Source organism: Ceratotherium simum, chromosome 6 (assembly GCF_057802395.1).
Source record: "Ceratotherium simum simum isolate JZ-2026a chromosome 6, ASM5780239v1, whole genome shotgun sequence".
Classification (NCBI taxonomy): Eukaryota; Metazoa; Chordata; class Mammalia; order Perissodactyla; family Rhinocerotidae; genus Ceratotherium; species Ceratotherium simum.
This window is the reverse complement of record NC_141905.1, coordinates 3986857-4131035: the sequence shown is the minus strand read 5'-3', so window position 1 is coordinate 4131035 and position 144179 is coordinate 3986857. Positions and strand designations below refer to the sequence as shown.

General features: G+C 42.6%; 1 long non-coding RNA gene across 1 annotated transcript; it reads right to left on the bottom strand.

Annotated features, from left to right (window-relative positions):
- Positions 1-93624: 93624 nt before the first annotated feature.
- LOC147916749 (uncharacterized) lies at positions 93625-97274 on the bottom strand. Its single transcript, XR_015552418.1, has 2 exons — positions 96586-97274; positions 93625-96281 (listed from the first exon to the last, which is right to left on the bottom strand). It is a non-coding gene; the product is annotated as an uncharacterized LOC147916749 (long non-coding RNA).
- Between the last annotated feature and the right edge of the window lie 46905 nt (positions 97275-144179).

Sequence of the window (144179 nt, the reverse complement as noted above, 5' to 3'; positions counted from 1 at the left end):
GAGAACGGGAGAGACAACCGAGGGCCACTCTCACTATACCTGAAAAGAATCATTGTCTTATGATTTTGCCACTATAAATTCACTTTTAAAATGTAAGAAAATTATATCTTTATAGTTACTTCTCTTTTTAAATGTTTTAGAAGTTCCACTGATCCTCCTTCTCCACGATGATATTGCATTTCTGAGTTCATTGTGAAGCACGTCATTCCCTTCTTCTCCAAGCCTCCCCTGTGGACCACACCAGTCCTGGGTGGGCACTGGCTGAATGTATTAGATGAAAGGCCAGCATGGCATGTACAAACCCCAGGGTCCCACTCAGGAATCAGTACCTAGTAAGTCAGTAAAGCTCATCTTGGCAAGACCCCTCAATTTCCAAAGCAAGAGAACCCAGAGATGGAACCACAAAATCATTCCATCTTTCTCTCCCACTGAGAATATCCTTCACCTCCATGATGCCTGCATTTACTCACTGTGTGAACTTGGACAAGTCACTCAATCTCTGTAGATCTATCACTCTCCTCATTTATAAAATGGGTGTAATACCAACCACACTGAATTGCTGTGATGATTAAATGAGAGAATGTATGTCAAACACTCAGCATAGTATCTGACAAATAGTAAGCAATAAATGTTAGCTTTTATTATTATTGTTATTATTGTGCTGGTGGCTAAACTCAGATGAGGTTCCTAGACACTCTAATGCATTCTAACCTTAGTGAGTATTTGCAATAGTCCTGATAAACAAACACACTTTAGTAGAAAAATAGGAAGCCTTATTATAATTATAATACAATTATATAGTATTATATACAATTATATATTGTACTTATATACAATTATATATACCTGTAATTATAATACAATTCTACTGTATTACAATACAGTGGTACCTGATATAGAGATTAAGGTCTTGCAGCTTGTAAGGGTCAGAACCAAAGTTGTGGCCACGTGAGTCCAAAGCTTGTACCCTTTCCACAAAACCACACATAAGGGAACTTATAGGCAGGGACAGAGCAGCTAGTCTTTGGGTAGTTTGGGAATTGGTGTGGGAGGACAAAACCAAAGACAAGAATTACCCTCTCTCTCTCTCTTTTGTTTTTTCTGAAGTTCGCTATGATTATAATTGGAATGGCTCTTGGTAGGAAAGGCTGGTACAGTGGATAGAGAAACTTAATTTGTCAGTTCAAGAAATTTCACGTGACCCCCTCAGCCTCCAGAGACAGTCATCCTCTACTGAGGAGGTATGTGACACATTTCTCTTTATCATCTTGTAATTATAATACAATTAAATATTTGTTAACATATAATTAATATAGATAGAAATATAAATGCTATTTATTTATCCTTTTTTGGCAGGATCTCCTTAGGGTTCCAGAACTTAAAGTCCTCAAAGTTGCTCCTTTGGCTTCTTATTTATAGGCTTTATGTTGATGTGACTATCTTAGCATGGAACTGGGAGTAATTTTTGTGTTCTTTAAACTGGTATCACATATAAGGTTCTGTTGCTCCGGGAATTAATGTAGATGATATCCGTCCACCCTGTGTCTGACCTTAAGGACACCGTGCTCTGCTCCTGACAATCAGATCCTGTACCTCTGTGAGTGACAGGCCAGGGTACCTGAGAAGCCAGGAGGAGTTTCCTTCTTCAGCGCCAGTTCTCCACCAGACCAGGCTGCTTCTGCAAGCTGGTGGCTCACAAACACATTCAGCTCTGAGGTGTACTTGAGCTTCAGAACGTACTTGAAAAATATTTCACTTATTTGCCAATGTAAAAATCAGATTTCATATAATTAGCAAAGCTTGTTGTTGTGGTTGTGGTGGTGGTGGTGATTTAATGTAGTATACAAAATTTATGGATTTGGGTTATGAAATGAAATTTGAAAATAAAATTTCAATCATCAAAATGGATTTGGATGTGTAGACTGACATGACCCTTTCAGAAAACAATTTGATTATACACACGAGTGCGTGCACACACACACACACACACCCCTCTTGTTATATCAAGAATATTCCAGGGCCCAGCCCAGTGGCATAGTGGTTCGAGTTCATGTGCTCTGCTTTGGTGGCCCAGGTTCACAGGTTCAAATCCCGAGCACGGACCTACCGCACTCATCAGCCATGCTGTGGCAGTGTCCCACATACAAAGTAGAGGAACACTGGCACCAATGTTAGCTCAGGGCTAATCTTCCTCAAGCGAAAAAAGAGGAGGATTGGCAGTGGATGCTGGCTCAGGGCTAGTCTTCCTTAGCAAAAAAAAAAAAAAAAGAAAAAAGAATATCTTGTACATTTATACACTTCGACCTAGTAATTACAGTTCTAGCACTGCATCCTCAGGAAATATTTTTTAACACAGAAATGTATTTATTTGCAGAGATGTTTATTATACTCTTACTTATTTATAAAAATGAATTTTGAAAATATCTAAATGTTCAACATTAGGGGAATTGATAAGTAATTCATATTATTCCCATAGTTGGAATATTATGTGGCCATTAAAGTTGTTTATAAAGAGTTAGTAATAACACAGAATGTGAACTAAAATGTAGATTAAAAAAATAATAATTATGAAAAGGTAACTAGGCAGATTAAAAACTGAAAGCAAATTGGCTCAAATGTTATTATTCTTTGTCTTTAGATAATAAGATTACAGGTAACATTTTTCTCCTCTTCCTTTTTGGTTTATTTTCTAAATTTTATAAAATAAAGACATTTTGAAATGAAACAATAGCGTTTGCTTTAAAAAAGAAAGAAATGAAAGCATAAGAGCTAAAGGAGAAAAGGAGGAAAAAGGAGAGGATGTTTGCTTTCTCCTCTCTCCTCTTCCTAACCCTTGAAATGTCCTAACCCTGGGGACTTATTGGTGGGAAGGGCTTATGCACTGTTACTTGATTGCCCGTGCCAAGGTAGAATGTCCCTCCACATCTGACTTACTAACCTCTTAGTATCTGGACAGCTGGAGTAGGATTGTACCGTTTTCCAGCCCTAGTGCTCAGAACAGGGTCTGAGTACTCACTAAACATTGGACTAGTGCTTAGAACAGTCTGAGTACTCAATAAACATTGAACTAAACCAAACCTCCCTAGCCCCATCCCAATTGTTCTTTCCAAGGGGACTTTTTGTTTCAGTCTCCATTGCACATCCCTGGTGAAAGACAGGATCAAAATTTCTTGCTGCCTCTTAGGCTTCAGTCTTACCCAGGAACTCAAATGTTTAGTCTTCCAAATAACTCAGGACCCCCAAGACTGTAAACCTGTCCAGTCCATTGGGCCATATTGCCCAAAATACAAACTATGATTTGAAGAGACCGAAGACTAACTCTTGGTAATTCAAAGAATGGAGCAAATCAATATCTTTCAGGGTTGACTCTACTGCTGTCTCACAAAATAACCTTAAGTTCCTTCCCTGCAAATCTGATACCTATCACACATTCACCTCTACTCCCTAAGTCAAAAGCATCCCTTGGACAGCTCACATTTCTGCAAATTGGTGTCTATTTGTAGCAATTTGGTTTATTATCGCTGGTTCAGGGACAATTTAGAGCAGACTTTGGCAGGCTCTTGTGATAGCGATCTGCCCTGTTGTTCTCCTCATGGAAGACACCCGCTTTGCCAGGAAGACGCATTAGTTATGGCTGACTGAGTAAGAACACAATTAAGCTGTCAAAGGTTCCACTGGACCCTGCTGGGCCTGGGCACAGTAAATCTCAAGGATGTCCATCTCTTATGCTGGCCACAAAATCTGCCCAGTCAAGGGGTCCTGCTGCTTTCCTTCCACATTTTGTGTCAGAAAATGTCAATAAAGACAGAGCACTTAGCAAAGAGAGCAGGGCTTGAGAACTCTATTGATGGTCTCTAGGATGCTTATTTCATCCCCTATCCTTCTGGAATCATATACTTCCATCCCAAGATAACTCCAGAATCAGCCTACAGCCAAAAGAGCTCCCAGAAGTCTCAACATTGCCAGAACAGGTGGAAATCGGCTTCATGGGGATCCAGCATTACTCCAACTTGGGTCTTCACCTAGGACAGAGGCTTCTATTTATTGATGGCCAAGATGATAAAGAGAAATGTGTCACATATCTCCTCAGTAGAGCATGACTGTCTCTGGAGGCTGAGGGGGTCACGTGAAATTTCTTGAACCAACAAATTATGTTTCTCTATCCACTGTACCAGCCTTTCCTACCAAGAACCATTCCAATTATAATCATAGCGAACTTCAGGAAAACAAAAAGAGAGAGAGAGGGTAATTCTTGTCCTTGGTTTTGTCCTCCCACACCAATTCCCAAACTACTCAAGACTAGCTGCTCTGCCCCTGCCTATAAGTTCCCTTGTATGTGGTTTTGTGGAAAGGGTACAAGCTTTGGACTCACACTTACGTGGCCACAACTTTGGTTCTGACCCTTACAAGCTGCAAGACTTTGGGCAAGTTGCTTAATCTCTATATCAGGTACCACCTTACACCTTGTAATGTGAGTTAAATAAAATTATATCCCCAAAGAACCTGGTACTGTCTTAATAGATATTCATTCCTTCCTTCATCATATACCTTGTTAAGGTCATTCAGGTCTCAGCTCAAGTGTCATCTCCTCAAAAAACCCTTTCCTGACCACCCACTCTAAAGCACCTCCACCCTCAGTCACTCAAGAGCACATCACCTTTTCGATTTTATTTCATTTACTCATTCATCTATTTGTTTACTTGTTCATTTTATGAGTTGCTAATTCCTACAGGCTCTAGAAGGTCAGGGAGCTTGTCTGTTCCTGTTGACCACTGTGTGCAGTGCCTAGAGAAGGTCCTGAGACGCCAGGAAAACTCATAAACATTTGCTGGGTGAATAAATTATAAGCATGGGCTCCAGCTGAGAAGATCTCACAGTATGGAGATGGACGCACCGACACTCTGCTTTGCTGTGGGACCACGGATTCAGTAAATCTTCACAGGCAGACTATGACCATCTGGGCCCATGATGGTTAATTTTATGTGTCAACTTGACTGGGCTAAAGAATTCTCAGGTAGCTGATAAAACATTATTTCTGAGTGTGTCTGTAACGGTGCTTCCAGAAGATATTAGCACTTAAATTGGTAGACTGAGTAGAAAAGATCACCATCACCAGGGCGAGTAGGCATCATCCAATCTGTTGAAGGGCTGACAGAACAAAAAGGTGGAGGAAGGGTAAATTTGCTCTCTTTGCTTGAGCTGGGACATTTATCTTCTCCTACTCTCAGACATCAGCACCCCTGGTTCTCAAGCCTTCAGAGTTGGACTGAATTACACCAGAAGCTTTCCTGGTTCTCTAGCTTGCAGATGGTGGATCCTGGGACTTCTTGTCCTCTATAATTGCATATATATAGATAGATAGATGGATATACACACATTATCTATCTATCTATCTATCTATCTAAAATCCTATTGCTTCAATTTCTCTGGAGACCCCTAACTAATACAGGGCTCTAGAGAGGAATCTCAGCAGGTGGCTCAGATCTCAGGAGTAAGAGCTTTTTCACACAGAATTCACTTTGGTACGCCTCCACAATCTCTCAAAGTCTCTGGCAAGCAGCTGAGCAAGGGGAGAAGCTTCCTTCAGATCAAATCAAGCCGAGACCCTCCCACTCTGGACCCCTCAGAGGACATCCCCAATGTTTCACTGGATAAGCCCAGAAGTGAATGAAAGAGCAGAAGGGAAATCTTCTTGGAAGGGAAGGTTGGAAGCAGATATGTGCTAAGAGTAGAGTTTTTTGTTCTTCAGAGAAAACTGAAACAAATACAGTGACATTTTAAAACTCATATGTAATCTATATAAATATAAAGTGCCGTTTCCCCCAATCAAATTAGAAGAATTAAAACAATTCTCCATGCTGACTAAGGTGAGGTAAAATGGCATACTCATACATGACTATTAGGAGAATAAGTTACTACAAAAATTGTGGAAAGGAATTTGGAATCTTAGAAATATTTAAATCAGGTATGGCACTTATGGTCGTGCATCTTATGTTTTGCACAACCCCAAGGGTCACTATTCACCTTGCAAGAATTGCAGTATGGTCATTGAGACAACCGTCCCACAGGTGGCTGGCGAGGGTCTGGAGGAAAGGGCGATTCTTTCTAATTTGCACAAAGCTGACGTATCAGCTACTGGCAAGGGTGATTTACACACATGAACCCAGAAGCTCTATTTCCATGAAATCTACACGGAGTAAAAAATTCCCCAATGTGGAAAATGTTTTATTTACAAAGATGTTCATCACAGCATTATTCAAAAATTGCAAACAACTGAAATGTCCAATAATAGGGAAATGATTAAATCAACTATGACATACACAATTGATATTTACGAACTGTTTATAATAATATGGTAAAGAGCTTCTGCAATGTTATCATTATAATTTTATACTTAAGGATACAAAATTGTGTATACAGCATGATTACTACCAGGTAAAGCAAACAAAAAATTTTAAAAGCTATTCATAATAAAAATGCAGGACGGTAATAACCCAAAATATTAGCAACAGTTTGGGGTGGTAGGATTACTGATGCTTATTTTTGCATATTTACTATATTTTCCAAATATTTTAATGAGAATATATTCATTTTATATTATAATCTCCGCCAATAAATTTTTAGAAGCAGAGAAGAGTTAGAAATTAGAGGCAGAATGAAAACCTTTCAAAATTCTGTTGCTGAGATGTAAAGACATTAAAACACCTAATGTGGTATTTCAGCATTTATGGAAGATATTTCAGTACCTGGGCCAAAGAAATTATTTTACACCACCTGCTCCAGGAACCCTCATCAAGAGCAGCAGCCAGGGACACAGGAAGCTCTAAAGAAGGAGAGAGAAGAAGTCTGATTGCCAAAAGTTAACGAAGTGTTACTAGTGCCCACAGAAATGCCCCAGTGTCAGTCTTCAGACCCCCAAACATTGCAGAGGACAGTCCCTGAGGGGGCAGAAAGGCCTCCTCCCAATCATCATGGGACGATTATGTTAGGAATGTTCCCAAATATCCCTACTTTACCTCTATCAAGGATAGCAATCGTGAATTTATCTTGAGTGTCTTTAAAATCATTGGTCTTCTTATGCCCTCTGTTGCTACATTTACTATCCATGACACAAGGTAGATTTTTAGTTATTTGGGGCTAAATGATCTATTTTGTGTTTCCTAGGACTCTACTCCCAGGGAGAATGATGACTTTGAGAAGGCTTACAGGTTTGGACAGTTTTCTTCCTGATCAAACACTGACAGCTACACACTTTAGGCTCCACCCTACCCATTCCTTAATTGGTCCTGCCCCAGCCAAACAGAATATGTAGGCACAAACAACCGTAGTCACGGACACAAGAAAATCTTACCTAAATCTGGGGTCCAGCATGCTGTAGGACAATCAGGTTTATTTTTTCCAAAATTCCTATTATATTTCCTCAGTCAGGCCTCTGACTTAGTTCAGACCTCTGCCTGGACCAGAGCCTTGCCCCAGATCCTACCCACCTGGTTACTCTTGGTTGTTCTAATATTCCCACATGGTTGCTAAGTTTTGACTTCAAACAATATGAAGCATTGCACTCTACAACCCTGTCTGGTGTCAGTCTTTAATTCACCACCAGGAAGTTGCTACTACCATGCCTCTTCCACTAGATCACTGATGCATTATTTTGGCATATATTTGGAGCACCTACAAGATGAAAGGCATATACTAGGCTCTGTGGATTCCATGGTGACTTTCCTCAGGAAAGTCAAAGCCCCCGCCCTCATGAAAGTTACATTCTAATTGAATAAGTAGAAAATTAACAAATTAGCAAATAAATAAATAAGACAATTTAAGATAAGATTATAGATTTGAATGAATACTATGAAGGAAATAATAAGGATGATGAGATAGAGTAAGAGAAATTACATCTGAACTGAAGGATGGGAATGAGCCAGTCACGGCAATTGCTGGGCTAATTTAGAACTTTTCTAGAAGAAACTAGAGCTTCTAACACCTTGTAGACACAAGTTTGAACTCTACAGTCCACAGCATGCCTTGTAATTATAAAAGTTATGGCTATCATGAGTACTGTTCTGAGGAACTGACTGAAGGGTTGAAGACAACCATTATTATGGGAGAAAATACTTGCAAACATATGTCTGATAAGGGGTTAATATTCAAAATATATAAAGAAATCATACAACTCAATAGCAAAAAACCAAACAATCTGGTTAAAAAATGGGCAGAGGATCTGAATAGACATTTTTCTAAAGAAGACATACGATGGCCAACAGGTACATGAAAAGATGTTCAACATGATTAATCATCAGAGAAATACAAGTCAAAACCACAGTGAGATACCACTTCACACCTGTTAGAATGGCTATTACCAAAAAGACAAGAGATAACAAGTATTGGCAAGGATGTGGAGAAAAAGGAATCCTTGTGCACTGTCGTTGGGAGTGTAAATTGGTGCAGCCACTACAGAAAACAGTATGCAGTTTCCTCAAAGAATTAAAAATAGAAATACCATATGATCCAGCAATTCTGCTTCTGGTATTTATCCAAAGGAAACGAAAACACTATGTTGAAGAGATATCTGCACCCCCATGTTCATTGTAGCATTATTTACAATAGCCAAGACTTGGAAACAACCTAAACATCCATCAATACATGAATGGATAAAGAAAATGTGATATATATACAATGGAATATTATTCAGCAATAAAAAAAGAAGGAAATCCTGCCATCTGCAACAACATGGGTGGACCTTGAGGGCATTATGCTAAGTGAAATAAGTCAGCCAGAGAAAGACAAACACCATATGTATTTCACTTATATATGTGAAATCTAAAAAAAAATCAAACGAACTCACAGATCAGTTGTTGCCAGAGGCAGAGGGTAGGGGGTGAGTGAAATGAGTGGACTGGTCAAAAGGTACAAACTTCCAGTTTTAAAAATAAATAAAAATTGGGGATGTAATGTACAGCACGATGACTACAGTTAATAATTCTCTATTTTTCATTTGAAAGCTGCTAAGAGAGTAGATCTTAAAATTTCTCATGACAAGAAAAATAATTTTGTAACCATGTGTGGTGATGGACAATAACCAGACTTATTGTGGTGAGTATTTCACAATATATACATATATCAAATCATTATGTTGTACACCTGAAACTAATATAATGTTATATGTCAATTACATCCCAATTAAACAAAAAAGTTCTGAATAGGAAACTGAATTTTTAATAGCTAACCCCAAATGATTTTGACATAGGTGGTCCTTGGACCATGTATTGAGAAATAGTGCTCTAGAACAAGAAAACAAATAATGTTAATATTCAATATTTGGTAAATTATTACTATTAAAAATGCTTTTGGAGGATGCAGTATAGAATAGCACAGTAGTTAAATGCGTGGAGTTTAGAGTGAGGCTCTGATCCAACTCAAATCTTGGCTCTATTGACTGTGATTTCAGCCTAATTTTTCTCATTTGTAAAATAAACTAAATAAAGAAACCTACCTCATGGGATTATTATGAAGGTAAATTTTTTTTTTTTTTTTTTTTTTTTTTTTGGTGAGGGAGATTGGCCATGAGCTAACATCTGTTGCCAATCTTCCTCTTTTTGCTGAGGAAGATTGGCCCTGAGCTAACATCTGTGCCCATCTTCCTCTATTTTGTATATGGGATGCCACCACAGCATGGCTTGATGAGCGGTACATAGGTCCGTGCCCAGGATCCAAACCTGCGAACCCCCGGCCACCAAAGCGGAGTACACGAACTTAACCACTACTCCACCGGGCCAGCCCCAGTGAAGATAATTTTTTTTATATTGTGAAGATTATTGAAGACACTTAGGGTCTGGCACATGTTGAGTACTCAAGAAATAGGTATTTGATGATGATGGTAATGATGGTAATGATGATGATGAAGATAGTGATGATGATGATGGTGATGGTGATGGTGATGGTGATGGTGATGGTGATAATGTAGAAGGAGCATTTGGAAACCTACGTTTGGTTTCAAACAAGTATTGTTCATTCTGAATGTATTACATTTTTCCCAGATGAGGCACAGTCCTTCTGACGTTTCCAGTCTAGGAGAAAAGAAAAGCTTAAATCAAGGAAACAATAGAGAACAGAAAACAAAGTCTTGGGCATTAAATCTAGAGCCCAAATGACCCCAAATGCGGCAGAAGACAAATTAGTGAAGGTTGGATGGAATTATCACACTGGTCCTCTGTTGTTCTGTCTGCCAAGCATTAAGTCCCCTCTCTGTTGGTATCAGAGCTTTGATTTTTCTTTGAAAATTCTCCCTTCCTCCACTCTTAATCTGTATGGTTTGGTGGAGCTGAGCCCACTCCCCAGATCAGGGATGAGATAGATTCAGAGGCTACTGCCTGCTTCAGAAGGTAGCTTGGAGGATGCAGTGGAAATTAACACGGACCTTTAGCTTCTGGTTTCTATTAATCAGGGTAACCATGTGAGGAGAGAGACGAGTAAGAAATTAGTTTGGTTCCACTGTAGTAACTATCTCAGTACTTTGGTTGTGCCTGTGTTCAGGGGCATTAACTCCCTTCAGCCCCTCCCCTTGCCCACCTTAACACTGGCCAAGACACACCACTAAAGGAAATGCCATAAATAGAGATGAACCAACACTCCAGAATGTCAGTTCTGGTGTTGACTCAGCCTGCGAGACAAGCCATTTCCTACATCTACCCTAAAGGCTGCTGTTTGCAGATTAAGCTACAGCTTTTCTTCTTAACTCTGTCCACTTGGATTCAACAAAACAATGACTTCACCTAAGCAGAATAGCTACAGACCCCAGTGTGGCTCCTGCTCAATGTTGCTGAAGATGTGAACACCATGCATACACACAAACTCCTGTCACAGCCAGGCTGTGAGTCCCAAACACAGCACAGGCCTTGCAAGAACAGTGTGAACCACTCCGAGAGGGAACCAACTGGAGGTTCCTGCCCAAGTTGAGCCATTACTCACCAGCGTAGGGGCTGTCAAGAGGGGCCTTAAGTTTATTTCCAGACTAAGGTGGGAGGCACCCTGAGGGTCTCTCACACCTGCTGCAGTACCCCTGCTCTGCCTGGTATGAAACAACAGGCTGGTAATTGCTTCAGTCTGGAGAGAATGGGAATTTGATGTGCGCAATTACAATTTAGAGTGCCATTCCAAGACTTATGGCCAATGGACCAGTCACGACCAAACACACAGAAGGGAGACAGAGAGGTCACTTGACAGCCACTGTGCATGGGACAGCCCTATTCTCTACTGGTCAGATTGAGTGCTGGTAGCCATGGACTAGGGGTTGCTCTGTGATAGTAACTCTTCTGACAGAGCCTTCTCATTCTTTCTTCTGCATATCACCAACCAAGACGATTTTGACGGCTTTACTTTAGCTAATGGGTATTACGAGAACAAGTGTGTGAATACACTTTTACAAATTCTACAAATTGCCTACCATTCAAGCTATTGATATGCCTGTTTTGAGGGCCGTTTGCTCCTCCATCAATTGAGAATAATGACACAAAATTTGAGGCATGCCTTCTCACGATAGGGAGAGGGACAGGTATATAAAGAAATAGGAGCTGAAATATTTGTTAATTGCCTTTTCTATGCCAGATGCTTTATATTAATTATTCCATATAACCCTCGCAAAGATGCCTGTGAAATAGGATTAATTATTTCCATTTGTAGGTGAGAAAACTGTGGCTGAAAGATCTAACACTGCTTGCTCAAAATCACAGAGCTAATAAAAGCAATATTCAAACCCAGAGCTCTCTGATTTCCAAATGTCTACATCAAGAGGTCTTTTACCCATATATGTGCACACACTTATTTGCACACATGGGCACATGCAGGTACTCAGATGTATACACAGAGGCAAAAACACAGTTTTGTGTATACATGTATACACAAAATATATACATGTCTGAGTACATATTCTCTCTGGATTGATAAATGGGAATATAGAAGGCTCAAGTTTGTCATCTCTTGAAGTATTCATATGAGTAAGTGGTTCCACTTAGTGTACCTAATACCAGAAAATCAAGTTAAAAGTGAGAAAAACAGGCTTTACACCTGCACTGCCCTGGACTCTTGGTTGACTGAGCTGACAACTGGCACACGGACCCTAAGGAGCCCTTGAACATCTGCCTGCTTGAAAGCAGAGGCTAAACCAATAGCCAATCAGAGACTTTTTCAGGGCTCTGGGTTTTTCATTCTCCAATGTCCTGTACCCAATTCCTGTCCTCCATAGGGGTATGCTTGACTTTCTGAGTGTGGATGCTGAATTAAGGTAGAACACTAGGGTTGAACACAAGAGAAACACATTAGCTTTTAGGCACCTTTAGCCTTGGCTCAGAGTGGGAACTTAATAGGTGTTTGTTGACCAACTGATCAATTAACTAACCAACAAGAGAGACCGGAAGCTCCAGCCGCAAATTCACTTCTGCGAGTAAAGATGGTTTATATACTTTGAGCCTACTACTCTTCAGAAGAAAACATTCGCAACTAATTTATCCTTAAACACATCAACTTCCCCAAGGATGTGGAAAAGAACCTGGCTCAGCAGCCTGCTTGGCTCTCCCTCTTTCCAGATGTCTTGGGCATCCTTGAGCTAGATCCATCTGGTAAATTCCACCAACCCACACAGGCACCATTCCCCAGAAGTTGACTGCAAACACGAGGACATACCCAAGGCAAGGTACTGGTCTGCTCACCTGATGCTGCTCCTATCTTCCTCATCCTCACATTGCTGACTCCTCTCTGTCACAGCATCTCCAGCTCTTTCCATTTGGCTACCCTTCTAATCTCCTTTAGGCTTCATGAATTTGACTTCCTGTTCATATCTGACTCTTTCTCCTCCTTGGGTTTGATATCATTTGTAGCATCCGTTGAGGAACCCCTAGCTCAGCCCTGATCCTTCAAAATCTCGCTGAAAAGGGCTCTCTCCCTGTTCCCAACCAGCATCTCAGTCCTGTGAACATGTTACAGACTAAAGCAGGAGTCCACACCCCCTTGCACACAAACAATGAGAAAGAGGAGGCGGTGAGAGTCTTCCAAACATCCCAGTTGCAAAGGCGGAGCATACTCTCCCATGCCTTGCCACTATGATGCCTCCAATTTAAATGTCAGTACAATTTGCCTTTATAAAAACACATCTCCCTCCCCCTCCTGCACCAGGGACTGCATCTGTCACCACGGTAACAAAATCCAGGTGCAGCAGCACAACCACCGTTTCTATGAGGATGGAGAGCACAGAGAGGGCAAAAGGAAGAAGAGGTGCTAAAGTGTTCACGTGCAGCCTAGGGTCTGTCCAGGATCCACCTCACTTAGTCCTGCCCAACACAGGCTGGGAACACTCACATCTATTTTATAACGTAAAATGATCCCTTCCAGCAGTAATACTCTTCGACTTATTCTCTCACCTAATGTCAAAACCTCTGCTCCAGCCAGTTAAGTTAGCTAAAATAAATGGTTAGTTTCAGGAACAAAACAGTTAAGCTGTTGGTTGATTTGCCTAAATCCAGGATGTCTCTCTCGTCTCTCTGGGCAACAGATCCCTATGTGTTTGAGCTTGCTTTTCCAATTGAGTGAGATACTGCGCTCTCTCTCTCTTTCCCCCTCTCTTTCTCTCCACATACACACAAACACGCAAAGGCAGAAGGGAAGAGGAAGAGGGAGAAGATGCTAAGAACTCCCATCCTTTGATCACCAGACATGGCGCCAGTGCTTTAAAATTAACTTATTTAATGCTTGCACCATCCACACTCTCACATGCATGTACCAGCATATGCATCTACATGTAGGTGCACATCTCTGCATGACTATGCATGCATGTGTGTGTGTACAATAGAGATTTAATAACTTGCCTAAATTACAGTAACCATCAGAGCTAGGCATGCTCAGGGTTTATGGCACCAAGTATTTTTTTCATTTTATCATGTTGTCTCCCAAGTGGAATTTCAAGGGTCACCCAGAGGAAATCAATCAATTTCAATGAAATTCAGCTGGCACACCAGACACACCACAGCTCAGGAAGAACAAACAGGAAGCCACCTCTGTTGAGTCTCTACTATGGCCTGGCAGCAGACCTTCTCCAAGGCAGCCTGTATTGTCTCCTGAACAGTCTGAATGCCCAAACATAGGTGCCCTTTTCCTGCAGGCACACAGGGAACTCACCAACTGTGAAAAGTCCTGGGTGCCTTTAAAGAAGTGGGAACATCTTCTTGAGGACAGAACACAAATAAAAGCAGCCAGAAATAAGGTATCAGTAAAGATTCTGCCAGACTCGGGGTACCGTCCCAGAGGGAATCATTTGCTTTGACTTTGTTGAATCTCCTGATCTCCACCTTGGCACCTACCTTCTTTATCTCTGGCACAATTCATTCTCAGTTTTCGACTTTCGACTTCACCTGTGCTACACTGACCACTTTAACCTTAACCAGTTCAGTTTCTAACTCCATTACTGACCTATAATTAAAACTCCACTCTGTAGACATTGAGACCTAATCACTTCCATGTTTGGAGGCAGAAATTTGGGAAAACTCAGGGCTCAGCCCCCACTACATGCTGTGGCCCACTTTCCCTCACTTTCCATATTGGATACAAAAACTAAACAGAAAATCAACAAGGAAATACAAGACTTGCACAACACTAAATACCAACTAGACCTAACAGACATCTATAGAGCCTTCCGCCCAACGACAGCATGATACACTTTCTTCTCAAGTACATGTGTAACAATCTCAAGGATAGACTATATGTTAGGTGACAAAACAAGTCTTAATAAATTTAAAAGTACTGAAATCATACAAACTATGTTCTCCAAACACAATGGAATGAAATTAGAAATCAGTACAGACAGAAATTAGAGAAATTCACAAATATATAGAAATTTCATATAACACTCCTAAATAACCAATAGGGTCAAAGGAGAAATCAAAAGGAAAATTAGAACATAGTTTAAGATGAATGAAAATGAAAACACAGTATACCGAAACTAACGGATGCAGCAAAAGCAGTGCTCAGAGGAAAATTTATAGCTGTAAATGTATATATTTAAACACAAGAAAAATATCAAATCAGTAAACTAAACTTCCAACTTAAGAAACTAGAAGAAAAGCAAAACCTAAAAACAAGTTTACTAAACCCAAAGGAATGAGAATGAAGGAAAAATAAAGATTAGAGAATAAATGAAACAGAATAGAAAAAACATGACAGAAAGCCAGTGAAACCAAAGGTTAGTTCCTGAAAAGATCAACAAAGTTGACAAACTTTTAGCTAGAATGAACAAGAAAAAAAGAGAGAAAATTCAAATTGCTAAAATCAGAAATGAAAGAGGGGATATTACTACCAACCCTACAGAAGTTAAAAGGATTAAAAGGCAATACTATGAAAAAGTGTGTGCTAATAAATACATAACCTAGATAAAATAGACAAATTCCTGGAAAGACACAAGCTACTGAAATTGATTCAAGAAGAAATAGAAAATTTAAATATACATATAACTAGTAAAAAGGTTAAATTAGTAATCAAAAAGTTTCCCATGAAGAAAAGCCCAGGACCAGATGGCTTAATTGACAAATTCTCCCAAACATTTAAAGGATAATTAAAATCAATATCTCACAAACTCTTTGAAAAAATAGATGAGGAAAAACTTTACATCTTATTCTGGGAGATCAGTATTACCCTGATGCCAAAACCAGACAAATACATCACAAGTAAACTACGGACAAATATCCCTTATGAATATAAGTGCAAAAGTCCTCAACAACACATTACCAAATTGAATCCAACAGCACATTAAAAGGATTATACACCATAAATGACTGGAATTGATCCCAAGGATGCAAGATTGGTTAATATACAAAAATCAGTCAATGTAATAAATCATATTAATATATTAATAGAATGAGGACAGAAAACATAGATCATCTCTATAGACACTGAAAAGGCGTTCAACAAAACTTAATACCCTTTCATAATAAGCACTCAACAAACTATGAATAGAGAGGAATTCTTCAACCTGATAAAGTGCATAATAGAAAACCCACAGCTGACATCACACGTAAAGATGAAAGACTGAAAGCTTTGCTCCTAAAGGTCAGGATCAAGACAAGTATTCTTGCTCTCATCACTTCTATTCACCATTACACTGGAGGGTTTAGGCAGGGCAATTTGTCAAGAAAAAGAAATGACAGGTATCCGGTTTGGAATAGAAGAAGTAAAATTTTCTCTATTTTCAGATGGCATGATCTTGCATATAGAAAATCCTAAGGAATCCACAAAAAGCTATCAGAGCTAACAAATGAGTTCAAAAAGTTTGCATGATAAAGATAAATATACAAAAATCAATTATATTTCTATACACTAGCAATGAACAATCCAAAAATTAAGTTAAGAAAACAATTCCATTTATAATAGTATCAAAATGAATAAAATACTTAAGAATAAATTTATTTAAAAAGGGCAAGACTTGAAACTTAAAATCTACAAAACATATTAGCAAAAAATTAAAGGATTGTATAAATGGAAAGACATATATTTTCACAGATTGGAAGAAAATATTGTTAAGATGGCAATACTCCCCAAATTAATCTACAGATTCAATATAATTCATATCAAAATTCTAGTGGCCTTTTATTTTTTTAGAAATTGAAGTAATGATCCTAAAATTCATATTGAAATGCAAGGGACCCAGAATAGCAAAACAGTCTTGAAAATAAAACGCATAAATTGAGACTTGCATTTCCCAATTTCAAAACCTACTACAAAGCTACAATAATAAAGATTGTATGGTACTAGCACAAGGATAGACATATACATCAATGGAATAGAATTAAGAGTCCATAAATAAATCTATATATTTATGGTCAATTGGTTTTTGACAAATGTGTCAAGATAATCCAATAGGGGAAAAATAGTCTTTGCAAAAAAATGCCACTGAGACAATTGGATATCCACATGTAAAAGAATGAAGTTGAATCCCTACTTCATACCAAACTCAAAATACATATAAGACCTAAAAGTTAAAACTATAAAACTCTTAGAAGAAGACGTAGGGTTACATCCTCATGACCTTGGAATAGGCAATAGTTTCTTAGATATGACACCAAAAGCACAAGCAACAAAAGAAAAAATAGATAAATTGGATAAATCAAAATTAATAACTTTTGCACATCAAAAGACACCATCAAGAAAGTGAAAAAACAGCCCGCAGATTGGATGAGATCACTTGTGAAATACATATGATAAAAATCTAGTATCCAGAATATATAAAGAAAACTTACAACTCAACAACAAAAAGACTAATAATCCAACTAAAAATGAGCAAAAAACATGAAGAGACATTGCTCCAAAGAAGATATACAAGTGTCCAATAAGCACGTGAAAAGATAATCATCATTAATCATTAGGAAAATGAAGGTCAAAACCACAACGAGTTGCCACTTCACATCCCGTAGGATGGGTGTAATCCAAAGGACAGACAATAGCAAGCGTTGGGAAGGATGTGGAGAAATAGGAACGCTTATTCGTTGGTAGTAGTAATGTAAAATGTGCCAACACTTCAGAAAAGAGTTTGGTTACCTTATGAACCAGCAGTTCCATTCTTAGACATATACTCAAGATAAATGAAAATGTAAGCCCACAAAAAAACTTGCATTTGAATGTTCATAACAGTGTTATTGATAATAATCAAAAAGTGAAAATAATTCAAATGTCCATCAACCAATGTATGGATCAATAAATGTTGTATATCCCTACAATGGTATGTTATTCAGCCACAAAGTACTGAAAAATACTACAAGGATGAACCTTGAAAACATTATGCTAAATCAAAGAAGCCAGACAAAAAAGGCCATATATTGTATGGTAACGTTTATATGAAATGTTCAGTATAGGCAAATCCATAGAGACAGAAAGTAGATTAATGGTTGCCAGGTGCTGGGGGGAGTGGGGAATGGGGAGTAACTGCTAATAGATACAAAGTTTCTTTTTGGAGTGATGGAAATATTCTAGAATTAGATAGTGATGGTTGCACAATCTTGTGAATACACTAAAAAGTACTAAATTGTACACTTTAAAAGATAAATTTTATGGTAAGTGACCTTTATTGCAACTTTAAAAAAGAACATATAACCTTAATCTAATCACAAGGAAATATTAGACAAACACAAAATGGGAAATGTTTCATTTTTTTAAAGAAAGAAAAGTATTCTTCAAAAACATCAATGTCATAAAATTGCGTGGGAATGTGCTAGATTAAAGGATGATGAAGAAGCATAACAACTAAATGCAATACCTGATACTAGACTAGATCCAGTACTCGAGGGAAAAATGCTTAAAAAAATATCAGATCAACTGCTGAATTGGAATGTAGGATGATAGTTCAGATGAAATAATTATACCAACGTAAATTTCTAAAGTTGAGAACTGTGTTGTAGTTATGTAAGAGAATATCGTTACTCTTGGGAAATATATACCGAATTATTTAAGGAGAGAGAGAGTTCTTTATCTAACACTCTGTAGAGTGAGAGCATGGTAATGATAAAGCACATGAGGTAGAAAGTTAACGGCAGGTGAATCTAGCTAAAAGTGTACATGTATCCTCTATACTACTCTTATTCTGGAAATCTTTCTGTAAGTTTAAAATTATTTCCAAATGAAAAGTTAATAAAAAAAAAAAGAAATAATGCAGAGAGACCAGAGACTACACTTTCGAGAAGGGCAAATTACCATCTTATTCTCTAGTTAGAGACTTTCTGGGCTGCAGAAACATGGAGGCTTGAAAGTTCTTGCCTAGAAAGTTTTTGGAAGGACTTGGCATGTACTCCCTAAAGTGTGGTTACAAAGAGATAGTTTGACAGTTCTCACTTGGACAAGTCTGAACAATGGTTGGGCAAGGAAAGAGGACAACAGCAGGCCAGTTACATCTCCACTATCAGGAGGAAAGGGATACAAGGATTCCCATGGGCAAGTGGATGCTGTGGGAAGTGCAAAAAAAAAATCTCATGTTACTTTGAAAGGATACTGAGCAAGGGAGTGGCCTACTGAGATGCAAGGATCCCAGGAGTGTTCAGCTGCATAGGGTCTGACAGGAATCACAAACGGATGAGGTACATCACAGGTCCTTTGCTGAGTTTCCAAAGAACCTACAAAATTATGTTTTGAAAATAATCTTCTTCACTCAGGCTGTGGAATGCAGCTGAAATAAAACCAAGCTGACTAGTTTTTGTTTAAATTGATGACACTAACCTCAAGGTGCCAGGGCTGCTGCAACACTGCAATCGCATTTCCCTAGCCCCTTCTCTTCCTTCCCCTTCTCCTTAACAGCTTCCCCTCTCTCCTCAACCTCCAGCACCTTACTCACTCCCAGAAGATGGATTTTGTAGTGGACAGAGCTGGGTCCAGATTCCCTCCTATTTCTTTACATTGAGTATCTATGGTGATATGGTGACAACTCCCTAAGTCAAATCTTCAGTCTAGATTCCTGAACTCCACTTCTCAGAGTTAAGGAGTCCAAAAGTCAAACTTCTGTCTTCCATCAACCCCAAGTGAGCCCTGTTTCTCCTGCAGCCTTTCCCTCTTCAGTAAATGACAGACCCATCAGTCCAGTCGCTAGTGGAGTCATCTGGAGTCCCTTCTTTCTTTTTCATCTCAAATACTACCCAGAAACATACCCGTGGATTTCCCTTCAAAAATCCTGAATGTGACTATCCCTCATCTACCTCCAGGGTCTAAGCCACCACCACGTGCCGCTCAGATTACTGCAGTCACCCCCTACCTGGTCTCACTCTGACCTTGACTCTCTACAGTCTGTTCACCCAGCAGCCACAGAGATCACATTAGAATGTGTCAGATCACATCCTTCCTCCACACACACGTCTCCCGTGGCTTTCCAGCCCACCTGAAGTAAAAGCTGAAATCCCTGCCATGACCTAGAAGCCTAACACTACTGCCCCCACCCCCAACTGCCTCTCTGCCTCGATGTCTGCTATATTCCATCTCACTCATTCCACCAGCCACACTGGGCTCCATGGCTTCCTTGAATACTTGGTCTCCTCTGCTTAGCTCTTCTTCCCCATATCTCTCCATGGCTCCCTCCCTTACTTCTCTTAGGTATCTTCTCAAATGTCACTTTACCAGAAAGTCCTTCTCTGATGGCTCTATGTAAAATAGCAATGGCCATTGCCAGCATTCCGTATTCCCCCTTTTGCTTTAGTCTCCGCACAGTCCCTATTATTTTCATATAGATTATATTTTTATTAATGTGTTTTTACCTTACCCTACTGGAATACAAGTTCCATGAAGGCAGGGACATTATTGCACTGATTCATACCCAGAACTCAGAACAGCACCTGGAACAAACTAAGAACACAATGAATATTTGTTGAATGAATGAATGAATCCCTCCTCCAAGCCCAAATCCAGGAGGACCCAGAGGCAGTGAGAATATGTAGGAGGAGGCGAAGCAATGCTAGTGAAGAGTGAAAGAGCTACCCCAATACTGATCAATGAGCAGAGTCATGCCTGAGCAGGGGTGAGAGGAGAGGCTTTAGACTGCATCTGAGAAGGAAGTTTTGATTCAAATTGATCTAGACTTGGTAATACCTGAAGATAAGACTATTCTAATATCTGAAATGGATCAGAAAAGCTGCAGAACTGCCCTACATATGATCCTGTGGTGGGGACAGGAGAGTTGATGTAACGGATTTAAAGGCAGTGTGGGAGAATACTAAAGCTATCTCATAGTTGAACTGCCTAGTGCAGTCCATTTAATAAATCAGGTGCCCTTCCTCACTGCTGACGCAGGAGACCATGTGAAGGAAAGTGGTGTGACCAAACGGGGATACAAGCAAATTGTCACTGGCATGGTAAGATCCCTTTCCTTAACAAGGTCGACAGCATCTTGCAGTGTGAAATAAAGACATATGTCAACTGAGACCATAAGCACAGGTGTCTTTCTGCATCCTGCTATTCAAGGTAAAGCCGGGATTTGTCAACAAAGCCCTGGGTCTATCTTGAGCCTCCATGAGCTGCAGGCAGTTCCCTGGGCTTTGATTAAAGCATGATGGCCTTGAAAGCGCCCCAGAGAGGAACAGCTGATCCTCCTAAAAATTCATGCCCTAAATGTGTGAGAAGATGGAGTGGCATAAGGAAAGAGCATAGAGGTGGGAATCTACAGTGTGTGCAAGAAAACTCAAGCAGCATAGCAGAGCAACCAAAGAAGAGGAATGTAAGGAGTTGCAGTGAGACAAGCAAGAAGGGCTTGAGCTGACTAACACCTTTTTGGCTCCGAATTCTTTAATCCAACATATATGATACACATCCCCCATAGCTCCAATGAGCATGCCCTTTATATCTTCACCCAAGTCACTGAAGAGCGTGTGCTGCAGGATAGTTGTGGCCAGAGAATGCACAAAGAGCCTGGAAACCCTTCTCTAAGTTGGCCTTAATCAGTTAACATACACCATGTTGGATGAACAGTCAACACAGTCACCTTATAACCTTGGCTCCAACTGGTATTTTTTTATCTTGTTCACAGGAAAATCATGAGAGGCCCTACTGAAGGTCTTGTTTAAACCAAATAAAGTATTTTTGCTGGGTATTTCACTTTTGAAAATTTCCTCAATGACAGAATCAAACTCTGCATTGAGACGTGTGCAACAGGCATTCCCACACTTACAGCATCATTCAGAGGGAGAAATTCACACTTGTGTAATGTAGGATTTATATACTTAATAGCGCTTACAACATGACAGCATGCCAGGCAGTATTCTAAGAGCTTTACAATTATTAAATCACTTAATTCTCATAATAGCTCTAAGGACAGAGTGGTTAAGTAACTTGCCCAAAGTTAAACAGCTAGTAAATGGTAGATCTGGGTTTCAATCCCCAGCAGTCTGGTTCCTGAGTCTATGACCTTTAAAGATAATTAAGCCTGAGATACGGAAGCAAAAGCCTGATTATACATCCCTTCCTTTTTCCGTTTGAGCTCTCTTCCCCTGAAGGCGATTCCAATCCAACTCACATCCAAGTTCTCAGCAAAATGGACAGTGTTTTGGCCCTCTTCACAAGCCTTATCTGCTTACCTTTATGCATTCTGTGCCAAGGACGCAACACCTGGCTCTTCTTCTTATCCTCCTTTGCAAGGTATCGCCATCACTCCCTTCTACCCAAGGTCAATGCCATGCCCTCTTTTCACCACTTCTCTATTAAAGGCTCTTGTGTGCTTTATACCAGCCAGCCTCGGTGGTTTAGCAGTTAAGATTCAGCACTCTCACTGCTGCAGCCCAGCTTTGCTTCCTGGTCTCGGAACCACACCACCATCTGTCAGTTCTCATACTGTGGTGGCTGCGTGTGGCTGTGATGCTGAAAGCTATGCCACCAGTATTTCAAATACCAGCAGGGTTACCCATGGGGGACAAGTTCCAGCGGAGCTTCCAGACTAAGACAGACTAGGAAGAAGGACTTGGCCACCCACTTCAGAAAAAACTGGCCATGAGAATCTTATGAATAGCAGCAGAGCATTATCTGGTAGAGCACCAGAAGGGGAGAGGATGGCACAAAAAGACCGGGCAGGGTTCAGCTCTGCTGTACACAGGGTCGCTAAGAGTTGAAATCCACTCAATGGCACAAACAACAAATGTTTTATCCTGTAGTTAAAGACTTCTTGAAACTCCGAGCAAAAAGGCTCGATTGGGATGAGTGAAACTGCAGTCAGTCCCAGCCTTACCCCTAGATTCCTGGGATCCCTGGAGGATCGAGGGTTGTATGACAATTCCCTGACATTTTTAGGCTTATACCCCCTACAAGACAGGGACCCCCTGGTAACTGAGATTCTGAGGACGTTTGAATGTCTCGGTATTAGCAGCATCACCGATTTCATAAGGCACATATCTACAGTTATCATACAGACTATTATGGCTTCATCTGTCATCCAGCAATATGCCGGCCTCCACAAAGGGATGGTCCCGAGATTGCCATTTAAAAAGCCTGGACCACCGACTCTCCGGGCTGCAGCAGTTGCTTCTGAATAACTTCCCACAGAAGCCAAAAAGAAGAATTACACGTTCACTCTATCTACAGCAAAAGCCCTGTGAAAATTAAGGAAGACAAAAATGGTTCACCAGAGTATAAGCATAGCATATTAAAGCCAATGGAAAGCACCTCCATAAACTCTAAAATGGTGGGTGGAGTGGGTATTTGGTAGCTTCCAACCAGGCTCCTAGAACATTTGTCTTCAGCACTTGGTAAGTGAGCAAATCATCCCCACTTGAGGACTCAAGTAGTCACCTCTAGAGACGATCGACAAGGCCCACGCCATCCTATGTCTGCTCTATTGTCCACAGAAATTAAATGTGCAGTAAAGATCATGGAGGTGTCTTTTTGATTCATTATGTAAAAGGTCCAGGACAGGCTTCACTATGAGAATGAAGGTGACCCCAACATTCTGTGTCTGTCTGACACGCCAGTAGAGCCAGCCTAAAAAGGAGATGAGCTGCCTTCCTCCTAGGAAAAGTACCGAGGACTGACATGCCTGAAACTATAGAATAAATCTCTCATACTCTTAACACAAAGGTGAGGAGGACAAAAAGGAAGATGAGAGTAAGGGGAAGGAAGAGACAAGAGGAAAAGGTGGAGGAGGAAAGAGATCTTTTTTGCTTGGGTCAAAATATAATTACAGAAACTAACAATTTCCCCTTCTTATTTCCCTTTACTCATCCCATTGACCATCCTCTTACTCTCCTTTTAATATGGAATTGTTGACTTCTCTCTTTTGCTTTCTTTTGGGCTGTGTCATTGCCTGAATCATTTCCCATTGAAAAACCTTTGGACTCCAGTTTCCAGTCTGACATGTAAAAAGCTTGGAAGATGTCATTCCTATCCTCACAAGAAAAAGGCTGAACAAACTGAAAATCAACAAGTCTTCTTAGATCCATCAGAGAATGGAGAGCACGGGGCAAATCACTTGCCCCAAATCTGGAGAAACAGGTAAATACAGAAAATGAGAGCTTACCAGGAGCAGAAGCCACACCTGGAGCCTGGTAGCAACGCTTAAAGGATAATTAACTAATTTCTGGAGGCTCACTGTGAATTCGCTTGAGTGATAAAACCTCTTGGGAGCTCACCCTTTGGGTAATGGGGTAGTGGACACCTTCAGGATTTTTAACTCCAAGAGCACCAGCAGGTTATTGGGGTGAAGATCAGAGAAATACCTCCTCAGGCTTTTGGCAGAGGGGGGAAAAAGTAAACATTTTGAAATGCACTCAGAGCTTTCTGTTCTCATTACTGAAGGTCTGTCCTCAAGGAAAACTATTTTAACAAAGCCTAACAAAAGCGAGTTTCGCCCAAGCCTAACCAACAAGGGAGAAGGGAAATACCCAACTTCAGCCACCTCCAGCCTTCCAGTGTTACCTAAGGGGGGAAGGGGGCAGCTGAGGAGCACTTGGAAAGGCCAAGCCTAGGGACACAGGCCCATCAAAATACTGAGACCTGATCATAAGAAAATAGAAGCTTTCCCCTTCCCACATCAACAGGGCTCTTCTATAACAACAGGGGATTATAGTTGAAAAGAAATGCAAAGCTCAGGCTCTATTCAAGAAAGAGTCTCTAGGGAAACTCAAAGACAGCAAAGGGACACAAACAAGGACGCTAGAGGAAATTTGAGCCTCTAACACCTAAAACTATAGCAAACAGTAAACAAATAACCTCACTTCCAGCCAGATAAACATAAAACCTCACACTAATGGCCTGTTACTTCAGTTCCTTTTACCTAATACATCATGTCCAGCTTTCTAAAAAAAAATTTACAAGACATGCTAAAAGACAAACAACAAGAAAAACAACTAGAGTTTCTAAAAAAAAAATCTGAAGTTACAAACCAAGCATCAGAAACAGATTTAGACATGGCAGACAATTTGTAACTATTAGATTGGGAATTTAAAATAACTAAGATTAACGTGCTAAAGAAGCTCATGGGAGAAGCTGGTAATGTCTAAGAACAGCTGGGCAATGAGGAGAGAGATGGTAACCCTAATTAAGAATCAAAAGGAAGTGCTGGAAATCAAAAGTACTGTAGCAGAAGTGAAGAATGCCTTTGGTGGCCTCATCAGTGGAGTGGACACAGCCAAAGAAAGCATCAGTGAGCTTCAAGATACGTCAATAGAAACTTCCCAAACTGAAAAACACAGCAAAAAACAAAGAGTGAAAAAAGGGAACAGAATATCCACAAATCATGGGACAATTATAAAAGGTTTAACATATGCATGATGGGAATACCAGGAGGAAAGAAAGACAGAAAAGAACAGAAGAAATATTTGAAGATATGATGACTGAGAATTTTCCAAAATTAGTGACAAAAATCAAACCACAGATCTAGGTGTTCAGAGAACGCCAAGCGCAATAAATAGTAAAATATCTACACCTAGGCATATCAATTCAAACTGTAAAAAGTCCAAGCCAAAAAAAAGATTTGAAATAAGCCAGATGGGAGCAAAATGCCTAACCTATACAGCAACAAGGATAAGAATTACATCAGCCTTCTCTTCACAGACCAAGCAAACAAGAAGAGAGTGGAGTGAAATATTTAGTGTCGAAAGAAGAAAAAACAAGAATACCAAACTAGAATTCTGTATCCTGAAGTGAAATTTTCCTTCAAAAGTGAAGGAGAAATACTTTCCCAGACAAACAAAAACTGAGGGAATTTGTCACCAGTAGACTTGACTTGCAAGAAATGCTAAAAGAAGTTCTTCAGAAAGAAGGAAAATGATACAGGTCAGAAACTCAGATCTACACAGAGAAGGGAAGAGTACTAGAAAATAAATAAATGAAGGTAAAACAAAACCTTTTATTTCTCTTATTCTTAGTTGATCTACTTGATAACAGTTTGTTCAAAATAATAGCAACATCATATTGGGTGATTATAACTTATGAATAAGTGAAATGAATGACAGCAATGTTATAAGGAACAGGAGGGAGGCATTTGGAAACCTCTTGTAAGGTTTATTTGTAACGTATATTTGTATACTTCTTTTCTTTTTTTTTTTTTGTGGGGAAGATCAGCCCTGTGCTAACATCTGCCAATCCTCCTTTTTTTTTTTTTTTTTTTTTGCTGAGGAAGACTGGCCCTGGGCTAACATCTGTGCCCATCTTCCTCCACTTTATATGGGATGCCGCCACAGCACGGCTCGACAAGCGGTGCGTCAGTGCGCGCCTGGGATCCGAACCGGCAAACTCCAGGCTGCCGCAGCAGAGCATACTCACTTAACTGCTTGCACCACCGGGCAGGCCCCTGTATATTTCTAATATACATTTACAACTAATCTAAATCCACTTTCAAATAACACTATACCGCATCACAAAGCGCATCACTGCATCACAAATTCTAGGGCAACCACTAAATTTTTTTAAAAAGATCTTTACAAGCCAGTTATTCACACAAGCATTTTCCAGGTAACAGCTCTCTTCCCCATCCGAGGATCTACTTCCGTCTACTCTTTCAGAACTCTGGAACACGTAAATCAGGAATAATGTGGAGATGAGTACCTAGCACCCAGCAACCCACATCAAGGATTGGATTGCAGGTGGTAGTAGCTGAAGCGATGTTGGGTGCAGAGGGAGCATCCTTGGAAGGGCACGGTCCCACCTCATCTACTACTTTTGAAACCTCTCAGTCAGATCTAGTCTGACCTCCAGCTCATTGATGGAGAATAAGTGTCTGCAGATTTAGCTGACTTCACACTTTCTACACTCTTCTCCCACATCCCAAATCCAACAGGAGCAATCAGAAGGCACCTTGAATAAACTTCAACACCTCTATGCACTGCCCAGAATCAGGGCCCAAGTACTTGGTCTTGCCTTCTGGTACATTGAACAAACTGCTCAAACTCCTAGCTAGAGGCAACCTCTTTCCTTGTTCACTAGGTTCCTGCCTTTCTCACCTACTCACAAATAGGGCTTGGCAATTCTCCTCCTTCTCTTCCGCATCATCACTTCTCCTCTTGCCAATGGATTATTCACAATTGTGCTGTTATTTCTCCTATATTAAAAAAATAAATAATTGCTTTTATTCTGCTTCCCCTTCCAATGACTTCCCTATTTCTTTGCTTGCCCTTCACAATAAAACTAATCAAAAGAATTGTATTTAGTTGCTGTTTCTAGTTACTCTCCTCCAATTCTCTTTTAGACCCACTGCAATCAGGTTTTTCACCCGCCATCACTCTTATTAAAGTCATCAGTGACCTCCAGGTTGCTAAGAACAATGGCCAATTCTGTCTTCATTTTACTTGAGCTTCTCTTTTTATCTACATGCCTCCTTTAGTGTTCTCATCCAGTATCATGGATTTAGATACTATCATTATGCTGATCATGCCCATATTTACAGCTGCAGCCTAGACCTGCCTTTGACTTCCAGACTCCTATAGCCAACTGACACTAGACCTCACTACGTGGATGCCTAAGAGGCAGCTCAACCTTAGCAAGTACAAAACTGAAGTCCTGATCTTCCCCACCACCTAAAACTTCCCAGTCTTCACCAGTGCAACCAATGGCAACACCATCCTTCCAGTAACGCAGGCCCAAAGTTTAGCCTCATCCTTAACTCCTGTTCCTCTCACTTCCCACACCCAATCTGTCAGCAAAACCTGTTGGCTATCCTTGAAAATAGATCCAGAATCTTGACACCTCCTTCCACAATCACTGTCACCACTGTGGTCCAAGTGAATATCATTTCTCACCTGGAAAATTCCAATAACTTCTCAACAGATCTTCCTTTCTGTTAACAGATCTTGCTTTCACTCTTGCTGGCCTCCAATCTCTGCTCAATATTTTAGCGAGAATTAGCTTATTAAAACATGATTCAGGGTTACAGCTTTTGCAACTGCTACTCCCTCTGTCTGGACCATTCTTACACTCCACTCACTCCCTCACATCCTGAACTTGTTACTGAAATGCTCTTTCTCAGAAAAGCCATCCTTGACCACTGTATTTAAAACTGACTCCTCACCCCTACCATCCTTCCAGCTTTATTTTTCTCCATAGCATTTACCATATACTTTATGTTTCTCTTCTTTATTTTGCTTACAGCGTGTCTCTCTCTACTACACTATAGGTAGGATTTCTTTCTGTTTTAATTATTGCTTTGCCCCCAACTCCTAGAATGATGCTTGGCACATGGATGAGCATAAGAATAAATTTATAATAAAGGATAAGTACTTGTTGAATTAATGCATCAATCCTCTTGCTACTTACTCTTACATGCCTAATCTTCTATTCTTCCAACACCTTCCATAAAAATCTCTTAACATTTTCTTGGAGATTTCCGGCACCTTTTGAAATTCAAACCAGTAAAAGCTGACAATTTCTTAGAATCCATTTATCAACCTCTACTCTTTGCAGAAAACTGATCAGACATCAGTTATAATGTTAAATGGAAATTGTTTTCCTTCGAATAAGATGGTGCTATTGATATGGCAGTCCAGGACAGTGCTGGGACAGCCTGCTTACCTCTGCAGTTCTAGAAGCATTTCCACATCCCATTGCCTTCAGGCATTCCCCCAAATTATTTCAATTGGTTTCCAGTCATCTTTGGCACAACTCTGGAATCTTTTCTAAATATAGCAAACACACACATATACGCACAGAGAGAAAATTACATAATCAAAATGGCTTCATACTTCTCAGTAATTATTTTCCTTCTCAAATTATTCTCCTTTCTTTTCCTTTTTGTGAGTAAAGGAAATTCCAAGTGAAAAGGGAGACAAAACCCAGCTCTTATTCCTCATGATGCACTCAGCTGCACCCTGTCATTGAGCATCCCTCCTCTTGCGCCGTCTTATTCTGCTGGACTTACCAAGGACTTATCTACCAGTAGAAGAAAAAACAAGCCTCAGGGACCAGGTCCTAACAGAAGCCCCTCCCCTTAGTGTAAAGACATTTCTAGAACACATTCTATTATGTAGACACAGAATTTCCCCCAGAGAAATCCTAAGAGCCACAGCTAGGAGCAACCCATCTGACTTTTCTCCATGTGGTCAGAAGTCCCTTTCACTGTCTAGTCTGACTTACCCCACACCAAGGCTGAGGAATCTGATAGAGGTTGGAGAATCTTCAGCCCCCTTCCAGAAATGTTATGAGGAGACAATTATCCTGAATTTAAGTAAGACATAAAAAAATTTTAATTAAACATGAACTCTTGAAAAGTTTCTTTATAATTATTCAAACAGAGTTCTAGTCATCCTAATTTAAATCTCTGAAAGGGTATGATTTGGTCACCATATTTCCTATAATAAGAGAGTTGAAACATTTATCTTCATGCACAATAGAAGGGAGAGTTGCCCAGAAGCTTTCATTGCCCTGTCCTGACTGCCATACTACCCGCCCACACCCTGTGTTTCCAGGGAAGAGGCCACCACTCCAAGGTGTTCACCACCACGTACTCCCAATAACCACAGCAGCTTGGAGAGAACAGCCTCTGCGACCACTGGAACTCATACTCCATCATCAATGACATCTCCTGGGGCTTTGGCCTTTGGCTTTCTTGATTTCCTTTCCCTGTCTTGATTTAATGGACCCTCTTGCTTGTCCACTCTGCATGCAGAATATCCTGCAGCCCTCTCAGTGGTGGCTACCTTTTACCCCACAGGCCTTGTACCACTGTGCTTGGAGTTGGGGTCAATATCCTTCATTCTCCTCATGGAAGCATCCTCTTTCCTCCTTCAAAATCTCCAGCTCTGTTGAAGTCTAAGTCATCGGATTTACCCACAGTGCCCTTCATCGCTGTGGTCATCTGCTGACCTCATGGTCACTTCTCATTTATTGAAGATTTTAAGCTCTGGATTACAGTCCTCCTTTTCAACACTACTTACATAATTATTAAGGAATACACATAGCTGATCCAACTAACAATCTCTCCTCTCAGTTTCTTGACATCCTTCACTCCAATAATCTTTCCTTCTATACGATTATTACCATCCGTAACTATCCCACTTCTGTGTGGTCTCAACTGCGTGCAGCCCCTCTCTATCTAGCCTCTGCCTCCTAACTTTCCAGCTCACTGATTTTTGTATTGTCATTCCTGCCATTCCCTGATCTTACTGGGACATGAAATTCTTGACCCAGCCTTTTTCTCATCGTCCATCATTGCCTTCATGTCCTCACTTTTCTCTTTGCCCAATTTAGAGCCCATAGTACAACACATTTACCTAAACCTTTAGTAAACACCCTTAATCTCCATTGTACTCATTTGGGAAAAAACCCTTTCTATTGATATCCGTATATCTTCTGCCTTCACATGCACACTGAAGCAGCTACATCAGGAGTCAGCAAACTCCAACCCTTGGACCAAATGTGGACCACTGCCTGTTTTTATAAGGGTTTATTGGAACATAGCCACATTCATTCATTTACGTACTGTCTATTTCCGCTCTCATGCTACAATGGCAGAATTGAATAATTTGACAGAAACCGTATGGCTCACAAAGCCAAGAATACTTTATCATCTGTCCCTTTACAGAAGAAATTTGCCAAATCCTGCATTAACCGTTCTTTAAAAAATTCACTTACTTGATTATTGGCCTCACTTTTGGTTTATACCCTCGAAACTCAAGTCAATATCCAACTTTAACAGCCATGACTGCTACATTCCCTAGTAAGATACACTCCCCCCTCACCTGATGACTCGCCTCAAAACAGAGAAAGAACATATATGCAATCAAATAAAAACAATTTCACCTTGCATCGTCAAATACATCTACCTCTCCTCCATCACCTCTTTTCTTCTTTCTGTCTCCTTCCCCATCATTCTCTCCCATCTTCTCAGATCATGCATTAATATTGCCCATTGTAAAAACATAAAAATAAAACTTCACTTGACCGTGCATCCCCTCCCAGCTCTCTCATTTCTCTGTTCACCTTCATGGAAAAATTCCATACTCCTTGTATTCACTTTCTGCCTCCCATTCTCTTGCCACCACTCAACTAAAATGGCTTTTATCAAGGACATCTAAGACATTCATACTGCTAAACCCAAAAGTATATGTTTGGTTCTCATTGTATGAGGCTTCTCAGCTGCATTGGATGAGGTTGACTATGAAGTCTTGCTTGAAACACCATCTTCTCCTGGTTTCCAGGGCTCCACACTTGCCTGGATTTCCACCTACCTCAATAACATCTCCATCTCAGTCTCTTTGCTGTCTCCTTATCCACTGATAATCTCTAAATGTTAGTGAACCCCAGACTTTTGCCCTTGGCCTTCTAGTTCTCTTTTCACTATCTTACCACTCTCCCAAAGAGATCTCATCAAGTCTCATTGGTTTAAGTGCCATCTCTAGGCTATTAACTCTCATATCTATTCACTCCAGCCTTGATTTCCACCTTGAGCCAGATATCCAATTATCAAATCAACACCTTCACTTAGATCAAGGTGGTCTACTAACCACCTTGAACTTAGCCTGGTCAAACATTAATTTCCACACCCATACCTTATAGCTGCTCCTCCTCAGTCTTTGCCTTTCAGAAAATTATAAGACTAAAATATTAATAGTTATCCTTGTTCCTTTCTCTCATAATTCCTTAGGCCAAAATATTAATAGCTACCTGCATTCCTTTCTTTCATAATTCACATCCAAACTTCATATAAATCCAATTGATTCAGCTATTACAACATAGCAGAAATTATGTCGCTATTTACCATCTCTGTTGCTAAGCCACCAGTGCCTCTTATCTGGACTAATGCAGTGACCTCCTGCTTCCAAACTTGCTCTTCTACAGTCCATTCTTCACACACAGCAGAGTGATCATCCTGAACTGCAAACCAGATAGCACCATCCTCATGCTGAAAACTATCCAGTAGCTTCTCACTGCCATTGGAGTAAAACCAAACTCCGTACCTTACCATAGCCGAAAGGCCCAGTTATTACATCCCTGTCTACCTCTCTAAAATCCTTCCTCTCCCCCTGCTCCTTTGCTCATTGTTCACCAACCAGAGTCCTTCTTTCTATCCTTCCAAGCTGCCAAATTTATCCCATCAAGATCTTCTCGGAATGCCCCTCAGCTAGGTCTCCAAATAGCTGTTTCCTTCGCAAATGTCACCCTTCAGAGTGACTCTCCTTGATGGCCTGAGTTAAAATTGCCCCTTTCCTCAGTCAATTTCTATTATATTGCTAATTTTTATTTTCTTCATAGCGCTTATCAATTCCTCAAACTATCTGATTTATATGCATATGTATATATGTTTGTATTTATCTTCATGTTTATTTTATCGCCAAATTAGGTTATGGTTTCTTGAGGGCAGAGATTTGATTATTCTTCCACCATCTGCCCAGCATCTAAACCAGCACCTACAACAGTGCAAGCTCTCAATAAATACTTACTGCCTTCCTGATAAATATAATTAAATAAAATGTAAAGTTGGTAATTTAATACGTAATCCTAAGGAAGTGACAATTTATAAGACTATTTTATATTCAAATGACGCTTGAATTTTCTAATTTTCTTGGCCCATTGATAGAAATATTGCAGCCTTTAAAAAGCACAGAATCGTACTCTCTCAAGTAGTTAAGACCAAGGAAGAAAATCACATATTTAAAGTGAAATTTACCCTGCATACGTACATATTCATCCCAACCAGGTGAAAGCCCTCACATGTACAGACACATTTAACACCCTGAAAGCTGATTTTCCCCATTGAGCCACAGTAACTGTTTGAGAAGTACCGGTTCCTTAAACAAATAGACCATGTAATCACTGATTCACACAACATTTATCATTCTTATGGCAGCGTGCTTCTCCAACCCAATGTTCTCCATATTATTTTCTCCTACCTTTAAAACAAACACACACAAAAAGTTACACATACAGAAATGTACAGTTAACAATTTTAAAAGGTTTAACCCCACCCATCTCTGTGTTACTGGAGCCATGGCTTGCTAAATCCGTATAGACAAGGATCAATGAGACAAAGGGAAAACAACAGCTACCTAAAGCTTCTTTCTGCCCAGGGTAAACCTTAGAGGGCTCATAACATGCATAAACCATTGTAAACTTCTGCCTAAGACATCATTTTTGCCGTGTGGGCTCCAAGCCCTGAGCCTCTCTGCCCCAGTGACTGGGCAATGCCAAAATCCACCCACACTGTTGAACTGGCCTTAAGGGCTTACAGTTTACAGCACCTCTTAGCCTATATTTGCTCTAGCTGGTCTATGGTACCACTTACTTTCTGGAAGCTGTAGATGCACACATACAGGTGGTGTTCTACACAAATTCTTTAGGCCTTCCTCTGCCGTCTCGCCAATTATAAGAGACTTCAACTTCCCTCAGACCAGAACAGAGTGAAGAAAAATGCCACTAATCACACTAAAGCTGTAACTGGGCGGGAATAAGCTAACAACTGGGCTACCTCTATCTCCAAAAGTTTCAATACTCTTAAAACAAAACATACTACCTTTTTCATGTGATTTCCCAACATCAGCTAATCACCCCATAGAAGTTACAATCCATTCAAGACAGTAAGTCAGAGATCTTGAAACCAAAGCCTGGGAAGACATTTTATAACCTCTTCTCTCCTTTGCACTCTGACAGCCTTGGTGGCAGATTGTATTTTCCAAAAATGGTCACAACAATGTCTTCCATCCCACTTGCTCTTCTGACAATGTGATTTTGACACCTTTTCCATCGTGAACTGAGGTCTACATTCCCTCTCCTTGTACGTAGACAGGCCTCTGTGACTGACTCCACAAATAGAATGTGGCAAAAGTGACACTGCATGAGGCTGGGCTCCTCAAAGTCAATGCAGCTGTGTCTGCTTCTCTGGGATGCTCACTCTGGGAGCCCAGCCACAAAGCTGTGAAGGAACCCAAGCAGCCTGTGTTGGGGCCCACATAGAAAGGAACTAAGACCCCCAGCCCTCAGCCAGCAACAACATGCCACCAGGTGAGTGAGCCATCTTAGAAGTGGAAACTCTACCCCAATGAGAGCAACCCCAACTGATGGTGATTCAGCAGTGACAAGCCTCCCCACTAAGCCCTATTCAAGCTGCAGATTCTTGAGCTAAGTCAGTTATTCTTGTTTTGAGCCACTACATTTAGCGCTAATTTGTTACACAGTGACAGATAACCATAACAGCTGCTGTCTCTTCCACTTCATGCCCCTCCTCCTCATCACACAGTTGAGGTGGTGTCTTCTTGTACCCCTCTCTCGATCAAGTACAGATATATTTCTGCTCAGTCACTTTACTCTAAGTCAAATGTTATTTGTCCTTTCAGTGCATGAAACTCAGCTCTGCCTGCCTCCTCCTTTCCATACTTGCCTGCACTGCTTTGGATGCAAGGCTAGCTCCACTCCCTTCTCAGGAACCTACTCTTGTCTAGCCACCTGCCCAAGGCAGTTGTCAGATTTATATAAGAACTTGAAACTCAAGCCATCCTCAGCAGAGAGTAGAAGAGAGAGGGGTCTCCAAAATTTGAGAGGCTCTGTGAAAGTTATAGATGCAGGGGCAAACTGCCACAGAGCCAGGCATCCTGTAATGCATCAGGACGGGGAGCATCATAGAGTCAAAACGTGCAAGCAGAGTTACAAGCAGGGGTCAAGGGTCAAGTGAAGTGATGAAATGCTTGCAAAGGGTGGGGAGTCAGAGCAATATTCTATTGGTAATCAGTCCATAAGAAGGGACCCAACATCACAGTTGCTATTCCTGGCAACAATTATTAAGGTCACTCCTCACAACTTGTTATATCCAGTAACTTTATCAACAAAAGGAACAATGTTAATGGGAAAAAGCTTGTTCTCAGTAAATCCATCTGTGCCCTAGTAATCATGCTTTCTCTACAGATGCTCATAGGCCATTATTTGCTCTCTGTATGTGTGTGTGTGTGTGTGTGTGTGTGTGTGTATGTGTGTGTGATAAAGCAGATCCTATATTAAGGTCACCATTTGGTAAAGCCATGTATAAGACAAAACACACTGACCTCCCAGATCTATGTTCTACCACTGCCCAGCTGTGTGTTCTTAAGAGAATTACTGAATCTTTCTGAGCATCTGTATCTTAATTTATAAAATGGGGATGATAATAATAGTACTTACTCTCAAAGGGTTTTTTTTAAGATTAAATAACATAATTAAAATATCAAGCACCTTTAACTTGTGATTCATGAATTTTGAATTCTCTCCTTCTTCCCGTGTGTAGAATGCGGTAAGCCTGCCCAGGGCTGCCAAACCAAGCCATTTGTCCTCGTGCATTATTCAGAGCACAACCCAGGCATGTCCTGACTCCTGGGGCTGATCCAATTAGTCACTTCTAGGCCGCAGCTTTAGGGGTCTTGACACTACGCTAGAACTCTCATTAGAAATTCTCTCCTTTCCTATTTTCTGTGATAGCTACAATCCCATTTTATCACCAAACAAAACCGCATTCTCCTTCTTGGCCATGTCTAAAGCAGCTGGTTTGCCACAGAGCCTCTCAGAATATATCCCTGCAAAGCAATCCTACCCCAGAGTCAGGGCCTGATTCAACTCGAGGACGGTGAGATTCTTAATGAAAGTCAGGCAGCAAGACTTTCAGAGAGTCTGTCCCAGTGGAAGCACAGCAGGAAACAGATTGGGTTAATCCTCTATGTGGCTCCCGATTTTCTAAGCTTTAAAGCGTAGCAGAGCTGAAAATAGACAATTTTTCTCATATTTTCACATAGACATCCTCTTTAAACCATCCTTTCCATAAATGTTTCATCTTTAGGGACATATATAGTATGGAAGTCAGGGAACACTCTGGGACAATCTCGATCTTCTCTGTCTTCTGAGTCCTGTAGCCGTATTCTGCAGGTATTAGGGTGGGACCATCCCCAGCAGTTCCCCCTCTCAGACAAAGTACGAATATATCTTAAAGAAAACATCATAGAAAATTGAGGATAGAAATGTGCTTTGTCCCTGGCAGGACTCAAGCCTGCATCTTAATAAGAATCTCTTTAAAGTCTGCCTCATGTAGGAGTGGAACCCGAAGGTCAGCCCAGATGGAGCTGTGCATTCAGAGAAATCCTGCACAAAAGGAGAACCTGTCTTTCTAGAGCAACAGCAACAGCTTGCGCTCTGTAGAGCAATGGTGAGACCCTCCAACAGGGAGGCTGCACAGGCTCGTGGACGCAGCTGCCCTTTGACGTAAGGGCCGCCTGGATTGAAAGCCCAGCTCCTCCGGTGACTGGCTATATGACCTTTGAAATTCAACACTGACATCAATAGAATGGAGAGAATATGAGCTGGACCCAAGATCTAGGGGAGGAATTGAGACTCCAAACCACTGGAGAGGCGTAATGCTAATAAAGCTCCCTCAGAAACAGAGCCAGAGCTTCAAGAAAAGAAACCAGGAAAACCAAGGACCCGTGGGCCGGTAGGGTCTGCAACAGAAAGGTCCAGAAGCCCAGGAGGCAATTTCACTTATCTTCCCAGTGAAGCTTTGGCTTGGGAAAGAGAAAAGGACATGTGAACTGTATAAATTAATTGGATTTGGATTTCTGCAGCAAAATTGAAGATAACAAAATTCTGAGCACTTAGCCAAGGTGATACTTAACTCCCAAGCCTGTATTCAGACCAGCTGGTCTCAGAAAGAGGACTTTAAGCTGAAAAAGAGAAATGGCTGCAGTGAGCAGAGTATCTTGCCGTGTATACACACACACACACACCATGACACAGATTAGATCTTTTTTTTTTCACAACTGTGGTACCCTCACCATTCCTGTTGCTGAACTCAGAGCATAGATATGATAGTTTCAGCCTGTCTTCGAGAGTATTTTTCCAAAGCCCACAAACTTTAAATTCTAACATAAAACTTTATAAAACCCCAATGTGTACAGGTCTTTTTCCCATTTCTCTATGTCAGTGTCTAGAAAAACTGGTATGGAGGATAAACTTGGTGATAACCGTTTGGACTGCCATCTAGTGGCCAGACATCTTGCAGGTACCCATCTGCTACGGGGAAAAGGAAGGAGAGAATCACCCCTGCAGCTTTAATTCTGAGCCGGTGGTAGGTTAATCTTTGTTAATCTTTGAATTGTTTTAGGTATAGGTAGTTGGAATTATTGTTTTCAGTAATCCCACAGAGGAAAAATTCAGCCTAAAAATACAAGGTCAGAGTGGGGAGATACGCGTTTTAAATGGTCCAGGACCAACAGAGAAACGCCAAAATAAGCCTATGAAATAAGCTCCTACAGAAGAGAGCAGCTATGACTTTTAAATAGCAGTAGTTATGATTTATTCAAAGGAATAATTGATTCAAGTAACAAACAATACTTACTGCTTTTGATATCCATCAAACAAAACACATAATGTATTAAGACAGGTTAAAATAGTCTGGGACATATGTTTATGTGGCATCACCAAGTCTTAACAGGAGGGAATTCACACTGGGAACAGATGGAAGAGTGTATCCTATTCAAAAGATACTGAGTTGGAGAGAGAGGTGGTAGATGGTGAGGGGACTGATCAGAACCATCACTTTAGACTTTCTTTTGACCATCAAGGAGAAATGGTTAATGAAGTGGAAATCACAGAAACTGGAGAGAAAATTATCAAATCATCTCGTGGTAGCAAAAAACAGAAAAACATTTGGTAAATTTGAATGCGTGTATTAGATTTTGGAAGGCAGATTTCGAAATTTAAGAGAAAGGGTAGGCAGGATTACAAGTCATAATACTATAGGAAGGAAGGTAATTCTCAAAAATGTGATTCCATTTTGCATTTGTCAATGACCCTGGTTAGAAAAGAGAGGTTGAAGTGTTCGATTCAACAATCGTGCTTGTGGTCCCCACTGGGCAAGACAGAACAGCGTCATGGCTCAGAGCCTGACCCTGCTGTTTGGCCAGTGGCTTTTGAACTCCGGCCCCACTGCTTTATAGCAGGGATCCTGGGCATGTTAATTAACCTCCATATTACAGTTGTTTCATCCGTAAAAATGGAGATGTAACAACATTTTTTCTGTGGGACTACTGTGATAACTGAATAAGATAGTATATTTAAAGTGTGTGGCACCTAGTAAAGCACTATAGGTGGTATCTATTGTTATCTTTAGGTGCCAGGCTCCATTCTAGGCAAAGAAGGCATAAAAGGATGAGGCTGCTTCTCTGCCCTCAAGCAACTGCTGTTATAAATAACTAAAATGCAATGAGTAATACACAATGGAGCAGTAGCTGCCTCAAACCCTCCCAGGAATTAGATGTGGAATAAGTTAATCATTTTATCAGTCAACTAATCAAACTGTTATGTAAAGAAAACATTGGATCTGCCCACTGAGTAGTAACTAATTCAGATTGTAAAAGAACACATTCAAAAGCTGGAAAGGAGGAACATGATCAAAGCTGATGAACAGAAACACGAAAAACAGGGACCAGGGTGAGTTGCAGTTTACAAAATGCTAAGACTCTCAATAAGGCTTTCTCAGTTACTCTGAGAGCCTGGAAAAGTCCAGGGAAGGGATGAGCTTGCATCAGTTGTGAAATATGGATAGATGAAGGAAGGTGAAGTTTCTTACATTTTGGTATCTGGACTGAGAAGAGCAGGATTAAACCACCATGAGAGAAATAATGCCTTAAATTCATTTGGAGATTGTAAAGGCACCCGTGTTCTTAGTGTTTTCAAGTCTTCTGGCTGATATATTAGAGCTCAAAGTACAAAGAGAATTTTCAAATGGAGTCAACAAGCTTCTGTCAGTGATCTTTGAGAAACTAATGTAAAATGGAAAGTTTCTGATAGACTGGAAATGGACAAAAAACCAATTTTCAAGTAGCAGATTTGTGCAAGCCACAGACAGGGGGCCTGGCAAAGACAATGTGCTGTCATAAGTCACTAAAGAAAAGAAACCAGAAAGAAGAAAAATATTCCTAAGGGCAAGGGATAAATCAGTGTCCAGTGCAAAAAATATGAGACTACAGCTCATATTCCATATGCCAAGTACTAGTCTAGGTACTTTTATATACATGATCTTATTTAATGTCCCGAGAGCCATAGGAATCATTACATCCACTTCTTACAGATGAGGAACCTGGCATACAGAGAGAACAGTTCAAAAATGAAGAATCTCTGGCCCATTTTAGTGTAAATTCACATGTTCAGGATTCTGCCCTTGGAGGATGAGCACCAAGCATTCTGAACCATCCCAGAAACATCCCAGACTCTAAGGAAGAGTCAGGTGAATATACTGGAGAGAAAATTACACTTATCCTGTCCAGGACCTCCGTGAAGTCCTGTGAAGGAGACATTGTGGCAGACCCATATGTGATTTCTTTCCAGCCTATGTAAGACTCCTTTTTCTGAGAACTACCATCCTACTCACAGAGACTCACCTATGCACTTCTATTTGACATAACTGATTGAACCAGACCTGGGCCAATGGATTTTCCCTAGCAGGAGTTTGACATTTGGAGATATTAGTCAATCTCCGCTATACACTTGAACTGAGAAGTCATGAGAAACTAAGCTGGAGGTGGCTATATGGTACCTTATTCTTACGCACAGAAGAGAGGGGGATGCACAGATGACAGAGACGCACAGGGGTGAGACTGTGCAGCACTGAAGGAACAGAGAGAATAACCCGGCTCCAGATGTTCTTCCAGGCCTCAACTCTAGTCTTCTGTGAGATGGATACATATATTCCTTGTTCCTGGATGCTCCTGTGGTATTCTTACAGATCCTTATAAAACTTTACCTTCAGTGGTTAAACTAGCCTGAGTTTGGGGAAATAGTAACCAAAATGCTTGGTTTAGATGGCCATGTATTGCTGTGACAGATATGCTCTCCTCCTGCAACATAAGTAATACACAAGAGAGTCTTATGATATGTACTCAGCACATGGACCATGAATTTTACCCATATCATCTGGGAGCAAATAAAATCAAAAGAAAATGGACTGCACATCTAGAGACTTTACACACCATGGAAAATCTTGAAAAACATAGAGACAATGGTTATATTTTATTTTTCTTCTTCTTTCTAAAGATTATAACTTTGCAAGAGAAAGAAGTATGCAGTATCAAGAAAGGAGGAGCAGGAGCTAAGACTCAGTCTCCCAATTTATGGCTTTGCAAAAGAGAATGGCTGAATCATGGCACGGAACAGAGGGGATTTTATAGTATGAATAAGGGAATAATGTGAGACAGTAGACTCAAAAACAGGATCAGAGATGGTGATAGGCAATATAGTCACAGAAGGTGAAAATCTCATCAAAAAATTATGCAACTGAAAACTAAGAAGGCACCAGACTTGACAAAGGATTCTTAGATGAAAATCATAAATAAGGAAGTTCAGATGAAAATATATTGTCATTCCAGAAATATGGCACTATGAGGGAATTCATACAAGGCCCCTTCTCCCTATTTCCTCTTAAAACATCCATGACATTTTCTGTCAAAGGGGAAAAATCCACATTAATGCCCAAAAGAATTTTGAGCATATTTCCTATCTTGGAATGAATGTATACTCTTTCTTACAAAATTGGAGAGAATTAAGAGTTGGCACCAACAGCCAACCCCAGCCAAGGAACCTACCATAGAAGGGATATTGAGTTAAGAGAAGAGACTGAGCTCTTGGGGCCAGCTCAGTGCTTCCACTCTACCTACAACCACACAACCAGGACAGGATTGAGAAACCTCACAATGGTGAGCTCACACTTCAGGCCAGGATCCAGTGGTCACCTATTTCCTCTCATCTAAGAGGCTTAAGAGGAAAGTGTACCAAATGGCCTGCGCCCCAACCCCAATCCTATTACTGGAGTAGTACTCTGCCAATATGATTACAGAAAGAGGGGTGCTTTTCTGATTCTCACTTCAAACTCAAGAGAACTCTTTGTCATGAGTTGTATTCCATATTGAGAAACATTTGATATTCTGAAAAGATAGAAATAATAAACTTTTTCAATGGGGTGAACTGAGACTACAGACTTCAGCAGCATGGAAAAGCCAGCATCACTCGACCCTGGTTGGACATGAAGATTAAAAATCTTCCTTTGAGAATTACCCAATCTCAAATCCAGGACATGATCTGAGCTCTTCCATTAGATGAGCAACAAAAGCAGAATTTAAAAACAGCCTCTCAGGAAATCTGATCTCTGAGAACATTTGAGCAAACAGGAAAAACACTTAAGACCATAATGAGTTATTTCCATGGCATCTTTGAAAGATGAACAGAATAAACTTGAATCTTACTATGGAACAATTTAAATCAGTATTGGAAGTGGTTAATAATAGAATTGATGTTGCAGAAAAATCAATTAGTAAAATAGAAAACGTGTATGAGATACACACAGAATGTCAAAGAAATAAAAATAATGGAAAATAATATGAATAAATGTTTATTATACCCACGTTCTGCTTGGTTCTTCTGGATGCTTGGAATACAAAAATGAAGAAGCCATTTGCACCTGCCCTCAAGGTGGTCACAGCTCAGTTAGGGAGGTGGAGAAATAAACAGATAATAATCTAGATGTCATTAACTAATACCAACTCACTACTCCAGAATTGCAACAACATAATTTTTCTTACAGTATCTGTAGATGCTATAGGAAAAGGCAGATAAAAATAAGACACCAAGAATATACTAATGCACTTAAAAAAGAAGAAATGTTATAGGTTGTATTCTCAGGACACATACTAATACATCCCAAAATCTGCAAGACTAAGCATTAGTCTCCTAAATAACAACATGAAAACTAAGAGTGCTTTAACAGTCTATTTTGGGGAAAAAAGTAAAATATATAAAACTGTATATCACAATCTCTGAGATATAAACACAGCTGAACACAGAGAGAAAGATAGGTGTCTTCAATGTTTTTAGCATTTCTAACACTATGGTCCCTTTAGGAGATGGGGTGGTAAATGAACTATTGAAAAATGGAAAGCCACAGGAAATACTACCATACAAATTAAAAAGACAATAGAAAATCTATTCAAGAGAAAAAGAAAACTTTTAAAATTTATAAATGGTTTCTCTTTTCATATTCTGGTGGCATAAGTAAGCCTTTTCCTGGCCGAAAGAATTTTATTAATATTATATACTATTAAAAGAAGAAAGAAAGCAAAGAAAATAAAAAGTCTTGGAACAAAAGGACATCCTGAAAGTAAACAAAATATGGAATTGCTGTAATAAAAAATTGAACAGAGGAGTCACTGTTCTAGACAAGACAGACTGAGCGCAGTTCACCTGTCTCTCCCACTAATGCAGCTACAAAACTTGACAAAATATATAGAGCAGTTATTCGAGGAATCTGAAGAGTAAATAGTAGCAAGCAGATTGGGGAAGATGACTAAAATTTGAAGTACCACCAAACTGGTGGTAAATTTATCGTTTTTTCCCTCTGGCCTTCCATCAGCCTGAAAAAACAACCTGAGATCTAGAATTGGACACCAGAGTGCAGCAAGACCTCCAGGGGAAGCTCTCTAGCTCCACCTCAATAAATAGAAAAGGGAATTCCTAATGCTCAGAAAGAGGGTGGCAATCCTCTGGGACTGACTTTCTTTTCTTTTTTTCTTCCATTTACTTGTGTCTCAGCCCCCCGGCAATTTCCTCTTGGCCACAGGAGCCCATAGGAACCAAAACTCTGAGAGAAGCCAACGATGTTTTAAAATCCATGGAGCTCTGGTCCCAAGAGGGTGGGTCAAATCCCTATCGATTTTTTTCTCCCTCTGTCCTCCTGATGCTTGTCTCCAGAGGCAGAAGCAGTTGAAGAAGCATATGGCAGAGAAGGGAAACTGAAGCCCCAGCTCTCTGGCCCACGGATTAAAAAGGGGACCCCTATGGAATTGAAAAGTAGCAGGCAGGAAACTGTAGAGTGTGGAGCTCAGGAAAGAGACACCATGAAGTTTTTTTTTTAATGAGTTCCTGGGCTTACACCAAAGTTGTGCATATATGGATCTGATTTAATTAACACAGAAAAGAATTTGAGAATAGGACTAACAAACAGATCATTGCCCAGCTCTCAAACTGACCACTGGGTGGCACGCATGTGAGATAGCTCTGAACAACTCCTTAAAGCTTTGAAAACTAAATTAACTTTGGAACGATAGCCCACAGAAGATGGGTGGAAATGTGCAGCCTGAACCTAAACAGGTTGATTTCCTGCTAAAACAAAAATAACATTCTCCATAGGATTTTAAAAAGACCCCGAGCCTCATAACATAATATTCAAAATGTCTAGGATAAAATCCAAAATTATCAGCATATGAAGAACCAAAGAAATATCAGTTCATAGAGGGAAAAAGTAAAAACATGCCAATACCAGGATAAAATAGATGTAAAAATTATATGACCAAGAATTTTAAGCAACTATTATAAAAATGTTCCAGTAAGCAATTGCTAACATTCATGAAACAAATAAAAAAAGAAAGTCATGGCAAGAAATAGAAGACATAAAGAATCATATGAAAATCTTTGAATTGAAAAATATAATTGCTGCAATTAAAAAAAAAACTCATGAAAAGGGCTCAATATCAGAATGGAGATGACAGAGGAAAGAATCAGTGAATTTGAAAATAAGCCAATAAAAATTATCCAGTCTGAACAACAGGGAGATAATAGATTTTTAAAAATTAACGGAACTTTGGGGACATGGTGGATAATAACGAAAAGTCTAACATTGTGTCATTAGAGTTACAGAAAGAGAGAAGAAAGAGTGGTAGACCTGAAAAAATATCTGAAGAAATAATCATTGACAACTTCTTGTTTGGCAAAAGGCATAAACTTAGAGATCTGAAGTGTTCAAAAAAAGTCCCAAACAGGGTAAACTCAAAGAAATTCAGATCAAGACATATAATCAAACTACTGAGAACTAAAAGCAATGAAAACACTTTGAAAGAAGCCAGAGAAAAAGCAATGAATTACTTATAGACAACAATGATTCAAATGACTATGACTTTCTCATCAGAAGTCACAGAGGCCAGAAAGAAGTGGCACAACATTTTTTGGTGCTGAAGGGAAAGAACTATCCACCCAGAATTCTATATCCAGGGAAAATATTCTTCAGAAACAAAGGTGAAATAAAAGCATGTTTAGATAAAGGAAAGCTAAGAGAATTCTTTTCCAACAGACCTGCTCTGGAAGAATTTTTAATGAAAATTCTGCAGATAATAATATCAGAAGTGAGATAATATCAGAAAGAAAATTGGAACATAAAGAATGAAGAGCAAGAAAGCAGTAAATATCTAGGTAAAATCATCAATTGTTTTCTCTTGAGGTCTTCCAGATATGATTCATAATTGAAAGCTAAAATTATAACATTGTCTCATAGGTTTTCAATGCATATAGTAGTAAAGTATGACAATTATAACATAAAGGGGGAAGGTAAAGTGATCTATATGGTGGTAAGATTTCTATGTTCCACTTGAAGTTGACCAACTATTGATTCTAATTAGACTATGATAAAGTTAATTAATTCCCTAGAGTAATCCCTAAAAATGTGTGCAAAGAGACAGAGTCAAAAACTCAGTGGGTAAATAAAATAGGATATTAAAAAATGTTCAAACAACATAAAAGAATGCAGGAAACAGGAATTAAGGAACATAAACTAAGGGAATTAAAAAAACCCAAATAATAAAATGGTAGACCTAAATCAAAACATATCAATAATTACATTAAATGTAAATGGTCTAAGCACTCCAATTAAAAGACAGAGATTATCAAAACAGATAACAAAACACGATCCAACTGTATGCTGTCCATGTGAAACTCATTTCAAATCTAATGTTTAGGTAAGTTAAAAGGAAAAGAATGGAAAAGACATACCATGCACACTCTTACATAAGAAAGTTGGAATGGCTATATTAATATCAGACAAAGTAGACTTCAGCAAAGAAAATCACCAGGAATAAAGAGGAACTTTGCAAAATGATGCAAAGGTCAATTCACCATGATGATATACCAATTCTAAATGTGTATGAACCTACCAATAGAGCTCCAAAATACAAGGCATAAAAACTGAGAGAACTGAAAGGAGAAACAGACAAATTTCAATTACATATGGCAGTTTCAATAATCCTCTCTCAAAAACAGACAAAACTAATAGAAGATCAGGAAACAGATAGAAGAAAAATATCAGATATGGAAGAACTGAACTTCATCAATCAACAAGATCTAGCTAACATTTATAGAACATTCCATCCTACAACAGCAGAATACACATTCTTTTCACAAGTTCACAAGAAACATTCACCAAAATAGACTACATCCTAGATCATAAAACAAACCTTAACAAATTTAAAAGAATTAAAATCATACAAATTACATTCTCTAGCCATAATGTAATTAAAGTAGAAATCATTAACAAAGAGATAATGGGGAAATCTCCAAACACTTGTAAATTAACAGCACACTTATTAAACCAGGCAAGAACCAAAGGGTAAAAAGCCATGGGAATTTACTAACGGAGTACAGTAGAGGAGCATAGAGAGATCCCCTCTGAGCATAGATGCACAGGGAAGGCCTAAAGCTGAAGGCAAAGCAGGAACAATGACAAAAAATTTCCAGTACCCCAGTCCCCACTTTATGCACAAAATAGCATTAAAGAAATTTCAAGATAGTAGAACACTGAAGGTAACCAGAGCAATAACAAAACCCAAACACTGTTTAATTCCTGAATATATTAACTATCTACACTTCCATAAAGATACTAATCAAAGGAAAGCTAGATAGGCTTTAAGAATATCAGACAAAGTAGCCTTTAGAACAAGAAATATTACTAAGAATAAAGAGGAGCATTACATAATGATAAAGGAATCAGTTTACAAAGACATAACAGCCCTAAAAGTGTATGCAGCTACAGACAGAGCATCACAGTAAATGAAGCAAGAACTGATAGAACTAAAAGGCTAAATAAGAAAAACCACAATGTGAGTTGTAGACATCAAACTTCCCTCAGTAATCGATAAAACAAGTAGACTGAAAATCATAAGATACAGAAGACCTGAAAACATTATCAACTGACTTGACCTAATTTAGAAAAAATTTCCCCAACTGCAATATCCACATTTTTTCCAAGCGCACATGGAACATTTGCCATAATAGATCATATTCCAGGCCATAAAACATGTCTAAACCAGTTTAAAATAATTAATATCATATAAAGTATGTTCTCGTATAACAACAGAATTAAAATAGAAATCAATAACAGAAAGATAACTGGAAAATATACAAATATTGAGACATTAAAAGACACATTTCTAAATAACCCATGGGTCAACGTCACAAGGGAAATTAGAAACTATTATGACTTGAATGAAAATGAAAACACATCATATCAAAATGTGCAGGATGCTGCAGTTGTAGATAAATTTTAGCATTAAATACTTATATTAGAAAAGAGGTGTGGTAGTTATCAATTTATTGCATATCATCTCCAAATTTACCCTTCAATGTATGTCCTGTGATAAGAGAAGAATTCATTTAAGCATTTTCCCTTTAAAGTGACCGTGATGCTAAGCTTTCTCAGTAGAGGGCATTGGAGGGACATTGCAGGGTGAAGGGGCTCTCCTGAGGTTTCCAGCTACTACACAGGAGAGGAAGGGAGTGGGTCAAAGATGTGCGTGTGAGTAGATCCAGTGGAGCTCTGTCCCAGCCACAGGCCCAGATCATGTGAGAACATTTCCACTGCTCTCTTGACACAGAAATTGGTGCCCTGTAGGTTTCCCACCTACATTCACACGTGAAGGCCGGCCACCAGCAGGGGCCTGCCACCTGTACCAATGCCTGAAGCCCTCCCAGCCACACAGCACCTGAAGGCTTCTTGTCCATGTAAGCACTCAAAGGCCTCCCACCAGCCCCTGTGTGACCAATCTGTAGCTCATGGGATTTCTACAGAGCCAGCTCCTTCTGCAGGCCCCACATAGCTCCTCTTTGCCCTGAAAAGTTCCTACCCCACTTCACACCCATGCAACTTGTTTCTGATTGCCTGAAAACCACCTGCATTCCACACACTTGCCACCTGCTTCCCCAGTGACCATTTCCTGCCTGACTAGCCAGTAAACCTTTCTTCTATCCACTGAGCTACACCTTCTCCAGTGAGGTCTGAATACCTTCCAAGTTTGTCCTCCCTTGGTGTAGTGAGTTTAATGTAACAGTAACACACAATGATCTTTATTTTGGTGATTTGCCAGGTTGCATGGAAGGAGAAGTCCTTCTTTCCCCAGAAGCAGAAGAGAGCAAGGGAACTCCCAGGGGAGAAGGAAAGCAGAGAGGGGACTTATGTGTCCAGGCGAAGTGCCTCGGCAGCAAGATGGGTGGTCCCTGGCTCAGAGAGCTGCAAAGGGCAGAGCATCTTGGAGACTTTCAGTCCCAGGCTTTCTCTTATCAATAACTAACAGATGTTGGGTGCAGTTTGTGGGGGTAGGCGAAGAAGTTAGTCTCTAAATGACTAAAAATATGCTTATTTGGGCTGTATTTAAGGCAATTGGATGTGTGAAATGTTGAGTATGATGCCAGCAGGCTTTTGAGCTGGTAGTCCAGGGCTGCTGTGAAGAAACAAACAAGATGGGGCTATCTTTCACTCATGTATATGCCACTTGGGTGCTGTCCCTCAGCCCTAGTGTACCATACAGAGTTTTTTCATCCCTTGTAGTTACTTTTTTATTAGTTAGTTAATTAGTAGTTAATTTTTATATTAAATTTTCCCTATTTAACCTGTTATATGGTTTCTATCTCCTGATTGAACCTAGCTGATACAAGAGCAAAGTTCTCAAATCAAAGGCTAAACTTCCATTTTAATAAATAAGGAAAGAAGTAGCAAATTAAATCCAAAACATGCAAAAGGAAAGGAAATAATAAAGATAAGAACTGAAATTAATAAAATTAAAAACAGAAAATCATTGAAACAAAAAGATGGCTCTTTCAGAAGTTCAATAAAATTGATCAACCTCTAGCGAGACTCATCAGGAAATAAAAACAATAAAATACGAATTACCAGTATAAGGAATGAAAGAGGGGACATCAGTATAGATCTTGCAGACATCATAAAACAGTAAGAAAATATTATAAATAATTTTATGCCAATAAATTCAATAATTTAATGAAATGAGAAAATTCTTTGAAAGACATCAAATACTAAAGCTCACTCAAAAACAAATAGATAAAAATAGCCCTGTATCTACTGAAGAAATTGAATCCATAACTATTAGCCTTCAAACAAAAAAATTCCAGGCCCATATAGCTTCACTGGTGAATTCCACCAATCTTTTAAGGAAGAAATAATACCAATTCTACACAAATACTTCCAGAAATTAGAAGAAGATGAAACACTCAATTTTATGTGACCAGAATTACCCTAATACCAAAATCAAACAAAAATATTACAAGAAAATAAAACTATAGACTCATATCTTTCGTAAACATAGATCCCAAATCCTCAAAATGTGTTAGCAAAAGAATTTATCGAGGCCGGCCCGGTGGCCCAAGTGGTTAAGTGCACGTGCTCCACTTTGGTGGCCCAGAGTTCACAGGTTCAGATCCCAGGTGCGCACCAACACAACACTTGTCAAGCCATGCTGTGGCAGCGTCCCATATAAAGGGGAGGAAGATGGGCACAGATGTTAGCTCAGGGCCAATCTTCCTCAGCAAAAACAAGAAAAAAAAAGAATCTACCAATATATAAAAGAATCATGACCAAGTGGGGTTTATCTTGCAAATGCAACATTGGTTCAGTATTAGAGAGTTGATCATTGTACTGCATTATATCAATAGAATAAAGAATCAAAAGCTTATGATCATCTCAAGAGATGCAAAAACAACCGTTTAACAAAATTCAGTATCCATTTATGATGAAAACTCTAAGCAAATCAGTAATAGAAAGAAGCTTTCTCAATCTCATAAAGGACATCTACCAAAAACAAAACAAAAAAAAAGAAGCAGTGCGGATAACATCATACTTAACGTGAAAGACAAAAGACTGAATGTTTGCCCCTAAGATTGAGGAAAAGAAAAGATACCCAGTCTCATTATCTCTACTTAACATCATACTTGGAGTTCTAGCTAGTGTAGTAAGACAAGAAAAAAATAACAAAATAGACTGGAGAGGGAAAGTAAAATTCTATTTCCTGAAAACTTCATTATCTACATAGAAAATCCCAAAGAATCCACAAAAACTACTGGGAATAATAATTGACTTTAGTCGTTGTTCATTGCCAGTATGCAGGGCCAGACCATTTTATAAGCACCAGAAGACACACTTAGACCAGAAAATCAAAATATTAAGAAGCGGGAACGCAATTATAGGTTTCTTTCCTTGCACGTGAACCTGATGATTAACCATAACAACTATTTTGACTGTGCGCGTGCACACGCACAAACACACACACACACACACACACAGAGTAAAGAGCAGGAAAGGACTCCTTGCTGTTAACATCTACAAAGTTCTCATTGCAGGTATACTGGCAATGAACAAATAAAAATTTAAGTAATATTTACAATAGCATACAAACACATGAAATACTTGTGCATAAATGTAAGAAATTAAGTGCAAGATATGTAAGCTGAACACTATAAAACACTGATGAGAAAAATCAAAGAAGACCTAAGTAAATAGAGGAATATACTTTATGCAGGATTAGAAGATTCAATATTGTTATTATTTCTTTTCAAACTGATCTATGGATTTAAAGCAATCTTAATAAAAATTCCAGCAGAATATTTTTGGAGAAATCAGCAAGCTGATTCCAATAATTGTATAGCAAATCAAAGTCACTATTTTAGTCAAGACATTTATGAAAAAGAAGAACAAAGTGGAATTACACTACCAGATTTCAAAACTTACTATGAAGCTACAGTAATTAAGACAGAGCAATATTGTTGAAAGAGTAGATGCACAGATCAATGAGCCAGAAAAGAGAGTCCTGAAATTAACCTCACATCAGAATACATAAGCAAAAATTTAACTGCAAAGGGAAATGGATAAATCTACTATTATAGTTGGAGACCTCAACACACCTCTATTAGTAACTGACAGATCCAACAGGTAGAAAATCAGTAAAGATAGAATTGAACTGAACAGCACCATCAATCAACTGTCTAATTTATACAATACTTCATCCAACAATATCAGAGTACAGATTACACATTCTTCTCAAACTCACATGGAACACTCATCAAGATAGATCACATTCTTGGTCATAAAATAGACCTTAACCATTTTTTTGTGTATGAGGAAGATCAGCCCTGAGCTAACATCCATGCCAGTCCTCCTCTTTTTGCCGAGGAAGACTGGCCCTGAGCTAACATCCGTGCCCATCTTCCTCCACTTCATGTGGGACGCCACCACAGCATGGCCTCATAAGCATTGTGTCGGTGCGCACCCAGGGTCCGAACCCGGGCTGCCAGCAGCAGAGTGCACGCACTTAACTGCTACGCCACCGGGCCGGCCCCTTAACAAATTTTTTAAATAAAAATCATATAAAGTATACTCTCAAACCAAATGGAATTAAACTAGAAATTAATAACAGAAAGATAGGTGGATAATCACAAAATATTTGGAGATTAAAGGACAAATTTCTAAATAACACATGGCTCAAAGAAGAAATCTCAAGAAAAATTTAAAAATATTTTGAACTAAATGAAAATTAAGATGGAACTTAGCAAAATTTGTGGGATGTAGTGAAATCAATGCTTATTGGAAAATTTATATCATTAAATGCATATAATAGAAAAGAAGAAAGACGTAAAATTCATAAGGTAAGCTTTCACCTTAGGAAGTGAGAAGGAAGAGCAATATAAATCTAAAGCAGGTGGAAGAAAAAAGAAAGTAAAAATTAGAGCATAAATCAATGAAAGTGAAAACAAGAAACAATGGGAAACTCAATGAAACCAAAAGTTGGTACTTTGAAATATCAATAAAATTGATAAACCTCCAGCCAAACTAACCAAGAAAGAAAAAAAGATAGAAGATATAAATTACTAATATCTTAAATGCAAGAGATGCCATCTCATGGACAATAAAAAGATAATAAAGGAATCTCATGAATAATTCTATGCCTATAAATTTGATAACTTTGATGAAATGAACCAATCACTTGAAAGATACAATCTTCCAAAAATCACATGAGGAGAAATAGATAATCTGAATAGGCCCCTATCTATTAAATAAATTGAATTAATAATTAATAACCTTCCAAAACAGATAGCACCATGCCCAGATGGTTTCACTGATGAATTCTATCAAACATTTAAGAGGAAGTGATACCAATTCTCTATATTTTCTTCCAGAAAATAGAAGCAAAAGAAATACTTCCTAACTCATTCTATAAGACCATCATCACCCTACTATCAAGACCAGATACAGACACTACAAGAAAGGAAAACTACAGAGCAATATCTCTCACGAACATACATGTAAAAATCCTCAACAAAATATCAGCAAATTTTATCCAACAATGTATATAAAGAATAATACACCACAACTAAGTGTGATTTACCCCAGGGATGGAATGCTGGTTCAACATTTGAAAATCAATTAATGAAATCCATCACATCAGCAGGCTAAAAAAGAAAAATCACATGATCATATCAATAGGTGCAGAAAACATATTCGACAAAATTCAACACTCATTCATGATAAAAAAAAAAAAACTCTCAGTAAACTAGGAATAGAGGGGGATTTCTTCAACTTGATAAAGACCATCTACCAAAAAATCTACAGCTAACACCATACTTAATGGTCAGAAACTAGACACTTTCCCACCAAGATAAGGAACAGAGCAAAGATGTCCCCTCTCACCACTTCTATTCAACATCATATTGAAAGTCCTAGCTAATTCAATATGGCAAGAAAAGGAAATTAAAAGTAAATAGATTGGAAAGAGAGAAACAAAATCGTCTTTGTTTGCAGGTGACATGATTGTCTATGTAGAAAATCCCAAAGAATCAACAAAAAACTCCTGTAACTAGTAAGTGATTATAGCAAGTTTGCAGAATATGAGGTTAATATACAACAGTCAATTGCTTCCAATATAAAAAGCAATGAACAATTGGAATTTGAAATTAAAAATACGATACCATTTACATTAGTACCAAAAAAATGAAGAACTTAGAAATAAATCTACCAAAATATGTACAAAATCTAGATAAAGTAAGATTACAAAACTCTGATGGAAGAAGCCAAAGATTTAAATAAATGGAAACATATTCCACATTCATGATAGGAAGATTCAATATTGCTAAGATGTCAGCTCTTCCCGACCTGATCTATAGATTCAGTGCAATTCCAATCAAAATCCCAGCAGGCTGTTTTGTGAGTATAAACAAAGGGATTCTAAAGTTTATATGGAGAGGCAAAAGACCCAGAATACCAACACAATACTGAAGAAGAATAAAGCCCAAGGACTGATACTATCCAGCTTCAAGACTTACTATAAAGCTACGGTAATCAAGACAGTGTGGTATTGGTGAAAGAGTAAACAAATAAATCAATGGAACAGAATAGAGAGTCCAGAAATATACACACAAAGGTAGTCAACTGATCTTTGACAAAGAAGCAAAGGCAATTCAACAGAAGAAACATAGTCTTTTCAACAAATGGTGTTGGAGAAACTGGGCACACACACGAACCTAGACACTGACCTTACATCTTTCACAAAAATTAACTCAAAATGGATCATAGACCTAAATGTAAAACTATAAAACTTCTAGAAGATAACATTGGAAAAAATCTAGGCAACCTTAGGTTTAGCAACGACTTTTTAGTTAAAATACCAAAACCCAATCCATGAAAGAAAAATTGATAAGCTAAACTTCATTAAAATTAATAACCTCTGCTCTGCAAAAGTGACAGTTAAAATAGTGAAAAAATATGCCACAGACTTGGAGAAAATATTTGCAAAACATATACCTGATAAAGAACTTACATCCAAAATATACAAAGAACTCTTAAAAACTCAACAATAAGCAAACTACCTAATTAAAGAATGAGCAAAAGATCTAAAGAGACACCTCAGCAAAGAAGATAGACACACAGCAAATAAGCATATAAAAAGATGTTTAACGTCCTATATCATTAGGTAACTGAAAAATAAAACAACAATGAGCCATACTACGGCACACCCGTTACAATGGCTAAAATACAAAGCGGTGGTGATGATGTGGAGCAACAGGAACTCTCATTCATTGCTGGTGGGAATGCAGAATGGTACAGCTGCTTTAGAAGGCAGTTTAGCAGTTTCCTACAGAACTAAACATGGTTTTACCATACAATGGAGCATATGCACTCCTTTCACCAAGAGTTGAAAGGTTATGGCCTCACAAAATCTGGCACACAAACATTTGTAGCAGCTTTATTCTTAATTGCCAAAACCTGGAAGCAACCAAGATGTCCTTCAAAAGGTGAATGGATAGGGGCCGGCCTGGTGGCATAGCTGTTAAACAGGCTCCACTGCGGCGGCCCGGGGTTTGCAGGTTCAGATTCCCGGCACGCACTGATGCACCGCTTGTCAAGCCGTGCTGTGGCAGCGTCCCATGTAAAGTAGAGGAAGGTGGGCACAGATGTTAGCCCAGAGCCAGTCTTCCTCAGCAAAAAGAGAAGGATTGGCATCGGATGTTAGCTCAGGGCTAATCTTCCTTACAAAAAAAAAAAGGTGAATGGATAAACAAGCTGTGGTACAATCATATGATGGACTATTATTCAGTGATAAAAAAAGAAATGAGTTATCAAGGCAGAAAAAGACATGGAGGAACCTTAAATGAATATTGTTCTGTAAAATATGCCAGTCTGAAAAGAGTACATACTGTATGTTTCAAACTATATAGCATTCTGGAAAAGGCAAAACTACAGACATAGTAAAAAGATCAGTGGTTGACAGGGGTTTGGGAGGAGAAAGGGAGGGATGAACAGGTAGAGCACAATGGATTTTTAGGGCAGTGAATTTATTCTGTACAACTATAATAGTAGACACAGGATATTATGCATTTGTCAAAAATCTACGGAATGTACAACACACAGTGAACCCTGATGTAATCTATGGGCTTTATTTAATAATAATGTATCAATATTGGTTCATTAATTTTAACAAATGTATCACACTAATGTTAGATGTTAATAACAGGGAAAACTGTGAGGGAGGGAGAAGGTATACCAGAACTGTGTACTACCTGCTCAATTTTCTGTAAAGTTAAAACTGCTCTGAAAAATAAATTCTATTAACTAAAAAACCAAAGAAACCAAAGACTGGGAGAAAATATTTGCAAATCATATATTTGATAAAGAATTGAATCCAGAAAATATAAAGAACTCTTAAAACTCTATAGCAAGAAACCAAATAGCATAATAAAAAGGAGAGGAGATATTTAAATAGACAAGTCACTAAAATAGATATTCAAATGGTGAAATAAACACGGAAAGATGTTCAACATTATTCATCATTAGGGAGATTTGAATTAAAGCAACAATGAGATACCACTATACAGCCATTAGAATGGCTAATATTTACCAGTAAAACAGACAATACCAAATTCTGGAAAGAATATAAAGCAACTAGAACACTCATACATTACTAGTGGGAATCCAAAATGGCACGGCCACTTTAGAAAACTGTTTGACCATCTCTTTTAAAGTGAAACACACATTTGCATACAACCTTGCAATCCCATCCCTGGATATTTACCCTATCGAAATAAAAAATCTATGTTCACAGAAAAATTGGGAACAAATATTTAAAATGGCTTTTCTCGTAATCACCAATACTGGGAAACATCCAAATGTCCTTCAACAGGCAAATGGATAAACAAGCTGTGGTTCATTAATCAATGGAATACAACTCAGCAATAAAAGGAAAAAACTACTGATAAACACAGCATGGATAAATCTCAAATGTATTATGCTAAGTGGTAAAAGTCAGACTTAAAAAGTTACACATTGTGTAACTTTATATGGCTTTTCTTGAAAAGAAGTACAGGGACAGAAAACAGATCAGTGGTTGTCAGGATATGGAGGTATGGTGAGAAGTTGATGACAAAGGGGCTGACATAACTTTTCTGGGTGATAGAAATGTTCTCTAATTTGATTTTATTGGTGGACACATGGCTACATGTATTTGTCAAACTCATAGGAGCTTACACTAAAGAATTTGAATTTAATGTATAGACATTATACCTCAATAAATCTTTTAAAAATATGCTCAGGCATATTCTGAAGGAGACCACACTCCTCTCAGCTGGACAGCAAGCTCTTTCTTCATGGGGACTCTGAGTGGCACACCTCCATGTCTACCATCGTCCACCCTTCGTGCCAGCAGATTCACTTTTCCATACATGTTCGGAGAGCACTTCCTCCGGGGCTCTGGTGAGCCTCTCTTCCTAAGGATGAACTACAGAGGCCATCACTAGAGTTGGTCTTAAGGTCGCAGTTGGTACTCATCAGCTCCCATCTTTAACATCCATTCTAAATTATTTTTTGCCCTCAGCTGTCACCCCCATTGGATAACAGAAGCTTTAATTTTTCTTCTTGATCAAGGTCAATTATAAGATGATGACTCCCCTTCTTGCCTGCTGATTTCTGGACATAAGGAACCCAGAGAGTCCGGACAGGCATCCATAGCTTTTAGCTCAATTGGACCCTTGCTAGTGAACATGTACCCCTTTGGGAGACCAAGTTCTCTAACCCTGCAGATCTCAGAGTGGCATAATATGGGAAGCACAAATTCCTCCAGTGGGTCATTGACGATGAAATCAAGTACAGCCACTCTTGCTTTCACCCCTTGTTTCCCAGACTTACATATTGTTCCTATTGAGGATACATTATCACATAAAAGTACGTACTTCAATGCATGTGCCACTTTCTGGATAATGGTGCCCCATCTGTGCAGAGTATTCCTCTTGAATTGGTGCTTCAGCTGTGCTTTCAGCAAGCCATTCCAGAATTTTATCAGGCTGGCAGCTTCTGGGTGGTCAGGTATGTAATCCAACCCGTGAATCCCATGGTCATGAGTCCACTCCCACAACTCCTTCACTATAAAGTTGGCTCCCTGGTCAGATGTTATGGTGTATGGGATTCCAAAGATAATGCTTCTGGCTGAGGTCCGTGGGTTACAAATGTAAACTCATGGCCAGAATAGGTTTTCATTCCTGGAAGAATAAAATTCTGGCCCTTCAGGAACAGAAGGGACTAATATAGTCAACCTGCCACCAAGTGGATGATTGATCTCCTCAGGGAATAGTACTATCCCAGGTACAGAGCACAGGTCTCTATTGCTGGCAGATTGCACATTCAGAGGAGGCAGTAGCTAGAATGGCCATGTTGAGTCTGACTCCATGATGTTAGGGCTTTGTATAGCCTCCATCTCTCTGCCACTGTGGCCACTTCATTAGTGTGTCCATTGTGCCAGCACTGTGGTGTCCACAAACAAAACTAGCATCAGCTTGTTGAGTAACTTTGTCTAATTGGTGGCTTAGTACCTGTTCCATGGTAGATGTTCCTATTCTAAAGGGGAGCTATGATGACGTTTTAGGTCTTGAGTTATCAGTGTCAACTCAGACCCTTTCTCAAAATTCCCCAAAATGCTTGGGTATTTCCCTTTCTCCAGTGTATGGTCACTTGAGCAAACGGCCATAGACTCTTTGGGAAGGATACAGGATTGATTACAATGCCTAATTGTTGTAATGTTCCACTGTCCTTCCCCTGGTGGTCTGGCCACCTCGTCAGTAAAGAGGTCCAGGTCTAAAAATTGATGCAGATCCAGAAACCAAGGAAATATTGGAGCATTCTAGTGCAGTGACCTCCCTCAGTCTCTTGCTTCCCCATTCTTGTCTTCTTCTGATTATAGAGGTTAAGCTGCACCCTACTTGGCTGCCCAACTATTCTGGTCCAGAGATATCATGTTCTATTAACTATTTCCACATCTTTTTGCAAGCCAAATCCTCTTAGCTGCCCCTCCAACTCTGACCAACATTATGTTAATTGCAGCTCCCTCCATGCCACCCACACACATCCACTTCTGATAGTTAAGCCACCTGGCCTCTGTAGCTTTGTGGGAAGGGGAAGCACTATCATCCCCATGGCTATTAGTGAGCCAAAATCTGTGACAGCCTCTCCAACGATTAGCTCCAGCCTGCAGAGGAGAACCATATATGAACTTCTTAGTAAGTGCATTCCTGGTGACCTTAGTGAATATTTGTCCCCAAGGCCTTCCAATAGAAGATAATCCTCTCTTGGTCTTTTAGCCTCAGATAATATATTCATTCCAGCGTGCTCACTTCCTGATCCTTTTAATCCCTTCCTCTACCATCTGCCACAGAAGTTCAGGCATTTCAACATCACTCGATGCGGGCCACTGCTTTTACCAGACTTCTAAGAATCACCCTAACAGCAAGCTTGCACCAACCCCTAAGTTCCTTCCAGGGTGTTGAACCCTGTATCCTTTATCCAATCTTATGCTCTGGCCCCTTTGATTGAACACATTCAGGACTCTGTCTCACAGATACTCCCCCAGTTCTGTTCCCTTATATAGAAATGCTTTCTTCTTTCTGAGGCTCAGCACATGCCCCACTGGATTATGGTGCAGTTGAATGCTGGTTATAAGCCTGGCGGCTGGAGAGGAAGTGGGTCATCTCCTGAGGGAGTAACTATCGCCTTGTGTGGGGAAGAGCTCTGTATTCCCATCCCACGTTGGGGTAACAGGTAGTAGTAGCTCTTAATAGAGAGTGTTGGGGCATTTCTACAAGCTCAGAAGATTCATAGAAGTCTGGGGAAGCAAACTCTTTAGGAGAATCCATCCAGATTGTCCCCTTCCAATATGTCAGAGTCCTCAGTTTTCCCAGTCAGGGCCTGACTTCAGCATAAAAGACCCGCCTTGGTGGAGCATCCAACTATCTTTGAAATGTAACCATTGTGTTAGATCTTGGGTTGATATTCAGCTTTTTCTTTGTTCACTACATGAGACAGGGCTTTTTTGTTAACTACCAAAGAGACTGTCTGGCTCTAATATTCAATATTCAATTGCTAGTTAATTGCTCTCAGCCTTTCGTTATCTATCTATAGAGTGTCAATGAAACTTAGTAACAACCACTCAATTCCATTATCCTAATGTTTGTCACCCCACCCCCATGTATTCCAAAAACCTGGATCATCAGACCCATCAGTACATTCTCCTGCACTGCAAGATTCTTACAAGTTGCCACATTGAAGTTGTTTTTTTTTTTTTTTTTTTTTTTTTTGTGAGGAGATCAGCCCTGTGCTAACATCCGCCAATCCTCCTCTTTTTTTGCTGAGGAAGACGGCCCTGGGCTAACATCTGTGCCCATCTTCCTCCACTTTATATAGGACGCCGCCACAGCATGGCTTGCCAAGCAGTGCGTCGGTGCGCACCCGGGATCCGAACCAGCGAACCCCGGGCCGCCGCAGCGGAGCGCGCGCACCCAACCGCTTGCGCCACCGGGCCGGCCCCGCCACATTGAAGTTTTGACAATCGGGCCACCACTTGTGCCGGAGTCTGTCTATGTTCCACTGACCATCTGGGATGAGGCGTCTTTGCCAGCTGGGCAGTGATCCAGTCACTAAACTCTACCTTCCTGGTTGTTCTCTTGGAACCACAGTTGGAGTTCTCTAGGAAGCAGACACTGAGATGGAGACAGAAGTTCAAAAGATGTGCTGGGAAATAATGCGGTGGAAAAAGCAAAGAGAAGAAGCAGAACTGATGGCAATACTGGTGTGAGAAAGTCTCTGCCAGCTCAACAGGGAGCTCTAGAGCAGATATTGTGCATTGGAGGAGTACCACATTGGGCAGAAATTTCTAGGCCCTGTACAACTGCTTTGCTCAGTCATTGGCTGAAGGCTAGCCCAAGAAGAGCACAGCCTCAGCTACCACTGTCTTCTTCAGTCATTGGCTGAGGCTGCCCTAAGAACAGAGTCATTTCCATCCCAAAGCTGAGGTGGACTCTACAGGAGCCAAACCCTGGAGGCCATGTACTGACCACACTCCGTGGACCTGGGCAGCGAATCCTTCCTTTAAGGGGACCCGAGCATCACGTCTGTGTCCATCACAGCCACGAATATCCCAAAACATGGGAAAAACAAGAACAGAAGAATGCTGGATGACTGAGAACACTGACTACCTTACAATATAGACTTATAATAAAGCTATACTATAAGAAAGTGTGGTATAGAAGTAATAATAATAGACAAATACATTAATGGAACAGAATAAAATACAGAAGTTGAACTACATTTACACTTTCAATTAATTTTTGAAAAAAAGCACCAATGCATTGCAAAGGAGAAAGGGAAATCTTTTCAATACATAATGATATTTATTTAGAAGAAAATAAATCTTAATTTCTACCTCACATCATAGACAAAAATTATTTTGAAGTGTATCAAAAGCCTAAATTTAAAATCCAAAACCATAAAGCTTCTAGAAAAAAGTATAGGAGAATATTTTTGCAACTTGGGAGAAGGCAAAAATTTTTTAGACAAGACCCAGAAATCAATAAACCTAAAAGAAAAATTTCATAAATTAAACTATGCCAAAATGTAAAGTTTCTGTTCATCAAAAAACACTGTAAAGAAAGTAAATAGGGAACCCAAGGGCTGGGAGAAAATATTGCAACACATACGCCTAAGAAATAGCTTATACCCAGTGTGTATACATGTATTTATATAAAATATATACACAAAATAAAATGAATATACATTTGTAAACATAATATGTAATAAAAATATATATCAATAAAAGAAAAAAACAGCAACATTAAAAATGGGCAAAAATCTTGGACATTTCATGATGGAATATACGCAAATGGCCAATAAGAATAAAAAAAAGTTCTCAACATCCCTAGTCGTTAGGGAAAATGCAAACAAAAACCAGAATGGGATACTGCTACATACCCATTAAAATGGCTAAAATAAAAAAGCATGACAACATGGAATGTTGGCAAGGATGTTGGACAACCAGAATTCTCGTACATTGCTGGAGGGAGCGTAAAACGGTACAACCACCTTGTAAAACAGCTTGGCACTTTCTTTCAAAGTGAAACACACACCTACTCTATGACCCAATTATTCTACTACTAGGTATATTTACTCAAGAAAAATGAAAACATATGTCCACATGCAGACTTGTGCAAGAACGTATTTAATAGCAGCGTTATTCGTAATAGCTAAGCACTGGAAACCATCCAAATGTCCATCAACATTAGAATGGACAGTCAGGTGGGTATATTCACGCCATGTAGTATTACTCAGCAATGAAAAGGAACACACTGCTGTTATATGCAACAACATGGATGGGTTTCCAAAACACTATGCTGAGCAGAAGAATCCAGACACAAAGAGTACATATTTTATGAGTCCACAACCATGAAGTTTCAGAATAGACAAAACTACTCTATTGTGAAAGAAATGAGAGAAGTGGCTGCCTCCAGGGTAGACAGCAAGTATTGACTAGGAAGGGACAAGAGGGAACTTTCTGGGGTGATCAAAATATTATGTATCTTAATAGGAGTGTGATGCATGGCTGCATGCATTTTCCAGAGGTCATCAAACTGTACACTTCAGATCTGTGCATTTCACTGCATCTGAATTGTGCCACAATGTTTTAAAATAAAAAAACACAAGCCCACACGCAATGCAATACCACAACAACTCATGAGAACGGCTAGGTAAAAGAGATAGACATTACCAAGTGTTATTGTGGATGTGAAGCAATCAGAACTCTCATAGACTGCTGGTGGGAGGTAAATTGGAACAAACACTTCAGAAAACAGTATCAAAGCTGAACATGTGCATACCCAATGGAACAGCTATCCCAATTCTAGGTACAATTGCAATAGAAATGTGTGTGTGCGTGTGGGGGAACATATATGTATATATGGTGTTGCTATCAACATTCTAGTCCATATATATTCACCAAAAGGTAGGTACCAGAATGCTAACAGCAGAACTACTCAAATGGCTATCAATAGTACAATGTATAAATGGAATACTATTCAGCAGTAGAATGAACAGTCTACAACTAAATGGAAGAATGTGGATGACTCACAAATTTTATGTGGAACCACAAGAGCCAGACATACATGTTGAGGATTTCTATTCAGATAAAGTACAATAATGGGCAGCATAATGCACACTGCTAGACAGCAGAATATTGGATCAGTGACGGGAAGAGAAGAACAAGAGGGTTTCTTGGGTTTTAGTCAGTTTCTGCTTTTTCTTTAATCTTAGTGCTGGTAACATACATGCTGAGTTTGTGAAAATTCATCAGATTATACACTGATTCTGTGTGCATTTTTCTGTATGCATGTTATACTTCAATACAATTTAGGGGAAAAAAAAGGGTCAGATTGCCTAACCATACTGAAATATCCAAGAGTATTTCTGGCTTCAAAGGCAGCTAATTCCCAGAATCTAAATAATGGCATTAGGAAAAGATCTCTTCCCCTCCTTTCCTCTCTTCTCCTCCTTTCCCCTTCCCTCCTCCCCTACTCCTTCTCCTCCTCCTGTTCTTCTCTCTCTCTCCACACACACACGCACGCACACGCATCTTCCCACGTCTCAGCTTTCTTAGCTTTGCCTCCTCCTGTGTGAGACTCGTTCTCAAGCAGCCCCTACTAGCTGGTGACAGGACGGCCTCTAGACAAACCAGACCAGCCACTGAAGCAGAAACAAAATCTCTCTTTCTCAGTCATTCTAATAAATGTTCTAGGATCAAGACTCCTTGAACCAACTAGGATCCCCCACCTGTTCCAGAACCAGTCACTGTCACCAGGAAGAAAGAATACTCCAGTTGGGGAGGCCTCTCTCAGGTGTTCACCCTTGGACACAGTCTCACCCAAAAACCTGTGGGCTGAGAGTGGAGGAGAGATGGTTCTCCTCAGGAAAATAGAGGTGCTATTACTGAGCTAAGGAGAATGAAACGTCACAGACTGTGTAGTCCACTGTATTCAAACAGGCATGAGTCTGATGGCCTTCAAGAGGCTACGTGCAGCCTGTCTTGCTTTCATTCAGTTTTAAAGTGGCTCTTTTTTGCTGATGAATACATTTACACATCTATTTCTCAGGATAGTTGGATACCTGTTCTTCAATGCCATAACAGCATGTTAGACTCTCGATGTATTATAATGTTCCTTGTTATTTCTTACCTAAATCCTAACTCTCTATGATACCTTTTTTGAGTCCTTTCTCAAACAGAAATCCCCAAGGAACCCCTCCCCATCCCTCTACTTAACAGTGGAATTCACACGGTTATTCAGGACTTACTGTTTAGGCCATAAGCGTCCAAAATCAGAACTGCTCCAGGGTTAAGTCATGCCACAACTTTCCATCACCCTGGTTTTACTTCTCTATTAAACAGAGTGACCCAGTAATTACTTGGGTCTCAGAATACTCAGAAATGCTTTCTTGTCTCAGAATTCTTTAACATTTCCCCTAGTAGGTTTATAGTACCGATATAATATGAAGTATTTATCTCTCTATTGATTTTGGATATAGGAGAGGAATAAAAGTGCTAAAATATTGGATTGAATGTCGTAAGACACGGAGGGCTCACCATGATAAAGGGGAGAGATCCCTGGACAAAATCGCTGACATAGAGGTGAGGGTCCCAGGAGCAGACTGTTACCCCTGATCCTGGTGAGAGATGGAGCTGGAACTCGGAGGTGCCTATCGAGAATCGAGCTCTCCAAAGTGTTCAGTGATGTTGGTTCCAGATCCCCAGTGCCCTCCTCTCCAGTCTCGCCTTCGGAGCAGGGCTCCGAGCTCCTCCTTGCCCTCCTGTAGTCACTCCAGCTTCCTCAGGAAAGTGCATGTTCCCCAAGATCTCACCCATCTTCAGGACTCTAAACCAACATACAACCCACCCAGGTAGACTTGGGGTCACCAGGGCTAGAGGTGATTACGGAATCCAATCTGCCTCTTCTCCAGGGAACACTGGTCCTGGAAGGTCAGGACGGTGACCCCCAAAGATTAATGCCAGAGCCACTGGCTCCCAAGGGTTAACACTGACTCCTCAAGAGTTTCTCTAAGAAAGCATTGGCATTGGCTGCTTCCCACCTCCATCTGCTGTACACTGTAGAGGAACCACCCCCTTCTGGCCATGACACTCCCAGCTTAAGAGCCTCATTCAGGAAAGGGAGAAAATAGTCCACTATGCTCCAGAGTTCTGGGCATATTTTGTCCAGAATATTGTTCTATGTCCCCTCCTGGCTCCTCTGAGGATATGGGGGCCCAGCACTAACCTCTTTGATGAAAGAGCCTCTGAGACCCCACTTAAGGTAAAATGGAGCCGGGAAGGGTCTTGTGTGCATTAGATACTGTGCTGAGGATGTCACAAAGATTTTCACACTGAATCCTCAAATGACTCGGTGAGGCAGATTATCTCTAATTTATAAATAAACAAAGGCTCAGAGTAAAAATCCTAAATACACACGTGACTGTCAGAGCTGCAGTCCAAGCATGGGCACACCCAACACCAAAGCCCATGCCTTCGCATTCATCAACCAACAAGTACTCATTTACCCCTTCCCAGGGGCCAGACATTGTTAGGATGCAGTGAGAAACCAGACAAACTTAGTGCCTATGCTGGCCTCATGAAGGCCACTGGAGAACATAGGGAAAAAGGAGAGCTGTGATTTAGATATGGGGACAGATGAGGGTCAGGGAATTCTGCTCTAAAGTTGCAATTGTTTTAAAAAAGCTTATACTGAGGTATAATTGATGTACCATAATCTGCCCATGTCCAAAGTGTACAATTTGATAAGTTTTGACAAATGTTTACTCCCAGGAAACCATCATTGCAATCAAGATTGCGAACATATTCAACATCCCCAAAAGTTTCCTCCTGCCCCTTTCAAATTCCTTCCTTTAGCCCTTCCCCACCCCCTATCAACCCCAGGAAACCACTGATTTGCTTCTATCACTGTAGGTTAGTTTGCATTACAGAGTATGTACTCTCTTTTTGGTCCAGCTTCCTTCGTTCAGCATAATTAGTTTGAGATTTATCCACGTAGCTGCATGGATCACCAGTTTATTCATTGTTACTGCTGTATATTAGTCCATTGTATGGATGAACCACATTTGTTTACACATTCATCTGTTGATGGGCATTTGGGTTGTTTCCTGTTTGGAGTTATTTCAAATAAAGTTGTTGTTGGATGTTCATGTACACTAAAGTGAGATGAACTCATGGGGCGTGAGGCTAGTGACCCTGTTAGAATTCTCTCTGCTAAAGTGTGGTTGGGACGAGGCCTGGCCGTTATTTAATTACCTCCTCTAGGTCCCATCCTGTTCTATTTTCAGATAACTCATATCTGTTTCCCAGCCAGAGTGCTCATGTGTTATTGTGGAGCCTCTACCAGTTAAGACAGGCACCAATTCCCACGGTGACGCAGAGCCATGTGTCACAGTTCCCTATCCACCCCCTTACAGAGATACTCACATGGACATCTCCCACTAGGGCCATAAGCCCAAGTCAAAGTACAGTCCAAGATCCAGTCATTAATGTAGGCAGGGTCGGGGCAGTCAGAGGCCAAAGGCCAAGCAACATGTCAGTCAAAACAGGGGAGACCTGACTACAGGTGTCGGGCACCTAAACCCAGAGTGTCAGGATCGGTCCACGCCAGGCCCTCAGCAAGGGGAAATGGGCTCTCAGGGTCAGAAACAAAGCCACCAGCAGGCCTCAACACTGAGACTAATGACTTTGATGGAGGGCTGAGTGCACCCAGATCTGCCCATCCTGACATATCCTGTCCCAAGAATGTAGTGAGCAGACACACTGAAATCACCTCCAGTGACAAATAGCACAGGAAGTCACCTGACTGGCCACAGCCCTCCTGGCCCAGTTCTCCTATCACTGCAATCTGTCAAACTGGCTTCCTTGGAAGCCAGAAAGAGGTTTCACACTCTTGAAGACAAGAATCTGAGCTCAAATAAAATTCCTTCTTATAGCTCACCTAGCATTTATCCTCCCCAAGAGAATAGATTTGATCAAATCTGATGCCTACCACTCCACCAAAATCATCAGAATTATAGTCCAGCCATCATCTCACAGGTGGTGGGCCTGCCTTCTGCCCATCCAGTACATGGTTTCTTTTGTGCCTACTTTACATATGGCCAGTCCCTGGCTCAACCAGCTGATCCAATATAACACAATTGATTTCAATAATAAATTATGCAAATGTCCTCATACAGCAAATGAGGAAAGAGCTGGTTGGGACCACTTCCATAAAAACTGACTCTGTACTTGTCAGGCAGGCATTTGGTTTCATGGACATTCCTCTGCTACCCCTCTACAGAGCCCTCCCTGAGGTTACGACTGGTCCCAAGATCTAAGACGGGCTGCAAGGAGCAGGTAAGTTGGTTAGCTACCAGAAATGAAAGAATATGGGCCTGGAAAGACCCATAGTACACCCTAAGCTCAGCAGAAAAACACCCTGTTTCATTTCTGTCACTAATGGATGCTGGGTTGCTAAGTAATTGGCAGGACTTCCTACCAGTTACCTGGGCCAAGATCCCCTGAATTTTGTCAACCGTTAGTTCTTCAAGTGGGCATCTGGGCACAGGAACATTCCAGCCCCAAGCACCTGCCTCCTAATGTTGGCCCCGGATGGAGACACAGCTTCTCTCATATTCCAGTGTAAGGACTGGAAGAGCTGGTTTCACGCTTAAATGTCAGAGTGCGTCTACACTTGACAGCAGTGTCCGGTATTCTTTCACTCATGGAGGAGACTGCCTGCAGTGCCTTGGAGATTCCATTTGCAGGTCATGGGCGGGCTTGCTAAGTAGGAGGCCTGTCTCAGTGTGGGGTAGCAAGAATTGTACAGGCTTTAGTGTTGTCTTTCTGGGATTTTATTTCTGGTTCAAGGGGTTTTATTTCCCTTGTGCTAGCTGTATAACTTTGGGCAAGGTACATATCCTCTCTGGTTCTTAGGAAGACGGAAAACAATGACATCTACTTAAGGACTTTGAGGATTACATGCAATAACACGTATAAAGTGCCTACCAAAAGGCCTAGCATCAGCAGATGCTGACTACCTGTGAATTCTCCCCCCTTGCTGCACTTCCTTCTCTTCTCTGTCATCATATATCATTGGAATCAGCCTAATGATGTATTTCTGTTATCTTGACTATGGAAAGAAAAATGTTAAGAATTAGGATGTGCTGGGCACACTTGATGCTCTGCACCAAACAGATTTGTTTACAGGCATCTACAACTCCAGCTTGGGGTGGGCAAAACTGCTCAGGCCCCTTCCCATCTGGCCTGGCACCATAGATCTCCCCGAGATGCATTACACTGACACATAGCATGCTCAAGGTGGCGGAGCAGTGAGATCAATGCCAGTGATGGGCAAGGATGATAGGATTTCATTAACCTCTGATGTTTCAGAGTGGAGAAGAACTCCGGAAATGCAATGCACCTGTCACCATCAAGGGCAGAGGAGCCATGGGCTGACTCTGAACACCTGCCCTACCTTGATCACACAAAACAGATTATGGGCAAAGCAAGAGGACATGTTCTATGCTTGCTATATTGACAAGATTGAGGAATTCGGAGGGTACAAGAAGAAAAAGGAGAGAGACTCAGCAGTGAGAGGAGAGAATCACAACTTTTATTTTTCCCTCATTCCAATTCTGCTGTCTCTCCCAGTCCAGCCACCAACCTCCTTCTCTCTTTCCAGTCATAGTTGTGTTTCTCTTAGCAGAGATCAGCAAACTACGGTCCATAGGCCAAATTTAGCCCATCACCTGATTTTGTAAATAAAGTTTTATTGGAACACAGCCATGCCCATTTGTTTCTGTGTTCTTTACGCGTGCTTTTGTGCTACAGTGGTAGAGTTGAGCAGTTGCAACAGAGAACGTATGGCCCGCAAAGGCTAAAATATTTACTATCTGGCCCATTGTGGGAAAATGTTTGCTGACCCCTGCCCTTGAGAATAGACCACACAAGCTAAACCTAATCTGTGTTCCATGGAACACTGTAATCCTGGGAGATGAATGATTATAACATTAAAAAAAAAAAAAAAGTTCCGGGGCCGGCCCCGTGGCGTAGCGGTTAAGTGCGCGTGCTCCGCTGCTGGCGGCCCGGGGTTCGCCGGTTCGGATCCCGGGTGCGCACCGATGCACTGCTTGTCAAGCCATGCTGTGGCGGCATCCCATATAAAAAGTGGAGGAAGGTGGCCACGGATGTTAGCCCAGGGCCAGTCTTCCTCAGCAAAAAAAGAGGGGGATCAGCATGGATGTTAGCTCAGGGCTGATCTTCCCCACAAAAAAAAAAAAAAAAGTTCCAAAATTTAATGAGTTTAGAGCTCTTTGGATTATGCAGAGAAGTTTCTGGAAGAATTCTCAGAAACCATATTATGCTTATACATACCATGAATCTCCAAAGAATGGGTGTTTTAGTCTGGGAGTTTTAGCCTCATTTTAAAAAGAAAATGAGGCTGAGGCAAAGGCCTTATGTGCTATGACTTTATTAGGAAGTGCAAATCCAGGGGGCATAACAGAGGGATAGCGGGGGAAAGCAAGGAAAGCAAAGAAGAAATATAACCCTGTGTGGCCAAGCTGACTGCAACAGACGGGGGCAATGCCGACTCCCATGTACGCTGTGTCTCGGGATTGACCATAGTCAGGGAAAAAAGGGAAAAATTTATCATCGATCTGTGTGGGCTCAGGGTAGGGACCCATAATGATGGCCAGCAGTGTAAGGCACAGTGAATGCTTGAGATGAGGTGTCGTTGGGTTGCACCTGCAGTCGGAGTCCATGCAGAGCTACTGGCCAGAGCTACAGCTAGAACAAGAGAGGGATGAAGCAGAAGAGATCTGAGTGGGGCACACGAGTTCTGATACCAGGGAACACAGAATGCTGGGTTTCCCAAAGCTATTTGACCATGGAGTCATCTTTACCATGAGTATCCAACTGACATGTCAAAGAGCACCTACATTCCTCGTGATGCTCTTAGACTTAACAGGCTACATCCACTCTCTGCACTTCCCTATCTCCCTGTACAACCTGCAGCCTGAAGCCTGCTCTTCTCATGCCTGAACCACCCCTCACCTCTCTCAAACTCCTTCCAGGCCAGTGACCTCTTCTCAACATCAACCTCCCACCTAGAGAAGCAGCGGAGCATCGTGACAGGGTGCATGCACACATACCTTGGGATCAGAGACCCAAGTTTGAAACCAGCTCTCCACTCACCAGCTGGGGGAGCTCCATCAGCTTCAGCTCTACTAGCTTCAGTTTCCTGAACTCTAGAATGGGGCTAACAGCACAGAATAACGTGAGGAATTATGAGATGACTCATGGAAAGGGCCCTGCCCACAACAGTTATACAATACATTGTAACTATTCTTTATTATTATTATTATTATCATCATCATCGTCATCATTACTGCATCATTTGATATTATTGGACTTACACATCCATGAATTTCTTTATCTCTTATTTTCCTGTTGCCCCCACCCCCACCCCAGTTCTCCCTTGCCTCTTTTTTCTATCTTTTCAAGTCACCTTCTGCTATGGACAGCATTGTGTCCCCTCAAATTCATATATTGAAGCCCTAACCCCAATTGTGACTATATTAGAGATAGGGCCTTTTTGGAGGTAATTAAGGTTAAATGAGGTCATAAAGGTGAGAAGCTGATCCAATAGGATTAGGGTCCTTATAATAAGAGACACAAGTGCGCTCTCTCTCTCCTGTACACACTCTGAGGAAAGGCCACCTGAGGACACAGCAAAGAAGTGGTCATCATAAGCCAGGAAGAGGGTTCTCACCAGAAACCAACCCTGCCAGATATTGATCTTGGACTTCCAGCCTCCAGAACTGTGAGAAAATAAATTTCTAAGGTTTAAGCCACCCAGTGTGTAGTACTTTGTGATGGCAGTCCTAGCACACTAATATACCTTCCCTGCCTCCTCTTCCTGCTTTGAAATGGAGGAGTTTCTCCAGGTATCAATACCTCAGTCCTCTTCATTCTCCCTCTCTCCCTCCCCCAATTCTAATCTCATTCCCTCCCTTGACTTCACCTTGACTCACAAATCCGTATTTCCAATTCTGACCCCTCATCTCAGCATTTAGAGCCAAATTTTGTAATCTCTTTTTGACATCTTTATTGGGTGTCCCACTGGCATAGCAAACTCATCATGTCTGAAATTGAACTCACCATACTCTCCCTGAGAGCTCTTCAATCTCTTTTTCCTTCTGCTGGATCCTTTATAGAACAAGGGATGACATAAAGAGAAATGGATAGTTGTATAGAAGGATAGAAAGACAGACAGGCAGATAAAATTAGAGCAGACATTTGAGCACTTATCCTATGTGCCGTGTACTACATAAAATTATTTACACGGATCAGTTGGTTAAATTTGTGTGATTACTCCATTTTACAGATAAAGAAATTGAGCAACTTGCCTGGGATCACAGAGTTAGTAAGTGATAAAACCAAGTTTGGAAATGAGGCAATGGAACTCGAGAGCATAGTTTCAGCCAGATCACTGGACTTTGCTCAGCCAACCTTCTCTCCTCTATCTGGATAACTCCATGCCCACCCATGTCCTATCTATGCTCCTGATGTGCAGGAAAATAACACATTTGTTGTTCACACTGCTTTACTGCCTCTTCTCCCTCTTCTTCTCCCCTTCTCCCCCATCACCACCCTCTTTACCAATACTATTTCCACAGCCTAGACCAGTCATATCTTCCCTTGAGAACTAACAGACGTGTCACAGTGCGTGTGAAGCTTTCCCTCATCCCTCCAGGCAAAATTCGTCACTCCTTCCCTGTGCTCCCTCCCAGCACATTTTATTTTTACTGCTATCAAAGCACATATTTCTTAGTAGGATAGTGAGCTCTGTCTGTCTGCCCTGCTGGATCACTAGCTCCAGGACAGCAGGGACCTGACTAGTCCATCTCTGTGTGCCTGCATAACAGAGTGCCTGCCGCAGAGTAGGAGGTCTGTAAGTGGCTGTAACTGAGGTTGATTCAACCACAAACCCACCAAGGCTTTGGCTATTTGGACCAGTGAGGTGAAAAGGAGCTGGGAGCTGGCAAGGACTTGTGATTGTGACTAGGAGACAAAAAATGTACACATGGGAAACTTACACAAGAGGGGAAACTTTTTTAAAAGGGGGGCAATGATATCCCAGTTAACCTCATAGGCTCACGGACTCAAGCAGGCCAGTGGCAGAAGGGTGTCAGCTTCCTGGCCCAGACTCCTTCCTGAAGGCAAAGGAGATTTTTACAATAAGGAAGCTGAAACTGTAGAGGTTAATTCCTTCACATGATCAGATGGCTGAGTGGGGTGGGAGATGGTGTTGGATAAAGCCACTTTCTGTTTAAGAAACATTCGCATGTCCCAAAATATCCACAAACATGTGAATTCCTCAAAGGCATAAGAATATGTACACATCAGAACAATGAACATGGGACACAAATTTAGGGCTGCAAAACACATTCATCTCTCTATAACCTATAAATCAAATTAAATCTGTGTGCCACCAGGGTGATGGAAACTTCCATCTCAAGACCTCTAGGTAGAGATGGCAGATTGAGCAAAAACATCTAAAGCACCCTCTCTTGCAAGCCCACTAAAACTACCACAAAGAGATTTTGTTTAAAAAGAATAAACTCAAAAAGACCAAGAGAAGAGGATAGAAGATAATATCCACCTAATTTTGGAGGCTGAAAGCAGATGGACAAGTGGTAACCAACTTGTTCTCAGCCAGCAGTGGGAAAAGCCAAGAAACAATCCAAATAAGAATGCAGAATCCTCAAAAGGGTTAGGACTTGGCATACTAGGTATCATCTCTGGAAGTGAGCTAGAATGGTGGGGATGGCTACGAAAATAAGGATCATTTGAAAGCTGTGTAACTGTCAGATCTTGAGTTGACAGTGCAATATCGTCAAGATGACACATTAAGGAACCCAATTGCCTGGCTGCAAATCTCAGCTGGCCGCTTGCTGGCTGAGAAGTTTTACTTCAGTTTACTTCACTACCACTTAAGAGCTCACTATCATACCAACAAATATACGCTTAGATAGCCAAGAGAAGTCTTGGGCAAGTTAGTTACATCACTTCCTAAGTTATACTTTATTTCTTGCATCTGAAAAATGGGGTGTTACACTTCTTCCCTCTTTATAAGCTAAGATTTGTAAAGTGCATATACCATACCCAGCACATATTAAATTCTAAAAGATAAATAAATAGATCCCACTCTCATTACATACCACTGGGCAACTGCCTCTTCTCCACCTCAGCTGGTCTGAAGAATGCTTCTCTGGAAAAGATTAAAAGAGTCTGTATCTGAATAGGGGACCATCATGCATAGTTAGGGGCAGATTAGTGCATGGAAAACTGAGATTAGGGAACCTTGCACACTAACCACTGACTACTCTCTTTCTCCTTGGTTCCCAGAACACTGGCAACCAGGCCAAACCTTCCCAGGAGTATGGAATAGCCTTTTCTGGAGAACCTGGCCAGCCCAAGAGGAAAGAACTAATGACACTGATACCAGATATTCCCCAGTAAAGGTTTCAGTCTGACCATCCTACAGTGAAACTCCTAATCCACAAGCTACACCCAAGTATTCAGAGCTTGTGATCATTTCTTAAACTCCTTGACTCTTAAACCTGAGCAAACAACGAAGGACTACCAGACATGGGAGGACAGTCTCTAACGTGGAATACAGAGAACTAAACACCAAACAAACAGAAAAGAGCAACCAGTGGAAAGGGAGAAGACATTGCATCCATCACAGAAAAAATAATATGATGTGATAAAGAAAAAAATAAGAAAATTAGAAAACAAGAAGGAACTTTTGGAAATTGGAAACATGATAGCAGAAACAAAGAAACTCAATAGAAAGTTTGGAAAATAAGTTTTAAAATATCATAGACAGTGAGCAAAAAGAAAAGAGATGGAAAATAATCTTAAAAAATACAATTATTAGATCAGAAGTTCCAACATCCAAATAATATGATTTCCAGAAAACAAGTGGCAGAAAATCGTCAACAAAATAATTTAAGCGAATTTCCAAGTACTAAAGGACATTAGTTTCAGATTGAAAAGGCTCACCAAATGCCCAGGGGAATGAATAAAGATACACTCCTAGATTCAGCATAATAAAATTTTAGAAAAATGAGAACAAAGGGGATATTCTATACGTTTTCAGAAAGAAATAGCAGGACACATACAAGTGGTCAGAAATCAAATGGATTTGGAATTCTTAACAGCACTACTAGAAGCTAAAAGCAATAGAATAAAGCCTTCAGATCCTGAAATAACTTTTTTCCAATTCATACTAGAATTTATACCCAGAAAAATTATCAGCCAAATATAAGGGTAGGAAAAAAAGGTGTTTTAAGATATATAAGGTCTTGAATACTTTACCTTCTTCTTAAACTACTGCAGGATGTGCTCCATCACCAAAATAAGAAAGACAACTAACCTTATAATTCACAGGACATCAGTAGAGCACTCAAAAGAGTTTTACCTCGGAAGTGGTGGAAATTAGTCCTGGACTAAACATTGATCTATCTGCCTAACAAGGATTAAAAGCAAGACCCAAAAGTATCAAACTGTTTGCAAGTAATTTAACTGTTTCCCAGAACAAAGCTCAAGAACATTTATAGATATATGACAATATTCAGCACTCAACAGATAAAATTCAAAGCCTGACATCCAATCAAAAATTAGCAAGCATGTAAAGAAGCAGGAAAATATGACCCAAAATAAGGAGAAAAATCAATCAAAAAATACCAACTGAGAAATGACAGAGATGATAGAATTAGTAGTCAAAGACATTAAAACAAATATTATAATTGTATTCCATATGTTCAGTAAGCTAAAGATAGATCATGTTAATTAGAAATATAGATATATAAAAGAGCCAAATCAAATCTTCATAGATGAACACTAAAATGACTGAATTGAAAAATCCACTAGATGGGTTTAACAACAGATTAGACACCGGGGGTGGGGAAGATTAGTAATTTGAAGATATATCAATATAAAATGTCCAAACTGAAAGCCAAAGGTGAAAAGTATTGGAAAAAAATGAAAAGAGCATCAGTGAGTTGAGTGACAATTTCACACAGGCAGCCACTCATATAATGGGAGTCCTAAAAAGAGAGAACACAGACGAGTAGACAAAAATATATGTGAAGAAACAATGACCAAAATTTTTCCAAATTGATAAAACTATAAATCTACAGATTCAAGAAGCTCAACGAATTTCAAGCACAAGAAACAAGAAGAAAACTACACCGTAGTACACGACTGCTGGAGACCAACAATAAACACAAAATCTTAAAAGCATCCAGAGAAATAAAGACATATTATATAAAGAGAAACAAAGACGAGGTGGCAGTGGATTTCCAAGCTGAAACAATACAACCAGGAATACAGTGGAACAGCATCTTTATAGTACTGAAAGGAAAACAAAACCAAAAAGTCAAGCAAAAACTCTATAATCAGTGAAACTATCCCTCAAAAATTAAGGCCAAAATAAAGAAATCTTAGACATAAAAAAGCTAAAATGAGCCATTATCAGCAGACCTGCACTACCATAAATGTTAAAGAACATTTTTCAGATAGAAGAAAAATGATTCCAGATAGAAATGTAAATCTACACAAAGGACTGAAGAGTACTAGAAATACTAACCATGTGGGAAAATTTTTTTTTAATTTCTTAGTATGTAAATCTGTCTGTAAATACTAAACTAACTACTAAAACAACACGGCAAAGAGATAGAGCTAATAAGATGACAAAGGAGATAAAAATGGAATCAAAAAAATACTCAATTCAAAAGAAGGCAGAAAAAGAGGAAAAGGGGAACAAAGAACAGATGAGAAAAATTGAAAGCAAATAGCAAATTTGTAAATTTAAACCCAATCATATTGCTATTCATACTAAATGTAAATGGTCTAAACATCCCAATAAAAGGTAGAGATTATCAAATTAGATTTGAAAAAGCAAGACCAAATATATCCCGCCTACAAGAAATCCACTTAAAATATAAGGACACAAAAAGGCTAAAAGTGAAAGGATTAAAAAAGATATACCATGCTAACGCTATTCAAAAGGATTTCAGAGAAAATAATATTACCAGGGGTAAAGAGAGACATTTCATAATGATAAAGAGGTCAAGTCATGAAAATGACATAATTCTCCCAAAGATTTATTCATTTAATGACAGAATTTCATAGTAAATACAGCAAAAACTGATAGGATTGCAAAGAAAAATTGAGAAATCCACAGTTTTAGTCAGAGATTTCAACACATCTCTTTTAATAACTCATAGAACACGTAGACATAAAATCATTAAGGATATAATAAACTGAAAAATACTATCAACCAATTTAACCTAATTGACATTTAAGGAACAATCCATCCAATAACAGCTGATTACACATTCTTCTCAAGTAAATACAGAATATTTACTAAGATATACCATATTCTGGTCAATAAAACAACTTTCAATAAATTTTAAAGGATTTAAGTCATACAAAGTATGTTCCTTTATTATAATGACATTAAATTAGCAATCAATAATAAAAAGAATTCTGGAAAATCACCAAATATTTGGAAACCGAGCAACACACTTCTAAGTAACACATGGGTTAAAGAATAAATCAAAAGGTAAATAGGATGTATTTTTAACTAAATGAAACTGAAAACACAACATACTAAGAGTTGTGGAATGCAGCTAAAGCCACCAAAGAGGCAGCCATTCCACTCCTAGGTATTTACCTAAGAGAACTGAAAGCCTATATAAAGACTATATAAAGACTTATACACACTGTATGATTCCATTTATATAAAATTATAGAAAATTCAAACTAGCCTGTAGTGATATGAAGCAGATCAGTGGTTGCCTGGGGAGGGTGGGTGTTGGGGAAGAGCACAAGGTAAAAATTACAAAGTGGCACAAGGAAACTTCTTGGAATAGTGGATACGTTCATTATCATGATTGTAGTGATAGTTTCATGGGTATATTTGGGTATATGGGTACTTATGTATTCATCTGTTGTCCAATTAGCATACCATCTCTTCTTGGTAAGGTCTAGGAAGTATCTCTTCATGTTTATTGTCAAATGCACCATTCCTAGTTAATTTCATATCTCAGGGCCCCTCCCAAAAAAAGAGAGCAACATTGTTATTACTCAGAAGGCCATGGCTATGGCTCTTTGGAACCTGATTGTATTGAAATAACATAGATATTTTTGCCCCTAAAGTTCCCTAGTACTATTTATTTAATCCTGGTTACATCCTTGACATGACATTACATCGTCTATCATGCCATCCATGAATACTGGCTTCCAATGACTTTCTCGTAAGTCATTACTATGTTTCATTGATGATGACCAAAAATGCAAGTCTTAACCAGAGGGCACAGGAGAACTTGGGAGATAATTCATTTTTCTGGTCATGTTAACTTTACCATTTGGTATTTTACAGCATAAAAGTAGAACAAGACATTTTCTAACCAGTCTTATCTTGAGCTCCTTAGGCCACAATTACTGCACTCCTAGAATGTCATCTTCATCAGTGTTGACCACATGCCTTCCTTCTATACACTACCTGCCTTCCATACACTATTTTCCATAGTGGGAAGGTAGGCAAGAGGCCCATGAGTAGAGAGAAAAGAGTCACCCCCTTTGCACAAGGAATTTCTATCCTTCGTCCTGCGTGACTTAAGACCAAGAGTACAACATCACCGCATGAATCAGCAGCAAAAAAGGGCACCAATAAGAAGGGCTATCCCATTGCAAAGCAATAGACTTCAAAGTCCTCAGTGGAGATAGGAGCAGCCAACCCCAAGGACTACCAGCCACTTGTCATAAAGCCTGTAGAGGGGATGGAGTGACTACCCTGTAGCCAGGGATGAGAAGGTGTGTAGTATAAAGGACTCCTGTTGCTATCCCTGCTGCCCTGAGCTGCAGTAGATCAGAGGCAGCACTGAAGTTGGAACACACATGGTGACATACAGGCCCACACACGCAGGTCAAACACAAGAGTCAACAGTGGACTGTCAGTAATCAAGAACCCCAAATTCATTCTGTATCTAACATAAGTCAGAGTCACTTAAAATCAGCATATTGACACCATTCTGGTGACCTAATCTCACACAATCCCATAAAACAAATACCATGGTAGCCAGCAGGAGTAATCAATCTACTTTCCAGACTACTCCTCTGGAACCTCAGCCTGGCCACTGAGTCCACGATGACCCCATAGGTGAAAGGTTGATGTTAGATGCTCCTTGGGGCATCTGGTTGACCTCACATGCTTGATAGAAGGTTGACAAGTACCCTAAAAGGGAGAAATAGGGACTGGGACAACCATGAGTCCTGGTCCAGGTTCAGAGTATATCACCAAGATAGTTCAGCCAGTTCTGGCCTAGCTAGTCCCAGGTACTTGGGGGTGGCAGCAGGGGGGACTTAGAAAATTTCCAGGTATGCACTTCCAGCAACTGGGCCCCACATGGGACCGGGTCCAAACTCACGGTTCCCTACCAGCCCTGACTGGTCACAGCCATCAGAGAGGGACACAGACAATTTCAAGAAAGGCACTCCTCTGAAGCATAGGACCTTGGAGAGGGGCCTCCCCTCCCAGGAATCATAGAGAAAGAGCCTCCCTCCCTACCTGAGTGAGGATAACACAGAGCAGAGCCCCCAGTCAATCTGCAATGAGGATTTAATATGAGAGAGAAATAAATGTCATTGTTTTGAGTCACTGAGATTCAGGGCTGTTATCACAGTAATTTGGCCCCTCCTGACTGAGGCACAGCATGATAGCCATCACCAGGGACAGAACTATGACTCCAGACCAAAGCCATGTAATTCAACAGGAAGATGTGTTGAAGGCTGTCAGCACCAATGTGCCTTCTGCTGGTATCGATTTTTAAATATTTTTTAATTGATAATGTTTCAGCAAGACAACCCCAGATTCTTATATTTTACTTGACAGGACCCTGAGATGATGAAGTTCTTTCATTAGAACACTAAATTTACCCTCAGCGAAGTGTTCTGCTCTGACCTAACCCTAAGCCCTCGACACTGGCCATGGTACACGTAAAAGCAGAAAATTGAGAGTAGTCCGATCCTCCTGACCTTATTCCTGCTGATGCCCAGCATCCTGCCCACACTGCAACCCTGCCACACGTCCTGCAGCCTCCTGAGCCTCCCGCAGAGCCTCTCCCACTGACTTCCCCGGAAGGTTCTTTTATAAAACCTCAAGGAGGCAGAAGCAGAACAGTGAATCAAAGCCCCCATTCATCTGATCTCCTCCTGGAGGCCTTCATCTGGTGGGAGTAATAAGCCTTTCTTACCCAGCTTGCTACTCCATATTCCTTTTAATCAGCCTTCACATTCATTTAAATATAATTTTGATAAAATAATAAAATACTTGAGGAAAAAAGGAAACTTAATCTCATCATTACTGGGATCTCTTTCCCTTCCAAGTTTGCAACAGATTGGCCCATAAATGGTGCCCATAAAACAGCAGGGAGGCCTCCAGCTCCCGTCTTGGTTGCTATCAACACCTTCACAACTTAAGGCCTCAGTGGGTTGTTGGGAACCAGCAACACTCCCTTCCATAGCATGGGACAGGCTGCAGGAGTTTTTGCTAAGGCTGAGAATTCCAGGGCAAACAGAAATTGTATGCCATTCTCCCTGGACATACAATGCAGCTATTTCCCCTGAGGCCTTGCTCCCTCTACAGAGCTTCCATTAGGCAGTTGGGGGTGAGGGGTGGATCCTACTCTCACCAGCCCTTCCACTTCTGTCCTGACCTCTGACCTCTTTTCTTGGGGGACAACCAACCATTCCTTCTCTCCTCTTGTTGCCCTGAAAGGCCTTTAACAAAATTTCTTCAGTGTTGCAGGCTTCAGAAAAATCAAAGCCCCAAAGGGCCATGTCTTAAAAGCTCCTTCAGACCCTATAACACACTGTCTCTCCCACACCCCACATCCACCAGCCAAGTAAGGTAACAGTCTGTCTACCTTCATGGAGAACACAGGGAGAAACTCTGAAATTAATGTCCCTCCAGGGAGCAGAGAAAAATAGGGTAGAAATACCTCAGGTGAGTACACATGAAATATACACATACATATACACCTCAGGGACCCACATAAACAAGCATCAGAGAGTAAAGAACAGATAATCTACACCTGTAATTTTCAAGTGCAATCAAACCCAAGCAGAATTCCTTGGACTATTTCTTGTCAATTTTGTAGAGAATCTAAGTGCTCAGCAGATGTCCTGGTAGATTCAGAGCACTTAACAGGTACCTCTGATAAGTGGTTCTAGAAGCCACTGTCCCTTTGTCTAATGCAGTTACTTCCCTGGATTGAATCCCATTTCGGGGCTATAAAGTGCAGAGCCAACAATGTAAAATGTGCCTGCAAAGTGAAGTAAAAAAGCTTTATTGGGGGACGTCGGAGCCCAATTGTCTGTAATGCAGCTCTCGTTCCTGCCTCTCGCTGGCCCCGGCTCTGACTCGGGAACATCACCACCACAGCAGCGCTCTCTCTCCCCACTTAGGGCTATCATTAGTTGCAGCCGTTTTCACCTCAAGTCCAGCACTTGAGGGCTTCCTACATTTCCCAGTGAATGGCTTGAAGAAAGAACATTTTGCAAATTACTACCCTGTAGGTCAAAATTGTCAATTCTTCCTTAAAAACAACTGCAGCACCCCATTTTGAAAATGACTATTGTTATATAGCACTGTAAGAAAAAGACCAACATTATTGAATAGAGCCATCAAGAGCAATTTAGACCCATATCATGCCTGCCATATGTATCCCTGCTCCTTGGCGGAGCTGTGGTATGTGGGTATTTAACACCCTTTGCCGTGAGGAGTGTCAGGCCGGCTGTGCATTCCTAACGGGTCTGCCTCTATAACTCGGGGATGAATGGGGGACCTAGTTAAAAGGGCAAGTACTGTCTTTGACACACATAGAAAACGAGCTGCTGCAAAGCTGAGCAGGACCTAGAGTGTGTATTTTTTGAAGTACATGCAAATGCACAGAACTTACTCTGCATATAGCAGCGGGAGTGACTGGGCAGGTGTGACGTCTGTGTGTGTGTGATGGAGCATGAGCTGCAGGGAAACAGCAGGTGGATGGGACCGTCCTGTTGACACACTTTAAGAGTAGCATGTTCAACACAGCAGGCTATTACGTAGATGTGGCCTGTTTGCAAACCACCCTCTGCTGTGGGCCAACAAGTCATGGCAGAGATACCCTATAAGGAGTAGATTAAAAGGACTGTTATCTTTGGCAGATAAGAAGGGGAGAAAACATGTTCAGCAGCCAGACCCTTGAGGGGCACAGGAGGGAAACTCCAGTACTTTTCTGACTGTAGGAATGAAAGCACCATGCATTTGTGGTCACGGCAGGTGGGTTAGGGACTGCTGGCCTCACTCACGTGCCTGGCAATGTAACCAGGGCTGTTGGCCACTCAGCTCTCTCTCCACATGGCTAGCTTGGCCTTGTTCACAAGCTGGGCCCCAAGAGGGCAAGCCCCAATGTACAAGTCCTGATCAAGGCTGTGCTCACATCACATTTGTTGATGTCCCATTGGGCAAAGCAAAGTGACAGCCTGGCCCAGAGTCAAGGTGGATTAAATAAGATAGTCTATATAAAATGCAGTTGGTGCCCAATATAGTTGCACTCCCATCTTCTGTCCTCCCTTCCCACCCCTATAGCAGTGGCAACAAATCCTTTCCTTTCGCTCCTAGAAGGTATCATAAAGTCAGAGTTTTAAGCAGCATCTCAGGCTCATGCTGGCCTTTTCAAGCTATTCATCTGGCTCAACAGAGACTCCCCATCCTCCCCCCTCTTCCCTCCCATTATTTAACATAGTTTTCATCTCCCATCCAGGCCATTTATACAGTGCCCTGTGAGTTCATCTTACCCCCCTAACCCCTCCTAAGCCCCAAACTGACAAGAACCATCTTTTTTCACTCTCCCGGACCACCGCTGGATATACTAGTCACTTAGCACCAGGAGAAATAATGAATTTTTTCCTATTCTGCTGAGGTTACCCTCCGTGGGCCCTTAAAAAGATCCTCATTTTTAAAATATACTTAGCAGTCTGTAAAATATATTTGAGATATCAGAAAACTGAGCCCAGTATATGGCATTTAGAATATATAGTGTGGTGATAGATTTCTAAAATGTGCAATATACCTTATGAATTTATATTACATACACAGCACTTAGATATTTCTATTATTTTCCCTCTGTGGATTCAAGTTTCTAGATGATTTCCCTGTTTGAGCTTCCCCTTCTAATTATTGGGCATCTGGCCAGCACAGCGAGGGAAAAAAGGCATAAATGCAGAGTTAAAGGTCAGTTAGTTGTTGATTTCACGTCGAATAGCACCAGGGGAGCCCTGAGGGTGCACAGAAAGGGAAGGTGCTTCCATGTGCCAGTCACACTCATACACACACCACCAATGATTCTACGTGTCAGGTAGGCACTAATTTCCCTATTTTAAAGAGGAGAAAACTGAGGCTGGAACCATGAAGTCGCCTGTTCACAGTCACGCCGCTAATGAGGGGCAGAGGCAGGATTACAGCCCAGGGCAAACAGGTGCCCAACCTGCACGTCTGCCCGTAGCGCCTCGCTGCCTTCAAAGAAGAGCCAGGGTCTGAAGGCCATTGTCTTGTAGAGAAGCTGGTGATCACGGGCTAGGACTCAAGCCTGAGACGAAGAGGGCACAAAGGCTCCGCAGCAGGACTTCCGCGGCTGGAAATCTCCTTGGTTGGAACAGAGGTGAGACTCAGAGTAGGCAGGAGGAAACGGACCCAGGAGCTAAAGGGGAAATGCCAGCTCCTTCAGGTGGCATGCAAGGTCCTCCCCCATCTGGCCCCAAGTTTCCTGTCCTACCTCCTCTTTCCTTTGTATCCATTATGTCCAGGCAGGTCTTCCCATCCACCGGAAATACTTTGCCAAGTCCCGCGGCTGAGCCTTCCCTGGTGTCCTCTGCCTCTGAAAGTCCTCTGCTACTTGCTTCCCATTTGGGTCCTGCTCATAATCCTCACTCCTCCAGATCTTTGCTAACCCTCCACCCACAGTCCCAAAGGCTTCTCCACTAAGGTGTCATCTATACCATGCTCCTGCTGTCACCAATTAACTTCTCACATCAGTGTGTCATAACTCTCAGCTCACCTACCCAAGGACTAGGCCTGTAGCATATGCTCAATTAACACTTAGCTGAAATGAGTGAACATCTGGAAACCATTCAACTGTTCTTTGCAGTTTGGATTTCTCTATTTTTTTCCCAAATGCTCAGAGTCATTCTCCAGGGCTGCCCAGAGAATGCAAACTTTTGAGAAAGGCCTTTCTCCTCTGGGTTGTGTATTCAACTCCAGTTTCTTCCCCGGATGCAGCAAAGACAAAGACTCTCCTATTATCTCACAGGGACTGGAATCCAAGGCTAATGGAAATGGAGAGCAGAAGGGATGGAATGCAGTGGGCCACCCTTTCTGACAGCCTGATGTGGTTCTGTTGTTCCGTGGCCATTCCCCAGCCCAGTGGGAGCTGCCTCACCCTGCAGAAAAGGAACTCTACCACAAGTCCTCAGAGCTCTGAGCCAGCTTCATCTTCCCCAACGTTCACTCTGTCATTGCTTGCTATGTATTGCACCCTTCTTCATCAGTCCAGCCTCTTCTTCCTTATAGACCCATGTTGTTGAGGTCTCAGGGTGCCTCCGGGGTCCCCTGGCTACCTGAGTTGTGACACAGTGAATCTTTGTTGTTGCAGAACTGGAGAGTATGTTATAGGATGTAGAGGGCACGGAGAAGTATGGTGTGATGAGTTCACCCTTAAGTTCACTCAGACTCTTGGCTGGAACAGAGAAGGGACTCAGACATTTCTGGTGAGTGGAATCAGGCCGGATGTCCTGGGACTGGAAATGTCCTATTTATGAATTCCCCACTAGAATGTAAGCTCCACAAGGGCAGGAACTTTAGTGTTTCTCATAGTTCTTGGTCTCCAGTGAAAAGAATAGTATATTTCAGAAGTTCAGTTAATACTCCTACTGAATAAATGAATGAATGATTGCTTTAAAGGGAGATTTTGAATTTGGGCTAAAAGAGGAGAGACAAGAGTGTACAGTAGCCGCTCTGTGAAAGGGGATCAGTTAAGGCTGAGCCCACCCTGGCACCTTTCTAAATGATCTGGGCTCATGTCTCGTGAGTGAAAGAGCTTGAGACCAAAAGCTGAAGAAACTGGATTTCCAGAATAAGAGGTTAGGGGGACTCCAGGCACAAGCAACTGCTTCAGGGCCAGGATGACAAGGTTAAACACAGCCTGTGGAGAAGGCGATCTCTTATTTCTTCATCAGAGCAGGGACACAATACTGCTCACAGCCTGGCAGGACCATGGAGTAGCTCTGGCCCAGCCCGCCTGCCCACCAGAGGGCAACTTCTCCCTGAGGGAGCTTCCCACAGCAGGCACGGCAGTGAGACACCTCCCTCAAGTGGCAGAAGGTGTCCATGGGAGCCCTGAGAAGAATTCGAAAGATTTATTGTTAAGCCCACAAGAGGCAATTCTTGGGCTCCCAGAAATAACTGGGGAAGCTGAATCATTGAGGGAGGCCTACAGCCAGTTGGGGTCCCAAGTGAGCAAGGTTCAGAGATGCACACTGACGCTGGTGGAACACAGGACTTTCAGAGTACCCTTCACTATCTGGCACAGCAGCCTGCAGCCAAAGATGCATGGATTCTGGAGGAAGAGCCAGACTGAGAAAGAACAACCTCTGAGCAGAGGCCTGGGCACAAGGGAGGTCCAGAGGGAGCAATGCCAGCACACTTGGTGTTCATGAGCTCTCTCCTCATGTTTACAAAAGCACCTCCAATTATAGGATGTGGCCATAACCCCCTGGCTGCATCATGCCTGCCCAGCAGCAGTGTCGTGAGGATTTCGCCCACCAAAATGCCAGGCAGATAGAATTACAGAGAGAGTGTGGGCCTGATGCCATGAGCTAAACAGGTATTAGGGAGTGAGCCCTGGGTCAGGCCTTCTGGCGTTGGAGCTCCCAGTGTCTCCCCCAGTGGAAGTCTCAGAGTCTACCCCACCTGGTCCCTGATCAGGACAGAAAGGGCATCAACAGCTGCAGGCCCCTGACAGGGAGATTTCTGGGATTCAGCTGGCAATCTTAGATCAAGGTATGCCTTTTCTGATGCCTGGACAATGGTGACCCCCAAGACCCCTCTCTCCCACCTCCCCAACATTGGCTCAGCATTCCTGGACACCACCAGGACTGGAGTCAGACCAGACACCAGCTGGCCCAGTCAGGGCCAGACTATCAGTTCAGGAAGAATGTACAGGCATATTCACTGAGTATGTGCTGAGTACCTGTCACAGTGAGCATCATCTCCTCTAATGACCACAGCCTTGTAAGCTATCAATAATTAATCCCATTTTACAGATGAGAAGAGTAAAGCCCAGTGGACTCCCTTAACTTACCCAAGGTACACACTAGTGACTTTAGAGCTGAGACAAGAGTGAGCTCCCTCTGACTTGAAAGCCCTGCTGTTGACACAACACCTTTCTGCATCTCCCATAATGCTAGTCGTGGGCTGGGACCCTGCTAGGCGGTTTTAGACAAAACAGAACCACATTCCCTCCTGCCTCTGCCTTCTTCCTGCATGACATTTAGACCACTGCTGTTGTGTCCTCGTGTCTCCCTGAGACTCTCCATGTCAACATACAAGCATCTTCATTTTTATGCCTCCATTGGTCATCTTCCTAGTCATATTCACTAGATCATGCTCTCTGCTCCAAGAAACAACACGCTAAATCCATAAACAGGGCCTTGGTTCAAGACATCTTCTCGATTCCTTCACTCTCCCCAGTTGCAGACATTCTTGCTCCTGTCTCCTGGAGCAGCGAGCCTCTGTCCACCCAAGGCCATGTTCTCCCAGACTGCCTCCTCTCCAATGGCAGGCTTAAGCCATGTCTTTCAAATTCAATTGTTTGATAAGACGACTTGCTCACAAACTCAATCTGCTCACTCTCTCCCCCTCTCTCTCCTAGTACTTTTATTATCAACCCCACTTTCTTTAAGAACAGCCTCTTCCTAAAAACCTGCTCCATCGGCTCTAGCTCCCGTCTCTAAGGCCCACATCTGTCGTGGCCAAAGTCACAGCCAGAGGAATATTCAGGCCACTGCCATTCCCAGGAGGGTGCTGCTTGCCCAGAGTTCACCACTCTAAGGATGTTCCCCAGGCTTCAGTCTGGTTCCACCAGGCCCTAACCAGCCCTACCTTCCACTTGGTTTGCTGTGAGTATAGAGAGAGCAGCAGTTTTGAGACTGGGCACTAGGTGGACCTCAGATTCTCAATTCAAATGCACTGAGATAGCACCACATAGAGATCTCTGCTCTCAGCCACAAGCAGATACAACTGTCATTTATGGTGGTTTCAAGCAATTCCAAATCTTCCAAATATAGCATTAAGCCCAGATCCAAAGCTGAATACTTCCTGAAGATCCCAACACATAATAATAATAATAATAATAATAATAATAATAATAATAATAATATTGGGTCAATCCTAACACTATAAAATAGCCATTGTATGTATAGGAATTGAGAATCAGATTGTAAGTGGCTTGCCACAAGTGACAGACCACTTACTATTGACCAACGACTGTGTGCCAAGCACCCTTCTAGGAGCTGGAGGATACAACAGTGAACAAGACAGACAAAGAGCCCTGCCCTTATGGAACTTGTATTCCAGGAAAGTACCTGACACGAGCTGCCCCAGCTAGACCCAGAAACAAGAGAATGGCAAGTGTAGTGTCTGCTAAGCCCCAGGGAGGTGCCCATCAGGGAGGGTAAGGCCACATCTGGTGCCTTGGGCCATGGGAGGAAGGCCTGGAGCCTGAGCAGCCTGGATCCTCTGCAGCCATTGGAGCCTCAGGGGTGCACAATGGCTCTCCATTCACAGATAAGGCTCTGCCGCACCCACCTCAGCACTTGAAAGGGCCTCAAATCTCAAACGATTTCTTGCCGCTTTGTCCTTAAAGTACACTCTGCTGCCATTGCTGTTTACAAAGGATAGAAAGGAAAGCTAAATGCCCAGAACTGGTACTCAAAAACCTTTTAGGATCTCAGTGCTACACAATTGGCGAGGCTCAGGAAAATGATGACTTTGTTTGAGCAAAGCCACTCCACTTGTCTGAGGCTTCAGGAAGAAGGGCTGTGCTGATCCAGGGAGTCCCACCTTACAGCCAAACAGGAGAGAAAGGACACACAGACAGGGCGACTTGAGCAGCCCCCAGGATCCCCAGAGTTAGGTGGGTTTGTCCTACAGGGACTCTGACCCCTGGGTTTTACACTCCCAAAGCTGAGCTCCGAGGGAGAGCAGACCCACACCGCTTCCATCCTGTGGCATTATTCCAGCCCAAACTCCAAGTGCAACATCCTGAGACTATTTCCTTCCCTTAACAAAGAGTTGGAGTCACAGTTGAGCCCAGGAATGGAGGGGGGTGGTTATGGGGAGAACCCCGTAAAAGCTCCAGAGGAAGAAGTCAAGTTCTTCAGGGCCTTGGAAACAGCCAGAGAGGTGTCTTGAGAAGCACAAGACACAACCACAAGAACAGAAGCATGACATACAAAAGTGAGGTGCAGAACAATAATCTGCAACGCACAAAGCTGTAAAGCCGTCAGGAGTTGCTGAAGAGCCTGTCAGCAAAAGGGAAATGCTCAGAGCTGTCCTCCCAGGGGCTCCTAGCAGGTGGTCATCTTACTGCCTGTGACTGTGATGTCTGTGTTCTCTGTGCGTGAGCAGTGGGGAGAGCAGACCTCTTAAGCCTGGGATTCATGAATGAGTTTTCAGGAAGGATTGCAGCAGAACATCCGAGAGGTCTAATTAGTGTACCAAGGTTGCACGCCATTGATTTGAAGAACCTAAACACATACTTTTACACTGATCTTCCTAAAGTGTCATTTTCAGAGATTACGCCCATATTAATACAAGACTGCTGATAGCATGTCCAACCATGACTCTTACCTACCTGCATGGTATGAACCAGCCCCACTGGGTTTGTGTTGGCTGGATCTTTGTTTACTCACTTGAAGAAATAGGGGATGCTCCTGATAATCTCTGCAAGAGGTGGTGTCGAATTTGCAAAGACTTGGTGTCACCCAGACCTTTCCAGTCCTCTAGTTTCCATGGATAGGGAAAAGGAACCTGAGATAATTCTTGAGTGATTCAAAACCCTAAGTCACAGAGGCCACGAGGCAGTGCTGATATATTGTATCTCCGCCTTTCTTCCAGGCGGAGATCATCCCTGAAAAACAAATCGGGCAATGGGAAGTGAATGGCTGGGTATTTCAGTGGCACAATGGACCAGATTCTGTTTCCTAGAGACCTTGTTGGTTCACAAACTGGCTCCCGTACACCAAGGGCAAGGAGACGCTAAAGAAAGAGGCAGGCCACTCCAGATTGGTAAGTGGCAGTTTTAATAGGCAAAGGAAACTTACATATGAGGCTTGTCTTGGGCGGCCTCAAGACGAGTAGGTCTCTGCACCAGCCCACCAGAATCTTAAAAGTTCATCCTGAGGCCTTAACTGGATTCAGTCACATATTCCATCCAGATGGCCTCAACGACGCCTTATTGTCTCAAAGCAAAAACGGCTCTGGCTGTGGGAACAGTGGGCAGAATGTACATTCCAGGGACAGGAACCTCTGATTGCCCAGGTCCAGCCCAAAGGTCAACCAGTGGTCATGTCCTCTCTATGACCTCCTCCAACAGACCTGAAGTAAAATGCTGAAACAAGGGGCACCTGATGCTTTGAGAAGAGAATGTTTCTCAAGACCCAACAAGCCGATAGAAGGGCATTCAGTTAAAATTTGAGAAGGCTGGAGAAAAATACAGTCTAGATAAAACTAAACCTGAATGCTCTGGAGGGCAGAAACTTTAACAGAGGAAGAAAAACCCACAAGTGTCTTCAACCAAGTTAATAATGTTTGATTGTTTAAGCTGGGTGATACCCACACAGCTGTGTATTGTATCATTTTAGATTACTTTGTGAATATCCAAATACTCCAAAATAAAACTTTAAAAGAAAAAAACACTTTAAAAGAGAGAAAAAGTGGGGGAAGGGAAGAAAGGAAGGAATAAATAAAAAGGAAGCGTTCTTAGAAAATATCGCTGGTTAGAAGATTTGAACAACACATAGCCATGCACTGACTCAGAGTAGGATCCATATCCTGCAGATGAGGCCAGAATCCTCATCAAACTTGCTCTTGTACTGTGAACTTCTTCTGTTTATTTTTTTTAATTGAAATCTAACTCACATACCATAAAATTCACCTATTTTAAAGTGTAGAATTCAAAAGTTTTTAGTATTTTCACAGAGTTGTATAACCATCACCATAATCTAATTTTAGAACAAAAGAGCCAAAGAACAAAATCACACCCAAAAAGAAATTCCATACCCACAGGCTGTCATGTCCCTTTCCTGCCCCCCCTGCCAGACCCAAGCAAACAATTATCTGCTTTCTATCTACATAGATTTGCCTATTCTGGGCATTTCATATTAGTGGAATCATAGAAGATGAGAAGTGGTCATTTGTAACTGGCATCTTCCACTTGAAATGCTCAAGGTTAATCCATTGCCTAAGTCCAGGTCACAAAGATCCTATGTTTTCATCTAAGAGTTTTGTAGTTTTAGCTCTCACATTTAGGTCTAAGATCCATTTTGAGTTGTTTTGTGTATGGTTGTGATATAGGGGTTCAACTTCATTCTTTTTAGAAAGCTTTTTATAAAGCTTTTTAGCTTTTTAGAAAGTTGTAAAATCAGGAAATTTGAGTACTCCAACTCTGTTCTTTTTTCAAGATTGTTTTCGCTATTATGAGTTCCTTGCACTTCCACATGAATTTTATGATCGGCTTGTCAATTTCTGCAACCAAAAAAAAAAAAGGCAGCCGGAATTTCAATAGGTATCATATCAAATCTATAGTTCAATTTGGGAGTGTTGCCATCTTAGCACTATTAAACCTTCTGATCCATGAATGTGAAATGTCCTTCCTCTTATTTTGGCCTTCTTTAATATCCTTCCACATTTTGAAGTTTCTAGTGTACAAGTCTTGCGCTTCTTTTGTTAAATATAACCCTAAGTATTCTTAGTATATAGTATGTACTAATATTATTCTTTTTTCTGTTAATGCAAATATAATTATTTTCTTAATTTCATTTTCAGATTCTTCATAGCTATTGTATAGAAATACTATTGAGTTTTGTATATTGATCTTGATCTTGCAACCTTGTCTTGTCTTTGACTTTTAACAATTTGATTATTATATGGCTAGGTTTGGATCTCTTTGGTTTAATTTGGAATTTGTTGAACTGCTTGCATGTGTAGATAAAAGTTTTTCATCAAATTTAGAGAGGTTTCGACCATTATCCAAATATTCTTTCTGCCTCTTTTTCTCTCCCCACTCCTTCTGGGACTCCCATTATGTATATATTGGTGCGCTTTATGGATCTCTAAGGATCTGTTCATTTTTCTTCATCATTTTTTTTCTGTTCCACAGACTGGATAATCTTACTTGATCTATATTTATATTTGCTAATTCTTTCTTCTACCTGCTCAAATCTAACGTTAAGTCCTTCTAGTGATTTTTTTATTTCAGTTATTGTATTTTTCAACTCCAGAATTTCTATTTGGTTCTTTTTTATAATTTCTATCCCTTTATTGATATTCTCTATTTGGTGAAACATAATGCTCATAATTCCCATTAATTCTTTAGACATGGTTTCCTTTCATTCTTTGAACATACTTATAATAACGGATATAAAGTGTTTGCCTAGTAAGTCCAACATCTGAGTAAGTCCAACAACTGTTGCCCTCAGGGACAGTTCTACTGATTGCCTTTTTCCTACGTATGGGCCATATTTTCCTGTTTTTTGCATGTCTCATAATATTTTGTTGAAATCTGGATGGATAATAGATAATGTATTACATTATATAACTATAATGTGGCAACTCTGGAAATCAAACCCACCCCCACTCACCCAGGCTTTCCTCTCATTGCTGTATTTTGTTCTTGTTATGGTTGTTTCTTTGTTTAGTGATGTTCCTGGACATTTTCTGTGGTGTACAGTCAGTGAATCTCTGCTTGGTTAGCTTGGTGGTCAGCTAACGGTTGACAGACATTTCCTTAAATGCCTCAAGGCGATAAGTCGTCTACCTTTGCCAAGGAGCTCTATTGCATTTTGGGGCATGCCTTCAGCACTATGGCAATTTACAGCTCTGGCTTAACCTCCACTTCCTCCTTGTGCAGAACCACAGGGTCAGCCAGAGTTGAGACATTAGGGCCATTTCAGGTACTTTTTAGTCACGTGCATAGCCCTTCCCACAGCTGTGGCCTTCTAGATCACCAGAAACATGTCAGAGCTTTTCAAAATCCTCTATGGCCATCTCATTTCTCAGACTTTCCTTTTAAGTTTTTTGGCCAGCTTCTTACTTGTCCCAACTTGCTTCTCTACCTTAGACAGCTGCAATATTAAAAAATTGGTGCTGATTGTTTTTAACAAATGCCCTCGAGATAGTTTTTCCCACTGAGTGAGATCTAAATTGGGCCATATAATAACAATCTTGTAAATGAGTCTTTTCTGGGAACTGGCAGACAGGTCAAAATAATGACAGTTCTCTGAGGATGGGGCTTTTTGAGAAGTTCCAACTCAGTCTTCCCCTTTCAACGGCTGTTAATTCAGCTGGTTTTCGCAGCTACTGTGGTTACAAAGCCTCTGGTTTTCAAGGCTACTGTGGATTTGGGGAAGAGGGCTGGGAATAGGACAAGGTAAAATGCCACAGAGTTCACTGTTCTTACTGAGAGTTAGTCAGTTTTTTTGAATAAACATTCCTTAGATCCTTTCTAGCCTTTGGTTAATTTCCAGAGTTCTGCAAAAGTTGATTTTGATCATTTTTGCCAATGTTTATGCTGCTTTTATAGAGGAGTGGATTTATAAAGGTCTTCACCAATCTAGAAGTTCTGGATCCTCTCCTTTAAGGCACTTATCACAGTTGAATTTTACATCTATCTATGTGGTTGCTTTATGAATGTGTATCTCCTCTACTGATCATTAAGTGTCATGAGGACAATATCTACCTTTTGATTACGTTTTATCCTTCCAAGATTCTATCACAGTGATATAGAGTAGAAACTCAATAAACATTTGTTAAATTAATAAAAGACCATTGGCACAGGCTAGTGAAGAGACACAATCTCCACAGATTGATATCATGATAAATAATTGTTCACTAACGTCAGGGGAGCTTTCAATTCTGTTGAGTTGGAATTTTTGCATCTGTCAGGGAATGCACATTCTCACTGTCCTGAAAACTCTTTCTTCTCCTCTCCCCAACCCTCTCTGCTGATGATCTTGGCTTATTCTTCATAGAAAATATCAGACCAAAACTCCCTCCACTTTTCACCTCCAAATCTACCAATCTACTCACATGGGTTCCCATATTCTCCTTCTTTCTTCCCGTCACAAAGGAAAGACAGTCTCTCTTCCTGGCAAATGTCAATCCCCTTGTGTCCCCTGTATGCAACCCTTCCTCCTCCCTCCAGAACCTCACCCCAATTGTTCTCCCTCTTCTCACCTGCATCTTCACCTCTTTCAGCTCTATTGAATTGTTTCCAACTGCATTAGGACATATTTTGTCCTTAACTTTTTTTTTTTTTTAATATACCCAGCTTGGACATCACATCCTTCTTCCAGCTAATGCCTCATTTCTCTATTTCCAAGCCAAACTTCTTCAAAGATTTGGCTACAAACACTGGTTCCATTGCCTTACCTTCCACTTAATATTTAACCTCTTCTTATCTGTGTTCCATGTCCGCTAGGCAGCTAAAATAGCTCTGGTATTTTCATTTCATTCTTTCAACAAGTGATTATTGAGTGCCTAACATCAGAGCCAAGCACTGTTCAAGGAACAAGATAAATTAGACAAAAAATAAGATAAAGAAGACAAACAAGGTCTTTGGACATCTTATTTATAGCTTTCATCTTAATTGGCCTCCCACCAGCATCAGGCACAAGTGGCCACCAACTCCTTGTGGAAAAGCCTTCTTTCCTTGGCTTCCAGGGCACCTCACTCCTATCTCTCCCATCACTCCTTTTCAGCCTCCTTTGCTGAATCTTTCTCGTAGTTCCAGTCTTTATAATTAAGATTTTATGAAAAAAAATATTGAAGTGAAATTCACATAACATAAAACTAACCACTTAGTTCCAGTCTTTCTTTTTTTTTTTTTTGGCTGGGAAAGATTCGCCCTGCGCTAACATCTGTTGCCAATCTTCCTCTTCTTTTTTTTTCTCCCCAAAGCCCCAGTACCCAGTTGTATGTTCTAACTGTAGGTTCTTCTCATTCTTCTATGTGAGCTGCTGCCACAGCATGGCTGCTGACAGACAAGTGGTGTGGTTCCATGTCCGGGAACCGAACCCATGCCATCAAAGTGGAATGTGCTGAACTTTAACTACTAAGCCATCAGGGCTGGCTCTCTAGTCTTTAAATGTTAGATTTCCTTTTGAATTTTCTTCTCTACTGTCTCCATAGACGACCTCATCTGTTCCTTTAATTTTAAGCTCCTTCTATTTGTGCACCCCCATTTATAAAGTTGCTATAAGGTTGCAGCCTGAAACTCTCTCCTGAGGTCTGACACCAACAAACAGCCATCTCCACTTAGTTATTTCACAGAGAATTCAAACACAGTATTTTTCCATAAAGCCTGCTCCTTTTCCAGTATCCCTATGGCATCGACATCCATCCAACTGTTCCTGTAGAAAACTTTGTAGATATTCTTGACACTTCCCTTTTCTTCACAATTCATGGCCAAAGAGCTCTCAAATTCTTCCATGTCTTTCCATTTCTACCAATGACACTCTGAACTCTCACCCTGCAATATAATCTCAACTGCTTTCCCCACATGCAGTGTCCTCACCCACCAAATCCACTCTCCACATAGCAAAATGAACTTTCTCCTCCCTGACCAAGTCAGCCCTCCAAGTATAAGCTTTCATAACTTCTTTAACTTCTTGATTCATTTTTTACTATTTAAGTATTGCATAAGTAGTTTTAATTCTCCCTTACCCCAGTAGAACATAAGCTCCATGAGAACAGAAAGAGTGTTTGCCTTGTTCTCAGTTTTTTGCCCAATGTCTAACAAAACTTCTTAAATACAGTAAGTGTTTAATAAACACTTGCTAAAAGTTTTTGAACAAATGCATCTTCTTCCTAAGCTTATTCACAATTTAGCAAATAGCACCAATCACAAGTAGCTGGTTACAGGAACAAAAGCATGAATGCCATCCTTGATACAACTTTCTCCCTCACCACTTACCTCTAAGCCATCATCAAGGCTTTTATATTCTACCTGAAAAAAATTATACCTAAAGTCTAACAACATCTGACCATCTGCACATTCATCACCAGACTCTTGCCTGGACTCCCAAAATAGCGCTACCCAACCCACTTCCACTCTTGCCACCCTCCACATCACCCTCTATTCAATAGCCTAATGTATTATTGCCCCCTCCCAACCCATCAATATTCCCTCACTGCTCCTAAGAGAAGGTCCAAAATCTCAAAAGGCCCGGTGAGATTTAGCCTCTCCAGCCTCATCTGGTGAGTTTTCCTCTTGTTTCCTCTGCTTTCTCTGAATACTTTGGATGTGCCGCTGCCTCAAGGCCCTCAGAACCCTCAGGATCCTCCCACATACTGTTGACTTTGCCTGAAGTGCTCCTCTTCGGACACCTTTGCCTGATCGTTTCCTGCTCATCTTTTGTGTCATAGCCGAAGTGCCATTTCCTCTGGGAGACATTTCTCATCCTTCCTAGGCCAGGTCGATGGGATTGTCAGACCCTCATAACACCCTGTACTTTACTGTATTTACCATAACAATCCTTAAATAGTTATTTCTGCATTTGTTTAACTTTTTTCTCTCATCCTAAGATGGAATCCCATGTCCACTTAGGCACTATAGTTAGGAACATGGCACCTAATATAGGACTGTTTTGGTTAGGAACATGGGCTTGACAGCCAGACCTCCAAGTTTGAACACCAGCTCTCTTGCTTACTGGCAATGTGACCTTTACCAACTTTCTCTAATTTTCTCTGAGAAGTTTTCCTATGTGTAAAATGGATAAAAATGAAATGGTACTTTGCTCATAGTATTACGTAGATTCAAGAAGCTAATTCATCTAAAGCTATTAGGATATGGCTAATATTGATATGGTAACTGTTTGAAAATATTACCAATTATTATTGTTTCCTGGTAACAGGAAATACAGAGGATATAACTCCAACATATGGTAGTCACTCATTAAATATGGTGAATGGTGTAAAAAAGAATAAATCTCCAAGTCTTGGTAGAATGATACCCATTAGAGAAGATAGGGAAAACAGCAACAACAATAACAGTTAAAAATACACGTGCATGTAAAATCCAGAAAAACATAATAAATATAAACGATCTACATGAAGAAAACTATAAAACATAACAAGAAACATAAAATAAAGAGAAAGTTGAATAAATGGAGAAACATGCCACATTGGATGATTCAATGTTCTGTAGATATCAGTTGATAGGATAGAAAAAAATGTCTGCAGGCAACTACTGTAGGATCCCAAAAAGGGAACCCTAACTCCAGCCTCGGGAAGGCGCGGACCCACAGACACAGAAGACCGAGCTTGATGCAAACGCAAGAGGTAAGAGGTTTATTTAAGCAGAGCTCCGGGTCGACACATATCTCTCGCAGGAGACAGAGGAGTCGACCCCGAACCTTAAGGGGCAAGCTCTTTTATAGGATTCGGAAGCATAAAGCGGGAAAAGGTTGGCGCGGTCTTACATGATTGGCTAATTTAAAACATTTAAACAGTTACATTTTATGGCGCGAATTGCTATGGCGCGAAGCAATTATCAGGTTACACACGCGTCCCCATCTGGACCCCCTCCACCCCGACCCTCCCAAACTTATCCCTCTGGAGCACTCTCTTGTTCTCAATTTTTCCCCGAACAGTTTAGGGCGAGTCTTCTATGAATAGAGTCAGTCAGGATCGATAAACGTTCCCCCTTATACCAGGAATCCTTAGGGTGTGGAGGTGCCTGTCTCTAAGGTATTAACTTTTAAATTTTTAATATAATTTACTTCCTTCATTCCCCACTTCTTCTTTTGTCCCTAGTTCTAATCTTAGAACTTAGTTTTCGGTGTCTACTATCAGTGGCTCATTGTGTGGGAGAGCTTGGTAATGGCGTTGGAGCATCATAGCATGCACTGCATTGACTCTTTTTCTTATGAAAGCAGTAATTCTATTGAAAACACACGGTCCGAAGACCAAAAGTAGAAAAAAATCAGCAAGGGTCCTGCTAGGGAGGATAGTAAGGTCGTCATCCAGGGGAACTTAGTGAACCAGGATTCAAACCAGCTTTGTTGTGCCTCCCTGCTTCGCTGCCTCATGTCTAATCTTTTCTTTAATTTTTGCATTGAATCTCGGACTACCCCTGTGTGATCTGCATAGAAACAGCAGTCTTCTTTAAGGGCCGCACAAAGTCCTCCCTCTCTTAAAAACAGCAGATCTAATCCTCTTCTATTCTGGAGCACTACTTCAGACAGGGAGGTGAGGGACTCTTCTAATTTAGAGATGGACTGTTCTAAAGTCCTGAGGTCTTCATCTATAGCATTGCTCAAGGCAGTTAATCCCCTTTCTCCTGTGACTAAGGCCGTAGTGCCAGTCCCTACGCCCGCGGCAACTCCCAGTCCCAGGAGTACAGCCAGGGTGAGGGATACTGGTTCCCTTCTCCATAATCTGGATCTCTGGTCAAATTTATCCTCGAAACTATTGGCAGTATGATAATAAATTCTAGGTACCAACTGCACAAGCACACAAAAATCTTGTGACGAATTGAATACGCTAGTTGAGATGCAGGGGGTTAGGCCCGTGGTGCAGGCCCACCACCTATTGGGTCCTGGTACCAAAAAATGACCAGGAGTAGTCGGAAGGCTGACTTCAATCTTATTACATAGAGCCTGGTAGCCCGGGGGAATTTTTCCTAAGCATAGTCCTGAACCGGTCCCCGACACATCCGTTAGGGTTAGCCGCCCTTCTTTTCCCCAAAGGCAAGTCGTGTGGTCTGAGGTGTTATTATAGACCCCCATGGTGGCAATTCCTTCATAATAAGGGGGGCTGACCGCTAGGCATAGCCAGCATGATTCAGTCATTTCAGGGTTGGAATCATTCAAGGCGTAGTAAGCTCCCCGTACTAAGTTAAACAGTCTGTGCCATCTTTGCCCAGTAGGTACTGCGGGAGGTGGCGTAGATGGTGGTCGCAGGGCAGATTTGGTGACCGTATCTATGGTCCCATTTAGGGTTATGGACTTTGCCTGGGGGGGTTTGGGGCTATTTAACCCTATCGGTCTGCTGGCGGGAGGTTCTATTCTTAATCTAATAGAGAAGGTCAGGCCTCTATCATATCGGTCTTTGTATAATCTTATTCCCCATGAATGACCATTCTCGGTCCAGGTTTTAATTGTTTTTCCTTTTTCTGTGAACTGAATGGTTAAGGGGTGGCACCAGGTATTGCATTCTGAGCCCCGACTCATCTGGTGGCTATAATTTGCTCTAACCCTGATTAAATCCCAAGAAGAGGAGGGTTCCCAATAAGTAGTCCCACTGGTTTCACATCCCCAGTTTTTACAATAGAAGTCTTCCTTGCCCCCGCACCAGGAGTCAATTGAACGAGGTCTGTGGTGACCGGGGCACACGTAAAAGGAGTATGCCTTTAGTTTACCCTTGCGATGGGGGGAGTGGCATCCTCCGGCTTGTTTTGCCCCCCCTCGTCGACCCATGAAATCCCAGTCGGGGGTTCCTATAGCCAGTTTACAAAGGTCAGGGTGTAAGTCTGGCCACCATGTCCAAGGGGAAGCAGTTTTTTGGATTGACCAGGTTATATCTCCTACCTGGGAGACGACTTGCCACGTGAGCAGTTGAGGAGCGTGGGGGTCAGGATTGGACAAGCTGCTCGCCGTTCCCACGACGCAAACGCAACTTAAGAGGGTTATCAGTCTTTTCCACCTTCCAGAGATCTGCTGCATTCTGGGGTGCCTTCTTTACGTGTGTGGCGTGAATCCAAGAGGTTATACCGTCCACCTTGACTGCTGTGGGCGTAGTGAGGAGCACCACGTAGGGCCCCTTCCAACGTGGCTCTAATGACCCCGTCCGATGTCGTCTCACAAGGACAGAGTCCCCAACCTGGAATTGGTGCGGGATGAGCAGATCACCAGGCTGGTAGGCCTCTTTTAGCTGGTTCCAGATGTCGCGCCTGACGGCCTCGAGTGCTTTCAAGCGGGCTGACAAAGGTATAGAAGGTATAATGTCAGGGTCATGTATCCCTATTTGTGCCAAAGGGAGAGGGGTTCCATAGAGGATTCCAAAGGGTGTAAGTTTTAAGGGTCCCTGTGGGGTGTTCCGGGCGCGGAACAGGGCAAAGGGCAGGAGGGCTGTCCAGTCACTATCGCCGGTCTCTATGGACAATTTAGTTAGGGTCTCTTTAATTGTTCTATTCATCCTTTCTACCTGGCCTGAGCTCTGGGGTCTATAAGCACAATGTAATTTCCAATTGATCCCCAGTTGACTGGCCAGTCCCTGACTTACCTGGGCAACGAATGCAGGACCATTGTCAGATCCAATTACCTTTGGGATCCCGAATCTCGGGAGGATTTCTTCCAATATCTTCTTGGCTACTACAGAGGCAGTCTCTTTTCGGGTGGGGAAAGCCTCTACCCATCCCGAGAAGGTATCTACAAATACTAGAAGATATTTATTTCCATACCGGGCCGGTTTGATTTCAGTAAAGTCTATCTCCCAAAAGGTTCCGGGCCTGTCTCCCCGGAGTCTATGTCCAGTGCGGTATTTGGTAACTGCAGCATTTGTTAGAGCGCAAGCTCTACAATCCTTATAAATTTCTTCAGCCGCCTTTCTCAAATCTGGTACCTGGTACGGGGAGGCCTCAATAATTTTAATTAGTTTCTGAGGGCTCAAGTGGGTTAGCCGATGTAGATGTGATAGATATTCTCGCCCCTCTGCAACAGAAAGGTCTTTCTCTTCTTTAGTTAGTTCCCCACCGGAGACAGTTTTGTTGACCTTAGCTCCCTGGAGAGTCAGGACCATAGGTCCTAGTGCCGCCCGCTTGGCTTCCAAATCTGCTAAGCGGTTCCCTTGAGCTATGGGGTCGGTGCCTTTCTGATGACCTGGGCAATGGATGACTCCCACCTTTTTAGGCAAATGTATAGCCTCTAGGAGGCCCAGAATCTCTTTTTTATTTTTGATATCTTTTCCGGCCGAGGTAAGCAGCCCTCTTTGTTTATAAATAGCCCCATGAACATGGGCAGTAGCAAAGGCATACCGGCTGTCCGTGTATATATTCACAGTCTTATTCTCAGCTAACCTTAACGCCTGTGTCAGGGCGATAAGCTCAGCCTTTTGTGCAGAAGTCCCTTCTGGCAAGCTGCTTGCCCACAGAGTCTTTTTCCCGTCTACCACAGCAGCCCCAGCCATCCTCTTACCTTCTGCCATAAAGCTGCTGCCGTCGGTGTACCAATTAGGGGCCCCAGCCCATGGCTTATCCGGCAGATCAGGTCGGGTCCCCGTTTCTGATGCCAAGATGTCACCGCATTGGTGAACAGGTATTTCATCATCTGCTTCGGGCAGTAGTGTTGCCGGGTTTAAGATGGCCGGTGGGGCAAAGGTAATTCTCTCAGTTAGGAGCAGACTTTGGTAGTGAGTCATCCGGGCGTTAGTCATCCATCGATCTGGAGGCTGTCTGATAATGCTTTCTAAGGCATGGGGGGCTACTATGGTTATCTGTTGGCCCAGAGTTAACTTATCTGCATCTTTCACCAGCTGGGCAGTGGCGGCGATTGCCCTTAAGCAGGAGGGCCATCCACTGGCTACCGGATCCAGTTTTTTTGATAGATATGCGACTGGGCGCTTCCAGGGCCCAAGGGCTTGAGTTAGGACTCCCCGGGCGATTCCCTTTCTTTCATCTACATACAAGGTGAAGGGCTTGGTCAAATCTGGTAGGGCCAACGCGGGTGCCTCTAATAATGCCCGTTTTAGAGTCTCAAAAGCCTTCTGGTGCTCTAGAGTCCAGACAAAGTTCCCACTTTCCTTAGTCAATGGGTACAGTGGAGCAGCCAGGGTAGCAAACCCAGGGATCCACAATCGGCAGAAGCCGGCTGTCCCCAGGAATTCCCTTACCTGGCGAGCGGAGGTTGGGGCCGGAATCTGGGTCACAGTCTTTTTCCGTGCGTCGGTTAACCACCTTTGGCCGTCCTTTAGTGTGTAGCCTAAGTAGACTACTTTTTCCTGGCACAACTGTGCCTTTTTTTTCGACGCCCGGTATCCCAACTCACCCAATTCGGCCAGGAGGCGCTTGGTCCCTTCTTCACAGTCTCCCGGGGTTTCCGCCGCCAATAGTAGATCATCTACATACTGTAAAAGAGTCACTTGAGGGTTTTTAACCCTATAATCAGTCAAGTCCCTGTGGAGGGCTTCATCAAACAGGGTAGGGGAGTTTTTAAACCCTTGAGGCAGTCTCGTCCAAGTCAGTTGTCCAACGATCCCCATATCAGGGTCGCGCCACTCGAAAGCAAAAAGTAATTGGCTTTTTGGGTGAAGCCGTAGACAGAAGAATGCATCTTTCAGGTCCAAGACAGTGTACCATTTTCGTGATGGGGGGAGGGAGCTGAGTAGGTTATATGGGTTTGGCACGGTAGGGTGTAAATCCTGCACTCTCTTATTTACCTCTCTCAAATCCTGGACCGGCCTATAATCATTAGTTCCAGGCTTTTTTACAGGCAGGAGGGGGGTGTTCCAAGGAGACTGGCAAGGAACCAGGATTCCTTGTTGGAGCAGCCTCTGGATATGGGGGCAGATTCCTTCTCTGGCCTCTTTGCTTATTGGGTATTGACGCACCCTTATCGGGAGGGCTCCGGCCTTAAGATCTATCACGACTGGGGGAATTCTCGTAGCCGTCCCTAGTCCCCCGGTTTCAGCCCATGCCGTTGGAAATTCGATCAGCCACTTATCGGTATTGAGCCGAGCTCTAGGCTTAGGCTGCTGATGGAGCCGATATTCTTCCTCTAGCTCCAGGGCCAATATCATGGTGGTGGGTGCGGACCAGGATACTGTAGGCCGAGGTTGAGCAAAATCTATTTGAGCTTTCAGTTTGGTTAAAAGGTCTCGACCTAGCAACGGGGTCGGGCATTCAGGAATCACTAGGAAGGAATGGGACACCCTTCCTTTCCCCAAGTCCACTGTCCGGGAAGTAGTCCATGAGTATTGTTTCTGCCCAGTGGCTCCAACAACCAGAGTCTTTTTAGTTTTTAATTTCCCCAAAGGTTGCTTCAGTACTGAATATTCAGCCCCAGTATCAATCAGAAAAATCATAGGGGTCCCCTCAACAGTTAGGGTTACCCTAGGCTCGGGGAGGGGGCCCGAGCCCCGTCCCCGCTATTCTTCGTCCTCTCCTAAAGACAACACCTTGGGTGTGGCCCTTTTCTTGGGGCATTCCCTTGCCCAGTGTCCTCTCTCCTTACAATAGGCACATTGGTCCTTGTCCAAGGGTTGCCGTCTGCGTGAGCCTGGTCGTGGGCGTTGCCCAGGTTCCCTGACTGTCTGTGATCTGGCCCTGTCGCTTTTATCACTGCGGCCAGTATTTTACTTAGTTTTTTTCCTCGTCTCCTGTCTCTCCTGTCTTCCCTCTCCTCAGCCTCCCTTCTCTCTCTCTCGCTTTTCCTCTTCACTCTCCCTTTTATGATACACCTTTTCAGCCTCCTTTATTACGTCCCGCAGGTCGTAGTCTTGCAGCCCCTCTAGCCTTTGCAATCTCCTCTTTATATCTGGGGCTGACTGTCCAATAAAGGCCATAATGACAGAGGCCTTCTGCCCTTCCGAGGACGGATCAAAGGGCGTGTACCTGCGGTAAGCCTCCATCAATCGTTCTAGAAAAACGGAGGGGGGTTCAGTGGGTCCCTGCTGAATCTCTCTTACCTTAGCCAAATTGGTGGGCCGCCTTGCGGCTCCCCGGAGACCCGCCACTAGAGCCCGGCGGTAAGCGGACAGCGACCCCCTACCTTCAGCCGTGTTATAGTCCCAGTTGGGTCGGTTGTGCGGAAACCCTTCTTCCGCCTCAGCTATCGTTGCCGGCTGCCCGTTGGTGCCTCGGATGTTCTTTCTTGCTTCCTGTGTGATTCTTTCTCTCTCCTCCGTGCTGAAGAGCGCCTGTAAGAGCTGTTGACAGTCATCCCAAGTGGGCTGATGGGAAAACATTAGGGACTCTATCAGGGCGGTTAATCCGGCGGGGTTTTCTGAAAAGGGGGGATGGTTATTTTTCCAGTTATACAGGTCTGAGGAAGAGAAAGGCCAGTACTGGAGGGGTGACAGCTGGTTGGGTCCCGCAGGAGCTCCATACTCTCTTAGCGGGAGCGCCACCGTGGTATCAGGCCTGTCCGGAGTGGCTCCGCGGCGGCTTCGGGTTCCAGCGGAGGGACCCGAGCCAGTCGCCCTCCGTCCTGATTGCGATCCTGGAGCGGGGGAAGGGTAAGGGGGAGGCGAGAAAGGGGGCCATTCGGGAGGAGGCTCAATCTCAGGGTAGACCCCGGGGGGGGCCGAAGGGGTCTCCGACTCCGCTGTTCGAGTTGATTTCGATTTCTTTCGTGTCTCCGCATCTTGTAGCGCCAGGACTCGGGGGCCTAGTTTTTCCGCTTTTACCCATGGCTTAACCCACGGGAGTGGGTTCTGCACTAGATCCTGCCACACTGTAATATATGGTCGTTGGTCAGGATGGGACCCCGGTCTCTCCTGGAAAACAATAGCCCTCACCGCGAGAATAACAGTTAGATTAAACGTCCCTCAGGGGCCAACCCCCATGGAGGAGGGCCACTCAGAGGTGCAAAAAGTCTGCCAACGCCCTTTTTTTATTTCTACCGACAAATCGTGCGCTCTCGCCCTCACTTCAGTCCAGTGGTCTAAGGTCAAAGAGAGGGGGGTCGTCATAGTCTGTCCCATCCCGTCAAATGAGGTCCACGTAACGAACAAAAACAGAACAATGAACATCAAAAACACAGCAAGACATAAACAACTTTGCCCGGTTGGTGTCTCTACAAGCCAACCGAAGGCGGTTTCAGACGGGAGGGGTTTTCGTGTCCTCCCTGGGAAAAAGAGTGCCGTTTCTTTTTCCACCTGAAAGGGGGTGGTCAGGCTTTCCTGACTCCCCTTGTCCCTTGGGGCGTCCCCCAGGGTTGCAGCCTGCAGTTCCCAGCACGTCTGCCACTGCAGCCGCTCGGCCCTTACGGCCCGAAGCGGCGGCTGCCCAGATATGGAAACCAAAGCAATGCTTCGCGGCGCCGCACACACTCCCACACTCAGTCACTCAGGCTTACCTCCAAGGGGTCTTCGAAGTCTGGGGTGACCACGCAGATCCCGGACGAGCCCCCAAATGTAGGATCCCAAAAAGGGAACCCTAACTCCAGCCTCGGGAAGGCACGGACCCACAGACACAGAAGACCGAGCTTGATGCAAACGCAAGAGGTAAGAGGTTTATTTAAGCGGAGCTCCGGGTCGACACATATCTCTCGCAGGAGACAGAGGAGTCGACCCCGAACCTTAAGGGGCAAGCTCTTTTATAGGATTCGGAAGCATAAAGCGGGAAAAGGTTGGCGCGGTCTTACATGATTGGCTAATTTAAAACATTTAAACAGTTACATTTTATGGCGCGAATTGCTATGGCGCGAAGCAATTATCAGGTTACACACACGCGTCCCCATCTGGACCCCCTCCACCCCGACCCTCCCAAACTTATCCCTCTGGAGCACTCTCTTGTTCTCAATTTTCCCCGAACAGTTTAGGGCGAGTCTTCTATGAATAGAGTCAGTCAGGATCGATAAACGTTCCCCCTTATACCAGGAATCCTTAGGGTGTGGAGGTGCCTGTCTCTAAGGTATTAACTTTTAAATTTTTAATATAATTTACTTCCTTCACTACGTGAATTGGTTGGTGGGATAGCATGATACACATAGATCACTTGTTCTGGGAGGTGATTACAGAAATCTTCACAAAAGCGGCAACCCTTGAGGAGTGTGAGACATTCTAATAATAGAACTGGGACAGAACAGCATTTTGGAATAAAAGCGGAGAAAGAGCAGAAATGCAATAGAATAAGAGCTCCGAATTGGAAAGGTCTTTAAAGGTCATTAATTCAGCCAGTTAGTATAGAAAACTTAAATACAAGTGGTTTAAACACAAAGGATATTTACTCTTGTATATAACGAGAAATCCCAAAGAAGGAGGTCTCCAGCTAAACACTGTCAGGGCCGTGAAAGGCTTCCCTAACACTCACTTGGCTTTGCCCTCATGGTTTCTGGATGGCTGTGGTCCTATCAAACATCAAGCTCTCCCAACACCATGAGAGACAGGAAGTAAGAGTCATTTTTCTTCAGACCACTCTCTTTTCTTATCAAGGAGGCAAATCTTCCCCATAAGCCCCCCAGTGAACAACCACTTATGTGCCATTCATCTGAACTGGCCACATGCTGTTCTAATTTCTGTTGCTACATAATCAACCACCCTAAAACATAGTGACGTAGAATAACAATCATTTTATTTTACTCTCCGATTCTGTGGATCAGGAACTGTGACAGGGCACTGCTCCATGATATATGGCGCCTCAGCTTGGAAGACTGTATTAGCTGGGTGACTTGAAGAGCCGAGGGTTCACCTGGAAGCTTCTTCACTCCCATGTTTGACACCTGGGCTGGGAAGACTCAAAGCTTTGGCTCAGCTGGGAGTATTGACCAGCACATCCACATGTATCCTCTCCATGTGACTTGAGCTTCCTCACAGCATGGTGGAGGAATTCCAAGAAGGAGCATTCACGTAAGACGTTACAAGAGAATCAAATGGATGCTACATGGTCTTTTATGACCTATCCCCAGAAGTCACTGCCTCTATATTCTACTTGTTGAAGTGGTCACAATTCCCCAGATACACGTGGAGGGAACCTAATCCCTACCACTCAATGGGAGGCATATCAAGGAATTTGAACTCACTCTTTAAATCAACCCTTAAACCAATTCTAATAGGTGGGCCAACAATTGAACAAAATAAGGGTCCTACATCAAGGAACAAGGGAAAATGGCTGTTGGTTTCACAACAAAGAGCATCTTCTATAGTCATCTAATCCATCCTCTGCAGCACCAACAACTCAAGGCTTCAACTCCCTTTAAATACCGATACTTAAATGGTCAATCAGCCTTCAATGACAGGGAGCTCCCTCTTTTCCTAAAATAACCATTTCACATTTGGACAGTTGCTTTACAAAAGCAGTCCTTATCCCAAGCAAAATATTTTGCCTCATGTTAGACTACTTTGGTCTGAGCTGAGGATGGGAAATGGGAAAATGTAGGAAGGTGAGATAAAATGATGGGCTGCTTGATCAGTGTCATCAGACCCTCAAAGGGATCCAAGAATTGTGACTTGGTGGATTCTAATGTCCTTTGTCTCTGTCAAAACCACATTGTCTAGCGACCAGATACATTTTAAATAAATCAGTCTGAATTTTATTCACTTGAAATCAACACTGCATTTATGATGTGGCCTTTGAAAAGGCCATCAGTCCCTCCTGGAATCCTCTCAGCACAGGTAGCTGTCAGATTTCCTAGCAGGGTCTGGAGAAGGCAGGGGAGACACACCAGGTGCAAGCTTCACTCCATCTCAGTTTTCCTTCTAAGTGACTCCTCAGGCATTTGAAGATGTAGAAGTTAAGAGCAGAGTCACCTGGGTGTCCAGCAGACAGCTCTGATTGCACACAGCCCAGCAGAATTCATTATCCCCATCACTGACACTTGCTAGACTCCTATGTTTGTAAATGTACTCAGGGGCATCCGCTTCTAGCTGGTAGCTGAGCCAAAATTCTGGAGTGGTTCTTACATTCTCCCTCTCCTTACCTGCCAGCATTTAATCTTTCACTAAACCCTGTCCAGACTTCCTGGAATCCTGTCCAGCAACGCTTCTTCTCCACCGCCATATTTACTGATTGGTTCAGGGCCTCACTGTCTCCTTGCAGGGCTCTTGCTGTGACTTCATGCCCAGCCTCCCTCCTCCAGGGCCTGGCCCTCCCCCTGCTGCCGGAAGAATCTAGTACCCTCGCTTCCCCACAAACCTCTGCCTACTCCCGTGCCTACAAGATTAAGCCCCAACTCTTTAGCTCTATACATAAGATCCTTGATGCATGGTCCAGCACAACCTACATCTCTGGTCCCATCTTCTGACACCTTCAACTCCTGAGCCTTCTCGCCATTTGTCAAATACGCCAGGCCTCAAGTTCTTGCCTTTACATAAGCTGTTAATTATCTCTGCCTGAAGATACACATTACCTCTTCTGTACTTTGCACAAGGCTACATGTTTACAGATCTGAATTAAACATGACCTTCCTTGTTTGTATTACTGTTACTATAATTATATTCAGAATTTATTGAGCACATACTGTAGGCCGGCACCATACGTGGATGATCTCATTTAATATCTACAGCAACCCTGTGAGTGATGCAGATGAAGAGCTGAGACCTGGAGAGGTTCACCCGCTCAGGCTCACGTGGCTGGAATTGCAAAGCTGGCGCACATCCTCACCGTGAACTGCACGGAGGTGAATCCAGGGAGCCCTGCCTGAGGATCTCTGCCGCAGACGTCTACACCTCTGCCACGGCACCCAGCGTGTAGTAAAGTACACTTGGTTAATCTTGTTTGGATACTGATGCAAACAAACAAACTGCTCAAAAAGCACACATATTTATAAGACAAACAAAATTTGAATACTAACTTTGATGATACTAAGGAATTATTGTTAATTATTGGTACTGCAGTTATCTTTTTAAAAGTCACTTATTTAGAGCTATACTAGACTGTTTAGAGATGAAATGATATGAAGTCAAGATGGGCTTGAGGAGACACGATGTATGAGTTGATGGGTAACACCTTTTGGCATTATGATGACAACCATTAAAAATAGGAAATGTTTGCACAGAGGTTCATTCTATCATTTACTCTACTTCCGTGTGTGTTTGAAATTCTCGGTAATGACAATATTCCATAGAGTCCCTCAAACAAATGAGCATATATGTTTATCCTTCTGCTTTTGGGTTAATGGATAGCAGAGTACATTCGAGTCTTAGTCAGCTTTGAATCAGTAGCAGTAACTGGCACAGAGTAGACATTCAGCTAATGTTTCTTGAGTGATGATGTAGTAACTATGAAGGTCACTTCCGAAGGCACAGGACAGTGTCGCCTGTCCTCCAGACTGTCCCACTGCAGACCAATGACTCCATTGTCAATGGCATTATGGATGGGCCCCCAGGGAGAGCTGAAGCCAGCTGTTAGAGTGGGACACGCTGTTCCCATCCCAGCTTCCTTGAGTCTAACCTATTTCCACACTGACCTAGTGCCTCTTGGCTTCCTGTGTCATAGCGGTTGGCACCAAGTTGGCTACCTCGTGACTCCCAGATGCCCTCAGGGACAGTGGCTTAGATTTATCTAAGTGTTTTTCTTGCCTTTATAAGCTAGCCCTCGGTTCCCAGCCAGGTCCATCTGACCCCACGGTTTGACAAGGAAGGGGTTTGGCCTTAACCCTTAAAATGTGACTGCTAGCCTCATCCCTATGGCTTGGTTTGACCACCAGTCCTGTTCTGGATGGGAATAATTTGAAGCTGGGCATGTTTTCTTTAGAGTGATACAAATTTGTGAGCAAAAGACAGAGCTGCATTTTAGAAAAGAATGGACTTACTCAATATGTCTGCTCTCACTCCTTCCTCTCCCCGCTAGTACCTCTGTGAGGTGGCCAGAGCCTGCCCATCTGGGGTGTGGCAACTTCCAAGGCTCATGGCTGAGGCTGCCTGGGAAATTCGAGGCAACTCTGGCATTCCTCTAGCACTCAAGGATCAAGCTTTTGCTATGCTCAAATCACCATGCCCCATGGTCACCAAGAGCTGCCCTGGAGAGTGAGGCAGGGCCCCTCGCAGGGGTCCGCGGAGGGACAGCAGCGAGCAGGCTTGCTGATGCCAGAGAGTGAGGCACTGCTCCAACTCATCAGACCCTGGGGAGCCTGATATTCAAGTCCAGCCTCACGACAGCTCCCAGAGTAGGAGGACACAGTGTAATGGGGAGGAGAGGGCGCTAAGCCAAGAAGCATCAAAATCAGGTGCAAACCCCAAGTAAGCAAGAAGTTCTTAGGGGCTTCCACTGTTGAGGCTCTGTGAGAGATCAAGATTTGGCCACCCTGAAATCTATCTCTTTACCTTGGTTGTTTTCTCTATAGGGACATTTGACCTCCCCCACTAACTGCCTAAAGAATTTGACGTGGTGGCTCCTTCCTGGAACAGATCTATCATGATGGTTGTAAAGATAATGTAGGATGGAGGTTACAATAGGAAAGGCACCAACAAGCCCCTCTTATCAGAAGTTCTGTCTCTCTGGCCACATTCTCTGGATGACCCTGCGAGGAGTTACCAGACAATCATTTACATTTATAAGGGAAATCTCCATTTGTAAAGGTATCTCCCTCTCTGTTTTGGGAAGAGGGGGGGATGGCCTCATTTCTAGAGGCTTATCAGTGTGGAAGGTGAGGCCTTAAATCTGCATAATAACCTTACTCTTGTTTACTGTGCTTTAGTGGTAATCTCCTGTAATTGACTCCCCCCACCCCCAGCATCCTCCTTTGTCATTGGCTGAACATGGTATTTAAGATGAAAATTTCTGCTATTGTGTTGAGAAACGCAGTGTCCCTGCTTTCTCCCATGTATACATGTTATTAAACTTGGTATTATTTTCTCCTGCTAACCTGTCTTGTTGATTATTTGGCCAGCCATAAGAACCTTAAGGAAAAGGGCACAGGGAGATTCTCCCTCTTCCCCCAACAGCTCCATCCTCCTGGAAGATGGGTAAAGAATACATGTCCTTGCTGGATCTAGTCCAAATCTCCATCTGAGAGAGATGGGCAGCAGCTCAGAAGTGTCCAAAGTAATGGCATGTACAGGGGAGGGTGTTCTAGAGAAAACTCGATACCTAGTGGTGTGGTAGAGGCTGTGAGGCACCACCAGATCCCCTCAGGAATGAAGGATTTATTCTCCCAACTGCTGGGAGTGCTGCCACCACATGCCCTCAGCTGTTCTCTTCAGGGAGGGATTGAGCTGAAGGAAGGTCCCTTGCCCAGGTCATACCACCTTCCCAGGGCAGCCCATATCCAATAATGACGCACACAGTATTATAAAGGCTCAGCTCTCTCCCCGTCACTGGAGACAGCTCTGAAGACTCATCCCATCTTCAGATCTCCCTGTAGGGTCAGCTGAGTTTCCATTGAGACTGTATCACGGATCAACTTCTCCACCTACCCAGTCCTTCTTCCCTTCCCTTCCCTCCCACAGGTGTTGACTCCAAAGCACCCTCTAATAAGCTTTCTGAGTTCTACATTCCCACTCTGCATGTCTCCTATGTGCCAGAGGCTGTGAATGGAGCAGGTAATAGACTGAGGAAGATGCAGTCCTCACCTTCAGGAAGCTCATGGGGACACACGTATGCATGTGCTTGACTGTTTATACAGCACGACGGTTAAGAGTAAAGCTTTGGAGTGAGACAGACCTGGTCTCAAATATCATCTCTGCCATTTACTAATTGTGTAATTTTGGAAAAGTCATTTTCCTGTAAAATGTCAACAATAACACCTGCTAAACTGGTTGTCACAGGGATTAAATGAGATGTATGTATAAAAAGAGTTTATTAGAGTATTTGGCCCTATAAGCAATGCTATACATCCAAAAATTGAAGTATACTAAGGAAAAAAACAGTATAGACAAAGGGAGGTTTAATTCCATCTGGGGACAGAATAGAAAGGCTCCTCAGAGGCGGGACCAGACCTGGGAAATGAATTTGTTCATGCAGACATGCAGCGGGAGCACACGATGGGAATTCTGGGCTAAGATACCATTAGGCTGTCCATGATACAGCTTCTCTCACTCTCCCATTAAAATCCCATGACAGTACAAAAAAATTGCAAAAATATGCAACAAGGGACTCCAGTGTACCGGTCAGTCTGAGAAGAGTGCCCCCCACTTAGCAAGAGTGACGTGGAACCACGGGTATCATCAGAGGTGCAGGCCCGGCCTGCCTTCTCTCAGCGTGGAGAGACGCGCGTGCAGGTGGAACTGTGACAAAGCAGAAGCATCAGTTAGCAAGTGCTCAGCGGCCAGTGACAGAAAACCCCACTGACCCACTGCAAGGCCAAGGAAAGGTGTTCTCACAAGGCAGCAGTCCACACGTGGGCCCCTGTCCTTGCTCTGTGGTGGCCCTGGCTTTGCCTCCTCCATAGCTGGCTTGGCCCTCATGAAGCCTCCTCACGACCACAAGGCAGCTTCAGCAACTCCAAGTGTCACGTCCAGACACTGCAGAGCACAAAGATAGCCAAGGGGCTGTCTCTTCCTTGTGCTTCTTTTTAAGAACAAAGAAACCTTTTTCAGAAGTCGCCCCCATCTCACTGCTCAGAATTACGGCCCTTGCCTACACCCTTGCCCCTCATAATTCTTTATGCCCCTTGCCCATGCTAATCACCGAGAATACTAACCATATGTGTTTGTAGCATTTTTTTCCCTTTCCTTTCTATGTCTTTGTTTATCGAGCTGGCTCATTCTTTTTTAACAGCTACCCAGGACTCCATTAGCGGAATGAAACCAAAATGACTTGTGTAGACAAATCAAAATCCACCCTCCTGGGGCAGAGGATTGAGTCCATCTTCCCTAAAACACAGACTTTACGCAGAGTGGGGTAGACACTCTCAGAAAACCAGGAACCTGTGTCAAGAAGACACTGGTATAAAGAATGAGCCAGATCATTATATAACAACATGGAAAGTTAAGGGGGAAATGTTTCATAGGTCACATGATAAGTTACCATTTATGTAAAATGCAAACAAAACTCTCTCTCTATGTAGGTGTAAGTATATAAATGTACATTTATGTGTGTGTTTGTGTGTGCACGTGTGTCTAAGCAAGTATATTTATATGTGTGTGTGTGTGTGTGTGTGTGTGTATCTCCATAGTAAAGGATGAAGGAAAACCTTGAATGTCAAGCAAAGGAGTTTAGATTTGAAGAATCATAGGGACGACACAAGAGCAGAGCCGTGCTTCAAAGGGTTGGTGTGGAAAGTTGTGCAGGGTAAACCGAGGAAATCAAGGCTCAAGTTAGGGTGACTGAAGGCTGTGAGGGCACCCGTAAGTTTGTAGTGAGGGTTGGTGAGACATGATGGACATGAATGAGAACATGCAGAGGAGAGATCTGGAGTGATTTGGTGACTGTATGTACACCCAGGAAAAGAAGATAACAATAACTAACATTAATTGAAAGTGCTTGCCTTATGGCTGATGGTGTTGGAAGATGATAGATAAATAAATACTGTAGATAGATGATAGATAGACAGATGATAGATAGATGAAAGATAGATAGATAGATAGATAGATAGATAGATAGATAGATAGATAAATAGAAAGAAATAAACTGATACTCATTTAAACCTTACTCATATTCCTAGGCAGTAGGTACTATTTTTGATCCATCTTACAAATGAGGAAACTGAGGTACAGACAGATTAAGCAACTTGTTCAAGGTCACAGCTAAGGAATGGAGTTAGACAGTCCCTCACTTGCATTGAAGCATGTGCAAGCTAGGGAATCGGTCCTTGAGGGCGGGGAGGAGACAGGAGCACAGCTCTCATGGGACTCCCCTGGCAGGTGCCCTATCTCCGTGAGTTTTGTTTATTCACTTATTCACTTATGTATTTATTCTTTACAGCCCAAATATGCTTAAAAACAATACCCTGCTTCCTGACAGAATGTTTTTCTGGAGCGCACGCGGTGCTGACTTCAGAGTGAATTTTCAAGTGTGGTCCTTTTTCAGGCTTGCCTATGGTCTAAATCAGTTCTTCCATCACTGAACAGGGACTCTGTTTCAGGCCTTGAGGCTTGTTTTGCTCCCAGTGGATGCTGGATTCTGTTTCCCTTGGGCTTCCACATGCCTCTCAGGGTAGCTGGGCTGCTTCCTTCACAAGGCCGCTCAAGGATTTCTCACCACTTTCAGGGTGACTTGGAGCCCCAACCCCCTTCTTGGGTGCATTGGTCTGACCCAGACTGCCTTAGAGCAATAACGGAAACAGCACCCCACTTCCCATCCTCCACCCCATTCCCCACCTCCCATACTCCTCTCCTCACTGCCCCCCCATCCCTACCTCCACCACAATCCCCACCTCCCATCCTCAACTCATCACTCCCCACCCCACTCCCTACCTCCACCCACTCCCCACCTCCCATTCTCCACTCCCCACCCCAACTCCCTACCTCCACCCACTCCCCACCTCCCATCCTCCACTCCTCACTGCCCCCCCACTCCCCACCTCCACCCCACTCCCCACCTCCCATCTTCCACTCCCCAACCCCACCCCCCCTCCCTACCTCCACCCCACTCCCCACACCTCCCATCCTCCACTTCCCACCCTCCCTGCCCTGAGGGTCCCAGGGCAGAAGTCTTGATAGAGTCAGCCAAAGGCAGGTTCCATGGCAGCAGTTTGAACCACTTCCTCACTAATAGCCTCCATCTCTAGGCAGCATTACACCTCCCTGGCAAGAGCCACGCCCAGGATCCAGCCTACCAGGTTCTGATGCTGCTGAAGGGAACCTAGAGGCACACAAAGCTGACAAGACCACACAGTGACGGTTGCCTTGTCCCAGGGGTCCTCCGTGCTCCCTGGATTTCCTCTTTCCAGAGTCAGTCCCATCTCCAGGTCAAAATGCAGAGGAGAAGGCCAAAGCAAAATTTAGTGGCAAATTTTTTAAATGTAATTGCGTCTGCTATTGAAAATAAAGGATATAATCAAGTTAATTAATTATTAACCTTAATGAAATTTTTAAAAAATCAAAAGAATAAGAAAAAATAAAATAAATACAAAAGAAGAAGAAAATTATTTACCATTCAGAGGGGTGGGAGAAGAGAATATAAACAAAGCCAAGAGATTATATTTAAGAAAAATGTTAAGATAGATACATTTTAGAATAATCAATTAAAGACAAAAAGTATGTAAGTAACCAAAATCATAAATGAGAAGTAAGATACAGTAATATAAAGAGATATTTCTGGATTATATAAAAATATTATTTGTCTATTCTTACTAATTTGAAAAATATCAATATTGAATAAATTCCTATGAAAACCATAAATTATCAAAATAATTCAAGAAAAAATCCTGAATAGATCAATTACTATGGAAGAAATTAAGTAAAGAATGAGTCGTAAACAGACTCTAAGGTTAGATTTTTAAATTTTTTTCCAAACTTAATTCCTGTTTTTTAAGCTATTCTATAATTAGAAATGTTAGAAAGCTCTGATACTAAAACCAAACAAACATAACTCACAAAAAAGAAATTATGGAATATGTGGTCATACTAAAATTCAAAATTAAGTACTAGCAAACTGAGTCCAGCTGTACATTCAAAGAAAAAGATGACATGACCAAGGAGAATTTGCTACGTATAGGATTTGATACACAAAGTGGAACGGTTTTAAAACATGTTTGCCAATTCCTCGACACTTCTCCTATCAAGGGAGGGGGTCTGTGTCCCCTTCCTTTAACCTGGGCAGGCAGGCCTTTGTGACAGCCTCAACACATAGACTGTGGCACAATGATACTCCGTGACTTCCGGTGCTCAGTTTGCAAAGGTCACGCATATTCTGCTGGTTTCTCTCAGGGCACTCGCTCCCGTAGCCTCTAGGAGAACTCTGGTTACTCGGGGCTGCCATGTGGAGAGACCACGTGGAAAGTGAGAGATGCCCAGGAATTCCCAGCCTCTCCAGCCCCAGAAGTCTGAATCTTCCCAGCCCAGGCACAAGGCATGTGAGTGAGGAAGGCTTCAAGATGCCCCTAGCCCAGGTACTGGCTGTCAGACTGCAAACACATGAGTTATCCCAAGCTAGAACTGCCTAGCTGAGCCTGGTCAACTCACAGAGTCATAAGCAAAATAAATGGTGGTTATTGCTTTAAGGCACAGCTTTAGGGCTGTTTGTCACACAGCAATAGACAACCAGAACACACCTAATCATCAGACATGGTCAACCAGTTAATATAATAATATGTGATAATATTCATATGTGACCCCCATAAAGGCATATGACAAAATTAAATATCCATTCCTTATAGGGACTCTTAGTAAGCGATGAAAAGAGAGTTCCTGAACATGATCACAAATCTGTGTCCAGAATATAAGCCAAACCTTGCACACTATGAAGAATTGTAGGCATTCAATCCTTCAGACTAATAAGTCTGAAGCAAGAAAAAGAACATCAAAATTACACAACAGTTCAAGGCTTTCTGGACGTTCAAGCCTATACACTAACATAGGAAAAATAAATAAAAGGTGTAATATCAACAAGGAAATCAAATTAAAATTCATAGCTTATATGGTTGTCTCCCCAAAAAGTTAAGGAAATTAAAATATTATGAAAAAAAGATCAAAGTCACAATTATTAAAACCCGTGAACCTTTGGGCCTGTCAAAAATTAGCAAGTGATCTATCACTGTGTCATGCTCATCTAAGGACCATCGCCTTACGCACTAAGTGAACTAAGTGATAAAATCTGAAATTACTGTTTACAAGAAACAGCTCAGCGGGTGGGAGAACCCAACAAATAAAGGTCCCTAAGTTTACCAGTATCCACACTTCCTAGAAAGCAATGGAAAATTAATGGAAAAACAGAAAAAGAAAAAAGAAATAGCTCAGGCTGGTTGAGGTATTGCAGAGGGCTTAACAGCTGGCGGAGCCAGACAGCCTGGGTCAGACCCCAGCTCCTCCGCGCACTGCCCCTCATGCTCTCTCATGCCTTAGTTTCCTCAACAGCAAAATGGAGACGTTAACAATGATACCTAGTGCATATGGTCGTGATAACAATTAAATTATTTTCTATATGTAAAGTACTCAGAATACTGACTAGCAGATGTTAAGCATTAACCATTATTATTAGAGTAAATTCTTAGGCTAGGGTCCTCATCTGACCCAAAAAAGAAGGAGATAGTTGTTTTCTTCCAACAACAAACACTAGTGACTTGACAATTAAACTAGAAATAACTGTGCACATATCCATTAAAATTTAAAATATGCATAACCTATGCTTAAGCACCTCTAATTTTAGGAATTTATCCTGGAGATACGTATGCATGTTTGCAAAATTTGTTGATACAAAGTTATTCATTACAGCATTGTTTGGAATCATCAAAGACAACCTAAAGTGTCCATCAATAGGAGATTGGTTAAATACATCACAGCACACACATAAAACAGAATATGTTACAGCCACTAAAAAAGAACAAGAAATATCCTTACATGCTAATATATGGAAAGAACTCTAATTTACATTGATTTTTAAAAAGTTTCAGAACGGCATGCATAATATTCTACCCTTTAAGTAAAAGTTAGAAATGTACATGTGTATATATGTGAATTATTCACATATATGTGTATATATATACATATGTAATTATATATTCACATATACACACACGAATATATATTTCAGTTTATATCTCTGTACAACATCTCTGGAGAATACACTAAAAATAGGCAAATGGTTGCCTCCTTGAAGGTAAACTGATTGGCTAGAGCAGAAGTGTAGAAAGGAGTCTAATTTTTCACCATATGTCTTTTTGTTCATTTGGAGTGTTGTACCTTGAGCTTATATTATACTATAACAAGCAATTTTAAAGGCATGTGCAGGACCTAAATAAAGAAAATCACATAGTTCAACCCCATTAGAAAAACCAAATAAATGTAAAATTATATAACAATAAAACAATATTTGCCTATATAAAAGGCAAAGTCTTTTTGGTTTGTTTTGCTTTAAGATAAACAGTTTGATCATTGTGCTCAAAAGTGGAGAAAATGGGAACTCTCACAAGCCACTGGTGGTGGTTAGTCACCACAAACATTTGGTAAAGCAATGAATTCACCATTTTAAATGAGTAACCCACTTCTAGAAACCTATGCCTAAGGAGTTAACTAAAATTGGGGACAAAGATTTATGTACAAATGCAATCCACGTGACTAAATTAATAATGCTTTGAAACAATGTTTGAAATAATACTTTTGAAACACATATAAGAAAATAGATATCATGCTTTGAAGTTTTTTTTAAAGCAGTAATACTTTTTCAAGTTATTTAACCTTATTTTTCATGACAGAAGTAATACTTGAACATTTGAAATAGTGGATATTAGGAGGAACCTCATGAGATGACATTAAATAAATAAAAAGTATATGCAACTATATATGCAGTGCCGTTCTACTTTTTTATATATTTTTATGCAAGTACATGTTTGTTTGTCTTACTGGCACCAGGAAACTTCACCCTTCCCACACATCCCATAGCTATAGCCTCTATAGTTTTTGACAATGAACAAGACACGGCAAACAATTTAGATCAAAGACTCCTAAGGTTATTTCACCAATTTTGCGTCACTGGAATAGGCTATGCCCCCTTTTCTGACATGATGCTAAAAAAGGAACACCTTAATTAAGGACCTGTTGCCATATTACAATATCCTCTCAATTGTCTCCCGGCACACCCCCGTCCTTCTCAGCACCTTCCCGGTACTACAGGGCTGAAAGCCTGGAAACTACATTTCGAAAACTCCCTTGTCTGCAGGATTTTAGTTAGATTCAGCTACTGAGAGGCATTCCTTTGGGATCTGGAAGGCAGAAGAGAAGGGGGAGCCATGACTTTGTCCCACAGCGGCTACAGGCAGGCTCATGGGCATCAGCAGACGGCAGACACATGGATGCACCAACAGATTCCAGGTTTCTCCCTAAAAATGACTCATGTTGCTGCCACAAGCTGTTGAGATCATCAGGAGCACACCCTCTGGGATTCCTGCAGCCTTCTGATCTCCAAGAAAGGTTCTCTAGGATTCCTTCTTTCCAGATGTCCTAAAAGCCAGCAGCGCCCTCCTTGCCCTTCTCTCTCCTGCCCGGCTCTTCTAAAGGTTGTGTCAGCTCCTAGTTCCCTATATTAACTCTCCTTCTGATTAAAATACCTGGAGCGGTTGCTCTGGCCCTGCCCAACCCCTGACTGATAGGACTTCCAAATTCAGACTGCTCATGTCTGCATAACAACCCACATCCCGTCAAAAAAGGCATTGGCAGGAAAGAAAAATAGGAACACACCTGTGGATATTTGTGTTTTCAGAAATTCCATTAAAATGTTTACCTTCTTGACATTTCATGATCTGAAATATGAGCAACTAAGCATCTAGAAACTCCAGCATTCCTGACTTCTAGGTGTTCAGCAGGACACGGTAAAATCGTGGTTCTTTTCCCGAGGTGACTTTGTCCCCTCCCACTCTGGGACATTTGGCAATATTTGATGGCATTGTTGGGTGTCACTCTGGGAGGAAGGGGTTTTGCTACCAGCATCTAATGTGTAAAGGCCAGAGATGCTGCTATACATCCTGCAATGCACTGGAAGCCCCCACAACAGAGAATCATCGGACCTGAAACATCCCTGGTGCCGAGGTGAAGAAAAGCTGCCTTGAATCTTTTTCATCAGTCTTCCAAGATCCTTACATCAAAAGCTCAACGTACACAAATTTTATCTTCTATATGATAAGGGATGAGAAATCTCTGCCATTAATTCCAAAAACGGGCCGTGGTTGGGACGTGCGCTATAGATGAGGGAGGAATGCAAGTTGAAGAAGAGGCCATCCTCCTTCCCAGATCTTTAACCCGGGTAACAGGAACCAGAGGAGAGCTGATCACAGAACAAAGCAAAGAGAAAAGATTCTCAAGCTTAGAAATTAGGGCTCTCTCTCTCCTGCAAAATAATGACAGTGTTTATTTTTGTGACCAATTATGGATGCCTTTTCTGTCCCTTTTTATACTTTTCCATATTTTCCAAATTTTATATAATGGTCATACATTACTTCTGTGATTGTTAAAAAAAATCAATAAGCACTATATTTTAAAATAGACAGAATGAGAATAAGCAGCCCTTTTGAGGAAATATTCTAGTCACACTGCAGCAAGTACTTTACATCATCTCTGAAATCCTCATGGGAAATAGAGACAAATAGAAAAATTATACAACTCCCACCAACGTTATTGTTCTGCTTTATAACTACGCACTCGCCCACCAAATTCCATTAACAAGGTTCCTCAGATGTACCCAAGATGGTCAGGAATGAATTGTAAATTTTGCCACAGCGAGTTTGGTGTGCAGGAACAAGGGTCCCACTCTGTCTGGATCAAGAGATTGCACTTCAGAGGATACAGAGGCCTCATGAGAGGGGGAAAGAGGCAGCCTCCTCCTGGGATCCCCCAGGAGGCAGGCCAGGCATTCACACTTGATGTCTAAGGCCCCTGAGCATGAAATTCTGTCAGCTCAGAATTACACGTATCCATAAATAGCAACATTTTGTGGAGCGATGGTATTTTGACTGAAGGCTGGCTTTTAATCAGATTCCCAGTGGGTTAGCCCTGCAGATTCCCCTGTGATCCCCAAGGGACAAAACCAGAGCAGGGACTCCCACAGAGCAACCCACAACTCTGGGGGACTGGATGTCAGCTCCGGGCTCTGTCTTCCCATTGGAGGAACCAAAGGCTCCTGCCTGGAGGGGGCAATGCGGTCAGCGTGTAGCCGGGCCTCTCACCCTTCTAATGCCGTCTGTCCTGGTCTCTGTGGTGCGGCGGGTGCTTCAGCCTCCCTCCCATGTTCCAGGATTCTCTCAGTGATGTCTTGTCCATGAATGGTTGTTAGTTCTTCTTGTGAGGGGCAGCAAAGTCAGGAACGACCCATGTCGCCATCTTGGTGACATCACTTCAAGGCTAGCTTCTTATCCGTGGATTTCAAGGATGCAGCTCATCTTGAAATTTAAAGACCCATAAAATATTTATTTTGTTATTTTAAATATTTGAATTGTTTATATACCATTGGGTCATATTTAGAACTAGGCCAACTGGTTCTCTGTCTCTTCTCTGGCAGCAACTTCCTCCCAGCTCTGAGAGGGAGGCCATAGCAAGAGCGCTCCTTAGCCATGAAACGTTCCATGAGACCCCTTATAAGCACAATCCATATCAGCTTCAGACCCTCCAGAAAACTCTGAGGAGTGATTAGCCTGTCTCCAGAGGGGTAGATGCACAGGCTACGGGGGGGATTTGATCACCACCTCCCTGAGCTTGGAGTGGACCCAGATCCAGGGGGACCGACCTCTCCCATCAGTGGTGCACCTCTGAGAGGACTGAACAAGTTCTGTGGCAGGGAAAGATAATTTGTTATTTACAACCTCTCCACTACCTTCTAAGGAAAATAAACTCTAAGAGTCCTCTTTGCTGAGGGGGAGGGTAATGAGTGTGAGGATGTAGGACTTGAGAGACTAGGAGAATGACAGATAAATTGCTCACTCAAGACATGAAGGGATATAAAGAGATGGAAAACTATAGAAGGGAAGAAAGGTGAGGCTAGACAGTGAGGTAGGAAGCGATGTAAAAGAGGAACTCTGGGGGGCCAGCCCGGTGGCCTAGTAGTTAGGTTCACGCACTGTGCTTGGGCAGCCGAGGGTTCACGGGTTCAGATCCCAGGCGTGGTCCTGCACAGCGCTCATCAAGCCATGCTGTGGAGGCGACCCACATACAAAACAGAGGAAGATGGGCACAGATGTTAGCTCAAGGCCAATCTTCTTCACTAAAAAATAAATAAATAAAAGAGGAACTCTGAGGGGAAAATGGTGGATGAGGATATCTGTAAATCAAACGTTGTGTGATGGGTGATGTAACCCTATCTTCCATTTCCCGTTAAAGTATAAACTTCTTGCTAATGTAGCGGGAAGAGGGAGAATCTCCCTCTGCCCTTTCCCTTAAGGTTCTTCTGGCTGGCCAAATAATTATCAAGACAGGTTAGCAGGAGAAAATAATATCAAGTTTAATAACATGTATACATGGGAGAAAGCAGGGACACTGCGTTTCTCAACACAATAGCAGAAATTTTCATCTTAAATACCATATTCAGCCAATGACAAAGGAGGATTTTGGGGGTGGGGGCAGTCAGTTACAGGAGATTACCACTAAAGCACAGTAAACAAGAGTAAGGTTATTATGCAGATTTAAGGCCTCACCTTCCACATTGATAAGCCTCTAGAAATGAGGCCATCCCCCCCTCTTCCCAAAACAGAGAGGGAGATACCTTTACAAATGGAGATTTCCCTTATAAATGTAAATGATTGTCTGGTAACTCCTCGCAGGGTCATCCAGAGAATGTGCCCAGAGAGACAGAACTTCTGATAAGAGGGGCTTGTTGGTGCCTTTCCTATTGTAACATTTACCCTACGTTATCTTTACAGCCATCATGATAGATCTGTTCCAGGAAGGAGCCACCATGTCAAATTTTTTTAGGCAGTTAGTGGGGGAGGTCAAATGTCCCTAGAGAAAACAACCAAGGTAAAGAGATAGATTTCAGGGTGGCCAAATCTTGATCTCCCACACTAATGAGCAAGGCCTTGTACATTGTAAGTATTTAATAAATATTTGTTGAATGAATGAATGAATGAATGGACAAAGGATTGTTTAACGGAGGTGGATTTTTCTCTTTGGGGGTACACAAAAGGTACTGAGTCTTCTCTTTCAGGCTGTTCCATTGTCTTTGTAATCATAGTTTTTAAAACTGCATAAATTCCAACTTCCTGACATGCTAGAATTTACTTATTCGTTGTAATTTGATTGTTTCTTCTGTTTTTCTATCAGAGGCAAGGCGGCAGTGAACATCTTTGGACACACAGCCTTTTTCTGCATACACACTGACAATTGCTTTCCCAAAGGTGTGGGTCACAGCATACACTGACTTAGCCATGAGGCAGTTGGGGAATCACAGTTTGAACCGGATAGGAAGCTCAGAGCAGGCAGGTGTGGTTTAAGCCCCAGTTCCAACCAGTGGTCTTCATAGAAACTGGGTGGATGTGTGCATTGATCGTTGCATAAACCTCTCAGAGGCCACCTCAGGCTGAGCCCCGTGCTGTGTCCTGAGAATATAGAACTGCCTTTAAAAACCTTGGTCTGGGGCCAGCCCAGTGGTGTAGTGGTTGAGTTGGTGTGCTCTGCCTCGGCAGCCCAGGGTTTGTAGATTCAGATCCTGGGCGTGGACCTGAGCACTGCTCATCAAGCCGTGCTGTAGTGGCATCCCATACAAAAAATAGAGGAAGATGGGCACGGATATTAGCTCAGGGCCAATCTTCCTTGGCAAAAAGAGGAAAATTAGCAACAGAGGTTAGCTGACGGCCAATCTTCCTCACAAAAAAAAAAAAAAAAAACCTTCGTCTGGTGTGGGAGGCAAACTATGACCAAGTGATGAAGACCTAGTAAGATGAGTGCTGTTATACAGGTAAACTGAGGGTGTTTTTGAAGATAAAAGATGCCAGGATCTAATCTAACCTGGAATGAAGAGAAGAGAGAATGTCAGGGAAGATTCCTGGAGGAAGTGATGTCTACACTCTTTCTTAGAGGAGAAATGGAATGGGAAGGCAGAGACTTCCAGGCAAGGAGAAAACCACACACAAAGGCACAGATATGAAAAAGAACTGGGGCAAAGAGCACAGAATGTCACGTGTGTAATGGGAACTGGGGATACCACGGCTGAAAAGAGAAGCAGAAGAGGAGATATGAAGGTTCCTGAATACGCTGCGGGAACTTGGGCATCACACCACAGGCAAAATGGTCACAAGCTGAGGAGTGACTGGCGTGATCAGATTCGCCACCTGTAAAGACCACGGAGGTCGAGAAAAGGCTGGCGGCAGGGAGACAGACATGAGTGATCCAGGATCTAAGTGTTGAGGGATGGCCTCAGTAACAAAAGCATCCTGGAAGGTGCAGGGAAGGCACACCCAGGTTCAACAGAACTGCAAAGCTGAGCCACACCCACAAAAATTAATTTTTTCAACTTCCACAAGGAAGACAACTTCCTCTCACTTTTCTGGTTCAGTTCTAGCATGATTCCTCAGATTCCCAGTCTTTTGGATTTCTGGTCCAATTCTCTAATTCCACCTTCTGCTGATGACTCCTTGATGCCACCTTGTTACCTGGATCGCACTCCATAATTGTCTACTAGTTTCTCCCTGGATCCTGACCCAGATTAGCTCAGAATGCTGCCTCTGCTGCACCTTGATGTGTGGATGTCGGATCCACCAACTGGTATCTTCATAGCACTCTGTGGCATCAACATTACAGCTCCATGTGTTCAATCTATAGGAAACTGTATTAGTCTGGGTTCTCCAGAGACATAGAACCAATAGGATATATATATATACATATAAATACACACACACACACAGAAATTTACTATAAGAAACTGGCTCATGCAATTATGGAATCTGAGAGGCCCCAAAATCTGCAGTCAGCAAGCTGGAGACCCAGGAGAGCTGATGGTGTAAGTTCCAGTCCAAGTCAGAGTCCAAAGGCAGGAGAAGACCACATCTCAGCTCAAAGACAGGTAGAGAGAAAGAGAATTCTTTCTTACTCAGGCTTATATTCTATTCAGGCCTTCGATGGGTTGGATGAGGCCCACCCACATTGGGGAGGGGAACTCGCTTTACGCAGTCTACCTATTCAAATGTTAATCTCATCCAGAAACACCCTCACAGACACACCCAGAAATAATGTTTAATCAAATATCTGGGTACCCCATGTCCCAGTCAAGTTGACACATAAAATTAACCATCAGAGGAACTAAGAGGACTCCAGCCAGGATTTGGAAGCCTTGGAAACACCGGTGTCTGGAGCTGTGCCGTTCGGCAGGGTAGCCACACTCTGGAAATGTGGTGAGTCTGAACTGAGAAGTGCTCTAATAGCAAAATACCAGATTTCAAAGATTACTGCCAAACAAAAAAGGTAAAATATCTCGTGAATAATTTTACTCTGATTACACGTTAAATGACAATAATATTTGGATATATTGAGTTAAATAAAATATTTTATTAAAATTTATTTTACCTGTTTCCTTTTACGTTTTTAATGTGGCTGTCAGAAAATGTCAAATCATACATGCAGTTCGAATTCAATTTCTATGGGACAGTGGTGCTCCAGAGCGCTGGGTGGAAGTAGTAGTTAGCCAGGGTTAGGGGTGGCACCGAGGGTCCAGCTAAAAAAGTTAAAGTGCAGTTTTAGTCTTAATAAAGCACTAGCTGGACTAACGGGGAAACTGAGATATCGGCCACTGATATGGGTTGAGCTTACATCGTTGGGGTGAGGGGCCACTGGCTTCCCTGGGTCTAGAACTCCCCAGATGCAGGCCATCTGGGCTTTGAGCTCATGAGTAAGACCAGACCCCACTCCAGGTGGAGTGGACACTGGCTTGGCTCAGGGACTGCACTGGCCAGACTTCCGGGAGGAGGCCTCCGTGGTGCCGTGGCACCCTGCTGTGGAAGACGGTGCTGACACTTCTGCTGAATGCCTCCTTGCTTCTTTGAGTCAGTCAAGTCTGCTCAGGAGGAACAATAACCTTCTCTGAAGCAATTCCTGTTCCCTGTGATCAAATACATTGTAAGTTTGTGTTTCCAACTGAATAAAATCCTAAGGCTGCCTGATTTGGGCCAGAGGCCCCAATGCCCTATCATTAGACAAATAACAAGCCTTCCTTCTCTTTTGTTTGCTTTTCTAGGTACTGAGAGGTAATAGATAGAATTAATTCCCTTTACTGAGAAAATTTCAAATCCATTTGTAAATACTGGTTTGGTTCTTAAATGGTCCTTGAGAGGTGATACATAATTAAAGGCTGTTTAGATTTCACTTAAGCAAGAAGCTTCTGAGGCAGTCAGAGTGATGCTGCTGGAGGTGTGTGTTTACAGATCTTATTAAGGTCTTTAAGCACCTAGTGGGGCCTACCAGGCCTGGGCTTGCAAACGCCCAGGGCCTGAAGCAGGAAGCTATAGGGGAAGCCAGGCTGGGAGTTGAGGAGCTTCCCAGAGAAGAAGGAAGAAAGGAAGGGTGAACAAATAGCAGATGATACTGAAAATATCCACAAGAAAGGCCTGTCCCAGCCCATCCCTGTCGCCATGAGCTCACGGAGACGTCAGAGCTGTGGTGAGCTAGGGAGCATGGGTCCTGCTGGGATGGGGCTCAGAGTGGTCTTGGTGAAGTCCTCAAGATGTCCCAACATTCTGCCTTCCTTGCCAAGTAGTCATCACCATGAAAGGGACCCCCTGGCCCCCCGGCCCTTTCCTGACAGGCCTCTGTCCCTCTCCTTGACATTCCATTGAGGTTCCTTTGGCAAAACAAGAGTGATGAGGTGTGACCATGAACCTGTCAGCATTTGTAGTTTTGCATCTCCTTGAGTCTGCAGGGAGTCAGCCCCGTTGCCTCCCACTCACTACCCTCCAACAAGTGTCCTGCCACACTGATCCCCGGGCTTCCCCAGGATGACAGGAAAGGAGGGGAAGTGGAGGAGGTCAACAGGAGGCCTGTGGGGTGAGCGCTGGGCCAGGCTAGGAAAGACTGTCGTGAGAGCCCAGGAAGCCCACCAGGAGGCAGAGGTGAGAGAGGGCCCTGCGCTGAAGAGTGGAGCTGGGTCTCTGTGCCACATTATGCCACATTATGCCACATTATTGGTGGGCAGCGAGGACAACTGGGTCTGCTGGGGCTTGGACCTAAGGTGCACACAGCTGAATTTCAGATTAAGAATGTCAAACTATGTATGGCCTGAAAGTTCGTTTCCTCCCTGAGTGCCCACAGGCTGCATTCCAGGTGTCGAGACCTGAGGCAAGCATCAGCCACGAGGGCTCCGGGAGCACCCCCAGAGCCGCGAGGACACTGCGGAGACCTCACTGTGGCGGGAAGCAAAATTGCGGGGTGATTTATATGATCAGACTGACACATTCCACTCAGGACACCAGATTCACGGCTGTGACAGACACCACAATGTACCCATCCAATATCCATTACCCCCTTTCCTCTTACTTCCAGAGTCACTTGAGTTGGCAGCGTACCACCTAGAAAATGAGAGCGAGTGCCCATGTGCCAATGAGGCATGAGAGGAAGTCTGCTGGGAAAGTCTTGTTCTCCATAAACAGCACTGCCCCTTTCCCATGGTCACTGACTTCTGCTCTCTTCTCAGGATCTGAACTGGAGGCTGGAGAGGGAGCAGCCACCATTTTGCCATGAGAATTTCATGAGAATGAAAGTTGTCAGCAGAGAACAGCAGAACACAAAGAGAAGGAAGGAGCCTGGGGTACGGATGCCACCGTGCAGCAGCCACACCACATCTGGACTCCTATCCCAGATGTCTGGTTCCATGAAAAATAGATAAACCCCCTTCCTCCTTTAAGCTCTTCCTTTTCAGATTTCTCTAACTGCATCCTAATAAAGAGACACGATATTTTGTGATTCACTAAGTAGAAGAAGTCTAAAACACTCATTGTTTAACTTGCCAGCTCCACAGACAACCAGATTCTGAAGAACTCAGAATTCTTTGGAGCCGCTGGAAGTTAGTCAATACCAAATGACCCCTGACACCCCACGCCCCACACAGCCCCCACTCCCCAATCCATGGCCTGGGTATATCCCTCAGGCCTGAATTCCCTGGAGACTTGGCCATGGCCATGAAACTGACTATAGAAGCATTAGCGTGGAATTTAAGAAATCAGTGGAAAGTAGGATACCGGGGTTTGTAGAAAAGGATTTAGAGTCATGTTTAGAATGTGCCGAGACACTGTAAGGATGAAGCAACACTGAGGCAGAGCCCTGCTACCCTGCAGGATAACTGATGCGGCCTGGCGCTAAAGGATGTCCATGGACACAGAGCGGTAGAAACTGCACGTTCTGCGTGCAGACAGGGCCTGAGGCTCATCCACCAAGTCCTTGTCTGCGCTAGGGTCCCACCGGGAGACAGAATCTAGGCAGTTATGCGAACAGAGATAATTTAACACAAAGAATTGTTAACTAGGTGTACAGCTGTTAACTAGCTGACTGGAAGGGTGAAACGAGAACTCCAAGCTATTACAGAGGTAGTAACTGCAGGAAGCAGCGACTGTCGCTCGGATGGAGGAACAAAGGGAAGAAGTTGGAATTATGAAAACTTAGAAACGTAGAGAAGGAGCCCCTTGTGCTGAAACTCAGACTGGGGAGCAGGGTCTCCAGCCAGTGCCGGGGCTCTGTGGCGAGGAGGAGCGGCGTGGGCGCCGTGAGTCTAGTTCTGCAGGAGCTGTAAAAACTGCAGGCTGGTGGCGGCGGCCGCCACCGACAGGAACTGCCTCTGCCTCTGCCGGGGTGAAGCAGCCTTGCTGGGGCGAAGGAGCGTGTTCCCCTGTCCCTCTCCAGCCCTGCGGTGGCCTTCCAGCGCCCCCTCCTGGTAAAGCCTGGCATAACAAAGCAGCTGGCAAAGCGGGAATGCGGCTCGTCGCGTCCCAGCTCCAACATCACAGAGCAGAGATGGAGGAGGGGCTCAGAGCTGAGAGACAATTATTTAATAACTGGCGCAAGGTCCCTGCGGCAGATACTCGGGGAACAATGTTTGCCTTCATCTTCTGAAAGACGGCAATCAATAGAGGCCAGAAAATGGGTCTTGGAGGCTCAGAAGCATCTAAACACATTGCGGGGTCGGGGAGGGGAGGGAGTCGTAAACCGGCGGAAATTAATAAGCCGCGTTGGGCTGGATTCCCGGGAGCCCCCCATTCTCACTCCTGGCAAATCGAACCAGGACGGAGGAAATAGGGGAGGGGAGGGACCCGCTGCGGGAAACAGCAGCTCGGGCCGAAGGAGCTCAGCCAGAGAGGCTGGAGAAGCGGAAAGAGAGGGCCCTGGGGTTCGCACCTCGGAAGTGGAGCTCAGCCGGGCACGGCTGCAGCCGGTGCAGACAAGCTGGTCCTCAGCCAACGCTGGGTGAAGACTTGGCCCGCACTGCGCTTGCCAGGAGGGAGAGGGGCCACGGGCTAGAGTCCTGCCCGCGTCAGGCGCCTGCCCCTTGTCACGTCACAGAGCGCGCGGGGATTGAAGCTGGAGGTGAGGAGAGCCCCACACTTGCTTTGTTGTGACAACCGGAAGGGTCAAGTGGTTTCTTGTTCTCAGGGTACCTTGAACTCCTCACATCAACGGCGTGGGTCTTAGAGAGGAAGGGGATTAAATGCTTCATCTCAGCATTTTGAGGGTGCTCGTTCCCTGGTCCTGAGATTGATGACAAGAGCCTGAGTAAACCCAGCCAGGCACCCGAAGGCTCCCAAAATGCTAACACGTACTCAGAGCAAAAGGAGGCAAAGTTGGGAGGAGAGGCATGAGAATGTGAGCAGGAGGAGGCAGTCAGGGGCTTACTGAGTGACTCAACAGCTCTTTGAGGAGGCTGTTATATTGCTTAGGTGGAAGGGGATGGAATAAAAATATTAACTTTATTAATATAATGTAGCCTTGCCCCAGCCCCCAGCCCATGCTCACTAAACAGCATTCTAGCCCTGCCTGATGCGGTGTCTCCCGGTTCCCACCCTCCCCGGTCCTCAGCCTTGCCATACCACTACTAGAGCTCTTGTGGTGGAGACTGTGAGAGTGAGGGCCCTGGAAGTGAGAGCCGATGGCCGTGTTCAGGGCGCTTTGAGGACCAAGACCTGGCAACAGCTGCAGTGAGGGAAGCAATGTGAGGAAGAAGAAAAGGAGAATTTAAAAAGTACTGCCAGAAACCCTGCTCTCCCTTCCTGGGCCCACAGCTGTGGAAGAAAAGAACAAACATTGTTTTGAAATTACTTGTGGCTGTATACGCTGTGTTTTTTTAACCACAGCACCGCTTTGGGAATAAACCACAGGAGTGGTGGCTCTATAAAAGTCATAAAAACAGTCTAAAAAGTCCCTCAGAGATATAGGGAGTGTCAGGGAAGCCCCTAAGCCTTTTCTACTTTTATTTCCAGGCCATTTCTTTGGCCAGGCCAGCTCCGGGCTTGGCGGCCTTCCCAGGCGGCTCTCACAGACTCAGCTCCGTCCCTCTCCTCCTAGCACTTCCAATGGTCTCTGTCCCTCGGGGTCCCTTCCCCAGCCTGACTGTGGAAGCCGTTCACCAGGCCTCCCGCGCTTTTTGCCCCACAGACCAACCCAGAGGCCTTTCTCTGTTTAAGGAAGGGACTGGCGATCCCTACAGGCATGGACACTGTTTTCTTGCCATAAGGTAGTTGTCGTCAATAAATCACACACATATATGCACACACACACACACAAATACACACACACTTTCCTGGACATAGGTCTGCCGAGCCAACCAGCACAGACAGTGAAGAGAGAGCGGTGGTGGCTCAGGTGCCACCTCTGTCTCACACGGTCTGTGGCTTCTCTGAGTCCCCTAGCCTGGGAGACGAGGCCCTGACCCTCACTGGAACACCGTCACTTCCTTACAAAAACACAATAATGCGAGTCCTCACGTGGAATTCCAGTCCTCTCTCCCGGGAGGAGGAAGGGGCACCTGGGAGAGGCACCCTTGGAAGAAGTGTGCCATCGGGAATGGGTGGTTTCTGGGAAACAGGAAGAGAAGACAAAGCAGCAGTGCTTGAAAAACAAAGTCTAAGCCGGCATTCAAGTATCAGGCATAGCTAACCTCATCCCCTGCTGTGCCAGTTATTAACTGTTGCCTTTCACCTCCATCACCTTGAGATGCTTCAACATCCTCACTCCATCCAACACACGATCACGTTCCTTGACCTCCTCGACCCCAGCAACCTGTATCTGACCGCCAATATCACAGTCATAACAACCGCCCACACTATTACCACAACCAATTATTCTCCCAGCACTTACTTCCATACTCCTGGGGGGGTTCAAACCCAGGAAGACATCCAGTACCTCAGCTCCTCGATGCTCTTCCAGTCTGCCACCCAGTTCTTAGCCTCAGTTTCTTCCCAGTTCAGCTTAATCTCACCTTTGACTACCTGAATCATTTTCTCCCTGTGGAACTAGAGGGCTTGCCTGGTTTTGAATCCTATCTGTAGCACGTTCTACATATGTGATTTGGGGTAAATTTCACTAAGACTTAGTTTCCTCCTCTGTTAAATGGATCTAATATTAATTCCAACCTCCTAGAGTTGTTAAGAAAATTTAACAAAGCGGTGTGCATGGAGAGCTTAGATCTTTATGCCTGGAACGTAGCATGCACTCAGTAAATGTTGGGTATTACCGTCGTCGTTATCCCCACTCTTGTCCAGCATAATTCCAACCTTGATTCAGTTTTACACCAATACATCCTTTAGAATCCTGTACCTGGGAAATTGAGTGCTGCTAAAGAAAACCTTGGAATTCTAAGAAGATTCTATCACTGCCACTAAAGGTGTGTGTCCTCACTGGGTTCTCGGCTTCACTGGCCATGCCTTGTCTGTGGTTAGCTCCCACATTCATTTTCCCTAATTTCTTTTTTTGTGTGTGTGTGTGAGGAAGATCGGCCCTGAGCTAACATCTGCCAATCCTCCTCTTTTTGCTGAGGAAGACTGGCCCTGGGCTAACATCCATGCCTATCTTCCTCCACTTTATATGGGACGCTGCCACAACATGGCCTGACAAGCGGTGCCTCAGTGCGCGCCCGGGATCCGAACCGGCGAACCCCGGGCCACCGCAGCGGAGCGCGTGCGCGCGCTTAACCACTTGCGTCACCAGGCCAGCCTCTTCCCTAATTTCTAATCCCTATCTTGCTAATTTTTCTCAAGCCAGTTTGCGCAGCCCCTCTTTATGCCCAGCGTAAGACTTTATCTCCTGTTTCACTAAGAAAATGAAGAACACAGGCATAATTTCCCTTCACTTCTATCCCCTGTAACCTATAAACTGACTTAGATCCACACAGAGAACTGCCTCCTGTCCTCCAGGCCCCTTCCTGTCCAAGGTCAAAGGTCCTCTCTGTCCATCCTCTGCATCCTCCAGCACCTCCATCCATCAATCACCCCTTCCTAGACCTTGAGCCACCCTATCTACAGGGCCTTTTTATTCATTCCATAAATAGACACATCCTTCTCATCCCCTCACCGCCAAGAAAACTCTCTAGTTTTGATTTTGTATCCTCTCTAGTAAGTTTTCTTCTCACTGGAATTTCTTACAAGTGTGGTCTAACTCAGTCTGCACACCATAACGCCCATGCCTCCCTTAACCTCCTGCAACCAGACCTCCATGCCCACCACTCCGTCTATGTCAGTCCTTACCTCACCCCCATTCCCCATGTTCCTGGGACGAATGACCGTTCTTTTTTATTTCAACACCTCCATTCTCCCATCCCTCCCTCGTTTTATCATCCACAAAAACACACTCCATGTTTTCTCAGTCTCTCTCCAACGTCTCCTGCTCTGTCATGTTTATAAAACACTCTTCCTCTAATTGTCCCTTAAAGGCTGGGGTTTCCTAGAGTTTTCTTTTTGACCCACTGCTCTTCTTATGCTATATACCCTCCTGGTGCCTGGATCCTCCTACGTAGCTATATGTTTCCAAATCTCTAACTCCACTTTGACTTCTCTCCCAAACTTCAGATCTTATTGGTTGTGTGAAATCTTCATCTGGATGTCCCGAAGGACGTCAAACACATGTTCAGACCTCATCTTCCCTCTCCACATGCCCTGATTCCTAAAACTCAGTATTCTTTACCCCAGCTGATAACATCACCACCCACATTGCCCCTAAGTCATGAACATAAACTTTTTCCTCCAACCCGACACCAACCTCCTATTACCACCTGTTCTAACTTTTACCTCCTAATATTTTCCAAATCCATCTCTTTCTCTGTTCCTCTGTCACCTTAGTTCCAGCTCTCCTCATCTCTTACCTGAAGATTGCCACCATCTCCTTGTTGATTTCCTACCTTCGATCTTGTTGTTTTGAACCCTTCTTTGCACATGGTCTCACAGGGAGATACCCAAACACAAATCTGATCCATTTACTAGCCTGTTTAAAACTCTTTGATGATTCCCATTTTCAAGGATTTTATTATAGCCTCAAAGGACCCATGTCATCTAGTTTTCAGAAAACTCTCCAATTTTCCTCCTTCCACAGCCCACCTTGCGTATTAAGCTCCACCTAGACCAAAGGCATGTAGCTCCCCATACACCATACATTGCACTTACATCTGTGTGTCCTCCAAGCCCTAGTAGATGGAGCTCTCCTTTTCTGTGTTCCTTAACAACCCTCACATACTGACATCTGAGCTTCCACCACACATTGTATTTGGGATAATTCTTTACTTTCTGGCTCCCCTGCCAGCTTGTGAGTTCCTTGAAGGCAGCATCATGTCTTAGCCTTCTCTGTATGCCTGGCACCTTCCCAGCCCCTGGCCTATGCTAGGTCTTAAGTAAATGATGGTTGAACTGAACTGAACTGACTGTCTAAGTTGGCCACTATGCCGCTCATTCTCAGAACTCTCCCTATCTGGCCTACATCAAACCTTCCTGCAACTGCCTCTTCAAAGGCAGGAACATTCCTTCCAGATGAAAGTCTTCTATTCCACTGTCACAAGCTCTTTTCCTGACTCTCGTTACATGAGTTTCCACTTCACCGTATGGTCCCATAAGTGAAAGTTATTTTCTAGTTTTAAATAAAAAGTCATCCAACACCCAAAAGTCATCCAAGACTACCTTTGTGTGATGGAAAGGACACTCAATGGGGCGTCAGGACACTCGAGTTACAATCACTGCTCTGCGGCTGATATACAGTCGACAACTCTCTTCCTAGGGCTTCATATTCCTCAGTTACACAATGACTGGGTGGGGGCAGCTGGGACTAGGGCCGTATTGTCCGATGTGTCGAAGACTTTCCTTGTTTAGGGTTTACCCGGCATCATTACAAGCATGATCGTGACATGGCTTGGTTGTCAGAGTGGTCTCGAAGGAGGCACAGAGGTTGAGAAGAGGATGGGTTAGGGGAGAAGAAGAGGAATAGAGAACAGGCTGTATTCATCTCATCTGAGGATGAACCCAGGACAAGGAAGCCCTGAAGGAAAACATGGGCCTGAGACTCAGGCTCTGACCTGCTTTGCCCTGGAGCTCCTAACTCTTTTGGATTGCTCCCTGCCCAGACTTATCTCACTTGAACTCGTTCACTCCTCACTTCTTCTCAGCCAGCTCTTTTCAAATAAATCCTTTCCTATAAAGCTTTCACTTCCGTCTGCTCTGTTACAAATGGCCCTAAAGCCAGAAGAGCCACAGCAATGAAAAGTTGCTCTCTACCCCAAATCCTGCGTGGCGCCTGGGCTCTCCTTCAGGAGCCTGGCACAGTCAGCCCTCCCTACACGGGCTGCCCCGCGCTCTCCCTGACTCGGTAAATCTCTGAGAAAGATGAGGCCCTGCTCAGCTCTGTGCTCCCGACCTCGGAGGAATTGCAGAAAGGAAGGGAAGCTTGTGTTAAAAACAGCCAGCAACCAGTCGATGCTTCATAGCAGGAGAGGAAAGGAGCCGACTTTCAGTAACTCAGCAGCCACTCACTCGCCAAGAATGGAGCACATGGTCTACTCCATGGGGAGTGTGAAATGACTTCTTTCACACTGTTTCCCATTGGAACATTCCCCACCGACAGCAATCACTCACCCTCTCAGAAAGACAGGCTCAGAGAAACAACAAAGGATAGAGAATATGCAGGATTGCACAGGGACACATATGCACACCCAGAAATTCACACACAAATGCCCAAGTGAACACACACTCAGTGTGTACAAATCTTCAGGCACCGGTTCACAGAGACACTTAGATGCGCACAGAAACAAGTCAGCATTCCTCCACTTGGACCTATGCGGCCTCAGGCACATGGGTGTTCAGTTCCAGACCCAGGCATACTCACACGCCCAGACTCTCATGGGCACATCACACCTGGGCACACGGAGCCCGGAGAAACACAGAGACACCCAGAGAATAAAAAAAGAAAGTATAGAGAGATGCACAGCCACCTCAACTCCTAACACTCAGACAGGTGCAGAGGTAGTGGAAGGATTTCTAGGAGGGGAATGATGTCCAGATACATAGTGTAGCAGGTAAGTGTGGACAGAGGAGGGTGGGCTGATGGGAGCAAACATCACTGGAGGTGGGGAGTAAGAAGAGCTGTTATTGCACTAGTTGAGGTGAGAAATGAGCAGGATTTGTGCTGGGGCCGCAAAGGGATGGATCCAGAGACATTTTTAAGGCCAAACTGAATGAACTTAGTGACTAATTCAATGTACTTAGAAAAGGGGAAGATGAGGAATGGGATTCTGGCTTAGACAACGGGGTATCACTCACTGTGATGGGTGATCCTGGGGAAGGAGCTGGGAGGATAGCCAGAATGACCCCCTTTGGTTATGGAAACTCTCTATGGAAAGTCTCCTGAGTACCAGTCCCTGGGGGTACAGCCTCTGGCCAAGATTTAGGGAGCCTACAGCCTAAACCCCAGTGGGCTTGCAGAGCCCCATCTCAGGCATTTTGTCTGGCAGAAAAAGATGAGCACACAGATTTCAGATGACAGGGAGAGCAAGGAGCCTGACCAGAGCCCAGGGAGCCCTGAAACCACATTGGCATGACTCGGGGCTCTCCTGCCCACAACGCGCCTGATTATCAGTTTCCTCCAGGTCTCACAGTTATTCGGACTGCCATTAATTATATGGTCTGACTGTGTGATCCTAAACTTCCCTTTGGACCCAGCCTTCTCTGGATTCAAAAAGACACTTTGGAGGTGAAAGTCACCCTGTTCCTCAACTCTTCCTCCAGGGTTCTCTGCTTTGGGCAAGAATTTGACATGGGCCACAGGATCCTGTTTCTGCAACCGTTTTTAGCCTTAAAAGTGTGATAATTTGAATATAAAGTGGCACCTGAGCAAGAACTTAGTAAGTACCTAAATGCCACCTGGCAGTATTTATGGCTCCAACGAAACAACGTAGAACACTCTAGAACAGGCGCACTGCCTCCGGGACTAGTTGTGATAACCAAGGTTGAAGGAGAGCCTCACAAAGGCAGCCGCTAAGCTGGCTGCATTTTTAGCGTTAAATCTTCCCTGTGAAAGATGAGAGGAAAAATCTTCTCTCAAAAGCCTAATTCTTGGGAACTGGGTATGACTTTAATAGAAACCAGGTCCCAGCGGAAGAAATACTGAAGAAGTTCTGAGAGCTGCATATGTGCTTAGCTCTTCCCAGGAGATTCTGGTTTCTGTTCAGCATCTCCACTCCCACCTGCCCTGCTTCCGTTTCCCCTTAGCTGGGAGTACACACTGTTCTTAGCACACAGGGATACCAGAGACCAGGTCCCCAAGATGTCAGTCCTAGAGAAGGACAGCAAGTCCCCAGCTCTGCCTTCAGCCCCCAGTGCACCAGGCAAGTTTGCCCAGATGGCCAAGGGGAAGGGAGAAAGGAGAGCAGGCCTGAGGATATTGCTCTGGGGGATAAGGGGTCTTCTTTTCCTTCCCTCCTCCTTAGTTCAACAGATCTCTATTGAATGACAACAGTGCATTGACAGGAGATAGTGAGATACTAGGAAAGGTACATGGTCTGCTGGTTCAGACAGACTTGTAAACTAATGTTTTAGAAGACAGTGTGGTAAGTGCTAATAATGATACGTACGAGGAGCTATGAAATTGCAAGGGAAATAGTCATCGCCTCTGCATTTGTGTGGGCTGGGGAGAGGAGCGTCATATAAAAGACTTCTTGGAAGCAGAAGGGAGTCCAGGTAGAAGGAGGAAGGAGTTGACAGCACAGGGTGGGAGGTGCATGCTGAGGGGTCTGAACATCCGGAGCATTCGGCTGCTAAGAGCCAGCTGCAGGACTGGGAGCTGTGCTTCCTCCACTCTGTCCAGGCAGTGTGGGGGAAGCCGCCACGGTCTTTCCTGCTTCCTCCTGCCTAGACCAGGCTGCACCACTGAAACACTTTCCTGGGACATTTGGACTTGGAATGGATAGAATCCGTTCATCTTGAGTGGCTGAAGCTCTAAGGTGAAAAATGAAGCAGTGAATCAATTCCCAGAGAACAGCAGTGGTAAGAGGTGAGGAGCCTCAGCCACATTCGGGTTCTGGTTCCAGTGGTTGCTGAGGCCGGCTGCAGCCCTGACCCGCCCCAGGCTTGGTATTCCGGGAGACGCCACGGGATCCTTCCAATCAAGTCCCATCTCTGATAAACCAAGCTCCAGCCGGGTTTCTTCCCTTGTAACCAAGAGTACGTGAGGAACGAGGTGTGTGGGAGTGAGGAGGTCAAGATGAAGCTGAGGACGAGAGGGCGAGGGCTCTTCAGTGCCGCATGGAGCACAGACATTTACCCCCAAAGGCCAGTCAGCGCGTGTGCTGAGCCACACACAGATGGGTATGACCTTGTAGAATCTGGACTAAAGCAGGCTGATGCCAGGAAAGTGGACCCCATGGGAGCTTCTCAACAACGTCGTGGAGCACCGTTGGGACATAGAATGTAAGGCCAGTATGCTGGGATAAAGAGAAGAGGGAAGATTCTAGAGATGTTTCTGAGGCAGAAATCAAAGGATCAGGTGGAGGATGAAGAGGAAGGAGATTCTGAAATGGTGTCATGGAAACCAAGGAAGGAGGTAATTTTTTTAAAAAAGCCATACTCAATGAAACCTCCCCAAAAAGGGACCAAGAGATCAAACGCAGTAAATATTAGAAAGTGATAATTGGGTTTGGCAATTCAGAAGCTCATGACCAGACAACAATGCATTAAGTTGGAAATGTGAAGAAAGGAATCGGGAAAAGGATTATTGACTCAGCTTTTAAGTACACCAAAAATCAACCAGTAGAATTTTTTTCATATAACTCAGTGTCCAATGTTGTCGTGATAATTCAACTTGATGAAAGGAAAATTATCCTAGCTTTTGACAACAGTTTTCTGTCTCCCACTTCTATTTTTTAAAATGAGTTAAATAGAGAGGGAGTCAAGATGGCGGCGTAGGCAGACTCTGAACTCACCTCCTTCCGTGGACACAGCCAATTTACAACTACTCGTGGAAAAATTACCCCTGAGACAGAGCTGAAAACTGGATGAGAGGAACTCCTGCAACAACGGACAATCCTAACTGGGGTGGAAGAGGCAGAGACTCCCTTCCGGAGAGGAAAAACGCCTTTCACAAGCCGCCAGCTTTCACGGCCGCCGAGCAGCTCACAGGTGCGCAGCCTCCCTGGAGACGCGGGCCCTGAGCCGGGAGCCCCTGCTGTGAGGCATTGTGTGGACTCCAGCACAATCGAGACCAGCGGCATAATATCTGACTTGCTGCTACTAAAGCATTGGGTAGCATCCTCAGAAAACCCGGCTCACAAAGAAACTAAAACTGGCTCTTAAAGGGCCCAAGGCACAAACTCACCCGTGCTCCAGAAAGCATCCTAAAATCACCAGAAAGAAAGGTGCACACTGCTTTGGTGACAAGAGACTCACCTAATAGGCCCTGAGTGCATCTCGGTGAGGGGTGAGACCTCTCCAGGGACTGGGACATTGGCGCGGCCATTGTTGTGGCCTGGTGTGAGCGTGCTGACACAGACGCCATTGGAGTTTTCCCTGAGACCTGCTAGCCCAGGGTCTGCTCCACCCGCCAGAGCACCGATTTAATCCAGCTCAGCCAGGGCAGGCAGCCCACCTAGAGACTGGCCCCACCTAACAACAACAAACCCTCAGGCAACGTGGTGGGCCTGCATAGATTGGTGACTGGATTTTCTGCAGCCTGGCAACTGAGCTGACTTGAGCGGGGCAGGGTGTGCACAAGGAGCGGGTGGAGAGTGTGGGGTGGTGGCAGAGTGTGTGGGGCTCCCCGCCGTGGAGAGAGACTGGGTCCGCTTGGGGAGGTCGGGCGCTCACACGGGGGCAGGACTGTGTTGACTGTGTGTGTGGACCTGTGGGCGGCAGGGCTTGTCAGCTGCAGAAGACTTGTGCTTCTCAAAGACCCACATAGGAGGTTTGCCCCACCTTCCAAAGCCTGAAACACAATTGGGTGCTCCTGTGCCTGAGGCCAGCCCCACCCAGCTGCAATCCTCAGAGAGCTGACAAGAGACCTAATAGGCTAGAGGTTTACAGCAATTCCTAAGGCCCTGAGCCTAACAACCTGCCACGCTGGGGGCCTACTCACTTAAAAGAAATACTGCAACACAGATGTGGTATTAGAACTTGCAGCCAACTGTGCTGGGGCTCCTCACACCTGATAAAGAGACTGAAGGGCCCACAACAACTACAAGCAGCTGAGGATTACAACAGCTGGCCAGGAGCATAACTCAGCCTCCCTGGGCGCCTATAGGGAGAGCTAACAGGCCACAATAGAAGGACACACGTAGCCCACATAGGGGCCACCCCTGGAACATTGAGAACTGAGGGAAGCACACTGGAAGCCTCCTAAGCCATCACTTACATAAGGTCACCTATCCAAGAGCAGGAGACGAAAGCTGACCTACCTAATACATAGACACAAGCACAGGGAAAGAGGCAAAATGAGGAGGCAAAAGAATACATTCCAAGTAAGGGAACAGGACAAAACCCCAGAAAAGGAACTAAGTGAAACAGAAATGAGCAACCTACCCGACAGAGAGTTCAAACTAAGAGTGTTAAGGATGCTAACTGATCTGGGGAGAAGAATAGATGAACTCAGTGAGAATGTCAACAAAGAAATGGAAGATATAAAAAGAACTAATCAGAAATGAAGAATACAATACTGGAAATGAAAATTCATTAGAGGGACTCAAAAGCAGAGTAGAGGATACAGAAGAACGGATCTGTGAGCTGGAAGAAAGACTAGAAGAAATTACCCAAGGTGAACAGGTAAAGAGAAAAGAATTAAAAAGAGTGAGGACAGTCTAAGGGACCTCTGGGACAACATCAAGCGCACTAACATCCGTGTTATAGGTGTCCCGGAAGGAGAAGAGCGAGACAAGGGGGCAGAGAATCTATTTCAAGAAATAATAGATGAAAACTTCCCTAACCTAAGGAAGGAAACAGACATCCAGGTACAGGAGGCACAGAGAGCCCCAAACAAGATAAACCCAAAGAGGCCCACACCAAGACACATCATAATCAAAATGTCCAGAATTAAAGATAAAGAGAGAATCCTAAAAGCCGCAAGAGAATGTCAAGTTACATACAAAGGAAACCCCATAAGGCTATCAGCTGACTTCTCAGCAGAAACCTTACAGGCTAGAAGAGAATGGCATGATATATTTAAAGTGCTAAAAGGAAAAACTTACAGCCAAGAATACTCTACCCAGCAAGGTTATCGCTCAAAATGGAAGGAGAGATCAAAAATTTCCCAGACAAGCAAAAATTAAAGGAGTTTGTCACCAAGAAACCAGTGTTACAAGAAATGTTAAAGGGACTGATTTAAGGGGGAAAAGAGAAGACCACAAATAGGAAAAATTATCTATTTCCACGATTAGAACGTAATGGATACAAATGCACAAAAAGAAGTTGGATATGATATCAAAAACATAAAAGGAGGGAGGAGGGTAGTTAAAAGAGTACAGCTTTCAGACAGAGGTCAAACTAAAGTGACCATCAATTCTGTATAGAAGAAGTAAGGAACAGAGAAGGACTACTAAAACACTGAGGGAAAAAAAAAAAAAAGTTAAAAATGGCAGTAAGTACATACTTATCAATAGCTACTTTAAACGCCAATGGACTAAATGCTCCAATTAAAAGGCATAGGGTGGCTGACTGGATAAAAAACAAGACCCATATATATGCTGCATACAAGAGACACGCTTCAGACCTAAAGACACTCACAAACTGAAAGTGAAGGGATGGAAAAAGATACTCCACGCAAATGGCAATGAAAAGAAAGCAGGGGTAGCAGTACTCATATATCAGACAAAATAGACTTTAAAACAAAAACTGTAAACGAGACAAAGAAGGGCATTACATAATGATCAAGGAACAATCCAACAAGAGGATATAACACTTGTAAATATCTACGCACTCCAATGTAGGTGCACCTAAATATATAAAGCAATTATTAACAGACATAAAAACAGAAATAGACAGTAACACAATAATAGTAGGGGACTAACACTCCACTTACACCAACGGATAGATCATCCAAACAGAAGATCAATAAGGAAACATTGGCCTTAAAACGACACACTAGAACAGATGGACCTAGTAGATATATACAGACCATTCCATCGAAAAACCGAAGAATACTCGTTCTTTCAAATGCACATGGAACATTCTCCAGGATTGATCACATATTAGGCCACAAAACAAGTCTCCATAAATTTAAGAAGATTGAAATAATACCAACCATCTTTTCTGACCACAACGGGTATGAAACTAGAAATCAACTATAGGAAGAAAATCAGAAAAGCCACAAATACATGGAGATTAAACAAAAATGCTACTGAACAACGATTGGGTTAACGAAGAAATCAAAGAAGAAATCAAAAATACCTGGAGACAAATGAAAATGAAAATACGACATGCCAGAATTTATGGATACAGCAAAAGCGGTTCTAAGAGGGAAGTTTATAGCAATACAGGCCTATCTCAACAAACAAGAAAAATCTCAAATAAACAATCTAACAATGCACCTAAAGGAACTGGAAAAAGAAGAACAAACAAAGCCCAAAATCAGTAGAAGAAGGGAAATAATAAAAATCAGAGCAGAAATAAATGAAATAGAGACCAAAAAAAACAATAGAAAAAATTAATAAAACCAAGAGCTGGTTCTTTGAAAAGATCAACAAAATTGACAAACCTTTAGCTAGACTCACCAAGAAAAAAAGAGAGAAGGCACAAATAAGTAAAATCAGAAATGAAAGAGGAGAGGTTACAACAGACACCTCAGAAATACAAAAGATTATAAGAGAATACTATGAAAAACTATATGCCAACCAATTCGACAATCTGGAAGAAATGGATAAATTCTTAGAATCATACAACCTTCCAAAACTGGATCAAGAAGAAGTAGAGAATTTGAATAGACCAATCACCAGTAAGGAGATCGAAACAGTAATCAAAAACCTCCCCAAAAATAAAAGTCCAGGACCAGATGGCTTCTGGCTTAATTCTACCAAACATTCAAAGAAGAGTTAATACCTATCCTTCTCAAACTCTTCCAAACAATTGAGGAGGGGAAGCTCCTAACTCATTCTCTGAAGCTGACATTACCCTGATACCAAAACCAGACAAGGACAACACAAAAAAAGAAAATTACAGGCCAATATCACTGATGAACATCGATGCGAAAATCCTCAACAAAATACTAGCAAATCGCATACAACAATATGTTAAAAAGATTATACACCATGATCAAGTGGGATTTATTCCAGGTATGCAGGGATGGTTTAACATTCAAATCAATCAACGTAATACACCACATTAATAAAATGAAGAATAAAAATCACATGATCATCTCAATAGATGCAGAGAAAGCATTTGACAAGATACAGCATCCATTTATGATAAAAACTCTGAATAAAATGGGTATAGAAGGAAAGTACCTCAACATAATAAAGACCATATATGACAAAACCCACAGCTAATATCATCCTCAATGGTGAAAAACTGAAAGCTATGCCTCTAAGAACAGGAACCAGACAAGGATGCCCACTGTCACCACTCCTATTTAACATAGTATTGGAAGTCCTAGCCAGAGCAATCAGGCAAGAGAAAGATATAAAAGGGATCCAAATTGGAAGGAAGAAGTGGAAACTGTCACTATTTGCAGATGACATGATTTTATCAATAGAAAACCCTAAAGAATCCACCAAAAAACTTTTAGAAGTAATAACCGACTATGGTAAAGTTGCAGGATACAAAATCAACATACAAAACTCAGTTGCATTTCTGTACACACTAACAACGAAGTAGCAGAAAGAGAAATTAAGAATACCATCCCATTTTACAATTGCAACAAAAAGAATAAAAATACCTAGGAATAAACTTAACCAAAGAGGTGAAAGATCTGTACACCGAAAACTATAAAACATTGCTGAAAGAAATTGAAGAGGACACAAAGAAATGGAAAGATATTCCGTGCTCTTGGATTGGAAGAATTAACATAGTTAAGATGTCCATACTTCCTAAAGCCATCTATAGATTCAATGCAATCCCTATCAGTTCCAACAACATTTTTCACAGAAATAGAACAAAGAATCCTAAAAATTTATATGGAACAACAAAAGACCCCGAATAGCTAAAGGAATCCTGAGAAAAAGAACAAAGCTGGAGGTATCACACTCCTGATTTCAAAATATACTACAAAGCTATAGTAACCAAAACAGCATGGTACTGGCACAAAAACAGACACACAGATCAATGGAATAGAATCGAAAGCCCAGAAATAAACCCACACATCTATGGACAGCTAATCTTCGACAAAGGAGCCAAGAACATACAATGGGGAAAAGAAAGTCTCTTCAACAAATGGTGTTGGGAAAACTGGATAGCCACATGCAAAAAATGAAAGTAGACCCTTACCTTACACCATACACAAAAATTAACTCCAAATGGATTAAAGACTTGAATGTAAGACCTGAAACTGTGAAACTTCTAGAAGAAAACATAGGCAGTACGCTCTTCCACATCAGTCTTAGCAACATCTTTCAAACACCACATCTGACCAGGCAAGAGAAACAATAGAAAAATAAACAAATGGGACTACATCAAACTAAAAAGCTTCTGCACAGCAAAGGAAACCATCAACAAAACGAAAAAGACAACCTAACAATTGGGAGAAGATATTTACAAACCATACATCTGATAAGGGCTTAATCTCCAAAATATATAAAGAACTCATGCATCTCAACAACAAAAAAACTACCAAACCCAATTAAAAAATGGGCAAAAGACCTGAACAGACATTTCTCCAAAGAAGATATACAGATGGCCAACAGACACATGAAAAGATGTTCAAAATCACTAACTATCAGGAAATGCAAATCAAAACTACAATGAGATATTACCTCACGCCTGTCAGAATGGCTATAATTAACAAGACAGGAAACAACATGTGTTGGAGAGGTTGTGGAGAGAAGGGAACTCTCATACACTGCTGGTGGGAGTGCAAACTGGTGCAGCCACTATGGAAAACAGTATGGAGATTCCTCAAAAATCAACGATAGAACTACCATATGATCCAGCTATTCCACTGTTGGGTATTTATCCAAAGAACTTGAAAACACCAATTTGCAAAGGTACATGCACCCCTGTGTTCATTGCAGCCTTATTCACGATAGCCAAGACTTGGAAGCAACCTAAGTGCCCATCAAAGGGACGAATGGATAAAGAAGCTGTGGTATATACACAATGGAATACTACTCAGCCATAAGAAACTTGTGAAATCCAGCCATTTGTGACAACATGGATGGACATTGAGGGTATAATGCAAAGTGAAATAAGTCAGAGGAGAAGGTCAAATACCGTATGATTTCCTTCATTAAGTAGTAGATAATAACAACAATAAACAAACACATAGGGACAGAGATTGGATTGGTTACCAGAGGGAAGAGGGAGGGAGGAGGGTGAAAGGGATAATTCGGTACATTTGTGTGGTGATGGGTTGTAATTAGTATTTTGGTGGTGAACATGATGTAGTCCATGCAGAAATAGAAGTACAATGATGTACACCTGAAATTTTTACAATGTTATAAACCAATGTTACTGCAATAAACAAAAAATTAAAAAAATAAATAAATAAATAAAATAAAATGAGTTAAATAATTTATTTCATTCAAAGAAAAATGTTCTTTGTTTTCTCATCAGCCACAATAACCCTAAGCTAATAACTCTTTTCTCAATGTATATATTTATTATGTTTTCTTTTGAATAGTTAATACATATACATAACTTCTTAAAAAACTCATAGAGTATGGAAGAGAATGAAGTAAATTGTGAATTTCTTTCTTTCATTCTCACATTAAAAACAGTTACCAGTCTCTTGCCAATAGTTCCAGAAGTCGTCTCTGCAAACACAACCTTATAGGTGTACACATGCCCTTTGACACCTACATGCACGGCTCCATGCCTTGCTTTTTCCACTTCACGTAGCTCTGTGCATATAGATCTGCCTCTCATTTTGAAATGGCTGTATGGTATTTTCTTGGATTGACTTACCATATTTTATTTCATTAGATCCCAATGGATGAACTTTTAGATTGTTTCCACCATTTTGTTAATGTAGTCAAGGCTGTAGTCAATGCTTTCTCTTTGGGTACATCTGTAGGACAAATTCCTATAATTGAAACTGCTAAGTTAAAGGGAATGTGCATTCAAAATTCTGACAGTCTGCTCACACTGCCCCCCTCAGTTCCTACCCGCAGTGTATGAGAGTAACAGTCACACGGCACCCTCACCCAGCACAGTGGTATCTTTTGCTCTTTGCCAATAAATGTTACAATGTGGGAGGGAAGGGTTAACCTCACACCTGGGCTGACCCAGGAATTCCTGGGACAATGATCTCAGAGTCCTGTTTCTCCAGAAAGTACAAAGTTAAGTAAATGTGGAATGTTGTGTCTACCTCATCTGTAGTGTGAGACTGCTCCTGGGCTGGGAGAACTGTGAACTGGGATGCAGGCTTCAAGCCACCATGAATACGGGTATAAAAGAGAGTGTCACGGTGACCCACACACACCTGGATGCTTGCCTGCTTAGGAAGTTACACGTGCTGTACAGCTTGTCCCTGCATCCCTTCAGAAAGCTAAGTAACCTCAGTATTAGTTTAAAGCCTATTGTAACTCATGAACCTGTGCAGGTGCACAATGCTTTGGTCTAATGAGTTTTACATTTATTTTATTATCAGTGAAACTGAGCATTTTTCCTGTAAGTTCAAAGACTACTAGAGAGGTGGTGTTTATATTCTTATTGATTTATAAATACTCTTTATATGTTACAGAATGTGTCCATTTATCATATCTGTTGCAAATATTTTTTCCAGTTTTCCATTTGTCTTCTGATGATGTTTATGGTATTTTTTACCATGAAGAATCATTTCATTTTTATAGTCATATGTATCAATCTTTTTTCTTAAGACTTCTGGATTTTGTGAAGTCCTTTAAAAGGTCTTTTTTATTTTAAGATAATAAAAGATTTCTTTAATGTTTCCTTCTAGTTATTTTATTTTTCCAGTATTCAATATATCTGGGATTCTTATTTTGGCATAAAGAGTGAGGTAGAAATCCAACTTTATTTTTTCCAGATTATTACCTAAGTCAGTGCCTTGATAATAAAGCTTCCATTCTCTACTACAAGGCACTGTTATAATCTCTTTTTCAGAGTCAGTGATATTAGACTCTCAAAATGCTTAAAATTTCTCTCAGCAATATAGAACAGATTATGGCAATGGAAACTAGAGACATTCAATGCTCTAGTCCACCTTTTTGTTAGCTATTCCTAAAATACACAATATAAAGGATTTGTAAAATTTCAACAGGAATTGAAATCTCAATTTAGGTAAAACATCTGCCAGATGCACAAAAGATTGTCCCTTAGCCAAAAGAAGATAAAGAGAAGTGTCCGTCCCCCCATCCCTACTGCATACTTCTTCCTCAAAAGGATGAGGCTTTTGCTGACGAGATGGGAAGGCACAACCAGACAGAGAAGGAGCTACTTTCTGAAGCCACAAGGGGTGAATTCACAGCTTCGTCTTCACGTTGGTAGCTTTTTTCTCCAGAGTTCTAGACAGTTTACTTCAACAACACTAATTCTCAGCCACACAAAGGAGAGGTGTAGTGGGTTTGCTGTTAAATTCCCCACCCGTGGTCAAGAGGTCAGCAGGTACAGGCTGGACTTTGAAGAGCCCGTGGGCGGGACACAGATGGGTGTGGAGACAGGAGTAGAAAGGGGACGCTCTGAGCATGGGATCGCCATTCCTTTTTCTTAGAAACAAAGCTACATTTTGATTCACATTATCCAGGAGAAAAAAATTTGCTCTTTGCAGCAAATATCAGAGAAACGGAACCAAGAGAGTCCTTCTTAATTCAATAGATTTGCAAAAATAAATAATTGCTAATCCCAGCAAACGTGGTTAGGGGCTGTGCACGTTGGCCAGCCCATAGCTTAAGATCTGGGATGATGATTCTAACAGCAACAAAATAAATGAAAACATCAAAGCAAACTGATCCACCAGCTAATGAGGAAACACCACCCCTGGATAGAACTTTTACCTTCCAAGTAAACCAGGGAAACGTCAGAGTTTATATAAAAACGTAGGGTATTGGTCGGAGATCTCGTTTGCATTAAATGGAAAGCAATTGTGATTATCTTAAGCAAAGCAGGGAACTTAGACATAACAGATGGCTAGGGGATGTGGGTTGAAAAAAAGCAGAAACCAACAAATTCAGCCACCTAACGAGCAGAACGCATCAGTCAGGCTCTTATTTAAATGCTACACACTGTAAACTGCCTCTGGCTGATTTAAGTGAAAATAAATACTGACAGCATCTTTGGGAGCCCCAGAATTGACAGAAAGACTGGACAATTGGGATCAGGAAATGGTCAGGATCGAGGAGAAGAGGCACGGCCAGAAACATGTGAACTCCTCCCACAGAATGAGTCTGAAGGTGGCACGTCTGTCTGCCCCAGAGGTTAAACACTGGTACTGAAGTGTCACCCCAGCCCCAAGTGACCACAGCTCAGATGCTGCCTCAGGCACCATCGCTTCTGCCCCTGGAAATTGGCCATGGCCATCATGCCTGCAGACAACCAGTGAATTATCTACTGGCCCGGGTCTTGGCATCGTCACTAGCTTCAGAATCCCAAGGAAGTCCATCTTATTGGCCAAGTCACATGCCCAGGTCCCAGCTTCAAGCATGGCCTGAGACTTCATATCTGTCTTTTTAGCTTCCAGCAGGGTAGACTGACTCAGTGCCCCACAACAAGACTATACACTGGGCAGTGAAGGACATGACAAATGACCACTTGACTAATAACCTAACATGAATGTTCTGGGCAGGACATCATTGCCACTCCCGCTGAACACCAATATTGTCACCCCTGCACACCACTACTACTGCCTCTGCCTCTGAAAATGAATCAGAACCAAGTCCTGACTGCCAGAGGAAGGGACAGAGGGAGCATCTGGACCCTCAGGCTTCCAAAGAGAAAGGCAAGCAATAAATAAAGTTACATTACAAAGAAACTATAGCACCACTCAAAATTCAGGAAGAAATTTTTTTTAATGTTTTAGAAAAATATTTTTAAACCACATGTTTTGGTTTTTCATTTAAATTAAGGAAAACCTGGAGTCTGTAAACCAAAAGATAAAGAGAACAGGGACCT